General features: G+C 34.7%; 1 protein-coding gene across 4 annotated transcripts; it reads left to right on the top strand.

The window, feature by feature from the left end:
• The first annotated feature begins 21,040 nt into the window (after window positions 1-21,040).
• On the top strand, window positions 21,041-139,931 carry LOC149782423 (cell adhesion molecule CEACAM5-like). 4 transcript variants are annotated; one of them, XM_089933820.1, is made up of 16 exons: window positions 21,041-21,064; window positions 27,068-28,245; window positions 42,374-42,670; window positions 45,583-45,957; window positions 51,023-51,295; window positions 54,031-54,309; window positions 70,938-71,216; window positions 75,807-76,082; window positions 87,203-87,502; window positions 102,323-102,613; window positions 108,356-108,496; window positions 112,853-112,889; window positions 128,546-128,655; window positions 132,217-132,253; window positions 134,433-134,527; window positions 137,112-139,931. In XM_089933820.1, exons 2-16 carry the CDS (start codon window positions 28,188-28,190, stop codon window positions 137,147-137,149), a joined length of 2,886 nt encoding a protein of 961 aa, XP_089789946.1. In that variant the 5' UTR covers window positions 21,041-21,064; window positions 27,068-28,187; the 3' UTR covers window positions 137,150-139,931. The 4 variants fall into 4 exon arrangements, with proteins under 4 accessions (XP_089789946.1, XP_089789949.1, XP_089789947.1 ...); XM_089933821.1 differs by lacking the exon at window positions 21,041-21,064 and having other exon boundaries at window positions 25,784-27,352; window positions 28,164-28,245; XM_089933822.1 differs by lacking the exon at window positions 21,041-21,064 and having other exon boundaries at window positions 25,785-28,245; window positions 128,549-128,655.
• The last annotated feature ends 689 nt before the right edge of the window (window positions 139,932-140,620 follow it).

Raw genomic sequence — 140,620 nt, 5'->3', positions numbered from 1 at the left:
AAAGAGAAGAAAGGAATCAATGAGAAAGTGAGGAAATGGTGGACGAAGCGGAGAGTTAGAAGAAGAACCCAAAGATCCTTTTCAGGGCCACTCATACGCCTCGAAAAGATTTGATTTCTTGCCTAAATTTGTTTATAGTCAGTTGTATAGTTGTTTATGTGTGTATTATGTATGTGTTATATATGTATATGTCCCGCCAGTCCCGTTACCGCCAAGCGTTCCAGGTTTTTTCCCGCTTTTTGGTCCCGAGTGAGGTTAGCTCCTTGCTACAGTGTTATAAATCTTCAGTACTGTGACGTCACCTTTCCTGCTCTATTCCTATTGTCCGTATATAACCCCAACCTTACGTCCGTATACAGTCCCAAAGTGTTTTTGACTGAGATTTCCCTTGTCCGTATATCGTCCCAGGGGGTTCTGTAATGTATTTTCCCATTGTCGGTATATCTTCCCCCTTCACTACTGATATATTAATATTAACAAAACCCCTTAATCCGGGGGTAAATATTGAGCAATATGACGATGTATGTTGTAACCAGTTTACTGCATATATTTTCTTCGTCCTTGCTACCCACGTTTTGAGGGTTAGATCAGAGGTCATCTTAAATGATAGAGAAATAGAGATAAAATGTGTTCGGATGTTTGTTTTGAGGAATAAATAAGTAAAAGTTAGAAATGTATCAGCGAGGTAGGGTGGTGGAGGGGTGGACGATGAAAAGGCAAAAACGGTAAACCTAAAAAAAATCACAATCATATGTGAATTTATTAGACCAGTGTGTTGTATCTGCCTCTCCTGTTTTAGTATATTAAATTTATTTGTGTGTCATTTTTAAAACTACATTTGCAACCAAAGTTAAATAATACACGACAATGCGTTCTATTCACAACACGTAAGAGGAGGAAAATTTTAATTACACCAGTTCTTTTTTATATGTGACATCAAAATAGAAAGGTTGTACGGTTATTTAAAATATATTTCGCTTCTTTATTAGTATATTTAGATTTTCATTCAAGTAAAGCCCCAAAGGAATTATAAAGGTCGGACTGGGTATTGGATGGAAATGATTCACAAGGCCAAGACCAGGCATATGATTAACCATTGCCATTATATATCAATCAATCAATCAATAAGTCAAAAGATAGAAAGATAGATAGATAGATAGATGCTTGTAATTCTTTGCCACCTTGTAGTGCTTTCTGATAGGTTAAAATTACAATAATGTAGATCAAGAGGGTATTCTGTTTATTTGGAGAATATGGTTCCGCCTAGTGATAAGAAGTTAAACAAATCTAAGATACGTTATTTAATGAACAAGTTCTAATTGTTCTAAGTTTACACCATCATAATCAATCCTGAAAGATATGTATGTTTTAAATAGACACAACGACACCATTTGAATGAACTGCACCCTATTATCTAACCACTGTGCTGTCAAAACTGCGTTGTACGCTCGGAGATTAAGTACTTCAGTGATTTCATCTCATAAAGGAGCTTGAATGATTTATAGTTTCAGATACGGACACTGAAAATATATATTGATCCTAAATTCTAGTTACCTTTTGTTCGCATGCATTAATTCATAACATTTGTGAAATATATTTACATCTCTTTTTTTCCTATTGCTTTGATCTTCCCAGGTATATTGCGCATTGTATGCATGTTCCTAAGTATTCTCTTTATATATAAATGATAAACTAGGAAGTTTTATTTGGTGACCAGACTTAAGTGTCAGGTTGGTAGTGGTTTACATAGATCGGTGAGGTAGGGGTTGGCTACCAATGAAAGTTAACCTATACAATTATGGACTCTAATTAAATTTGAAGTTTCTAAAAAAGGCAAATTTTTCAAATATTTTATATTAAACGATAAAATCAATTAAAATATGAAATACTAAATTAGAGTGCCATTTGTTATTGTATAGGATGTATTAGTATTGAGAACGCCCCTTAATCCCCCGGGTAATGTTGAACCACAAGATGATGCATGTTGTACCCAGTTCGTTGCAGATAACTTCCTCGTTCTAGTTTCCCACGCTACTGAGAGCAAGGTCAGGTCAGCTTTAAATACGTTATAAAATACGTCCGGAATTTCGTTCTGAATACTAAATAACGAAAAACTAGAAATATATAAAATTGGGGAGGGCGATGGACGATTAAAGGGCAAAACTACAACAACATACATTTAGAAAATGAACTGTCATCTCATATGAATTTATTACACATGTGTATTCAGCAGACGTGCTTTTACATTAATTCGTGTATTAAATTGCTAATTTTTTTTCAATTTCACCACATTTGCAAACTGTTATAATGCTTTACAATATATTACGATGGAAGTACATATCAGTGCAAACATATTTGAATACCACGGATATTTTCATATACGACATTAAAACTCGAACTGACTGGTTTGTTCAGTTCTACTTTTTGTTTTTCAGTCAAGTAAAAGTCCACAGCGTATACTTGGTGTTGGAACTGAGACATGTGGGTATGAGATGGAAATAGTTATGCAAGACCAATGCCAGATATATGAATAACTATTACATGTATGTATGTATGTATGTATGTATGTATGTATGTATGTATGTATGTACCATTTGGTTTATTTTGCTTTGGTGCTTTGCAGCAGAACAATTCAAATAGGTTATTTAGTGTCAAGAGGATTGTAGTAAAGTGCCTTGCCCTGAGGACACACCACATAAGCCGATTCAGTCTGGTCCAATCGTACGATTCGAACCCAAACCGTTTCTTTCGTGAGTCCATTATGCTAACCACTGAACCGCCTCCGCTCCCTTATGTATGTATGTATGTATGTATGTATTTATGTATTTATGTATGCATGTAATGTATGATTTAGTTTAGTTTGGTCAGAACAACATAGATAGGTTATTAGTGTCAAGAGGATTGTAGTAAAGTGCCTTGCCCCGAGGACACAACACATTAGCCGATTCAGTCTGATCCAATCGTACGATTCGAACCCAAACCGTTTCTGTCGTGATTCCATTATGCTAACCACTGAACCGCCTCGGCTATGTATGTATGTATGTATGCATGCATGCATGCATGTATGTATGTATGTATGTAGGTATGTATGTATGTAGGTATGTATGTATGTATGTATGTATGTATGTATGTATGCATGCATGTAATCATACCACGTGTAGCAACATAACTTATAATTCTGTACCACTATGTGGTACACTGCTGTCGGGCAATCCTGCGCACCTAAGGTGTTCGTTTCCAATACTGAAGCAAAATGCATACTGAAGTCGAGCGATTGACAAAATTAAATACAGCAATGCTTACCATTTGAAAAGATAAAATTGTCACCAGAATATTCTGTTCAAAATAATATTAATTTTGGACACAGGGTACACTCCTCCCCCCACCCCCACCCCGTTTTCCTGACTCGTGAAATGTCGGCTTATTCTGCGCAGAGCTTTGAAAAGAGGTAATGTTTATTATCCAACTTGCTATAGAAATGAAATATGTTATTTGGACTATTTCTGTCAACAGTTCAGTCGAGTAATTGGATCAAGTTTATAGCTAGTTTTAAAAAATCAACGTAAAAATGCCAATAAATGGCAAGATATATTAAACAAACTAAACCGATCTTGTGAAAATGTTAGTTCAGTTCAACATTTTATGAAAAATAAGCTATTACATGGAAGAGCAATAACATTGAATGGGATGTGATGTGTTTACAATCTTGTTGATGGGGAAAAATTACTACAGAATTTAGAAATTGACTATACGCCGCGTAATTTGTTGAGAATTTATGTTGTAACGGCATATATAAACGTTGGGTAGCAGACGATTTTGTACGTTTGGGACAACTTCTTGCAAAATTGGAAACTTTGATTAAAATAGCTTTGTTTTAAGGTACACATTTACATCTTTTATACAATGTATTTATTTGTATGATTCTAAAAGATGCATAGTAAATCGAATTTTCCGGGTTACCGGTTTAAGAAGGTCATGGAGTGGGTCTTCACGCTGCCATATAGAAATCATATTTTCATGTGTATTTCGAGTCTAAATTTGGGATATTTTTGTTCACTTTATGAATATCACTTTTCTTAATGTATGATTTTTCTTTCTGGATACAGAATAGAATTTTGACCCAAAATAGCACGTGATCAAATGTTTACAGAAATGACGTATCGTTGCGCAGAATTAACCGACGCGCATAATAGGCCGACATGGCAGTATTTTAAGAATGGTTAAAGCTACAATATGTTGGAATTTACAGCAAGAAGGTAAAATACATTATATAGCTGGTTTCCGATTTTCATGATAAAGTATTCTGAAAATAAATATGGGTTGTCTTATTTTCGAAAACTAAGTCAAAAACATCCTTGTAAAATACTGGATTGAATACAAAATTATATGCGTTAGTTAAATATGGACTTTATGACAAGGAAGAAAAAATGCAAGAAGGTTGAATTAAAAGTAGCGATATGGTGTATCTGAATCCTGGGCTTTCTAAAAAATTAATGCTTCTATATATGCTATCATCTTTGATCGATACAGTTTTAAATTAAACCCAAGTGTAACCTTTCTATAACATACATTGACTAGTCTGGTATATGAAAGATATGGTAAACCTTAGGAATACTAGTTTTAAGACTGAAAAAATGTTGATTTTGACAACGATCACATAATCTCATTAACACACATTATGATGTCAACAAGTCTTTGTTGTTCTGACTTCACACTATCCCGCCTCGTATGTGAGAGGTCGTGGTGGATTCGATCCACGGCCATGTCATACCAAAGACTTACAAAAATGGTACTAACAGCTTGAACATGGGGCATATTGGGTCTGTTTACGGACAAGGGAAAGTGGAGTTTGTATAGCGTCTGACGTCACGGTAGGAGAGATTGGTAGCAATGTTGCAACCAGGGGAGGTGATGTCACAGTACCGAGGAAAGAGCGGGTGTACAGATATAACACAGACAATAGACAACCATTTATACAACTTTTTTTTTTCTTTAAAAACATTTGAGGCAATGAGTGGCCCTGAAAACGGCCTTTGGCTTCTTCAGATTCTTCTTCTATTTTCTCCACTCCTTACACCATCTTCTAACTTTTACAAAATATTCCTTTCTTTTTCTTCTTGTTCTTCTTCTTCTTCTTCTTCATTCTCTGGCATCCAGACAGGATGACCAATGACTCTGAATTTCTCCTGGACTTTTATCCAGTTGTTGTTTACTCTCTCAAACTCTTCTGTTTTCTTTATTTTGTCACTTTCCTTTGACCATCTTTCTTTTACCTTATTTACTTCTTCTCTCAACACATTTCTCATCAGTTCTTCTGCTGTCATTATCTGGTCCAGTCCCCATTTTACGAAGACCACTCTGTCCATTGCAGTATATCTTCCAAGAAACACAAGAAATAACTAAACACAAATATACTATCCACACATGCGAGGAAGCTAAACAAATCCAAATTGTACTATCCACACGCGCGAAGGAGCGAAAACCTAACCAAAATATACTATCCACACACGCGAAGAAGCCATAACTGACCACAAATAAACTATCCACACTCGCGAAGGAGCAAAAACATAACCAAAATATATTATCCACACACGGGAAGGTGTAAAAATCAAACCAAAATTATAATGTCCACACACGCGAAGAAGCAAAACCTAACCACAAATATACTATCCACACATGCGAAGAAGCAAAAAGCATAACCAAAATCTACTATCCACACAGGAGAGAAGGTAAAAGCCACACACTCTACTATTCATACGAACGTACGTGAGCGCTTACATACCCCAATAATATACTATCCACACAAACGTACGTGCGCTCATACAAACACATGCACACGCACACACACATAATTACATTAGTAAACGAGTGAGTGTTTATATTCACACTACTCCACACTTATATAATTTGGCAACGTGAGTAGTCTCTTTTCTGGAGATTTGGTTAGCTCTGATAATGGCTGTTTTTTTGTAAACTCCAGAGTCACCTGGCTAATGGTGACATCTCACAGGTCTGGGACCACAGACATAACGGCGAATCCAATCATTCTTCCAATTTATGGTTGTTCTTGGGATTGCTGAGAGAGGTTGATTCGCTTCACTATCCCTGTATTCACTTTCAGGGATAGCGAAGACTTTCCTCCTTCTCCTATTCTGCATACGTTGATGTTGTCTGGCTTCTATTTGTGTGACGACAGGTTTCTGTGCTGGTTGTCTCGGTGGTGCTGCAAGTGGTTGTGGAGGATTCCAGGTCATAAGTGTAACTTTACAGTTCTGTCTCATCAAAGGGTGAGACAGGATCGTCTGTTTCCTTTCCTTTCCAACTTCCTTCTTCCTTTAATTCTCTTCTTCGTTAATCCTAGCTTCCTCTACAATGGCCTCCGCTGCCAGCTCATATAGGAGCTGCCTGGCGTATTCCAGATGCATCTGGAGTTCAAGAAGTTTGGTAATTCTGCTACTCATTTTTCACTGTTGACAGGTCAACGATGGGTAGCCAGACTGACGAGCGTTCCTATATAGTGGCCAAGCACGGACGTGAAGAAAACATCCCCTGACAATAAAGCTTGCATTGCCCATATTGTCACTAAATACGCACGGACTTAAATAGAAGCATTCTTACTTTTTTACTGACAATTATTAATTTTTAATTTTCATAAGCTACGGAAACGAAGGGCTTATAAATGCACTTCTAACAAAGATAAAAAAAAATAATGTGCTTATAAGTCACTTCTGTTGGTTTTTTCTAACTAACATACCGTTGGCAATTGAATTAGTATTTCGTTTTCGAGAGTACTGGGTAGCCTTGAAAAGGGCTGTTTTGTTTGTGTTGTATGTGAATAAGGATATATAGCAATCTTTTATGATCTAGGATTGCGGCCTCGTCTGGCGACAGGGTTTTCCACAGGATAGGGTCTGCTTCTTCGGAAAGAGAAGGATAACTCTTTGGTGTGGACACAGCAGTCGATAAAACCTCTGTCAATTTCCTGCTGCTGCTGCTGCTGCTGTCTCTGTTGCTTCTGAAGTCTATACTTCTGTGTCCATTCTTCTTTATCCTTGTTTATTTCCCCTCTGTAGAGCTCTTCTATCATTTCTTCAATTACTTTCAACATTCTGATATTCTCTATCTCTTCAGGATTCGGTATCAGGCTTTGCCTGACACGACGCAAATTCACGTATGCTTTGTTCGGCTTGGCTAGTCTTGAGGACATCTTCATGGCAGGACGAGTCAACGATGGATGGTCAGATTGGAGACTTGCCCGCTTTTATTGTTCAAGCGCGGACGCGATCGAAAACATCCCTACGCGGTTTAGTGTCGGAACGCTAAAATAGTTTGATTTGAGGAATAAAGAGAATTCAAAGTGTCTGGTTCATGATACAAATGGCAAACAAAAGACAGACTCATTTTTTTTCACAACAATCAATCAGCAATGAACATTTTAAAAAAAAAAAAATTAACAATTTCAATTCAACAATAAACATTTTATTCAATTAACCATCTATTTTGGACAAGGTTAACAACGTTGTGAACTGAAGTTAGACGTCCACTGTAGGAAGTTATTGGGCCATTGATGTACACTACGTTTCCTAGCTAAAGACAAAATATAACCATAATGGATACAAAAACCATTTATCTACTTTCTCATCATTTCTAGAAGAATGACGATCAAAAAAAGTCACTAAATGTTCTAAAAAAATATCCGAGTTTGCGTTGATGAAGAAAATACACACAATATTGTCCACACACCAATGAATCTGTGCCTTGTAATTTCACATTCTTGAATCATCTCGTCTGATTATTTCCTCTCATAAATTCAATGATATCGTCTTCCAGAGGGGGCAATCCATACGGAACAAAATACTCCACATCCGTTTTTAGGAAACGAGACGTCATTAGCTAGTTTGAGAAGGACAGTAGGTCATTAGCTAGTTAGAGAAGGGCAGTAGGTCAAAGCTATGTTCAGATGGGAAGTAGGTCATGAACAAGTTTCAGAAGGATAGGAGGTCCAAGCTAGTTTCAGAAGGGCAGTAGGACAAAGCTTGTTTCAAAAGGGCAGTAGGTCAAAGCTAGTTTCAGAAGTACAGTAGGTCATTAGCTAGTTTGAGAAGGACAGTAGGTCATTAGTTATTTTGAGAAGGACAGTAGGTCATTAGCTAGTTTGAGAAGGACAGTGGGTCATTAGCTAGTCTGAGAAGGACAGTAGGTCATTAGCTTGTTTTAGAACGACAGTAGGTCAAAGCTAGTTTCAAAAGGGTAGTACGTCTTTAGCTAGTTTGAGAAGGACAGTAGGTCATTAGCAAGTTTCAGAATGACAATAGGTTAAAGCTAGTTTCAGTAGGGCAGTAGTTCTAAGCTTGTTTCAGAAGGGCAGTAGGTCATTAGCTAGTTTGAGAAGGACAGCTGGTCTAAGCTAGTTTCAGAAGGGAAGTTGTTCATTAGCTAGTTTGAGAAGGACAGTAGGTCGTTAGCTAGTTTGTGAAAGACAGTAAGTCATTTGCTAGTTTGAGAAGGACAGTAGCTTATTAGCTAGTTTTAGAAGGGCAGTAGATCAAAGCTATTTTCAGAAGGGCAGTAAGTCAAAGTTAGTTTCAGTAGGGAGGTAGGTCAAAGCTAGTCTCAGAATGTGCAGTAGGTCAAAGCTATTTTCAGAAGGGAAGTTGGTCATTATTTAGTTTGAGAAAGACTGTAGGTCATTTGCTAGTTTGAGAAAGACTGTAGGTCATTTGCTAGTTTGAGAAGGACTGTAGGTCAAAGCTAGTTTTAGATGAGTAGAAGGTCAAAGTTAGTTTTAGAAAGACAGTAATTCAAAGCTACTTTCAGCAGGACAGTAGGTTAAAGATAGTTTCAAAAGGGCAGTAGGTCAAAGCTCGTTTTAGAAGGGCAATAGGTCATTAGTTACTTACATAAGAGCATTAGGTCAAAGCTAGTTTCCGAAGGGTAGTAGGACAAAGTTCATTTCAGAAGGGCAGTAGGTGATGAGTATGTTTCAGAAGGACAGTAGGTCAAAGCTAGTTTCAGAAGGGCAGTAGGTCAAAGCTAGTTTCAGAAGAGCATAGGTCAAAGCTTGTTTCAGAAGGGTAGGAAGTCAAAACTTGTTTCAGAAGGGCAGTAGGTCAAAGCTTGATTCAGAAGGGCAGTAGGTCAAATCTAGTTTGAGAAGGACAGTAGTTCAAAGCTTGTTTCAGAAGGGTAGTAATTCATAGCTAGTTTCAGAAGGACAATAGGTCAAAGCTAGTTTCAGAAGGGCAGTGGTTCAAAGCTAGTTTCAGAAGAGCAGTAGGTCAAAGCTAGCTTTAGAAGGGAAATAGGTCAAAGCTTGTTTGAGAAGGACAGTAGGTCAAAGCTAGTTTTAGATGTGTAGTTGGTCAAAGCTAGTTTCAAAAGGGCAGTAGATCAAAGCTAGTTTCAGAAGAGCAAAAGGTCAAAGCTTGTTTCAGAAGGGCAGTAGGTCAAAGCTAGTTTCAGAAGGGTTTTAGGTCAAAACTTGTTTCAGAAGGGCAGTAGGTCTAAGCTTGTTTCAGAAGGGCAGTAGGTCTAAGCTTGTTTCAGAAGGGAAGTAGGTCAAAGCTAGTTTCAGAAGAGCAGTAGATCAAAGCTTGTTTCAGACGTGCAGTAGGTCAAAGCTAGCTTTAGAAGGGAAATAGGTCAAAGCTTGTTTGAGAAGGACGGTAGGTCAAAGCTAGTTTTAGATGTGTAGTTGGTCAAAGCTAGTTTCAAAAGGGCAGTAGATCAAAGCTAGTTTCAGAAGAGCAAAAGGTCAAAGCTTGTTTCAGAAGGGCAGTAGGTCAAAGCTAGTTTCAGAAGGGTTTTAGGTCAAAACTTGTTTCAGAAGGGCAGTAGGTCTAAGCTTGTTTCAGAAGGGCAGTAGGTCTAAGCTTGTTTCAGAAGGGAAGTAGGTCAAAGCTAGTTTCAGAAGAGCAGTAGGTCAAAGCTTGTTTCAGAAGAGCAAAAGGTCAAAGCTAGTTTAAGAAGGGCAGTAGGACGTTAGTTACTTACATAAGGGCAGTAGGTCAAAGCTAGTTTCAGAAGAGCAAAAGGTCAAAGCTTGTTTGAGAAGGACAGTAGGTCATGTTTGTTTCAGAAGGGTGGTTGGTCATGAGCAAAGAAGGACAGTAGGTCAGAACTAGTTTTAGATGGGAAATAGGTCAAAGCTTGTTTCAGACGTGCAGTAGGTCAAAGCTAGTTTTGTAAGAGAAATAGGTCAAAGCTAGTTTCAGAAGGACAGTAGGTCGAAGCTAGTTTCAGAAGGGCAGTAGGTCAAAGCTAGTTTCAGAAGGGTAGTAGGTCAAAGCTTGTTTTAGAAGGGAAGTAGGTCAAAGCTTGTTTCAGAAGGACAGTAGGTCATAAGCTAGTTTCAGAAGGGCAGTAGGTCAAAGCTTTTTTCAGAAGGGTAGAAGGTCAAGGCTAGTTTCAAAAGAGCAGTAGGTCAAGGCTAGTTTCAAAAGAGCAGTAGGTCAAAGCTAGTTTCAAAAGGGTAGTAGGTCAAAGCTTGTTTGAGAAGGACAGTAGGTAATTAGCTGGTTTCAGAAGGACAGTAGGTCAAAGCTAGTTTCTGAAGGGCAGTAGGTCAAGGCTAGTTTCAAAAGGGTAGTAGGTCAGTTCTTGTTTCAGAAGAGCAGTAAGTCAAAGCTAGTCTGAGACAGGAAGTCAGTCATTAGCTAGTTTGAGAAGGAGAGTAGGTCATTATCTAGTTTAAGAAAGACAGTGGGTCGTTTGTTAGTTTGAGAAGGATAGAAGGTCAAAGATAATTTCAGATGGGTAGTAGGTCATGAGCAAGGTTCAGAAGGACAGGAGGTCAAAGCTTGTTTCAGAAGGGCAGTAGGTCAAACCTTGTTTCATAAGGGCTGTAGGTCAATGCTAGTTTCAGAAGGCCAGTAGGTCAGTGCTAATTTGAGAAGGCCAGTAGGTCATAGCTAGTCAGAGAAGGGAAGTTGGTCATTAGCTAGTTTGAGAAGGACAGTAGATCATTATCTAGTTTGAGAAGGACAGTAGGTAAGGACAGTAGGTCAAAGCTAGTTGCAGATGGGTTGTAGCTCAAAGCTTGTTTCTGAAGGTCAGTAGGTCAATGCTTGTTTCAGATGGCAGTAGGTCAAAGCTTGATTCAGAAGGGCCAGAGCTCAAATCTAGTTTCAGAAGGGCAGTAGGTCAAAACTTGTTCCAGAAGGGCAGTAGGTGAAAGCTAGTTTCAGAAGGGCAGTAGGTCAAAGCTTGTTTCAGAAGGGCACTAAGTCAAAGCTAGTTTCAGAAGGGCAGTGGGTCAAAGCTTGTTTCAGAATGGCAGTAGGTCATTAGTTATTTACGTAAAAGCAGTAGGTCAAATCTAGTTTCTGAAGGGTAGTAGGTCAATTAAGCTAATTTCAGAAAGGTAGTAAATCAAAGCTTGTTTCAGAAGGGCAGTAGGTCTAAGCGAGTATCAGAAGGGCAGTAGGTCAAAGCTTATTTCAGAATCGCAGTAGGTCAAAGCTTGTTTGAGAAGGATAAAGGATAAAGCGCATTAATACTAGACAAATAAACTTGCTACCTCCCACATCCAGCCTCCCAAAAAATTAAAAATTGACCTTTTCCTATATATATAAATAGAGTGGTCATGATTGATATGTTTCATTTGTACAATTAGAATTGTCATGACTGATATGTTTCATTTGTACAATTAGAAAGGTCATGATTGATTTTCTTCATTTGTACGATTAGAGTGGTCATGATTGATGTTTCATTTGTACGATTAGAGTTGTCACGATTGATTTTCTTCATTTGTACAATTAGAGCTGTCATGATTGATATGCTTCATTTGTACAAATAGAAAGGTCATGATTGATTTTCTTCATTTAAACAATTAGAGTTGTCATGATTGATATGCTTCATTTGTACAATTAGAGTGGTCACGATTGATTGTCTTCATTTGTACAATTAGAGCTGTCATGATTGATATGCTTCATTTGTACAAATAGAAAGGTCATGATTGATTTTCTTCATTTGTACAATCAGAGTTGTCATGATTGATATGCTTCATTTGTACAATTAGAGTGGTCACGATTGATTTTCTTCATTTGTACAATTAGAGTTGTCACGATTGATATGTTTTATTTGTACAAAGAGTAATCTTTTTTACTAGTGCTAACCCACTATGCTGAAAGCTGACAATATTATTAGTGATAGCTCACCATGCCGAAAGTTGACTATATTACTAGTGATATCCCACCATGCTGAAAGCTGACTATATTACTAGTGCTAACTCACCATGCTGAAGGCTGACTATATTATTAATGCTAGCTAACCATGCTTAAAGTTGACTCAATTACTAGTGATAGCCTACCATGCTGAAAGCTGACTATATTACTAGAGCTAACTCACCATGCCGAAAGCTGACTATATTACTAGTGATAGCCTACCATGCTGAAATCTGACCATATTACTAGTGCTAACTCACCATGCTGAAAGCTGACTATATTACTAGTGCTAGCTCACCATGCTGAAGGCTTACTGTATTATTAATGCTAGCTAACCATGCTGAAAGCTGATTATATTACTATTGCTAACTCACGATGCTGAAAGCTGACTATATTACTAGTGATAGCCTACCATGCTGAAAGCTGACTTTATTACTAGTGCTAACTCACCATGCTGAAAACTGACTATATTACTATTGCTAACTCACCATGTTTAAAGCTGACTATATTACTTGTGCTAGCTAACCATTCTTAAAGCTGACTATATTACTAGTGCTAGCTCACCATGCTGAAAGCTGACTAGTGCTAACTCACCATGTTCAAGGCTGACTATATTAACAGTGATAGCTAGCGTACCATGCTGAAAGCTGACTATATTACTAGTGCTAACTCACCATGCTGAAAGCTGATTATATTAATAGTGATAGCCTACGATGCTGAAGGCTGACTATATTACTAGTGATAGCCCACCATGCTGAAGGATGAATATATTGCTAGTGTTAGCCCACCATGTTGAAAGCTGACTATAATACAAGTGCTATCTCATCATGTTGAAAGCTAACTATATTACTATTGATAGCTCACCATGTTGAAGGCTGACTATATTAACAGTAATAGCCTACCATGCTGAAAGCTGACTATATTACTAGTGCTAACTCACCATGCTGAAAGCTGACTATATTATTAATGCTAGCTAACCATGCTTAAAGTTGACTCAATTACTAGTGATAGCCTACCATGCTGAAAGCTGACTATATTACTAGAGCTAACTCACCATGCCGAAAGCTGACTATATTACTAGTGATAGCCTGCCATGCTGAAATCTGACCATATTACTAGTGCTAACTCACCATGCTGAAAGCTGACTATATTACTAGTGCTAGCTCACCATGCTGAAGGCTTACTGTATTATTAATGCTAGCTAACCATGCTGAAAGCTGACTATATTACTATTGCTAACTCACGATACTGAAAGCTGACTATATTACTAGTGATAGCCTACCATGCTGAAAGCTGACTTTATTACTAGTGCTAACTCACCATGCTGAAAACTGACTATATTACTATTGCTAACTCACCATGTATAAAGCTGACTATATTACTTGTGCTAGCTAACCATTCTTAAAGCTGACTATATTACTAGTGCTAGCTCACCATGCTGAAAGCTGACTAGTGCTAACTCACCATGTTCAAGGCTGACTATATTAACAGTGATAGCTAGCGTACCATGCTGAAAGCTGACTATATTACTAGTGCTAACTCACCATGCTGAAAGCTGATTATATTAATAGTGATAGCCTACGATGCTGAAGGCTGACTATATTACTAGTGATAGACCACCATGCTGAAGGATGAATATATTGCTAGTGTTAGCCCACCATGTTGAAAGCTGACTATAATACAAGTGCTATCTCATCATGTTGAAAGCTAACTATATTACTATTGATAGCTCACCATGTTGAAGGCTGACTATATTAACAGTAATAGCCTACCATGCTGAAAGCTGACTATATTACTAGTGCTAACTCACCATGCTGAAAGCTGACTATATTATTAATGCTAGCTAACCATGCTTAAAGTTGACTCAATTACTAGTGATAGCCTACCATGCTGAAAGCTGACTATATTACTAGAGCTAACTCACCATGCCGAAAGCTGACTATATTACTAGTGATAGCCTGCCATGCTGAAATCTGACCATATTACTAGTGCTAACTCACCATGCTGAAAGCTGACTATATTACTAGTGCTAGCTCACCATGCTGAAGGCTTACTGTATTATTAATGCTAGCTAACCATGCTGAAAGCTGACTATATTACTATTGCTAACTCACGATACTGAAAGCTGACTATATTACTAGTGATAGCCTACCATGCTGAAAGCTGACTTTATTACTAGTGCTAACTCACCATGCTGAAAACTGACTATATTACTATTGCTAACTCACCATGTATAAAGCTGACTATATTACTTGTGCTAGCTAACCATTCTTAAAGCTGACTATATTACTAGTGCTAGCTCACCATGCTGAAAGCTGACTAGTGCTAACTCACCATGTTCAAGGCTGACTATATTAACAGTGATAGCTAGCGTACCATGCTGAAAGCTGACTATATTACTAGTGCTAACTCACCATGCTGAAAGCTGATTATATTAATAGTGATAGCCTACGATGCTGAAGGCTGACTATATTACTAGTGATAGCCCACCATGCTGAAGGATGAATATATTGCTAGTGTTAGCCCACCATGTTGAAAGCTGACTATAATACAAGTGCTATCTCATCATGTTGAAAGCTAACTATATTACTATTGATAGCTCACCATGTTGAAGGCTGACTATATTAACAGTAATAGCCTACCATGCTGAAAGCTGACTATATTACTAGTGCTAACTCACCATGCTGAAAGCTGACTATATTATTAATGCTAGCTAACCATGCTTAAAGTTGACTCAATTACTAGTGATAGCCTACCATGCTGAAAGCTGACTATATTACTAGAGCTAACTCACCATGCCGAAAGCTGACTATATTACTAGTGATAGCCTACCATGCTGAAATCTGACCATATTACTAGTGCTAACTCACCATGCTGAAAGCTGACTATATTACTAGTGCTAACTCACCATGCTAAAAGCTATATTACTAGTGATAGCCTACGATGCTGAAAGTTGACTTTATTGCTAGTGCTAACTCACCATGCTGAAAGCTGACTATATTACTAGAGCTAACTCACCATGGATAAAGCTGACTATATAACTAGTGCTAGCTCACCATGCTGAAAGCTGACTATATTACTAGAGCTAACTCACCATGTATAAAGCTGACTATATTACTAGTGCTAGCTAAACATGCTTAAAACTGACTACATTACTAGTGCTAACTCACCATCCTGAAGGCTGACTAGTGCTAACTCACCATGCTGAAGGCTGACTATATTAACAGTGATAGCTAGCCTACCATCCTGAAAGCTGACTATATTACTAGTGCTAACTCACCATTCTTAAAGCTGACTATATCACTAGTGCTAGCGAACCATGTTGTTGTGTTGTGTTTTGGATTTTTAACGTAGCTTTAACAATTTTTCAGTCATATCACTACGATGTCTGCAATGTGGCAGTTTATAGTGATGTCTAGCACTGGGGCATCATGCCGCAGACATATAGCATGATGTCCCACCCAGTCACATTATCCTGACACCGGGCCGACCAGTCCTAACACTAACCTCTTAATGCTGAGCGCCAAGCGAGGCAGCTGTTAGTACCGTTTTTGTAAGTCTTTGGTATGACTCAGCTAGGGATTGAACCCACGACCTCCCGCATCCGAGGCGGACGCTCTAACCACTAGCCCACCGGAGCGGTCTGCTAGCGAACCATGCTGAAGGCTAACTATTTTACTAGTGATAGCCTACCACGCTGAAAACTGACTATATTACTAGTGCTAAGTCCCCATGCTGAAAGCCGACTATATTACTAGTGATAACCTACCATTCTGAAAGCTGACTTTATTACTAGTGCTAACTCACCATGCTGAAAGCTGATTATATTACCCAAGCTAACTCACCCTGTTTAAAGCTGACTATATCACTTGTGCTAGCTAAACATGCTTAAAGCTGACTATATTACTAGTGCTAGCTCACCATGCTGAAGGCTGACTATATTACTAGTGCTAACTCACCATGTTGAAGGCTGATTATATTACTAGTGCTAGTTAACCATATTTAAAGCTAACTATATTACTTGTCCTAGCTAACCATGTTTAAAGCTGACTATATTACTTGTGCTAACTCATCATGCTGAAGGCTGACTATATTACTAGTGAAAGCCTACCATGCTGAAAGCTGACTATATTACTAGTGCTAACTCACCATGTTGAAGGCTGACTATATTACTAGTGATAGCTCACCATGTTGAAGGCTGACTATATTACTAGTGATAGCTCACCATGCTGAAGGTTGACTATATTACTAGTGATAGCCTACCATGCTGAAGGCTGACTGTATTACTAGTGATAGCCTACCATGCTGAAAGCTGACTTTATTACTAGTGCTAACTCACCATGCTGAAAGCTGACTATATTACTAGTGATAGCCTACCATGCTGAAAGCTGACTATATTACTAGTGCTAACTCACCATGCTGAAGGCTGACTATATTACTAGTGCTAGCTAACCATGCTGAAAGCTGACTATATTACTAGTGCTAATTCACCGTGCTGAAGGCTGAATATATTAGTACTGCTAGCTTACAATGCCAAGTGCTGCTAATGCTTTTGGCATTCAGGTTTTTCATGTGTTGTTGTTTTTCCATTAACTCTTTTTAAAGTTATTATGTGCTCAGGATACCTGTGAGTATAAAATACAGTCATAACGTATGACCTTGAACTTGTCAACATGAATAAAAAATATCACTGAACTTAATTTGTTTCATGCAATGTCAGAATATGCCAACATGCTAAGTTTGGTTAAATCTACAATTATTTTTTTTTGTGAAAACAGCAGTGTACTGAACTGACACAATTCAAAGCAATCTTCAGATATATCCAAATAATGGGTTACAACATTTATATATTGACATACTGGGGTACAGCATTCTTCAAATATATACACACACTGGGGTACATCATTATTTAGATATACCCACACACTGGAGTATAGCATTATTCAGATATATCCACACACTGGGGTACAGCATTATTTAGATATATCCACACACTGGGGTACAGCATTCTTCAGATATATCTACGCACTGGGGTACAGCATTCTACAGATATATTCACACATTGGGGTACAGCATTCTTCAGATACATCCACACACTGGGGTACATCATTATTTAGATATACCCACACACTGGAGTATAGCATTATTCAGATATATCCACACACTGGGGTACAGCATTATTTAGATATATTCACACACTGGGGTACAGCATTCTTCAGATACATCCACACACTGGGGTACAGCATTCTACAGATATATCCACACACTGGGGTACAGCATTCTACAGATATATCCACACACTGGGGTACAGCATTCTACAGATATATCCACACACTGGGGTACAGCATTCTACAGATATATCCACACACTGGGGTACAGCATTCTTCAGATACATCCACACACTGGGGTACATCATTATTTAGATATACCCACACACTGGAGTATAGCATTCTTCAGATATATCTACGCACTGGGGTACAGCATTCTACAGATATATTCACACACTGGGGTACAGCATTCTTCAGATACATCCACACACTGGGGTACAGCATTCTTCAGATACATCCACACACTGGGGTACATCATTATTTAGATATACCCACACACTGGAGTATAGCATTCTTCAGATATATCTACGCACTGGGGTACAGCATTCTACAGATATATTCACACACTGGGGTACAGCATTCTTCAGATACATCCACACACTGGGGTACATCATTATTTAGATATACCCACACACTGGAGTATAGCATTATTCAGATATATCCAGACACTGGGGTACAGCATTATTTAGATATATTCACACACTGGGGTACAGCATTCTTCAGATACATCCACACACTGGGGTACAGCATTCTACAGATATATCCACACACTGGGATACAGCATTCTTCAGTTATATATACAGACTCTGTTTGAATAAAAAAGTCCATTTATACTTGTTTGTGCTATCATCCTGAGTTAAGCAAGAACAGCTACAATTTAAGACAAGTTTGAAAATACTGCCTTTGGGTTTGCAACAAGGTCTGCTAATCAGTCATTTGATCATCAATCTGATATTTACAGATGTTACTTATATTTGAGTCAGTTTGAGGTCTTGATAAAAAGATGTAAATAATTCCTGAAATGTTGAAAATCAAATTATTTTATGTCCTATCAATGAAAAGCTGCATTCCAAATTTGGCTGGTAAATTTAAGTTGCAGAAATAAAGCTAGCAAAACAGGCAATCAGCCCTCAAAAAAAGGCTGAGAAGTGAAATGATGTATGGTATCATCCATATAATGATGCACACCTGGTTTGATTAAAATCGAACAACTCCAGCAAATTTATTTTGTGAAAATCCAATTGTTGATGAACAAAAAGACAGATGGACAGACATGTTTGCTATAATCCTGCATTAATATGTTGAGTGAGTCTATAATAAATAGACCTGAAATATGTCAGTTTAATAGACCAAAGCTAGACACAGCAATGGTTGACAAACATTGACAAAATCCTGTGGTATATAAAAGTCCAAAATACAATGAGATAACTAACAAACTTATTTTTTTCTACATTTTATCTTTACATTGATAGGACATAAAATTGTTTGAATTTCAGCATTTCATGAATTATTTACTTGTCTTGTGCATATTGAATGCCCCTCCTGTAACTTTTTTGCCTAAATGTATAAAAGTTTGTTACATTTCAACCAAATTATGCCCATGGTTTGATATTAATGTAACCTTCAGGAGTTACATTTCTAGTGTTCTAATTTTAACATCATTGAGAAAATGTATGCCCCACAACCACAATTAATTTTATCGCTTTGCTGACTTTGGATTATTCCATTTACTTAGATTTGCTGGATTTCAACCACATTTGCTTTGCTTCTCTATACTGAAAGCATTTGAATTTCATCCATTAGTGGGCTCAATTACAAGAGTTATGGCCCCTGATTGCAACCCCTTGCGCAACATAATTTTACTAAGATTTGATTTAAACCAAATTGTTGATATGCTACTCAATATTTATGAGCTTACACATGAATTTGGCTTTCGCTATTGATTGACATTAGCTACAATATTTATGTGTCATTTCATCCATTCTTCTGAGTTAACCTTCTGCATCATTACTTTTTGTAATTACATTTCTGATTGCTGGATTTTAGAAACATTTGAAGATGACAATATTTTGATGAGTCTTTGAAAAAAATTGATTTTTAGCATCATAACATCATGACAGGTATGGGGACCTAGGTGGCCAATTGGTCTAAAGCAGTCACTGTAATGAATCACTGGCACCTCACCTCTGTCTACATGAGTTTGAGTCTGAGGCTTGGTAAATTTGGGTAACTTCCCATGTTTTCCCAGGTTCGTTGTCCACCAGTTAAACAGACTACCATGTATGGCCTATCATATTCTGAAAAAATAGCATTAATCCCAATAATAACAGCATATCTTTACTAATTACTTTTGAACATAAATAAAATTTATTATTTAAGATGTCATCAACAAAAACCTTAAAAGATTTTGATTGTATGTATTTCATGTCACATTGATTATTTCATGTATTTTCGACTGCAAGAACAACCTTAAAGACCTATTAATGTTTCCTACCTTAAATATTCTCAGCATGTTTTTTAAAATTATTTTCTAATTTCATGGTGTTTGTTTTTGTAATCATATCATTATATGTTTTTTATCTTATAGGTGTTGTCTAATGTTGTAAAGCACTTAGATCTTCTAAAGATTAGGTGCTATACAAAGTCCTAATTATCATTATTATTATTATGTCACACTGAGTATTTGTTCATGTCTCATTGAGTATTTCGTGTCACATTGAGACAGAACTCAGTTAAGGAATGTTATGATGAAGTACGACTAGAGAAAATCTTTTTGAGACGGTATGATTAATATACAAAACTTTTACTATTTCTTTCATGGATTTTATATTTTATTTTATTTACAATTTAGATAATTTAATATACTTACCATCTTTGTTTAATCATATATTGCTTTGGTTTAAATATTTTATTAAATAAATGTTATTGTGCTTATATGCTGTTTGACCTTGTTATGCATATTTAATCTGTATTGTGTACTTACTTTTGTCCATAATGGAGTTGTTGTGTACATGAGTTGTGTTAGGTCTGAAAGTTACAAAGCAGGTTCTTTACTGGAAAATCTAGCCTTTTTTACAAGCTTAGAAGGTTCTAGAAGCCAACTTTTTACAATTACATAGGAAATTTTGTTTCTCAGAAATTCTACTGCTTCGCAAGTCAAGTGAAAACATGTATATACATTGTATATAGTCAGTTGGTAAACATAATTATTCATCTGTTTTATTTTCAGTCTCTGAGAATCTATATTTAGATTGCAGGTGTGTTCAGATGTAATTTCAGAGGAATTATTTATTTAAATTCATTGGATTTTCAAAAGGCTCATTGACTTTTGGACTCAAGCACTACTTTTGGATAATTGTGAAGACATTTAAAAACATTTTGGATTACATCGTCTGACATATCAGGATATTCAAGACTACATGTACATTAGAATATGCAAGACTACTGATATTCAGCATCCTTGGAATTCATTCGGAACATTCTATATTCTTGGATACTATGATAGGACATTTACGATTATTTGGGATTTAAATCATAATACATTAAGAGTCTTTTGAATTTTCATTTTGCATTTTATGGAATAAATTGCCTGTTGATTTATTATTTGACTTAGAGTTGTAACAACCTTAGTCCATACTACTACTACTACACACCATATCGTTATACCCCGTCATTATTGTACCATTTTAAGATCTAGATCTCACCTTTTGGATTATCAATATGTGTATACATTCCGAATTGTTTCGCTTTTGACAAATCTTGTATATAGTTAGATTCGACTGACATAGATCGGTAAGTATGCATTTAAGTTTTTCTTTTTCTCACTCTTATTTGAGATTGGTCCCAATAACATAACACGTATCTGAAACCTAATAAATAAATAAATAAATGTATTCAGGATGCACTCCCTATAGTGACGGACGGTAACTCTAAGATAAACGTGAATATGTTGACAACTATTCGTTCCTTCCAATCTCTGCTATGCTTCCAATGTACAATGTACTATCTAAACATAAGGCGAATTTGAAAATGAAACGATGTGAAGAAGAAAGTGTGATTTTTAAATTTAAAAAAATGTTGTGCCCTACGATCCACGTTAATTTTTTAAAAAAAATTGAATAATTAGTTCTCCGGCATTTTTTCTCCCGACTTTATTTTTAGTTACAGTTACATAGTTGCCGAAAACTTACGGCAATCACAGGGACTCGTATCGTAACTCTTATATAGTACATGTATGACGGGTCAAGTTTAAGCAACGATACGAGCCCCTATGGTGACAATCAGGTTAGAAATTATAACTCGATTAATAAAATGACAAAGTTTTGTGTATTCTTTAAAATCCCTTTTGTTTCAAAAGGGGCGGTGGGGTGGAGTACAAACAAACAGGGTGTATACATAGCCTGGAACGCTGTATTAACGCGGTACTTAATGTTCTTATCGGTACTTATTAAAACTGTTTTCCTATTGCTCTTACTTATTATTTATAAATTTTCAATGACTTTCCCTTTTTCTATTCCTATAAAAAATATTTGTCAATCGAAGCTGGTAAACGTAAATACAACAGCATATGGTGGCTGACCCAGATTAACGTACCATGGGGGAACAACTCTATATTATCGCGGTATTTGCCTAATTTACGTATGGTAGCACGCAGGTATTATAATAAAAATAAAATATCACTTACCTGTGAAAAGAAATGTCCCCGCTTGTACTGGCATAATATTTCCAACATAAACGGAAGGATCCAATAATAAAATCAAACACACATATGTAATTCAACTGTTATTCCATGACTAACAAAATTACAAATTAAAAGCAATTATTAAATGCAATGTGGGCAATGAATTGTGAATATATAACAACTATTAGTAATATTATTATTGAAATATTACTGATTTCAATAATGTTTAACTGTTATTATAATCTTATATATATATATATATATATATATATATACGAGAAGTATGATCATAAGTAACATTTTGCAAATTTTGGTCCATATTGGCTACCATCCAATGAAATTGCAACCTTAACCTTGTTAGGACATGTATGACACAATCATTATATGACCTATACTCATCAAACATCAGACAATACACTGAATATATTTCATAATCAAAGCCGATTCTGGTATATCAAGTTCGACTGGAGTTTTCTATATGATGATACACGTAAATTAATGCACTTTACAAAAAGTGATGTTCATTCTTTTTCATTGTAATTTTAACTTATAAAAAAATGTAGACATTTTAGAGGATATTGTGCTGTACGATATTTGCGTCCTTACTGGCTACAGCTTTACATATGTAAACAACTGCTAGATGGCGCGAGTCCAAAATTAATCGGGAAATCCCATTTGCCGCGATAATATAGAGCCCGCAATAATACAGCGTTAGACTATACTGTAACTATGATGTTTTAGCATGGACATGGTCCACGAAATAGGGTCACTTATATTAGTACGAAGTTAGTGTGTGTGTGTGTGTTTTGGATTTTTAACGTAGCTTTAACAGTTTGAATCATATCACAATGATGTCTGCAGTGTGGCAGTTTATATGATGTCTTACAGTGTGGCATCATGTCCCATCTAGTTACATTATCCTGATACCAGGCAGACAAGTCCTAAGAATACACTAACCTCTTAATGCTGAGCGCCAAGCAAGGCAGCAGCCAATACCATTTTTGTGTCTTTGGTATGACTAAGCGGGGTTTGAACCCGAGAACCCATGCATCCAAGGCGGACGCTGTAACCACTTAGGTCACCGGAGCAGTCAGAACTAAGTTACATAAAACCATAAGGAAACATCTGAAAAATAAATGTTGCTAGAAGTTACTTAATGCTTGAATATAACAGGTCTAGAAGAGTATAATGAATCTGCAAAATTGTATAAAATGATCAGAATATGTTGCATAAAAATGTTAGGTCAGCATCCCAACAAGAAATATGACAGCCTCCATAATGCTCCTGTTATTTACTGTAGCAAGCGAAATAATTCGTATGGAAAATCATAAGAAACAGCCTGTGATTGCCAAAACAAAGGAATTAAGTTTATTGAAAATATATTTGTTATTTTACCCATGTTTACTATTTGTGTATTTTGTTCCTCAGATATATAATTATGATAATTTCCCATGTGGTATCTTGTGCATACTTTTCAATAATAATAATAAAAATAATAATAATAATATTAATGAATATAATAATAATAATAATAATAATAATAATATTAATAATAATAATTGCTTTATAATATCCCAGATATAAAAAAATCTTTGAAAGAGTGCATATACTTATTATATTCATTATTGATTATATCTGTTTTGAAAACAGAGATAAAAAAATTTGTACAGATATTTTATTGATGTTTTGTTTATTATTATTATTATTATTATTATTATTTATACACAAACCAGACCGGTCAGTGATGGCATGATCATCTTCGAACTCTAAGGAAAAAACAACAATGTTATTGTTATTATTATTATAGTAATTGATTTCTTTCTTGTTTCCTCAAATATTTTAATTTATTTTCCCCCCATGCATATTTGTTTGCATTGGAATAATATTTTGGCAATAAAGACTATTTCATTTTTGGAGAGTGTTTTTACCCTTAACAGGTCTGTCTGATGATAAATTAGACTTGTCAATTTGGTCATTCTATACAGCTGCAGAGCAGGCTCTTCAGCTTGCAGAAATATTCTGGTGAAAGCCCCGGGTCAGGATAGTAGTGCCTGAAAAAAAACAATTATCATGGTAGTATCCACAAAATGTTATTAATTTTTAAAAAATCTTAGACTAGCATGCTCATACCTGCAACCAAATGTTTGTGTGTGTGTGTGTGTTTTAAATCCTGGGTCAGTAAAGTACTACATTTTTTCTTCTTACAAAATAAACATACACCAGATGATAATTAAAATATATCTTGGCAATGTATTTTTCTTGGACAATATATTTTTATTATTATACACTTTTTTATGTCAGTAATGTACAAAACTTATTGATAACATGCATATTAGTTATTTCCGTCAGCCACTGGTAACCTATTTGTAGTTATTTCTGTCACTGTGGCCTTGATGGGAATCTCAATGTTGAAATCGCAAAAGGTTAATAGCCTAAAATGGGAAATTAATATGGGAACATCACTATAGCTTTAATGGGAAATAAAAATGGGTGACCTCATGGTACATGGGTCCAATGGGAACTGTTACAAGTGGCTGACCTCTTTTGGGTGGGAACTTGGTAACAGTGTTCGAGCTGACCTCAGAAGGTTGATATGGAAAATTATATGTTAAATGTTTATAGCCTTAAAAGGGTCAAAAGTGTTTATGAGGTCAAAAGAGCTTTTAGGGTGAAAGGGGAAGGGTAATAGTAAAGGGTTTTAAGTTTGACTTGTCAACATACACAAACATTTATACAACAGACTAACTTTTTTTGGCAAAAAGCGAAAGAGTATATTTTTTCTAGGCAAATGAGTGGCTCTGAAAAGAGCCATTTGGGTTCTTCTCTTATGTGAATATCCTATGGAAAAACCCTAGTATATATCTATAGCCTCAACTTATGGGAAAAACCACACACAGACAGGCACAGACATGTACACACACACACACAGACACACACACACACAAACAGATATATATATATATATATATATATATATATATATATATATATATATATATATATATAGCCTCCAGGTATCAAAGCCATGTAGTTTTCATTTTCTTTCCAACCTTCTTGACCTCATCTGTCTTGTGTGGTTGAAACATGACCCAGACTAGCATGGAAGGCTTTTTAAGAAGTGTACCTGGTCTTTTGTTCCAGATGTTCTCCAATCATTCAATCTTTCCATTTTGTGCACCTATCCATTTTGATGTGCACGGACGATGATACCAGCAGGAAATTTCATGTTTTTAGGCATTCTACATTTTTTAAACAATTCCAGGAGGCAGCTTTGATCTGTCAGCTAAACATGCCAAAAAAACATGAAATATGTTGTGTGTTTTTTCTCACTAACAGCATTTACTCTTTTGTTGCTCTGAAAGTAAAAGATTCATCGGCATCTTATCCATATTTCTGATTTGTGATAGTTCAAATGAGCACTCCACTTTCTTAATGTTGAATGGTAAGTCTTTTGGCAGCTTTTGTGCTATCTATGTCTTTTGGCAGCATCTGTGCTATCTCCATTTGCTGCCTGAGGTAGATATTATGCCGATTCATAAAACATGATCAGCTGGCTGATGAATAAATTTTGATGAATCTACTGACTTGTATTTGTCATTTTTTGCCATTTTTATAACACCAGGTGGAATTGCAGTTCTTTTGAGTGTATCCATTTTGTTGGCACATTCACCAACAAAAATTCTTATTTGATTCATGGAATAAAGTGACCCCAGTCTGACATGCCTTCTTCATTCTCTGTATCTCTTCTAATGCTGCCTGGCTTTTCTGCCATTCCTGTACTTGCTTCATGTTTAGGGAAGATTCGCCTGCTGCAACACAGTTGTTTGATTCAACATATTCATTAACTTTACAGTTTAAACGCCACATCATAAGCAGAATGCTTTCTTTTATTTCCATCACTTTTTATCTTGCCTTAAGTTTCTAGAAATAGTAAACTTAAATAACTTTTGACAGTGATGGTATCCTGTTTCAGTTTGTATTGGATAACTTTGCATCATTGTTTCTTTATTTCTTATTACCAGTAGATTGATTCACGTAACAAAAATATGATTGGTTGTCAGTATGGACATCGTTGAAGCAGGTGTGACAGTTGTAGCTTGAGCAGAAATCATCACCCCAGCCTTTTCTCGTTAAACAATACATCAAAGAGTCGTTATGTATTAGTAAATTTCATTGGCAATGTGCACCAAAACAAACCCATTATCCCTGATACATTATGAACCACAGATTAATCACATCAGTAATTATTGTTGTACACCGTATGGCTATAAACCTCTTTGCTTTGTAAGCAACAATAGTAGAGAATAAACAGTGATTGTGGTTAGTTTTGGTACATCAATTGCACTTTTAACAAAATCTAGGTGGCTGCCTCCTACTTCCAAACCACACGTGTTAAGAAATCCCACAAATTATATTATTAACAGTTAACCAGGCTGACTTGTATATTGTGACTAGGTAAAAAATGTTTCACCATAAGTTCTGGGACAAGACAATAAATACTTATTGTATCACATCCCAATATATACGGTAAATATGGTAGAGTACACGTATGGTATATACAGTACACACTTCTTAATTCTCATGTCCAGCCGAATTAATGGAGGAATTTCGAATACTGGAATCTCTGTGGTATAAGCCTTGGAATGTGGAGGTTGAGATGAAAATTAATAACCATAGCTTTTGTTTGCATTTGAGTTTTAATTAGATCCGATTTTGCCATGTGTGGCTGGGCCTGATGGGTTTGGGTTAGTAACCGCCTCATTATATGATAGTTGATGGGCCAGGTTAAGTAACAGCAGTCAATCTGAGCCATAATTTATAGTTAGGGGTCCTGATGGTATTGGGCTTTACCACTTTATATTGTATTAGTTTCAAGGCCTACTGTACTTGTTAACTAAATTAGGTTGCCACATTTTGCAGCTGGACCTGATGGTCTTGGGTTTTGGACTACCTTAAATGTATACTATTTAAAGACCTATATAATTATACTAAGGGTTATTAAGTCGATATTGTATTATCAAAAGCAATGTATTATAATAAAGTCAACATATTTTATTCACAACAAGTGTCTGTGTGTGATTTGGATTTTTAAAATAGTTTTAACTATTTTTCAGTCATATCTCTACAATGTCTGCTGTGTGGCAGTTTATAGTGATGTCTAGCACTGGGGCATCATGATGCAGACATGAAGCATGATGTCCCACCGAGTCACATTATCCTGAGACCGGGCCAACCAGTCCTAACACTAACGATGCTCTAATCATTAGGCCAACATAGCAGTCCTATTCACAAGAAGAAACTTCTCAAATGCAAATGAACAAGTCAACAATTTTTAAAACAGAAACATATGTACAAGTTTGACAATGTTGTGGAGTTAAACTCGACTTCCACTGATATAAGTAATTTGGCCATCGATGCACACGTTTCCTAGCTAAAGACAAAATATAACTATAATATTTACAAAAATTTTCTCATATAGTTCTAGCATATTTAATTATGTACTGTGCTCTGTATTAGCACTTTGATTCATCACTGTCAGGTTATAAACATTTCAGTTATGCGTTCGGTCTTTTAGGTTTGCTGATCAAGCGTCAAATGTGCTAGTGTTTGTCAATACCGGTAATTAAAATTAAGATGGAAAGACTGTTTAAACTCGGGGAATGTTGCTTTTGTGAAATAATAAAGTTTCTGTTGGTAATGTCTGTCTCGAGAAATTGAATTGTTTGGTTATTCATCAAAAATATGTGGAAGAGGTTTTGTTGTGTCTCACATTATATGGTGAAACATTTTTCTATGTACTATTATTACAATCTCTAAAACGTTGATAATTAGGGAGTCCAGATTAATGAATTGATCCTGTAAAGATTTATAGAGTAGAACTCTGTCCCAAAATATTCTTATGAATAAGCTGTCTGGAGTGATGCGTTTTTACTAATATATTACTTCCTTATTCATTTATGTTTTTAAAATATAATTTTAAGTATTGACTGTTTATCATATTTAAAGTGGAGCAATGTATGAACCACATAACTGCTGTACATACTAAATGAATTCATACAGTTGGCATGTGTGTTTATAATTTTGTGCATGCTATGATGGGTTTCACTATCAGTTTACAAGGAATGATAAAAAGTAAACTTTTGCCTTAAATGTATTTTATTGTTTTGGTTGCAAAAATGTTTAATAAAGAACTGTGATATCTGTTTTCAGAGTTTGTGAATTATTCAGTCCTGAATGATGCAACTTTTGATCAGATTGCCTATTTGTTGTGTTCTCCTCTGGAAAACAGTTGGTGAGTGATTTATATTGACATAACACCTGATAACTGATTGTAGGAATACATATGTTTGTACTATTAATTCAGACAGTATGTATTTCATATGATCGCTTGAATGTTGGAAAATATATTTTACACTGAGGATAACTTTGACAAATATATTTCACAGTGAGCAGGGACAAAATGTTTTGTTTGAAAGGTTTATTGAACAATGAAATCAATAACAAAATCAATAGAAAAACATTTTGAGAACTCCACAACTTATGTTTTTATGTGGCAAATTACCTTGTTTTCGGAAGTTGAATTGGTGGATTAGGAAAGTATTCCTGTTGCTAACATGTTTTTTGAAGCATCTGCGAAATCCACAAAAAATGTTACCCCATGAAAAGTAATGATTTCATAGGGTAATAAATTCTAATTGCCATCTCAGCAACAGTGAATATAAACTTCAGAGGTGTGTTGATCGTGGTGACAGCTTCAACAATTTTATTTGGCTTTCACATGCAAGCCTAATTACATCTTAATTTGTATGGCTGTCAAGATTATTCTCTTTAAGTACCAAGCTGATCCACAATAATACAATTTTTTTTATTTAAACCACCGAGTGAGGAGCAAATCATCTTTTTAACCATCCCCAAATTGTTCAGACAACATAGAACCTATAACAACCTCTTTCCATGCCATAAAGAATAAACAGATTTCAAAAATCACAAAAGAAATGAAGAATCCTTCCGATGGCAGATATGCTTAAATGTGTAGTTACATTACCTGATGCTGTAAAATAATTTTGGTAACTATGGTTTCCTTTCATAGAAATTACTCTCAACCTAGTTTTATTTCTTTTCCACTTAATACTGTCTCGTCACAGTTGAAATTCAGATCCAGCTTGTTTTGTATCCCAGTCTCTTTTTTGTGTCTTGAAGGAGAGTGAAGTATTGGTTCATCAGATTGATACTTGCCATTCTATTCCTGCCTTGGCCCTGGCACTCGGCTTGCTTCTCAGATGGTTCATAATGTCTGTCAAAAACTTTCAAAACATTGGGACCATTGTTAATGTTGAAAGGACAATGATGTCCATTCTTCAAGAATGTAATGACATATTTTCGTGCAAATTGTCTAGTCATGTGGAAGCTTTATTATGCAGGACACTTCATGTAATTGATAATCGATGACTTTTTCATTTGCTGTTGTCACAGAAGATCATTCAGGGGCCATTTTGGGCACATTCCGTTTCACTAAATCAAGAAGAAAATCTCCGCACAGATCTTGTTGGTATATCCACTTCATATGATCATCCAGTTTTCCGAGAAACTTAGAACTCCACAGAAACCGCAGATTGAAGAGCTTCTCATCTTTACTTGTTTGATAACGCTAAAACAATACATCAGATTCCACAATTTATTTTATATTTTAGTTTTGCCTTCATTGATTTTGATAACATTTATCAGACGAAATGCTTGTTTTAAAATTTCACGTGTTGGCATTTCCTTTGCTGCGTCTATTGCCATAATCATATTTTCAACAAAAATCTTTCTTTATCTCTCTCTCTCTCTCTGTCTGTCTCTCTCTCTCTCTCTCTCTCTCTCTCTCTCTCTCTCCAGTAAATTGTCTAAATTGTTACAGAAAATATAATAAATCACACAAATTTAGGTGCTATGGTGATGGTTTGTAGTTATTGTTATCTAGAGGATGATAGACTATGGTGTTATTGCTCTGACTGAGTAAATAATGAAATAAAATATGAAATTAATGGATGGAATAACAGAGGTCAGGGCAGAGATATAGAATAGAACAACACGAGCCCCTGTATGCAGAACATAACAGTTTATTCAATTATAAAGAAAATTGGTGACAGGTTATAGTTGACATATTCATTTTTCTCGTGATATTCCTGCTTCATTTTAGGCCATGAACCATAATTTTTCTCCTCTCTCTCTCTCTCCAGCCTCCTTTTGGGTCATTAACAAAAAATTTCTCTTTGCCATATATGGAGCTATTTCCACATTAAAAAACAGTAATGGACAACCTAAATATTTATCAGGTTTTTCTTCTGGGTCAAACATTACCCACCCTCTGGTTACGTCAGATATCATCATATTGTAATTCAACAGAAACTAAATCTAATATGGGTCAGTTCGCAACCTGACAGCTGATACTTGCACTAAAAGATTAATGTCTCACTTTAGCAGCTATTCTGCAGTCCTAACTGGACTTTGACATAATATAGACCTCATAATAAAGCATTCATAAGCCCTACTGTGGACTATAAATCACTAACTGGACTAAATATCAGCTGGCAGCTCATTTATTGCTAATACCATTGACTCTTGGTTAACAAAATTCACAATTTAATCATGCAGAAGAATTAATGAAATTCACTTTATGTCTTAACTACAATATTTGCTAACTAACAAATCATTGACATAACATTTCCAAACATAGTAATAATATCAATTCTTAGCCTACATGATTCATATCACTTAAGATGTAAATTGACAGTTCTCTCACATTCCTATCGAAAGTAATGCATGAAATTCCAGAATAAAAGAGTCACTGAATATTCAAGACAAATTAATGCAAACAGTTAACTTCCAATCTCATCAAAAGAAATTGATGCATGAATTTCAAACAAATTCAATAAATGATCATGAACTCATATCAATAAAATTGTATGAGATTGAGACATTTACCTTGTGCTTTCCGAGACTAGCTCACTTCTGGGTGAATCTCTCTCTATCTTTACGTTCTGTGTCCCTCAAACTTCCAGACACCCATTCCTAGGAAAACTTTAATGAGAAAGTACTTTCTACTGATCTCAGACTTCAAACTTCATGCCTTCCCTCAGAAAATTAGACTGAATAATTTTGCAAAGGAAATTACTTAAAACATTGAATTTTTTCAGGGAAAACAGCCTCCTTGTTTAGCTTTGCCAGTCAAAATCAACTTGGGGCCCCAAGTGGCCAAGTGATCTAAAGCGCGCTCTGTTACGGATCACTGCCATCTCACCTCTGTCTGCGTAGGTTCGAGTCTCAGATGTTGGCCAATGTGGGTATGTGAGAAAGCTTGCCAGTAGCTAGTATAGCCTATCATGTGCTGAAAAATGGCATTAAACCCTACAACAACAACAACAACAACAAAATCAACTTTATATAACTGCCAAGTATTGATAATTTTTTATTCTGCTCCTATTAAATAAACTGCTTTCTGGAAAATTTCACTTCATGACACTTTTCAAACAAGTTGTTTCTGGATTGTCTCAAATTTGTCCTTTTTCTGATTATTAAACCTTTCCTTTCAATGTGTCTGATCGTTATCCCAAGTAACCCTTTACCTCATAGAGCATAGTTACAAAGTGCAGCACGCTATAAATAGAACACATGCTACCTATTCAACCCAATATGCATTGGCCTGCCTGTGAACTGTAAAGCAATGTAGTGTATGTTACGTTTAACAGCAATTTTAACCTTTTTACATTTTTGGTACACATCTATTATATGTGGAAAAATTTAAGAGTAAAGTCCGATTGTTATTGCTGTGTAATTATTTTTCACAGAATAATTTTGTATGTGCTTTAAAATCTTAGAGAGAACTCATTCACCGTCATGTCAATGAGGCCACGTGACCAACCATAGCTGCCATTTCTCATGCTCGAAATTTACAAGTTTTTTGTCTGCGTCTACAACACTAAGTCATCTGAATTTGATAATTTATAAAAACTAATTGCTGCCTATATCAATATTAGAGCCTTTACCCAAGTTATTGGATCTTTCATAGTTGTGATGCTAATCATGAAAACTTTGTAAGTACTGAATGAAATCCGCGACGCCATTTTGGACAGTGGAGATTACGACCCAGTTACTTTAAATAGCAGATATCGACCAGTGCATTAACAGTGGCCATGTGATCTGATGTAATTGTCATTCGCAGAAATGAATGTAGTATCTAGTTTTCCCTGAAGGTGGCACTATGAAAACCGGCTTAAAATGGCTGATGTTTGCAGCCGACATGAAAAGGCGCTTCCATGCGACTGGAGTAGAGGCGTCAAAAAGGCGCTTCCATGCGAATGGTGTAAAGGTGCCCAAAGATGCTTGCATGAAGTAAAGGGTTAAATGCAATCATGGCCCAAACCAGGGGTGTTAAACCATTGCAACTTAGTAACTTATTTTAGTATTGAGCTCTTAGTTAACTTAATTTATTTCATATCATACTGACCATGGCAAGATTGACCCAGTTATGCATTGCAATAATATCTTACAAATTTCACAGTTTTATTAGGGGATTCATGATGTATGTTGCTATGGAGTACAACCTCATACAATAATCTGCTGAGAAAACTGCTCCAAGAAGCATGGTTACTGTGTAGAATAAGTATTAATTTGTCAGCTACAATTTCATTTGAGTTCTATACATCTTTTCTTTACCATTCCCTCCCACACACACATGCAATTTTGATCATCAGCATAGATGTATGCGAAATTAATATATATTTTGATGACAGTTTTTAGGCAATTTGTTAATCAAACCCTTTTTAAATATGTAATAAATATTATTTGTCCTGAAGGAAATCTTCATTGCTTTCCTGTGAATAGCAACGTTCTACACTTTTCCATATTGGAAGAGTAATTCCTCATGCATGGGGTAAAAATAATCCAAGCTCCCTTTCTTCTGACACTTGACCTTTCTTGGCGATAACATGTGTAGTCTGGAGATGCTTTTGATGATAGCGGGGTCCTGAAGGAAGCATTTGATTCTGTATTAGATATACCGTGATGATGGGCTTGACTATTGTGTGTGTGTGTGTGTGTGTGTGTGATTTTTAACATAGCTTTAAAAAAATTTCAGCCATATAGCTATGATGTCTGCCGTGTGGCAGCTTATAGTGATGTCTAGCACTGGGGCATCATGCTGCAGACATGAAACATGATGTCCCACCCAGTCACATTATCCTGACACCAGGCTGACCAGTCCTAACATTAACCTCTTAATGCTGAGCGCCTAGCGAGGCAGCTGTTAGTACCATTTTTATAAGTCTTTGGTATGACTTGGCCGTGGTTTGAACCCATGACCTCCCACATCTGAAGTGGGCACTCTAACCTCTACAAACCGGAGTTGTCTCCTTGACTACTGTATTAAGAGTGATCTTCAAGAAACTGCTTTATTCAGAGTGCTTTTTGTCCTTGTTTGAATTTGAACTTTGTCTCCCAATATTTGGTCATTTGATATTTGCCATAATTATGTTGAAAACTACTCGTTCGGTTTGTTAATTTATTCATCAATATCATTTACAATATGAATCACTTTTCTATTATGAATTTGCATGACTGTCAGATTTTGTGTGGCTTTGTCAGGCTTTGTGTAGATTTGTCGGGCATTGTCAGGCTTAGCCAGACTTTGGTCATCATTAATTTTATTATATATTGTTACAATTCAAATTCATTGTGACAAACTAAGTAACAGAAAGAAGCAAAATCAACAAGTTTTGTAAAACGTAACAAGGTAATTATTAAAGTCATGGAGAGTAACTTACAGAATATGAAGTGAATTGAAACTAATTCTTATAAAGGTCTATGAAAGATCTGAATGAATGACAAGTTCCTTATACATTTAAAATCTGGAAATGTACTAGTCCTCAATGAGTCATGACATTGTGAAGATGGCCCTTTCCAGAATTTCTTTGAATAATTTATCACAGTTGTAGAATAATATTATAGTCCAAAATGAGCACTTTATATTTCAACTGTACAATCCAAACAAATATTTTTCCTCTCAAATAATATATAAGTACAACACGAAACACATCTGCAGACTTACAACATGATCACAATAAGTGAGGATGGCTCCAAAATTGAAATAAATCTGATTTTTATATACACCATCTATTGTGACTGTATTTTGTAATAGACCCCACATGACAACAATACTAACCATTTTGAGTTAATCTTGCCTATTCATGTGACCCAGCTAAACCAATGAGAAGCTACTGAATTTTACCAGAATCTTCAGAACCCCATCAGCCAGTGAGGCATTAAGCCAATGGCACCATTAAGTCTTATTATTAAGAGTATTATTAAAAATTGTCAACACATATGTTTATAGGGGCCCCGAGTGGCCGAGTGGTGTAAAGTGCTCTCTGTTACAGATCACTGCCATCTCACCTCTGTCTGTGCCGGTTCGAGTCTCAGATTCAGTCAGTATGGGTATGTGAGAAAGCTTGACGGTAGCTTCTCATGGGTCAGTGGTTCTTTCCAGGATTTTTCTGGTTCTTCCTCCACCATTAATACTGGCCACCATGTATAGCCTATCGTGTGCTATAAAATGGCGTTAAATCCCACAACAACAACAACAACAACATATGTTTATAGATCCTATGTAATTTGCGATCTAAACAGAGTCAGGTCACATATACAAAATTTATAGCAAAAGATAATCTTTACAATTTACAACCACAAATAAATATTGCTAAATTTAAATAAAATCATGTATCCAGAGTTATAGAAAAATATAGTTTTACATAACAATCTTCTCTACATTTGTTTCCTCATTTCAGAATTTTCCTATTGTGTCCTAATCATAATAACTCATTATGTTATTCTAAAGCATTGTTTATTTGGCAGGGATAGTTTCATATGTTGACCGCTGTAAAATTTCTTAAGTTAAGCCTATGGTATGACTTTCAGTTATTATTGTTTATTAATTAAAGATAAGGATATACTTGTGAATTAGGTGTTTTGGGGTTGGGTTGTTCTTGAAATTGATGTGAGGCATTTTTACGACTCCCATAGTTATTCTGTAGTGTAGATCATTAAATATCAATGGCCGGCTAGGAAGAAGAGCTAGCCACCCATATCAGTGGACATATTGGTTAGTAGTATATAAAGCTGCCAGTTCTGACTCGATCGCTAATGGAGGTGTCATAATATAAAAACAACCCTAAAAGAAAACAAACACTTTTTCCAATTTAGGCATCAAATCCTAAATTCAGTTTTAAGAAACATATTTTAAGAAGCTACCAGATTTGTAAAACAGTACCAACAAAGCCAAACCCGAAAGATGTTCTATAATATAGATGTCAAAACATGGGAAAAAGTATTAGCCGGTTATTCCATAATTAGAAGATAGAGGCACCAAAACCTGGAAAACCCACACAGTCCAAAAAATATATTTTTAATAAAGCATCAGATTTGCAATAGCAGCAACAAAACCAAACCCCAGCAGAAACGTTATGCTTACTGTAGCATATTTTTATGCCCAAGCGCAAATGTGTTTATGCTATTGCTGCAGTACCTCTTGTCAAATGTGCATAAACAGTACTTATTTTATGACGGACATATCTAAAAGCTCACTTACAATATTTTATATACCCGTTAAGAGCAGGCATCATCATATGTCACAACTTTATTTGTCACAACTTTTTTGACACCCTTACCTTTTTGGGTAACATTACCATCGTCAAGCTGGAAACAATACATTTTACTTCTCAATCCAATAAACCTTTTAATTGCTTTTCCATGTCTCATCTTTCAACTTAATAATGACGTTTTTATTATCTACACAATACCATTGAATGTCTCGAAGATAATCAAAGAGATCAAACCATGACATATCCTGATAAACATCATTAGTTTTAATTTTATAGACAAGACTGTCAGTATCTGTCATTAACTACCTGGCACGCTCGCAATATAATATTTTAATAAAATCAAAATGAAACTCAAGCATCAACATCTTTGACAAATCCGATATTGCAGCACCGGCAAAAACAGGTTTATTTAATTTTAACCGTGTTTTTCTACTCTCATTGGTGACAAGATCATCATCATCATCATTGGATATTTTCATATGATTAAACACATCATTGTTAACAAATTTATTCTTGATTTAACATCAGTAATTATTTCTATACCACGTCGCTTTCTAATAGTTTCCAGGGCTTTACAAAAAATTGAGTTATTCATGAGTTAAAGAAGTCCTTGTCAAAATCGGTAACAGCTGCGGCCATCTGTATTGTATAACCGTTGATGTAGTCTTTCATCCAACATATATGTAAATCTTAATGCGCGGTGAACTTAATCCTGAATTAATCTATGTCACAATGGCTGCTGTAATATATGAGGTAATTTTTTATGTTATTTTATTTATTAGATGTGGAACCAACTTGCTTACTTTACTCTGGCCAATATCAAACTGACACTGCTTGCTGTTTATGTTGTTCTGGCAAAAACATCTTTTTGCTGACCAACAACTTCTTGGCACAGAATGTACATCATGTAGATGTTGCGACCATAACAGGTCAACCTTGATGAAATAACCAGTCGAGTCATCAACATACCCAGCATCACGTTCCCATAAAAAATGCTCACCACTAATCCAATGACTACTACCTATTGGCAACATTTGTGACATAGCACATTAGTAAATGTTGTTTTCATGATATAAACTGGTGGTTTAGTTGGGTCATAATGATTGTTATTGGCCACAGACTCCTCTCTTGTAACAACACTTATACCACTGTACATCATTTTCTTAGTAAACATAAACATATCAGGATCTGTAAACAACTTCAGCGCCGCTCCAGATCACTTTAGCAAAGCATTCCAACTAAGCCCAGGTGCCAAGTAATACCATAATCCGTAATGGGTATAGTTGATACTTACCCATGTCTCTCTGAATTTTTGAAATACATCAACAAGTAGCTGCACATCTGTGTGCAAGTACATATCATGGTAATCCCTCATAGTTTTACAATCAAACAACTGCCATACCAACTGTGCCCGGGAATAGTCATCATTCGAAATATGTGATAAATTTAATGATGAATAAAACTTGTAATGAGTTGGTTGCGCTGACACATTGACTTGTTGCTAATGGTCAATGTATTCATATGGGTAAATCCCCTTTTGTCTTAGCAGCACCAGGATCTGTTTAATCAAGATGGATAAACCATGGACAGATTTTTGCCAGCTCATCAAATGGAGCCACCATTAACTGGTATGAGTCAATGAAATGAAATGGGCCAACTGAGAAATATCGCTCAGAGTTGTTTGGGATACATTTGACTTTTAGCTCCAACAGATTCCAGTGCAGTTTTAACTTAAGGATTTGAGAGTTCTGCAACAATAAAATGACCATCATACCCATGTAGGTTGTGCATGATAACTGCTAATAAAAATCCGTGTTTTTAAACATTAGATTAATCTGCTATGGCCAGCACCATGATACATACCTATTACATGACAATGATCCTGAACACATTTGTGGATTAATTATCCAATAACTCATTACAAATATATCAGTGATTCACTGGTGTATATTAGCTATGTTGTTCATGTGTCAGCATGATCATTTTTGCTTCCATTCTTGCACAAGTTTAAAGAACCAAACAGTACAATCTTGTCCACAATGATGCATATACCCCAATGCACTATGTGGCTGTCTTGTAACTGTAAATGACCTACTTGGGTTTGGCGCTGGGCCTTCAACTCGCTTAAGAATAGCCTCACTGACAAACAGCAAAAACCTCTTGGGCAAAGTTTCTGTTGTGGATTTTAAACTTAACAATATTGTTGCATACCTCTGGTATGTCTGTAGCTTGATCATCTTGGCAAATCCCCATGGAAGCAAGCTAGGTTCACTTTGGCTGTGACCGCTCTGATGGCCTAATGGTTAGAGCATCCATCATGGATATGGGCGGTCACATGTTCAAATCCCAGCTAATTCATACCAAAGACTTAAAAAATGGTACTAACACCTGCCTTGCTTGGTGCTCAGCATTAAGAGGTTAGTGTTAGGACTGGTCAGCCTGGTGTCAGGATAATGTGACTGGGTGGGATATCATGCTACATGTCTGCGGCATGATGTCCCAGTGCTAGATATCACTATAAACTGTCACACTGCAGACATCATTATAGTGATATGACTGAAAAATTCTTAAAGCTATGTTACAAATCTAAACCACACACAAACACACAGAAACTGTTGCTTTGTGAAAAACCATGAGGACATCTATAATAAAAATAACTTTTATGTTCATCTTTTGAATACTGTGCCAAACATAATCTACTGAAGTCCTTGATGTATATGAAATATTTTTTATAGTAAAGAAGATTAATACTGTTTTGGTTTGCAATGAGTGAAATCAACACTGGATAAACCAGGAGTCTCAAACATGCGGCCTGCAGGTTGCATGTGGCCCTTCAAAACATGGCGTGCAAAATCATCCAGACCTCTTCCTCCTTCCTCATTCTTCTACAATTGGGGAAATTGCTGAGAGGTTTTTGACAGACTAAAAGAATAATTTACAACAACATCGAGGGTGGGTTGTTCCCTTCTCAACATTGCAACTTGTGGTCTCTTCTGCCGGCTAAAGTGTATATTCCCCAAAGTGGCCCATGAAACCTCCCCAACTTGATGCCAGTGCGGCCAAGGTGGGTATTTAAAGACATTGAAACTTTTGAAGAGGAAGCCCGACTGCTTGTCAGTATAGCTTCTCATGCTGATCTCTTCTCTTCTGCTTGTTTTACTGTGCTTAGGGAAGGATTCTTGAACCTAGCCCCACTTCAACACATGCTGAAATCTGTGGACAAGATATCTTGGCATGCACATTCTGTTTCTATGGCTTTGTTAGTGGAACTTCACATTCACCATGATGTTGCTTTGGAGTCTTTAAAGGTACTTCTTGATCACAGTAAAGACATCCTTAAGGCTGCTCCGCTTGTTGCCATATGTCTATTTGGATGACTCATTCTAACCTGGAAAGGAAGGAGGCAGTTTGCACAGCCCCTTCTTGTCCCAAAGGAGGGGGTGGATGACAACACTAAGGACTTGAACCCTCTCCTGCCACACATCCCTCTCCAAGGTATTTCTGCTGGTGCTCTATGAGGTCTTTTTTCGATGTGTCATGGACGATGGTTGGGTCCTTTCTATAGTGAAAGAGGGGTACTGATTCCAGTTTCAGGAACTGCCTCCTATATCCATGACCCACATTCTATCTTCACCAATCCAATGTGGTTACACTGAGGGAGGAAGTGCACATCCTTTTACAGGAAGGGGAAGTCGAGAGGGTCATGACTGATCAGTCATCAGCCTTCTATTCCCATATCTTCCTGGTCACCAAGAAAAGTGAAAAGTTTTGTTTTATAATTGACCTCTCCCCTTTAGACCAGTTTCCTCTGGAAGAACCTTTCAACATAGAGACCACCTCCTCAATGCGGACTGCACTTCTACTATCCAATTGGGCAGTCACCATCGACCTTTAGGATGCCTATCTACATGTCCCTATATTTCCTCCTAACCACACAATTATATATATGGGTTTGCTTAGAGCAGGAAGTTTTTCAATTCTGGGTCCCACCGTTTGGAATTTCTTCCGCATACAGAGTTTTCACCCAAGTTATGGGAATAGTGGAGGGATTCCTCTGGCTAATGGGATTACCAATTCCCCAGTATTTCAATGACTGGCTCGTCCACAATGTTCACATCCAGTCCCTTCATCAGGATATGTACCGCTGTTGGCCCATGGTAACTAAGTTGGGCCTTTAGCCCAACCTCAGGAAATCGGAACTCACTCCATTGCAAGACTTTGTTTACATGGGGATAAAGTTCCTCACAAACCAGAACTTAGAGTTGCAACGGGTTGGATAGATTAAATCCAGGCCCTGTTAGGCAAGCTACAAGCAGTAACTTCTGTCTCTGCTCGGCTGTACCCATCCCTTCTGGAAACATAGAAGGCGGTTTCCGACTTGGTTCTATTAGGACATCTCCATATGCGACCTCTACAGTTCTTCCTTCATGCAAGGTGGAAACCTCAAAAAGATTCTTTATCAATGGTGATCTTTCTAGGACCAGCATTGTATCACCATTGGGGTGCTCATTTAGAACCAGAGGGTATAATTTTACAGGGACCTTCAACTCCGTCCGAATCATTACACCACATAAACAACCTAGAAATGAAGGCTGTATACCTAGCATTGCATGGGTACATCAAGAGAGTAAGGGGTTAATGGTGTGTCATGGTCTCCTCCGACAACACATCAGTCATATCTTATCTCCAGCGTCAAACAGGCACACATGTCCATTCTCTTTGTGTGGAAGTCTATAACCTCCTGCGATGGGCCACCTCAGAGAACATACTCAGTTCGACATATTCCAGCAGTGCCAATCTCACAGAATGGACTCTCCAATGCAATGTTACAGAGTCCCTGTTCTTGTTGTGGGGAAGGCCCCTAGTGGATCTGTTTGCAACCAGGCTCAGCAACAGATTCCGTATTGCGTTTCCCCTCTCCCGGATCAAGGAGCATGGGCATGGGATGTGTTCAGTCTCCAGTGTGATTGGCTGTTCGCTTACACCTCCAACCCTTTTGTCTGATTCCTTAAGTCAGATGTTCCACTGATCAGATCGTTGTCATAGCCCCTCTGTTACCTCAGCGCTCGTGGTTCAATGATCTTCTAGACATGTTGATCACTTGATCCAAGTCTTTTAATCTTGGGAGGGATTTTTTGTCACAACACTGGAGAACCCTCCTCCAAAACGAACCTCAAATTCTCTACCCTCATACTTGGCACATCTTAAGCGATCTCTCCGCCAGAAAAACCTTTTGGGCCAAGTTGCCAGCTGCATCATTCAGGCCAGGAGAGCTTCTAGATCCAAGGACTATGATACCAGGTGGAGAATCTTCTGTGATTGGTGCAGTAGGAAATGTGTTGACCTTAGATGCCACTCTGTAAACTCTCTGGCAGATTTTCTTTTGTTTCTCTTTGGGAACAAAAATTGCTCTGTATCCAGTATTAATGGCTATTGAGCTGCCATTTCTAACACTCTTAAATTCTCTTAAGGCATGGTAATTGTTTCTGATTCCAGCCTTGTCGATCTTATTAAGTATGTTGAGCTGCAGAAACTTGTCTTGCACTCTTTATGCAAAGATTTAATCTTTATTGTGTTTTATGGTCGTTAACCCATCCCCCATATGAACCACTGAATGAGACTTTTTTCAGGACCTCTCTCTCAAGAATGTTTCTACTTGCCATCGCCTCAGTGCAATGACGAAGTGAGATACATGCCTTATCTATTGACACTGGCTGTTACCAGTTTAATGGGAATTGTGATTCAGTTTCCCTCCTTTGTCAACCAGGATTTTTAGCCAAACATCAGTTGCCTTTCATAGCTCCACTACCAATATAAATCCCCAGTCTCAGTAGAATCTGTGTTGTGGATGATATAGATAGGCTTTTTGTGTCATGTGAGGGCACTCCATTGTTATCTTAATGCATCTGGAGGAAAAAGAAAGGGTAGGAAGGGTCTTTATGTCCATCTTAAGGGCTCTATAGACATTTCTGCTGCCACTATTTCATGACAAATTGTCACCACAATCAAAACAGTGTACCAGTCTCTTACTGGTCGATATCTTTCCTTTATGAAACTTAAAGCCCATGAGGTGTGAGTCATTGCTTCCTTATAGGCATACCTTAATCACTTCTCCATGGATGATATCATGAAGACAACACTTTGGCATCCCCATGCTACCTCCTCCTTCTTTTACTTCCCCTTGTTATCACAACAAGTTCAGGCATCTTTTCTCTGCATCCCATCATTATGACACAACACGTGTCCCAACAAAATGCCAACCTTTCCTAACATGGACCTCTCGACCAATGGTGAGTATTTTCCATTTTCTGTTTTTTATCAGTTTAACGGAGCATCAGCCAACCCTCCTTACTGACATATTCAGCTAAAGAATAGCCATGGGTAAGCTATTGCTGCTACTAAAATGTAGTTTTTATGGGGGCTAAAACTAATTTTAATTATGCAATACTTACAATGGCCATTTTCAAATGCCCTCTTCCCCTCCCGATCTGATGTCCTGATGTTCCATCCGTCTATGCAAAAGATGAGCTAGCTGTGCTGTAAGAGGAATTGCGTTATACTGACAATTCTTCGCTCTAAGAGAGGATGTATGCACATCAAATGGCATGAAAAAGAAAGCTAAACAATAGCCATGTGTAAGTATAGCATATTATAAAATTAATTTTACCCCCCCCCCCAAAAAAACCCCCACTATATTTTGAGTGAATGCCTCTGTCAAGCAGAAATATTTCCAGTGCATTAAAACCAAACAAATTATAAATTTACAAATCCTTTTGCTTCCAGGTGCACAAGTGAAGATACTGGATGTGACACCCCCAAGAAATGGTGACAGAGTCAATTTAAATTGCACTATTTCAAAATTTACATCCCCAGCAACCTGGGATTTTGCTGGAGTGACAGTGAGTACTTGTTTCAACAGTGGTACATGTTCACCACCAAGTGATGGAGTTCGATACAGCTTTAGTGCGACTTCTTCATTCATCGTTGTTACAATTTTAAGTTTCAACTCTACCATAGACACATCTGCCTGGAAATGTGGCCATGTAGGAATTTTTGCTGAATATCTTATTAAAGTAGCAAGTAAGTATATCAACATTGGAGATATTCTTTCCCGTTAATTACTTGCATATTTCATTGTGCATTTCCTTCATGGCCAGATACTGTCCTTGTTAGTTGGCTACTTACACCATCTGTCTGAAGAAGCATAGGAAGTAACTAGCACGAGTAAGTGCATTTTGTCATGTTTTCTTAAAGAATATTATTTATGTTTGTTAGATTTTGGAAGTGTCAGAACAATTTATGCATAAAAAATGATAGAGATATTACACATCAATTTGCTGTCATACTGCTCATTGGACTCTTTGCTCACATACATAATTCATTTTCTCACAAACTTTCAATGAAAAGATATAAACGATAGTAACTTTTAATTTTCATGTTAGTTATAAGATCTATCTGAATTATGAGACACAAAATTAAAATGCATATTCTTGTGATAGACTTACAGTATAAGTCCCCTGATAGTGCTCTCACTTATTTATGCAGTAACACATGATGCTGCCAAGATCATTGATAATTAAAGATTCAGCATGGGGTTGCCAATCACTGCAATATATTGCTGATGCGATCATCTTTGTATAAACAAATATACACTTTAATTAACGACCCAACAAACTATAGAGCTGGCTCAATATAATGTTAGCAGCTAAAATTACAGGCAACACTTCAAGGGGCACTACCTTATCCACTTTCATAAATTTTACCTTGACTTTGTTTTGTCTGTCTGAATTAAAGTGCTGACAAATTGTGAAATCAAGATTTCATTCAGTTTGAATAGGTAAAAATTGTGTAAACCTCAGACACAATAAGAGAACCAGCATCTGGGTCATTTACCCATCAAATTTTTAAACAAATTTGCTTCTAGAACATTCTTTATTTCTTAAAAAGACCAAGCCTTGAACCAAATGTCAGTAAACAACTTATTTATAACTTATAAACAAGACTGAAAGCAGAACACCTTCTAGAACCTTCCAAAGTCAAAAGGTCTTGTCAGCTTGTTTACATTATGTTATTGTATAAACTATAGTACAGTCATAGAAAAAAGTTAGCTGTGGAATATTGTTACAACTTTATAGTCATAAACTAAATAACAGAAGTAGCAAAACCTACAGAATAGACCTTAATAAACAAGTTAATTCTCAAAGTTAAAAATGAAAATGTTTGTGGAACCTACATTACTGTGAATTTTTTCCAAAGTTGACCTTAAAAATGGTTCTGTTAAAGTCCAGTAAAGCAAGTTAGCTCTATATATTTATATATAAAATTGTATATATATCTATATATATATATATATATATATATATATATATATATATATATATATATATATAATGTTTTTTACATATAAAGTTTTTGTTCTTGTACACTAGTTATGATGGGTTGTATTGTTTTTTATCTTCTTTTTTTAAAGAGAAATGTTACAGTTCTACTTTTTGTTCTTTATAATGGCTATTCATTCAGATTAATATCTACAAGAAAGGACATGAATTGGTTTACTTTTTCTCTAAATAGTTTAAAATTGTAACTTTCATCATGTACAATAAAAATGTTAACATTAAATACCATTGTCTCTAGAAATGAATTGTACCGGGAACACGTGATCCGATTGTTATAATATTTAGGTGATTTCAATCACTTACATATCCTTATAACTATTAGTAGTATCAATTACTTCCTCAGTATTGCCCATCAAGTCCATGTCTAGCCTTGAACATACATTACACACAAAAAGCTGTACCACAATTTTGTTAATGCATTTAGTTTAATAAATGACAACATGCTCCATGTAATATGATTCCTTAGTATAAATATCTGGTTTTTTTCTTCATAAAATGAAGTTTAGTGTGTTTTTGAGTTCACTTTATTTATGTTGTACAGTTACCTTTGATTACATTTTGTTTATGTATGTGCGTACTGGGAAGATTTCCTGTTCTTGCTGGCATGGGTGACCTGTATAAAAGGTGTAATTCAGGCTGTTTTATGCATATATTCTCTCACATTGTAGCATTATCTCAATATAATCTCCAAAGTGTTTAAAACATTGTTGTAGTTCAGCGTGCATATTCATTTATTTACTAATCTGCATGTTGAAAAATGATCATTTATGCCAGATATGTTATACTAAAGGCCTAGTGTCGTAAACACTAAATATAGACAGTTGACCTTTCAAACATAAATACATTCATTTGTAATAATGTCTGCTCTTTACATATAAAAGTAGAAAAGGTCCATGGGTAATGAGGTTGCCATTTTGAGAAAATCTTAATATTTATACCAGTTTTCTTTACCAATGCCCCCTGTTGCTAGTGAAGGAGGAGAAAAATATTTCATTTGTTTTTAATTTGCACTATTTTATTTGGTACTTTTCATAAATACCAATTAATGTTCATATTGTAATTTTGGTTCTGTTTATTCTTTGTCTTCCTGTTCACGGCTAGAATTTTAAAAAAATTGTGCTTGATCTCATGGTGATTTCTGAATTTTCTGAAATATTGATGAATATATAAGAAATTCATCAAAAGAAAGAAAGGTTTAATAACTTGCTGAAATATTGGTACCTTCCTGAACAGCTGATAAGTTATTCAGAATGTTTTTTAAGTATTTAGTATCAATTCAATAAAGAACAAAATAACAGAATTTCACCGGTTAAATATGACTCAAACTGAAGTACAGCACCATTTCAACAAGTTTAACAAAAGACCTTCAGAAAAGGTTAAGCCAATATGGCTTTTAAGGGGCATGTTTAGATAAAACATGAAATTTGAGTAATCATCATATCTGTCAACTATATGGGTCACAGAGGTCATGAGTAAACATGACCATTGCATCTCATCGAGAATTTAAAATAAAAAAGCATTGTATTTGCTTGACATATATGTCTCAAACACGATGTAATTTCTGTCTATTAATTGGTTATTGATTTTATCTTCCAGTTCCTGTCACAAGTGTCAAGTTGGAAAATAGCTCAGGTTATTTATTAAACTCTCCAATAAATATTGTCAAGGGAAAAAGTATGGATTTTCGTTGTAGTACATCACCCAGTGGCAGCAGACCTCGTGCAACATTCCAATGGTACAAGAAAGAAGGGAACAAGTTACCTAGTATGATTACTGATCAGTCTATATCCATTGCACCAGAACCACAACCAGTACCAGGACAACCAGATGTAGATCTGCTGATATCTTATAGTACACTGACCTTGCAAGGAGATACAGTCTATCAGAATCTGTACATATTCTGTGAAGGACGAGATGAGACCAACAGATCGAACTACGTTCAATCAGGGGAAATTCAGCTGAATATAGTGTGTATGTAGATTGACTTCAGTAAAGCTGCTACATGTACGTTGCTAGTTAAGACATGAAGGTATATATCCGATAAATGTATTCATTAGGTCAAGGGTGTCAGTGGGCAAAGACTTGAATATAATGTCAGAGAAATACATTTGTGCATAACAGATGATATGTCTAGAGCAGCAAATGACCTCTTTCGATTACTTCTGCTGACAGGACTGTTGTGGTAGAAATGCCAGTAGTACAGTCCCATCAGGAGTGTTCATCTTTGTGTAATATGCATCATTTTTTCACTACATCTTTATATGCCAACTCAAGCCAGTGTGCAAAGTAGTAAATACCCTGTAAAGCTGTTTGGATGTTTTTCAGTTTAGATACAACTCCAGCATATTTGGCCATCATTAAATTTACCAGATGCAACAATTGTATTCTACCAATTAGTAATTCCAGCATTATCCAGTGCAGTTGTGATCATCACTAGGATCCCTTCATTAACATCAGTACACTCTCAATTGCCAGGAACGATGATTTAACCTGTCCTCCTCTGCCAGTTATTACATATACAATTTCCCTCTCCTGAAATGAGCTGTTTGTACATTGTCGCACATTACTGAATGAAACCTTGCTTCATTCACACTTTCAACACATTTAGTGAGGAAAAGTTGCAGCATGTTGATCATTCCATTAAGTCTCTCCAGCCTCAACCCCGTTCCTCTCATATAGCTGACACATTGATACAAAATCAGGAAAGAGTGTTCTGTTTTTAGGGTTGCAAGTTCATTTCTAAACAAATTAATGAGCTGGTCAAACACATTCTGTTTTAAGCTTTCCAAGATCTTTCCAGCAGTTGATTTTTCTGGCAATATCTGCATAGCTGACCTTCTGCTTGAATATTTTTTGTGTTGCCCCCAGTTTCTCTGTGCAATTTCTGATTCAATTTTAAAGTTCGAATAACCCTCAGCGAAACTGGATTTTTTCAGTGTCTGTTTTTGCAAACTCCACAGACCAATTACACAACATGACATTTTGCTAGTCATAATTATGTCATTCCTTCTCTCTGTCTTCTGAAATGTGTTATTTCATTTTTTCCTATCAGAAGAATTAACCTCTCTTGGATTTGATTTTTATTCAACTTTTGCTGTTTTTCAGGTGGTTGAACATCTTGTCTAAAACGCCACATTTTCGCTGTCTTGAAAGGATAGAATTGAGCCTAGTTTTGATGCACTGAAGATGCTTGCATTTGGTCCTTAAACATTTTCCATGTGCCATCATGAACTGTTTTAAGATCCTGGGATTCAGTTTTGTGGCATTCCTCGCCCAACTTCCATTTGAATTAGAGCCAAGTGGCTTTATTCTGCTAGTATGGCCCAATGGCAGGATGCACTTCTCATGTCAGGTTGCTGTCACTTTTGTTTTTGTTGCTCATCATTGACTTCTTGTAAAGTTTTGATCCATTCCATCCACTTTGTTATCCTCAGTAGGGTGATTTGGCTCCTTCAGCGAGTATTTGGTCAGTCTCTCTTATTCTTGACATGGTACCCTTGGTCCGTGTGCATGTGCCATGGCATTTCTGTATATAAAAATTAAGTGATGTCCTATTAGTGTGCACCACATGTAGGCTGATATGTTTTCCAAACAGGGATTTCTGTAAATACAACTTGCTATCATTCAGTGATGGACAGGCTTAAAAGCCTGCCAAGCTCATCATTTTGATTTTCTCTTTGGAATCCCACGTTTACTCTGTTTCGCTAGCTCATCTTAGAGCACTTGTAATTTTCCTTGAACACAACCACACCTATTTTGGTGTTTTTTCCCGCTAATATTTGATCGTCTTACATGTGAAGTAATGCTAAAATTTGAAAAATGATTTGTTTTTATCACTGTTGTCTTTGGACCACTTTGGAGATTTTGAGATATCAACCACAAGGTTGCTTTTGCAAGCATTTTTTTGTAGGCTTTATGGGGAAAGTTGTTTTTAACCCTTTCATGATGGTGGAATCATTGATTGCTTTCTGGGAACGATTATCCATTTCTTCTGAAGCATTTTTCATATCAGCTCTTGGTATGATCAACCATAATAGGCCATTGTTTTCATTTTGCTTCAGTCGTTAGGTTATAAACATTCTTTTCAGCTTGAGTCTTAGTACGTAGTATGCTCAAGTGTAATGGGGCATTTTGTTTCATTGTGCTTCTGTTTGGATTGTAAATGTTATTTTCATCTCGAACATTAGTATACTTACCATCCCTGCTGCTCATGCGTACATTCATATCCTCTTTCTTGTTTGACATTGGTTTATAAATACTGCACAGATACAGAGACATATATAACTATAACAGACATTACTATTATGCATATACCATCATGTTCTTGTTCATATTATGCTTATGAAACATCTGTAAATATGCCAAAAATTTGAAAACAATCTGGATTTTCATATCAATATAAGGTTTTCATTAAAAGACTTCTTTTGATGGTCTTAAAGTAAAATGGTGTTGATGTGATTCTTAATCTGGTTGCGGCAGTTGCCATCTTGAGAATCTTGTTATTGTTACCCCTCATAATAAAAACTGATGTTACCATTTTATGATGCATACTTGGTCCAAAATGAAAATGGTGTAGGTCTATTGACAATATGGCCACAAGAGCAGCCATCTGGAAAATATTATGACAACTTCTGAATGGATGGTTTGGTTTTATTTCTAATAAGCTTTACATGATGTCTGGTTGGCCCCAATTGTACCATTCAGACATTTAATAAATATACCTGCCACAGTGGCCTTTTTGAAACTCTTATTTTTACTATTTCTCCTGGATGAATGGTCATAGTAGCACAGTTTTTTTCACTTATATACTTCTTACGATGCATTTTTGGTCTTAAAAGTAATGTTAGCTAACACAACTTCTGATATGACTACCACAGTAGCCATCATTAAAATCTTATAATTTCTTTTAGATGGCTGGTCATGTTGACTTTGTGCTTTCACCAAAAAAATTTACCTAGTTATTAGTAAAAAATTGAAATGGTGCCAAGATAATAATGAATATGGCCACCATGGTAGTAATTTTGAAAATCTTGTTTTCGTTACTTCTCCAAAATGGAAGACAAATCAGCTTGGGTTTTCTGCTAGAAGACTTCCTGTGATGAATAGTTGGCCAGAAATGAAAACTGTGCCAACATCCAATATGTCCACCACAGCAACTAATCTGAAAGTCTAGTTCTTGCTGAAGACTATCAAAGATGAATCTACACTGAGCAGTTAAAAAGAAGAGACGGTCTTATATTGAATTACTTGAAATTCTTTTCAGCCAGTAAAGCATTAGCCCCTGTTGGTTACTCTTGGTTACAAATGGGGTTTGTATTATGATGTTAATTGCATCTTTTGTTTCAAATAAAGGAGGTGGAACAAAACAAAAGTTAAAAGGCAAGCAAATCCAACATGCTTCAGATCTTGCAGCCCCAAGTCCTATGCAGGGTGAATTCATTTCAGTTGATAAATTGAACACTGTTATAAATATTATTGTATATGTAATATAATTAAATTGCCTTAAATTAACCTACTGATAAATGTGATCAAGGATAACAATGCAACCAAGTGAAATGAATACTTAGAACAAGCTTTGTTTCACAGATGCGGATCATTACGGAGAAATGAGTTTCATTCAGAAAATTCCTGAATTGCCACTTAGAGATATGCTCAAGGATGATAAGAAGTTTCACTATTCCTTGCAATGAAATCAGAGTATCACTATTTTAATAACTGAACAATACAAAAATTGAGTTTTAAGTAGACATTTGTCTCACGAAATAAACATCACTAATGTTTGAAAAAACTAATCTTGTTTGTTGATTTAACAACAGTTAGTCTGGTTCCCTTCTTGTGTACTCCCTGCTTTGCACTTGATTATCCCAAACCACTCCAAGAACCATATGAATCGACAACAACAAAAAGTAGAAGTGGAATACACAGATGTTTTTGTGTACATGGGATAGTTTATGAATGATAAACAGTACTAATTCAGTTTCTATAGTAAATCTATGCAAATACCAAGATATTATAAATTCAGTAATTAGAATGTTTTGAGTGCTCATGGTCAAACCTATATTTATCAGTATAGATGCATCCAGAATGACAGCTTCTGTATAGAGAAAAGGATATGAGCCATATGGCATTTCCTTCTGGATCTACTTGTTTGAAAAATAGGCTTTCAATTCTGCATCAAAGATTCAGGTGCCAGTTTCAGTAATGAGTGTTCCAAACTCATGACTGTTAAAGGACTGAAATTCAGTCAATAAAACAATGTCTCTACATTTTTAAGTTTCATCTGGGATCAGTTCTCAAAAGATTCTTTTTACTAAAATGTATGTTTCATTATAAAACAATCCTGGCCAGCCAAACCCATATACAATATTTTATCTTCACACCCATTTCCAGACCGGTTCCCATTTTTCTATATAATTAGTACTGATTGTCCTGAAACCAGTTGGACTAATGTTAATGATCTCTCAAATGTTGGGCATCTTGAAAATAAATGAAATTTATGCAGAATAATGAACAACTTTGATTATGAAACAAGGATTCATCATTAAACAGTCCAGTTCCCACAACAAACCCCACCCTTTGGATGGCATTACTTATTGTTTTGTAGGTCCCTCAGTAACTCGCGTCCTCACCTATACTGTGGTCTATGTTCTTGGACCCCCCTCCATGAGTTATAGAGGGATATGTGTCTTTGGAAATTTCACATAATCATTTAGCAATGTGAATTTGTTACTATAAATTATTGCTCTTTTCGCTGTGTTGCACACATACAGTTTTGTTTCTATTAAGCATCATACTGTGATAGTACTTGTTTTCTAAAGGTGTAGGTCATACATCTGTTATCAGATTTGTCTACAAATGATTTTTATGAAATGTACATTTTTTTTGAAAGTTATTGTCAAAGTTTCCATGATGCTAAACATGGCTTTCTTGTTGCTCTTTTGTTAAACAAACACAATTTCTTAATACAGTCAAGATCATTATGTAAGTTCCAAGTATGTTTGATTTATAGTCTGACATATCTTCTAATTTTTCACAGATGGCCCAGGAAACAGTACCAAAATTAACCCTAATTATTATGTGTACGAAGTTGAGGAGGGCAGGACAGCACAGGCTATAGTCTGCAGCGCAGTATGCAATCCCAGCTGTTCCTATAAATGGCTAAGAAATGACATACAGATAAGCAGCCAAGGCAATCTATCTCTTGGGGTTGTACATAGAAACATGAGTGGGAGATATGATTGTGAAGCATTGAATACAGTTCTGGGAATAAACATGAGTTCTACCATTGCATTAGAGGTCAAGGTACAGTGTATGTATGATATGCAGTGGTACAATCTTCTTTTATATACTTGAATTTTTATAACTGCGTACTAAATGTGCAGATATTTACAGATTTCATAAACAAAATAAGTCTGCCGATTATAAAGAAGCCATTTATTAAATATGGTTGTCAAAAGAAAGAATCACATAAGCACCAAAAATTTGGAATAAGTATTTAAATTTAAATACAAATCTCATTAATCATCTGGAGATTTAATATTTAAATGATTTGACATTCAACATTTAACATTTGTGTTCAATCTTTGAGTGTTATGACATTGAATATTATGCATAATAATTGCCTAAACAAAAAATCATTGCAGATTTAACATCACACATTCAGCGTGTATTGCACAAAATACCAGCCAAAAAGTAAAACTATCTCAGATCAAATATCCCATATTGTTTCATTTTTAAATGCTAACATGAAAATCACCATTTCTCAAGAAAATGTTAATGTCTGGTGAACATTAATTAGACTAGTACAGTCGCTCTATACCAAATCTCTCACAATTCCCTTGTTCTCAAACATTAAGCTTGTAGAACTTCCAACATGATAGTGCATTAAAGCTGGCATGGATGTACACTGTAATGAATAAGGTTATGCACTGTGGTAAAAACAAACATAACATATGCTGGGTTTTCTTGTCCATTGGGAAGAGCTTGGTGGAAATAATGTGTTGAGTGGTCAGTTCTAGAAATTGTTGCTTTGCTGCAAAAAAACCCTTTAAAATGAATGGTCAGTGGCAGATCTCTTTTTTTTTGGCTTAAGCATGGAATAAATATAAAGCCAAATTTAACTTGAAGATCAGGGAAATATGTAAGATGAAAAGGATTGTCTCAATTTATATTGTTTATTTAAAATATCTTCACTTTTTTAATTATTTTTATTTAGCTGCTATTGATTATTATTGCAATCAGTCAACTAATTATTTTATTATTATTAGTATTATTATTGCTGTTGTTCACATCATGTTTATTTAATGAACCTGGTAATAATGTATGCACTCAGAATTATTGCTCTTTTTGTTGTTGTGGTGGTTGTGATTGGTACTGCAGTAAATATTAATTTGCTCTAATTGTGAGTTTGTCAGCCTTTTGTGATAAGATTAATATTTGTCCATTTTGAATTAATTAAATAATTGATAATCATGAACTCAAATTTCATCAACAATATCAATGCTCAAATATAAATCCTCTTTGTCTTGGAAAAAGCTACACTTTTTAGGATTACTTGATTCAAAATTAAGTTATGGTCGCTGAGCTATTCAGATACAATCTTTCAGCAAGGCTATCATTTAAACATGGCTGACAATCTATACTAATAACTTGGTAAAATACATATTAACATTGTAATAAGGGAATGTGGGTTGCCTACACACATTTGGTTCTAGGAAAAAGTCCTGAATTTCATGTCTTATTCGTTCATCAAAGGGATGGGTGGCTGTTTGCTAATTTTGAACATTATTTTTCTCCAAAACCAATAATTTTGTTTCTGAAAAGACATTGTATGATCAGTACAAATTATCACTACTTTTAAATATAAGAACATAGCATTCTACTCATACACTTTAGCCATCCTAGGCATCAATGCTGCAGTAGGAGCACATGTTGCCAGAACAGTGGCAGCATTCAAGTTCAATTCATATTTCAGCATGTTTAAACCATGCTGGACATCAGTACCAATCTCATAGTTTTCTAACACAGTGGCCTCATGAGCAATGAGCAGTATAATTGTTCAAATCGTGTTGCAGCCATTCTGGACAATTATACTGCTGCTGTACACATATGAAAACCTTGTTAAAGCAATGCCAAAATGTCAAGGTCACTACAGCAGAAAAGAGAAATATGGCTTTTGCACAGTAACCTTAGCTCTGCATAACAGAACTGGGCTAAACTTTGGGCAAGGATTTCACTTACAGAAAGCAAGAAGTTGTTTGACTTGGGGGTCAAGATCCAAGTATGTCTAATTAAAAAATGAGAAATGGCTCCTGTACAAAAAAGCTACGTCTTAGACCATGTACCAACACCAAGGTGGATGGAATACTCTTAAGATAAAAAAAATGAGTCTCTTGAATTTTGTGTAATGGGGTCAAAGTTCAAGGACAATGTGACTGAAATAAACAACATTGCATAATAACTATTTGTTCACCACTTACTATGACCAAGTTTGTGGAGGACCTGCATTTAAGATACATTTATTTTGAAAGTTGCAAGGTCAAAGATCAAGGACATTGTGATAGGACGAAAATGTTTTTGGACATTAATGAGTGTGTAACTTGAGAATATAAAGACGATTGTAATGAATGCAACACAAGGATCATAATCATATATCTAAATGAAGCTACTATAAAATATGGTCCACAGATGGCGCGTAAAGTGGGCTGACAAGAAGGATGTAGGATATCTTCACTTTGTAAGTAGATCTGTGGAAATATTTAATTTCTTCAATTTGGCTATATTTGTGCATTTTTTAAAAAATGTCTCAAATCCCCAAGGAAATGAAAATATTTACTCACTAGAACTCAGGTGTAACTAAAAGGTCTGATGAATAGTGACATTGAATTAATCACTTAAAGCTTAGTGAGAGTTTGTGAATACTGATGATCCTGCATTCAGGTAAAAGTGGAGAATTATGCTTTACATGCGTGATCTAGATAATTTTGTTTGAACATCAAAATCTTGTTTATTATTATTATTATTATTATATGTGTATATTTATAGATGCACCTATTGTAAAGCTAGAGGCTGAAGTACAAGACACTGACCCATATATAGTGAAAGCAGGCCATAAGAATGTGACACTTATGTGTGAAGTTCAAGCTGCGTATCCACAACCAACATTATTTGTCTGGACACATGCCAGAAGTGTAGTGCAAAATGGATCAGAATGTAACTTTATCATCTCTGAAGCTACAAGAGAGATTGATGGAATATGGGGGTGTAAAGGAGTCAATAACTATGGAACACCTTTAGAGGATCTCCTTGTAATTGATGTGCAGTGTAAGAAATACTGTTTTCTGTTCCATTAATGGCTTGTTTTGAGTTTTGTTTAATGCTGTACAATCATGTCCAATGATTATCACAGTTTAAAGACTGTCCAAAGAAATGTATTTCATATTCATAGACACACATTTGACACCTGGGCGTCTTAAGCCTATCCCACTGAAAGATATGTTATGTTCTAACAAAGTTGCTTTTGCCAAACAAAATTTGTATTTAAGGCCACATGACACAATATATATATTCGCTTGGTAATGTGCAGACATTTTTGATGGAAACATGTTTTTTTTTTAAAAACACTTCACAACTTTCCGATTGACACTGGAAGATAATATATATATGATCTGAAAGTGACAGTAAATGCCATTATGTTTGCATTATGCATTCAGTAAGGCACTTTTCACTAGAGAAGATAATAAAAAAGAGGAATCTGTTAATAGTCTGCTCTGTTGCACATAGGATTCCAAGGGCAGAGGATATTTTGTCCTAGACCCCGGAAATTTAGGGAGAGGCAACATTTTCGAGGGAGAAAGGAAAATAACAGTATATAATGCACACATAGTGCAATGAGATTAGGTAATCTTAATAATACTTTGACAGTTTTGCCACCAGACTTCATGAGCTCGAGGGACCCGAGGAGTCTTAGTGGTTAGCATACCAAACTCATGAACAAAGGGTACAGGTTTGAATCCTACCATTGGACCAGCCTAGGTCATCTACCATGTTGTGTCCTTGGGCAAGGCACTTTACTCAAATTGCTTTATCACTAAATAATCTACTTGTGTTGCTGTGCCATAAAACACTTAACCAACAAACAAACATGATTTGGATAATTTTATCATTTTTTCTTAAACACATGTTATTGCAATAAAAGTGTTATTGTTTGGTAAATGAACTGATGATTAGATGTTGCCATGTCTGGTTAACATGCAGTTTTCTGTTCTGATCTTTTACACATTTAACTTTAGTATACACTTATTATCTACAAGCATATATTATATTAAATAGCTACATTTACCAAATCAATTTTTTTTCTAAAACAAGACTAAAGAGAGTTAATTAATTACTTAATTTCCTGTTTTTTTCCTTCTAACCACTTATATGTCTGGCTTTTGTGACCCTGTCATCAGAATTAGCAGACAACCACAGGCAATACATCAATAATCAGAACATCTCAATGTTCTTCCTTAATGTAGTTGTCATGGTAGAAGGACCAGAATGAACAGTGTATGTGACAAATGCATCTTTTGAATGCTTTAGAATTTAAAAGTTTTAAGTGCTATCAACAACATTAATTCAGGTCTATTAATGCATTTTATAAATGTAATCAAGAAAACAGAAGAATCTACATTATTGGTAATTCATCCGATTGAACTGTTGGGTTCTTTGAAATTTCCTGTAGCCAAGAGGCTCAAGCCCTTTCCAAAAATGTGCCAGAAGGTGGATCTGCTAGATTAATAAATGATGCCCTGAAGTAAAGTGATACCTCCAAAATTACAGGCACAACAGTCAAGGTGAGTATATCTGAGGTCAAGTCACAACTCAACAGTTATGGGCAAGATTATAAAGGTAAAAGGTACTATTAAATTCGTTCGACAATGAACTTTAACTTTAGGTATGTTTACTTTTAAGTCAATGATACTCATTTAGTGCATTTTCTGGATTTGTAACGACTGGTGGGTTGAGGCAGATTGACTTTAGAAAGAGATATATATGCTACTGCATTTTCAAAAATGTTCGAATTCAAGCAAGTACCTGCAGACTGAAAGCTTGAGCAATGGAGTTTGTGTATTGTGGCTGCCTAACACAATTGTAAAGGAAACTTTTTTTGTACAATATGTCTGCAGTTGTCAGAGAAATTTTGCCCTTTAATTTCTGTTTGGATCATCAAATTTGACATAAACGGAGGTGATGTTTCCTCTTTTTCCATCATTATTTGTTACTTGTCCAATAACTCCATTTAGAAGAGAATTACATGTAAGAGTATTGATATTTTGTGTTACCATTACCATAGATCCCACAGACAGTGACAAATAACATACTAGATTACCTCCTTCTCAATCATCCTCTTTAATCAAGTCTTCAGAAACAGTAAGTTCAGGATGAAAATCCTCATTTGATTCAAAAGAAAAATGTTTTGTCTCATTTACAGTGTACTATTAAATGGTACTGAATTTTATCGAGATGCAAACTGTTAAATATTTGAACCTTTGATCGCATGATAATATTGTGATTGTGGATGAAATTTTGTCCCTATTGCACAAGATTATTTTCTTCAGAGTCATAATCTTCTTGTGTAAACATTACAACGCTTGCCCTATTTTGCAACTGGACATATGAAGGATCCGACATCTGACTATGATTTTCTCTAAGAAAAATTCATGCAAACAGATCCCAAGGCATATAATCACAAATAGCATATTGGTCCTTAAAAAGTTTTAGTTGACAAAAGTCGTTAGTAACTAATATGCTGTAGCCATGAAGACATCTATCACACCATCTGTGATTAAAGTATGACAGATGTCGGTCACTGACCTTACTTATTTCACTTAAGAAAATAGAATGCCAACCAAGAAAATGTTGACACATATCTTTCATTTGCTTTGGAGTTAGATTGTTGAGACTCAAGTTATGTGACACACATATTTTAAAAAATGAATGATAGTTTGCCCACCTTTCTATGTGTTTAGAAGCAGTACTAGTGTACATGCTCTAGCAGCTTGTAGGCCCTGGACAGATGGGTAAGCATTTCCAAGCATGTATTCAGAACCTCAGTAAGGAGAATTTTCATGATCCAGCACAACCGGTAAAACAATAAATAAAAATATCTTTCTGATTTACATTTTATTCTGGTACCAAAGAATTTAATTATACCATGGGTCTGATAACTGGTTTACTCGGTCATGATATTCTCTTTCTGATTCTTAAAAACGTGTCTGATATAATCTTGTACAACTTCAAAGTTACTGAAGTCATCACGAAAATAATGGTAGGATAGAATTTACTTGCATCTAAGAATCATATAATATATTGGCATATGTACAAATGGCATGTCCAAAAGCACCTTCCTGAGCAGAAATTCATCCATTGTTAAAAACATATAGCCCAATTCTAAATAGGTTTTGGCATTTGGTAAAATATGGATTCTATGCAGATATATTGTATATCAGTTATCTAAGGGCTGTATTCAGTATCAGTATAGATAATAAGAAACATGATAAGCTCTTAGCATATAAAAAGTCTGTGTTGGATCTCCAGTGTTGTAATTTGCTTTTACCAATGTACTGTCTACATTTTCTTTTGTAAAATAATTTTCCCTGTGTTCTTCCTATTTAAAATGCTACATCTGCCTAATAAATGTGACTCTCATTTTAGTTAAGGAAATCCAAAGTGACAGCCGCTTTCTTGATTTCATGGAGATATAAACAGATGATATATTTGGACCCTGTGAACAAGATGGTTTAATGCTGGATTTTCATAGCTTGTTTATAATTTGTACATATCTTGGTAGTCTCTCGGGCCAAGGAAGACATGTTGGATGCGCATATATATTTGGATGCAAACTTCGGATGCAAACAGGCGGTTGCAGGTGGGACATGGGACACTGGTGGTTGGGGTTAGCTGGGACACATCTTTGTGAAGTCTCTCACGAGCTGTCTTCTGTTTGAAGCAGCAGGCTCAAGCTGGTGGGATTGAAGGTCTGCCCATTTGATCTGCATCTTGAGATTGTCTTTGTACATCTTCCGAGGGTGGCCTTGGTTTCAGTTGCCCAGGGCTAGCTCACCAAAGAGCAGCTGCTGTGGGATTATGTATTGATCCAACGAAGCAGGGTCTAGATTAGTTTGGCTTCAATGCTTGTTGTGTTGGCTCAATCAAGGACTTCGCCTGGTTGGGAATTCGGTCATGCCACTTGATTCACATGATGGATCTCATGGAACGCTGGTGGATTTGTTCCAACCAACTGATATGCCTTTGGTAGACATTTCACAACTATACAAGAGACACGTGAGGACACATGCATTGTACACCTTCATCTTTGTTGACAGTCGTATACCCTTGTGCTGCAATGCCTTGGTTTGGAGTCATCTGACTGCTTGACTGGCTTTTTGGATCCTGGCAGTGATCTCATTGTCCAGGGAGCCATCACTAGATATTGCGCTGCTTAGGCATTTGAAATTGTCCACATTCTTCAGCTGCATGTCACCAATGACGATGCAGAGTTGTGAAGGGACAGTGTTTGGGCAGGCTGGAAGAGGACTTCTGTCTTTCCTAAACTAATTGTGAGTCCAAATAGATTGGACACTTCAGAGAACCTGACCATGATTACCTGTAGTTGTGACTCTTCATGGGCCATGTGGGCACAGTCATCTGCAACGAGTGCTTCAATGATGAGTCTTTCTAGTGTCTTGGTTATTGCAGCTAGGTGACGAAGATCAAGCACTGATCTGTCCAGGCGATATCTACTGTAGACACCATGGTCGAGTTCACAGATGGCAGGGAGCAGTACCAGTGTGAGCAAGAGGTAGAAGAGTACTGGAACGAGTACACAGCCCTGTTTGACACCATTAGATATGTAGAATTTCTCAGAGGGTTCACTGTCTGAGAGAATCTCATGCCATCGTGAAAGAGCCAGATGAGGTTGGTAAACTTCTGATGACAACCAAGCTTCTTGAGTACTACCGACAGTGCATTTCTATTGACTATATCAAAAGCCTTTGTCAGGTCCACAAAGATGGCATACAGATTAAAGGTTCTGCTCAAAGCACTTCTCTTGGACTTGTCTCACTGCGAAGATCATGTCAATGGTGCTGCAGTCTGGGCAAAAGCCACACTGGGACTCGGGTAGGTTATCTTCTCACACTACTGCAACAAGCCTGTTGAGAATGATGCGAGGAAGTATTTTGCCAGCTATGGAGAGCAAGGAGATGCCTCCATAGTTACTGTGGTCTGCATGTGTGCTTTTATTATTATAGAGGGTCACAACTGATGCATCATGGAGTTTGTCTGGTGTCTCCTCTTTCATCCAGATGATGATTAGCACATCTTGGAATGCCTCCAGAATCTGTTCACTGAGATCCTTTTACAACTCCACTGGGCACTGGGATACCATCCTTTCCAGGTGCCCTGCCACGGTTAATTTGTTTAATGACTGTCCTCAACTCCTCTATTGTTGGTGGAACATCCAATTGGTTGTACACTGGTTGTTAGGGTATTTGGTCAAGAACAGATTGGCTGACTGAAGAGTGCAGGTTTAGGAGCTGATTAAAGTGTTCTTTCCATCCGTCCTTAATGCCAGCCTTGTCCTTTATTAGTGTGCAGCTAGCACGGGGAAAGAGCCAGACTTTGAAGGGCTGAAGATTGACTTGATGGCATTGTAGAACTCTTTAGAGTTGTTAGTGTTGGCATAGCATTGCCCTTCACCAGCTTTCCTTTCCCACCACTGGTCATGCATCTTGCGAATTTCTCTCTGAGCCTCAGCTTGATAGGATTTGAAGCAGTTTTTTGTAGGGATGGAGTTTGGGTCATTCTGCCAGTCCATTAAATTAATGCTTTGTTCTTTCTGGGAAGCAGATCTTTAATGGCACCATTCTTCTCATCGAACCAATCTTGATGGGTTCGCTTCTTTGGCCCCAGAGTCACCATAACTGCTTCTCTTATCAATGTGCCGCTTTAGGGTAGTTCGGACGAGTCTGCGGTCAGTCCATCATTCTGTTCCTTAACATGTCCTTGGTGAAGAAGACATCCTGGGCATTGCACTGTTGGGCTATTACATAGTCGATTAAATACCATTGGCAAGATCTGGGGTTTATCCAGGTGTTCTTGTGTTTATTCGCTTTTCTGAACATTGAGTTTATGATGAGGAGGTACAATTTTGTGCATTTGCTGCATGGAAGCAGGCCATTGTTGTTCATCTTTCCGACCACATTCTTGCCAAGCACACCTTTCCATCAACCATAACGGGTGTTGAAATACCCTAGTAGTATGATCTTCTCATCAGCTGGAACTGACCACAGTATAGAGCTGAGGTCCGCATAGAAATGCTCGATGGTTTCCACAGGACTCAAGTGGGTAGGGGTACATATGTTGATGAGTGTTGTGTGGTGCTTGTGGCTGATAGGTAGTCTCAGTTTCATTACGTCTCACTGATACCAACAGGCAGGTCTGGAAGCTGCTTCAGAAGACGTGATTTGATAGCCAGGCCAACTCCATGGATCCTGTCTTCATTTTGGTCTTTTTCTTTCCAGAAGAAGATGTAGCCACTTGCTAGCTCAGTCAGAGAACCCTCCTCTGTGAACCTGGATTCACTCAAGGCTACCATGTCAATATTGTAGCATGAAAGCTCCTTAGCAACTAGAGCTGTTCTCCTGTGTGGTCTTGCTACGTTATCATTGTCCATGAGAGTATGGATGTTCCATGCTCCAATAAGAAGTTTTTTCTTTGATAGTTTCGACTGCAGATTTGGATGATCTTGCTAGCTAGATTTTGAAGGGCAGGCTATTTTAGGCCACCTTTTTCACATCCCTTCCTATGCAAGGTGAGCAGTGCTGTCCTGAAACGGTCTACTCAGTTGCCCTGGATGTTGAAGAACAGTTTTGCTGCCCTGGGTACAGATCAGACTGACCACTTGTCCAAGGGCCGACTACAACTCACAATGGTCATCTCCACCTGTAGCTTTGCCGGTCGCCCATTGCTGTATCACATTGGTAGGTGCAGTTAAGGAACAATGAATGTGATGATGGGGATGAATGATAGGTGCACAATGTCATGTTCGTGAAGGATATTTATGCAGCCTTTGCACAGAGACAGCCTCACTCTCTCAGCCTTGGTAGTTAGAATTCAGTGGTATGATTCGTCATGGCTAGGGACTACTTTGCCTGCATTGGATGACCATGAGGTCTTCATTGCCTTGTAATGCCCTCTTCTCACCACAAAGCATTTGCAGATTCACCTTCATAGCCCTTGGATCACTCAGTTGATCTCTTCTGCCCAGTTTGTCAAAGCTGGCTTTGCCTGTAAGAATAGGCAAGCTCCTTAACTCACCGAGGGTTTGAGGCCTGTCGGCTACCCTCAACCTGATTTACCTGGCCAATCTAAGCCATTGCCTGTGGTGTGGCCACTGTACATGCTACAGAAGCTTGGAGCCACATGTGAGACCTGAGCACCAAGTGGCAACAAAAGGTGGATGAGCTACTCCCAAAGGAGCACAATGTGCCCCCCCACGAGAGGTAATACCCCTACCAGAGCACCCCGAACACCACATTTATACATATTTGTTTCATTTGCAAAATCATATAGTTTAATTTATATATTCCATGATATCTTTGTCTGTCATAATTTTCTGTCAATCCATGAAAATATGTGCAAATGGGGTGAACCTCTAAGTTAAAATTCTACATGAATGAAATGCTCAATGACTTTTATACTTAAAGGTTTCTTTATTTGTCCATTTACAATGTACTTGCATGCAGACTTGTATCTTCAGTAGAGATACATTGCAGATAAAAGGGAGTCATCTTGCATGCTTCTGAAGCTTTCTTTCATTTGGCATGCCTCTTCCATAAGAAATATTTCTTAGGAACATTACAAGTTCAGATCAAGTTAAATCATCTGCTAAAAGAGTTAGAATGTAGGTCAAGTGTTCAACTTAAGGTCAATGTCATACAAACTATTTAATATATGCAGCAGTGCTGCTAATGTTTCCTCGCAGACATGTATGACATTAACCTGACTGAAACTGTGGATATAAAATGTTTGCTACATTACTGGTGTCAGAGGTATTCAGTCTTTTATGCATTTTCATGTGAATCTTTAATTATAACTTAATTCATCTGCATCAGGTCAAATGATACAGAAACATGAAATATGTTATGTCTTTTCACCTACTGTCATCTTTGCTGATAAAAATGACGTCATCCAGTACATAGACTGCATTATTTTAAACGACCTTTTCTTTAAACAAATGAAGAAATTGTGTGATTTAGAGGTTGTTTATTTGAAGAAGTTTCAAAATGGACAAGTGCAGTAGAACTTTCTCAAATATCCAGTGCCCGTTTTTCGTGGATATAAGATGTATTCCTGAGTGTCATCCTCAAAGACTTCATCCTCTTCATTACATTTGTAGTTTTCATGACTGGAAATTATATTTTCAAACAACAAAGACTGATATAGACTTTAACAAAATGATAAATACATTATGTATTTTTGCTTTTATGAATAATTTATCCCAACTTTAAAATTAATTATCTTATAAGACTGATATATTCTATCTAGGTATTGAATTGAATGTATGTGCATACAATACCAAGGATGCAAACCTTTCAAACACATAATGCAAATTTAAGACCATTGCTATTTGCCTACAAGCATATAAAACTGATATCCATGCAGTGTTATGAACTTGCCATTTTTCAAGTTTTGGCATTTTGCCATGAATTAAACAAAAGATTCCTTGTTAAATATCTTGAACAATACAAGAGCAATTAATAAGACAAAAATAAAAAGGGGCCCAGAGTGGCAGAGTGGTCTAAAGTGCTCTCCGTTACGGATCACTGCCATCTCACCTCTGTCTGCGTGGGTTCGAGTCCAGGATTTGGCAAATGTGAATATGTGAGAAAGCATGCCAGTAGCTTCTCGTGGGTTGGTGGTTCTTCACGGGGTTTTGCCGGGTTCTTCCTCCACCATTAATACTGGCCGCCATGCATAGCCTATCGTGTGCTGAAAAATGGCGTTAAACCCCACAACAACAACAACAACAACAAAAATAAAAATATTATGGTCAGTCTCTCTCTTATCTTCCTTCCAGCAATGGTCAGCTGATTTGTATTCCATTATTACTTATAACAACACAAAAGACATCCCACATATGCCCTTAAACTACTCATATTCCAGCAAAAAGATTAACAGCATGGTGTGTACACATGTCAGTTGTTCTTGAACAATGGACTTTCCACTCACCATTGCACTGACAGTTGTCATGATGGAACATTTCCAGTCCCAAGTAGACTGGTTCTGGTTGATTCCTCTAAAAATATTTTGAGGTTTTTAAATTGAATTTTTAAAACATTCTTTACTTTCTCAAAAGCTGTAGATTTCAGGTATAAAATGGTATGTGCAGTAGATGATTTTTAAGATGGTACTTTTGGCCTACCCCTGGTAGATTCACATGTATATTTGCACAACTTGTGGTGACATATTTTAAAGATTTTGATTTCAGTAGAATTCTAGCATGGTGGAGCATGAAGAAAGAGATGGATTTTAAGTGTCAAGTATCTGTAACCATTGCCTCATCTTTTCTTTTTTTCTACTTCCGTCTTTAATTTGGTGATTAGGGGGTAGCTCCCCCCTTTAGATTAAATACTGGCAGCATAAAGCACTTACCTTTACTAATCATTGCCTTATTACATCTGTCTGCATGGGTTCTAGTCTCAGGTTCTGTCAGTTGGAATATGTGAGAAAGTTTGGCACTAGCTTGCCATGAGTCAGTGGTTCTTACCCGGTTTGCCCCAGGTTCCTCCTCCATCAGTTGTACCAGCTGCCTTGCCATATTTCATTTATCACTGACTGGTTAAATTTTGGGTTTGAAGTTCTTGTTTTAGCCACAGTTCATATTGATAGTCTTTACCATCATGCTTATTAGAATGGTATGACCACTGCCTTTTTCTTTGCTTGCAATGTTGCCCTAATTTTTACTACCATACTCTTTGTTATGTACCACCTCTGTCAACATTTAGTTAACTCTATTTTCTCCCTCTCAATAGCTGTTTGAATCCTGTTATTAGTATGCTTTCACCACTCTTACGTTAAACAGAAATTTGTCATTGTGTTTTTTTTTTTTATACCAGGATTAAATCCATTTGAACAGACCCAGTGGATACAGATTTTAATAGGCAAGGAGAACATTGACATTAGTCTAGAATACATCATTGTGAACCAAGTCAGAGAAGTCATCAAAGACATCAAAAATAGCCAACTCCTGGTAAGGACAGCAAGAAAGGCTTAACTCAGAAGTTACAGAAGCCCCAAGCATTGTCAGAAATACTCCAAAAAATGTGGGAAAGTGAAAGAAACCCACGCCAAATGGAATTATCAAGTTATCCAAAAAGGTGACCTTGGGGACTGTGACAGCTGAGAGGCATCACCCCCACCCCACCATCAAGGTCTTCAGCAGAATAATTATCATGATTATCATTATTGTAGCTGATTAAAAAAATGAATAAGATTAGTTTCAGTAATTGCATGGACCAGATTTTTAGACAACAAGAAATAGTAGAGCAGACAACTGTACGATCTACATTAACTTCATTGAATGGCTGTCACCAGCCTTCAGTTTCACTCCCTCTGGAAAATACTCTGGTTCTGTGGTATCCCATTGAAGATATGCTTTAAGCATCATCAAACTTTAGCGCTAAGACTCCAATGTAAAGTCATCTGTAATAATCATCTCAGAGACTGTTTCATCATCTACACAGGTTTAAATCAAGGCATTATTATTGCACCTTTCCTCTTCATCCTCACCATTGACTGGCTGATGAAAGAGAAAAATGTGGATGGCAGAAGAGGAATTAGGTGGTCCCTCACTTCATCTCTGGAAGACCTCATCGGCGCTGTTGACATTTGATTGTTTTTAAGTTTACATATATTTATGCAAGAAAAAAAGATAAACTCAGTGAGGCAGCCATAAAGATAGAACTGAAAGTGAACAGCAAGAAAATCAAATTAAATCAGAAGAACTGTTCAACCAATTATCCTGTCATTATAAATAATGAACCAATAGAGGAGGTAGAAGAATTTACATACCTTGGAAGCAAAGTGTCCATGGATGGTGACCTAGAGGGAGAAACAGTAGCCAGAATTAATAAAAACAAACAAAACATTTGGTATGCTGAAATACACATGGAAATCAAAACAACTTCAACTCTGGACCAAGCTGAGCTTTTACCAATGTATTGTCTTTGGAGTGCTATTGTACAGTTCGGAAAGATGAAAGTTAACATCAAGAATAACATAAAAGCTTGAACTCTATGAAAGCACATGTCTCAGGAAGATCATTTGCCAAAATAATAAAAACGAAGACCCTCGTTTAAGGACAGAATCAATATTTTTGTCGAGATTGTGAAGAAAGAAAATGGACATGACTGGGGTGTGTATGATGAATGTCACTGGATGCACTGCCCAAGATAGCCCTTGTCTGGACTCTGTTAGGGAACAAAAGAGAAGTCATTAGTTATAAAGAAAGATAGGAATGCAACCTGACAAGGAACACCATTGAATGTATGGTTGGAGACCATCATCAGTGGTGCTCTCTCATTGAAAGCCTTGTGAAGCACCTGCAGGATGCGGGAGTGTTGCTGGATGTCAACCTATTTGCGTGTATCTTATATATGAATGAAACAATGAATGAGTTTGTCTCTTGCAATTCAAACTAATATTTAGGAGATTTATGGATCCTAATTTCCAGTCATTTGTAAATTGTTTCTACAGTACTGCTTTATCAGGGAATGCTGGATTTCAATTACGTTTTGCAGATGATTGAGTTACACCTTAGATGCTGCATAACTGACAAGATTTTGGTGCAACTTAGCATGGCAGCTTATATAATCATCAAAATAGTGCATACATTTTAAAATGTACTCGCAGCAGAGAGTACTACTCATACATAATGCTAATGTTTATATTGATCCAATTAATGTTGTTCTTACTACTCTTGAATGCTTTTATGCCTTAACACATGGACAAATATCAAAGGTCAATGTAACGTTTGTTTGAATTTACTTTGGAATCAAAGTTGACAAGAAATGAGCTGAAATAAGGTATATATATATATATATATGTATATATATAGCTATGCCGAGTTCTATAGAGATTTTTGGAAAATTTTCTCACCTAATTTTGCTGTGAAGTTTTCTACATTGGTTTCAGTCTCTTTTATTTTCCACACCAATTTTATTTGAAAGGGTTAATCATTTCGGGCATATCACATAGTTTGAAATACAAGTACAGTGACGCCTGTAAAACTGAACTCACAGTGAACTGGAAAACCCTCAAAACTTACTTGAGTTGGGACTCCCGAATGTTCTCTTCTTTATAATTGTTTTCACAGTAAACCAAAACCTGAATTCTGAAATATATTTTGATCACAAATTTCAATTTCATGCTAAATAAATACCAGCATAAAGCAAAACTAGCTTTAAACTTTGTTGTGTATCTTGGCTGCTAAATTCTTGAGACATGCTGGAATTAGTTAATTACAGTTAGCAATTATTGTAGGTTGCTTAATGGTGGGAAAAGGACCTGGACAATACCTGACTGGCAGATGAGGTTAAAAAATATGTGACATGCATGGCAACATAGATTGGGACCGACCACATTCTTTGTACTACAAAAGAGTCTGCTTTTATAAAAAAATTATTGATATCTTAACATTTTTATTTGCTTTTTAAATTAAATATCAGGGCTTTATTAACCAGGCAAGTGTCATTGCTTTTTATGGAGAAAAAAATGAATAGTTATATTAATTAGCCATAAATGTCATTTGTTTTCAGTTGCATGTCATGATATCAGTACGACCAGCTAACTCAGCTTATCCTAAGCATTCTTGGATTTAACTATCCATACAGGATACAAGTATTGAGTAGAAACATTTCACGATTACATTGGACTACAATTATTTAGAAGTCGTCCACTTCAGAGATAAAATATGCTATTTAGTATGGATTTTGACGTGCTGAATTTAAAATATGACAATTAAAACAACTGATTCGCTACTGTTTTCAAGATATTTAACTTTTTACATTTTACATCTATGTATATAATTATATTGTGTAGATAGTAGAGTTTTAATCATAAATTGAAAACCTAGATCTTTTCATGTGTTCATGGTTGCTTTACAGGATAATATTTCACCTGTCTTGTTTATGTAACACTTTAAAAAACAGCAATAGGGATATATAAATAAACTTTATTATGAAACAAAAGGCAAATCACTATATTATATATATAAGTACATAGTTTAGTCTTATAAAGTGTCCACTTGGCACTTCTTGGCTTGTCTCTCATATACATTAAACAGAGCATACCTTGTCACTCTCCAGCAATAGTCTGCAAGCACGATGGGTTCTATTTGCCCTGATAGCATTTCTCCATTGTTGCAATGTCCTGGTGAAATCGCTCGCAATGCTCGTCACTCACTGCTCTGCAGTTCGGTGGAAAAAAATATAGTTGTGAGTGCACAAAATGTATCTTTAGTGACATGTTGCAACCATGGCTCTTGTATGCCATGAGGACCTTTTCCACTAACTCCCTCTAGTTGTCTGCCTTGTTTCTGAGAAAGTTTGTTACCACGAACTTGAAGGCTTTCCATGCCATCTTTTCTTTGACACGCAGTGCACTGTCAAATGCATCATCTCAAAGAAGTTCACGAATCTGAGGACCAACAAAGACACCTTCCTTTATCTTAGCTTCACTTAGCCTTGGCATATTTCCATGGAGGTATTTGAAAGCTACTTGTGTTTTGTCCATGGCCTTGACAAAGTTCTTCATCAGAGCCAGCTTGATGTGCAATGGTGATTACAAAATCTTCCTTGATTGAACATGTGCTGGATGCTGAGCACTTTTTCTCACAGGCTCCAATGACTGTCGGAGTGACCAATTTCTCTTGATGTAGCGGGAATCTCTCACACGACTATACCATTTGAAGAGAAAAACAGCAGTACTTTGTTGTTTTATTTTTTCATAGGCTTTCCTCATATGAGCTGCAAGAACAACTGGAATTGATGGTAACACAATGCCATTATGCAGCAAAACAGATTTTAGAATTGTTTTCGATGAATTAATGAACAGTCTCCACTCATCTCGATCATGAATGGTGTTGAGGGCTGCCATCACACCATCGATATTGTTGCAGGCTACAAGATCACCTTCCATGAAGAAGAATGGGACAAGACCCTTTTGACAGTCATGGAACATTGAAACCCTAACATCACCTGCCATGAGATTTTGCTGCTGTAGTATGGAGCCCATTACAGCTCTGCCTTACTCTTGGATAGTTTCCAAATCCCTAACAAGTTCATTTATGAGGTGTGGTTCAGATGAGGAGAATGGGAGAAATTAATGCTCATGTGAAATTGATGGTTCAGGACTAGAAATTTCATCTGCTTCCTCTTCCCGATCTGACTCAAGTGAGAATGGTTCTGGTGCACCAGGAACCAGCTTTCCTTTTCCGTGGGGTAATGGGCTTATAGCTGATGGAATGTTTTGATAATGCACAGTAAATTTTTCTTCTTTGACACATCTTTCCCAACTGGAGGCACCATGTAGAAGTAACAGTTGCAGATATGGTATGTTGGCTTTCTCCAAATAATCTGCACTGCACAGGCATGGATTTCCTTTTCCTGTTCAACCACTGGCAAAGATTTATTGCACAAGTGTTGCAGCATATGTGTGGGGCCCACCTATTATCCTGATCTCCAGTTTTGTAACCAAAATAAAGGTGATAATCTTTCTTAACCATAGTGCACTTTTGTGATGCAAGAGTCACTTCACGGTAAAAATGACAGAAGTGATTTGCATTGTTCACATAAATACAAGACAGTTCTGACCCTTTGTAAAACCAAACACTGACCAACAATAGAGCATGATGCTGTATGATTTCTAGAGCAATTTGTTCAGCAGAGTGATGTAAGCTTAGTTATGATTGTATCATCCATGACTTATAGGAATAACACAATGCAATTCATATCATGTATGACGCAATACCAGCTTCAGATTGCATCAATCATTGTTTTGCCTCACAAGCAAGTACTGTCCAAACCCAGCCATAGATTTATTCATAGATCCAGTCAAAGATGTATCTTAGTCATTTCTGGTTTAAATTGAGATCCCTTTCCTTTATAATTCAATTAGCCTCTATCATTCCCAATTCAAGAGTAGTATATTCTGACACAGTATCATATTTTTCAAACTAGAGCCAATCAACAATATTAAGCATCATTGTCATTCTCAGTGACCCAGATTTAGTCAAGTTTGACACATTTATTTTGGAAGCATTTTGGCTGTAGACCAGTGTTATCATTCATAATTATAAATGACTTGCAATGAAGTTTGACATTTATCTCATTCCTCTAATGTTTATTTTTGTGATGGGAGTTGATATGTGTAGGGAATGTATGCGGTTGAGTTGTATTTTCCTTATTAAGTATTAAGAACCTAATAACTGTTTTAATTGTATGTACACTTATACATAGACACTAATATCCCCTTACTCTCTCTGTCTCTGTCTGTCTGTCTGTCTCTCTCTCTCTCTCTCTCTCTCTCATCATATAGACAGTTAAAAAAGACATGTTTTCACATCTGCAAAATCCTCAGTAAACTGAAGATTCTTCAAGATCATTTTTTACAGAATTTGCATTGCAACAAAAACTAAAGCAACGATAACAAGAAATCATTTTAAAGCTACAAAAAAAAGGAAATAAAACACTCCATTGTACGATGTAGGATTACATGCATAGTACATGTTTATTACACTTTTTCCCTTGGTATTAACAAATGTTTGCATGGAGGAAAAGCTAGGAAAATGCTTTCAAAAAAGATCTTGTTTTGTGATTATTTTCATTTATAATTTAAAATTTATAATAACATTTTAAATTATTCACAATTTCTTCTAGATAATATTACAAATGTTGTTAGCAAGAACTGACTTTTAAAAAACGCAATATGATTATGTTTCAAACTGGAGGCACAGATGGTAGCATATCATCTTTTTATACATATGTAATACTTTTATTATCAACTATTTTAATACAGTACAGGGTAATTTAAATGATAAAAACATAGTAAAGCCAGAACATATTCATAAGAGAGCATTTGGGCTAATATCAATCCAGAATGAAAGCAAGGAAACTTTAGCTGGGAAGTTAAAAATATTACCTATTACAGACAGAATCCAGTTGAGAAAAGACAGATTAATGTACAGGATATCAAATAATAGTGCTCTTGAATATTTACAATGACTATTCCATTATAGGCTACCTGGACCCCACCTGTGATCCATGTCTACCAAACAGTATAAAGTTCCAAAACCAAATAAGTAATTAGTCAAAAACCTTTCCAATACTCTGGAACTGTGCTCTGGAATAGTATTCCAATTGAGATTAGAAATGCCCACTTATTTCCTTCTTCTAAACCCAATATATCCAGTGGCTTCAGAGATGCATTTAAAATAAATTAATTCCTTTGTAGGTGGGCCTCAAGGTATATTAGTTCTTCAGCTAGTTGTGTTACCGTCTTTAAATAAATTAATTATTATTATTTGTATTATTATTATTATTATCCATACAAAACAATAAAAAAATATCTTAGCAAAGCACATAAAACAAAGTAAATGTCTATCAAAGGAACAAGAATGGCATTTGAAGTCCTATCACCTTTGTATAGATTTCCAACAGGAAGCATCTTTGCTAATTTTGCTGCAAAACTGACAGATGTGTCGTTCTTTTTAAAATTGAAAATTTATATAGTTAGCCATCTTCTGCATGCAGGTAAAACAAACTTCAGGTTATTTATAGTCCACGAAAATGTAAACAAAATCTATACTACTGTCTTATTATGTCAAGACTTTATTTTCATTTTAGATGGACCACTCATAGACCTGATTGAAGATAAGACAGTCATTGAGAGTCAGTCATATTCAGTGATGTGTAAAGTTGATGCCAACCCACAGCCAATTTCTGTTTCATGGACAAAAGACAATAATGCAACTTTTTTCGAAAGGACAGCTGTGTTATTGCTTAAAAGTGTCAGCAGACATGACAGTGGGACATACAGGTGTACAGCTGTCAACCAGATTCATCCCAGTGGACAGAATGAAGAAACCCTGAATGGAATGGAATGGTTTTACCTCAATGTTCAGTGTAAGATGCAATCATTTTGGACTTTTTTACTTGATTTCTAAAATTTATGAAATGTAAAATCATTACAACCTACTCTGAAATATAAGTTGGGCTGGTTTAAAGTAAAGACAGACCATTGTTTGAGGAGAGTTTACTTAAGGTAAAATATAGACCATATACTAAATTGTGTCGAATTTGAGGGAATTCACTGTGTTCTTCTAGCTGTATTTAGCAAAATGAATGATACCAGTAATACAATTATTATTTGATTGAAACCCAGGTTAAGGCAACTGTTCCTAATGAAATGCTCAAGGAAACAGAGGTGTTTTACTTCAATGTCCAATGTAAGTGCACAATCATTATGAGATTTTGTCTTGAAATATAAAATGCACCTATCTAATATTATAGACCGCTCTGTTGGCCTATTGGTTAGAGTGTCCGCCTTGGAATCGGGAGGTCATGGGTTCAAACCCCGGCCGAATCATGCCAAAGACTTACAACAATGGTACTAACAGCTGGCTCGCTAGGCACTCAGCATTAAGAGGTTAGTGTTAGGACTGGTCAGCCAGGTGTCAGGATAATGTGACTGGGTGGGACATCATGCTACATGTCTGCAGCATGATGCCCCATTGCTAGACATCACTATAATCTGCCACACTGCAGACATTGTAGCGATATGACTGAAAAAGTGTTAAAGCTACGTTAAAAATCCTAATTACACACACACATGCACACACTCGTCTACTAATAAAATGGAAGGTTCTTAATTTAAAAAATGTCTAAAAGAAAGAAAGTTGTTTTATATACCAAAAGAGCTTATGTTATGGTCTGTCCTTAAATTAGCACAAGTTTGTTATCACTACCCCACCTAAACTTTTGAAAATCTTGCTATCACTAATCTTTTGAATTGATGGTCATATCAGCATGGGATTTTCACTGCAATACTTATTATGCTGTATAGTCTGTCCTAATGAAAATAATGTGGCTCTGCTGTCCAATGCGGTTACCATGCCACCATATTGAGAATCTTGTTTTGACTAATCTTTCTGAATAGAAAGTCATTTTGACATGGGGCTTTCACAAGAAGACTTATAACTTGTTGGTTGTAACGAAAATAGTGCCAATCTGATGCCTAACATGGCCTCCACAGTGAACATTTTGCCAGTCTTTTTCTCACTGTTTCTCCTGAATCTATTGTCAAATCAAGACTTAATGCGATGTCTAGTTGGTTGTCAAAACAATGGTGCCGATCTGAGATCCAATATGGTCACTACAGTAGCCATCTTGAGAATCTGACTGATACTCTAATATATGTTTTTAATAAGAATTGAAATAGTACTGCTTACACACCAGTCATGGTTTCCACAGTGGCTATATTGGGAATCTTGTTATTACTTCTCCTGAAGGACGTTTATATGAACATGAAAATTTTTTAATAAAAAAATCTTAATATGACGTCTATTTCGTTTGGAATGAAAATGGTGCGAATCTGATTTCCAATACAGCTGCCACAGTGTCCATCTTGAAAATATTGTTATAGCTACTTCTTTTAGATGGCTGGTTAGAGCAATATAGTGTTTTCATCCGAAGACTTTTTATGATGTCCATTTGGTCATAAATGGAGATGATGAAAATGTTATATCCAGTATTTCCACAGTGTCAGCTATCCTGTAAATTTCATTGTTTCATCTTCAAAATTGGAAAGTCGTATTAATATTGGGTTTTCACCAGAAGACTATTTTTTTATAATGTCTTGTTTGTCCTGCTTTAAAATGGTACTGATTGAATATGTTATACTGCCACCATGGTGGTCATCTTGAAAATTTATTATTGCTACTCCTATTAAATGGAAATTTCACTAAACATGTTCATTGTGAGGTGTCTACTATGAACCATGCCTCCTATTAAATGGAAATTTACTAAACATGTTCATTGTGAGGTGTCTACTATGAACCATGCCTCCTATTAAATTGAATTTTCACTAAACATGTTCATTGTGAGGTGTCTACTATGAACCATGCCTGCTGAAAATAAGTTCACAATAAGGATTTTACACTTGTGATCAAGTGTTCACCCTCCTTAATTGACTTGTAACCATCCTAGTGTAGTAATATAAATGCAGAATATATATCATGTTACTTAAGCCTGTTTTGTTTGAATGGACACAAAGAGAAATTGTGAAATATGACCACTTAAATTACCATATTATTCAGTTTAGTAGACGTATTTGGTACGAAACTGTTGTAATCCCATTGTCATATGTTGTGTGATTTATATGTTTCCCTTCCCCTAAATTGGCAAAGTATTGTTACAAGGTACCGGGTACTTATAAGTTTACATTTTATTTAAATTTAATTTAAATTCAGGATATGCATACCATATAGTCACGATGTAGTGTTGCTATGCATGGGTACAACATTATGAACTCAAAAGTAGGTCACTGCATCCTGGCCATATCTCACTCATCTCACTAACTTTGCTTACATTGTTGTGTGTTGAGATATTTTTAAAGCTATATTCATGCTAGCTGCATAACATTAGATTATTGCATGCATCTCTATTTTTCAAATAGAAGAACATTACTTTGACTTACAATTTTACATTTTACCTGCTGAAGTTTTTCTCTTCACAAAAATAGGTGGCTGCATGCAACCCATAATTCATTCATTAATGACTTGGGTTGAAATTTATGTTTTAACTGTTAATGCTCAAATCTTTACTCATGCTGATTGTAAACATCTCCATTGTTTATACTATTCTGCATATACAAGTAGCTATAATCATGAAACTTGTTGAAGCGATGCACTTTGATAAGTCCACCATCATATAGCAGCAAGAGGTCTTTGTGATTTACATTTTTCATGATACAGTGATTTTGTTCATAAATTTTTCTGCATCATAATTAATGTTTACAAATCATGACTTAAATCTTGGTAAAGAAAAACTAACAAGAAAAGCCAAATGTGTTCACTACTAAAGGTTTTGATAAAAATAAATCTTGAAACCATTTTAAACATTGTTTAATGAGTTTCATGTATATAAATGCAGAAATAAAATTTCATTTTTTTTATTAATAAGGACACAAACATTGACAATACTTCAAATTGGGATTTCAACGTTTTGTTAATGAGGACTTCAAATACTTTTTTGACATTACAGTACAAATTGCTGGAAGACTAGAAATGAAGCAGAATATAACCAGAATTTGTTATCATCATTCTAATGATGACAATTTATCAATCATGGAATTGATATTGTTTAGAAGCAAATTAAAAAGAAACAGGGGATTCTAAAGTTACATGACTTGATATTATTAGACCAAGTCTACTACTTGTAGCTGTTCTTGCTATAGCAGAGAGTATAGATTTGAGTTGCGATAACAGTATTAACTCAAGCCAGTGTCTAAACTACAAATATAATTCCACAGCACAGTTACTCTGTAAAATAATATAAATGTCTGAAAACATATCTGTATTCTTCTATGCTTTTCCATGAACTACTTGAATCAGTACAATTGTATTTATGAACATATATCTGGCTTTCAACATAATAATTATTGTGAAACTGCACTGATATCTGTGATTGATAAATTAATGAAGCATTGATCAGAGGACAGCTTATTGGAATTACCAGGACTATCATTTTTTATTTTTGCAAAGATAATTGAAGTCCATGAAAGTTTGCTTGAAAACCTGAATATTTATCAATGTATTGAGGACAGTCATTTTAATTTATATCTTACTTAAATGATGGAGTACACAGAGCACATTTAACATAAACATTTATGGAACAAAATTAGTAGTCTTGGAGAACCATAAAGTTCCAAAATCTTTGCTCTGTTTTTCATCATGTTTATCAGATGCTTACTCTTAAAGATATGGAAATGTGATACCTTCTTCTGATCTATGCAGATGACACTACAATCTGCAGTATGTAAAACCAAACTTAAAGTTCAGGATACCATTCAGAGTGGCTCTAATAATATTTTGATGTATCGTGCAAAGAAAATAACATGATTCTCAAAGCAGAGAATATCTTCAAACAAGCAAACAAAACTATTACTGATAAAATGCAGTAAAAGTGATCAAAATTGATGTTAGCAAACTCAGAACATGACAAAGTGAACCTTAAGATGACTTTGGATTCTAAAGTTGTTGGTGGATTAATAAATTAAATTCCACTTATAAGTCTATTAACACTGTCCTGATTGCTTAAAAATATAAAGTTTACTCTTACCTTTGGTACCTTAAGAATATGAAGATATTCATTATGTTCCAGTATTGCTTTGAGGTAAAGGTTACATTTACTCAAATAGACCAGATTTATATAATTATGGGTAATACCAGTTTTTAAACATAAGAAAACTTTTCAGGCTGCAAAACTGAGTTGTGATGATTGAAAATGTAATTGATTGATCAATTAGACTAGAAGTAACCAGTGCCTAATTATTGATGAATCAGGCTATAACATTGTGTGGGTTTCTGTTTAGTTAAGTATATTTATATTTAAGGGGATACTATCAGCTCAGGTGTGGCTTTTGATTTGCTTTTTCTTGATAGCATTACTCAGTATACAGGGTCTAATCTTTAGATGTGGCTAATATATTTACAGATGGTGCTGAGATTGAAAACATATCAGTCGTTGAGGGCAGTAACAGGACTGAGAACAGCACTGCCACCCTAAGCTGCCACATCAAAAGTAATCCAGAATCCAACATCACCTGGACCAAGGAGGAAACTGAGGGTACATTGCAGGCAGATATTTCTGTTCGTCGGAGTCAGGTGATCTTTGAGCATGTCCAGTGTCTAGATACAGGCAACTACACCTGTAGAGCAAACAATGGGTTAGGTACCCTTGCAGAAGCAGAGATCCCACTGTATGTCATGTGTAAGTCAGTAATACCTATCACATGTTATTCACGTACTTTAACAGTATTAAGATATCCTTTTTATTATTTTTCCAAGAGAAACAAAAATGTCTTGGATAAAGAGAATGTTTGATAAAATGATTGTTTTTCAACAAAACAATGTGAGTACAAGTTATAATGAAACATCATTCCATGATAGCCTAATGATTACCTATAAATATTACAGTTTCGAATATTATTTAATGCTAATCCATATATGTACTATTGACCTGTTATACATGTATGCAGTCTTGTCAGTGACTGTTTTTTATCTTCATACTAATAAAACCAATGTTTATTATTAAGGTCATCATTATTATTATCATCACTAACACTACTCATATAACTCAGCCACAGTTGAGCTAGTACTCATATTTTTGGATTACAGGTGAAATCAGCAAGACTTGGTGGAGTAATGAAGACCTTTGCTCCAACAAAAAGCAGCTCATTAAAGCAATCATCTACACAATATTATGATCTACATTTGTCCTCAAACAATTGAAGATGCAGGATAGATTGGGAACAAAAACATAAGCAAGTTTTATACTTAGCTAAATAAATGCAAAAATAAGAAAAAAATAAAGAAAAAACAAAAGTTAAAAATAAACCTAAATTCTTAGCTGATACATACATAATAATGCACATGTTGTTAATTCAGTTTTTAATTACTGACTTTAAAATGAATTTGTATGAGTTAGAGAGCTGCCTGTAATCAATAATTTGAAACTTTAAGACATATCAAGATATCAATAATAATAATTTTTAAAAATTGTTTGCTCAAAGTACAAAAAAGATATATGCAAACCTCAACACATTTATCACAATATATGGTATAATTCAGAAAGATTACAGTTCAGCCCTAAATAGTATTGATTGCATCTCATCTCTAAAAGTCCTAGCAAAAAAGAAAGATATCATATGACACAGCTTATCTTTAATATTATTTCTGCAGAACACTATAGATGGGTGTTCACACAAAAATACAATTCACTGCTTAAGGAAATTTGGAAGCAGGTCAAATGAGTCAGCCTCTTCTACTGCTTGGACCGCGACAGCATTAATTACACAAAAATTTATTTTATCACAACACATGAAAAACAGGGGTCCTGAGTGGCCGAGTGGTCTAAAGCGCTCTCCGTTACGGATCAATGCAATCTAACCTTTGTCTGTGTGGGTTTGAATCTTGGATTCAGCCAATGTGGGTATGTGAGAAAGCTTGCCAGTAGTTTCTCATGGGTCGGTGGTTCTTTCTGGGGTTTGCCCAGGTTCTTCCTCCACCATTAATAATGGCCACCATGCATGGCCTATTGTGTGCTGAAAAATGGCATTACACTCTAGAACAGCAAGAACAACAACATGCTGAACAAGCACACTTTCAAAACTGCTGAGTTCAAGCATGCTATACTTTTACCCAAGACTGATTCAAATAAAGTACATCTCACATGATTTTCATTTCTCCACACATCAACATGGGGCAGTCAGTATCCTCCATGCTCACTCTGCACTGAGGCACTTCAGCAGAGGGGAAGTGCTATGACCTGGCTTGTACAGGTTGTGTACCTCCATTATGGCAGGGGGTTGTGACTCATTAATGTTTGTCATATGAATAGCCAATTTTTGACCCATGGTAAACATATCTAATTGAAACAAAGAAATGTCTTGTTTGGTAGCTGATTCTGAATCACAGTAAGCTTCAGATTTCCACATAGTTTAATGACTTTATGAGCACACCATTTGGTTTCTCTTGCATAACATAAATTTATGCCATTGTTACAAAAGAAAAGTATTCCAATGAGATATGCATGATTAAATTCCAAATGACAATCGCTACTATCTAAAATAAAGAAAAGAACAGAAAAGATTCAGAAGTTACACTGAAATGCAAACCACATGCTTATTGCTTAACCTGTATGGGTAGTACATGCTGTCAACAACATCATGTGTTCACGAGTTTGTGTAATACACAACTTTGAGCAACCGTACCTTTTGATACAATACCTTAACGAAATACAGTCTATCATTATCCCCCAAAATATAACCAGACTAAGGTTAACTGATGTGCATGTCATGTAACAAATCCAAGTGATGAGCTACAAGCTTGCCAAGTAAGCCTGATCAGGCTGCATGGCACACTAAACAGCATTGGAGCCAATTAAGATTGTAATCATAATTGATTGTAATCAGTTAGTGTGAGCTGTACTTTAATCATAATCATAATTGTCTTTCATTGGCACTGTAATCATATAATGTAATTATGATTACAAATGATTACGACCAAAATAATCTCAAATTAAATTCGTAATAATTGTAAGCATAATAAAGTTTCCATAAACAAACGACCATGAATGTTGACTGCTACACTTAGAAATGGGTAAATAATTGTAAATTTACATTGGGTTGAAATACTTGTTTTTAATTTGTGTAATGTACAATATCTACCCAGAACAAAAAACGATAACAAGCAAAAGCATAGCAGTTGTGATCACAATCATCTCCCTCTAATCTTATTTACTATGGTTTCCAAATAAGGTGTAATCGTAATCATCAGTGCCAAACAACTTGTTATTGTAATTCTAACTGTAATTGACCTCCTGCATGGTACTAAACTTCCAAGTGATCATTCATCAATCTGGAATTGGTGCTCAGTGATAGGACTGCAATTAAACGTGCGCTTGCTCAGGTAGTAGACATGCTCATGGAATATTTTACATATTTTGGGCAAACTTAACTTGTTTTCCTAAAGGAGTGTTTTCCTATATGCACTTAGATTTATAAATCTATCTTGTAAATTCATTTAGCAACTGTTAACATGCCTCAGTAGTGTTTTGGGGAGAAGATTGGAAAGTATGTGCATGTCAAGGTGCACAAAACACATAACTTATTTAAATCTTCTTCTTGCACACAGTATATAGGTAAATGTTACACATTTTCAAAGTCTTGATAGGTGAACTTTACTGTATTTGCGAATACAACATTCTCTGCGGGTCCCAGTACCATTCAATTTTACCTAGACTCGAGTATTTTTCAACTCACTTTCTAGCTTGCTTATTTATGTGGCAATTCTATCTCTAAATGAGAAAAAAATAATCATATGTACTATCTAAAACCACTAAGCCCAAGACCAACTGTTCTAGTTAACTGTCACAAGGGCTTTCCAATGTTTTAAACTTGTGACCTTTGGAAGGTGGGTTTGAGATGGACTGAGGTTTTTTGAGGAGATGGTATGTTTCACTTCTGTTTTATCCCCCCAGAAGTGTAGGGGCTGAAAGGAATATTAGAGGCACCACCCCATACAATAACAGTATGATTGCACTACTTTATCACCTCAATGTAGGGCTGAAAGGAATATTAGAGGCACCATCCCATACAATAACAGTATGATTGCACCACTTTATCACCTCAATGTAGGGGCTGAAAGGAATATTAGAGGCACCACCCCATACAATAACAGTATGATTGCACTACTTTATCACCTCAATGTAGGGGCTGAAAGGAATATTAGAGGCACCACCCCATACAATAACAGTATGATTGCACCACTTTATCCCCTCAATGTAGGGGCTGAAAGGAATATTAGAGGCACCACCCCATACAATAACTGTATGATTGCACTGTTTTATCACCTCAATGTAGGGGCTGAAAGAAATATTAGAGGCACCACCCCATACAATAACAGTATGATTGCACCACTTTATCTCCTCAATGTAGGGGCTGAAAGGAATATTAGAGGCACCACCCCATACAATAACAGTATGATTGCACCACTTTATCCCCTCAATGTAGGGGCTGAAAGGAATATTAGAGGCACCACCCCATACAATAACAGTATGATTGCACCACTTTATCCCCTCAATGTAGGGGCTGAAAGGAATATTAGAGGCACCACCCCATACAATAACAGTATGATTGCACCACTTTATCACCTCAATGTAGGGGCTGAAAGGAATATTAGAGGCACCACCCCATACAATAACAGTATGATTGCACCACTTTATCACCTCAATGTAGGGGCTGAAAGGAATATTAGAGGCACCACCCCATACAATAACTATATGATTGCACCACTTTATCCCCTCAATGTAGGGGCTGAAAGGAATATTAGAGGCACCACCCCATACAATAACAGTATGATTGCACCACTTTATCCCCTCAATGTAGGGGCTGAAAGGAATATTAGAGGCACCACCCCATACAATAACAGTATGATTGCACCACTTTATCCCCTCAATGTAGGGGCTGAAAGGAATATTAGAGGCACCACCCCATACAATAACAGTATGATTGCACCACTTTATCACCTCAATGTAGGGGCTGAAAGGAATATTAGAGGCACCACCCCATACAATAACAGTATGATTGCACCACTTTATCACCTCAATGTAGGGGCTGAAAGGAATATTAGAGGCACCACCCCATACAATAACAGTATGATTGCACCACTTTATCACCTCAGTGTAGGGGCTGAAAGGAATATTAGAGGCACCACCCCATACAATAACAGTATGATTGCACTACTTTATCACCTCAAGTGCAAATGATCAATAAAAGTTGGGAAATTAATTTTCTCTAGAACAAGAATGTCTGCCAAATCCATTGTTCACTGAAGCACAAATTCCTTGATCTTTGACCTTACAACTGCAAAATCAAACAACCTGTCCAATAAATTAACTGTAGGCACTCTAAATTTGGGTCTACAACTGCCGTTGTTTTTATTTAGTCATTCGCCTTGATGTTTCACCTCCTTTTGATCCAAAATCAATATAGCTTGCTTTCAACCAACATGTACTGCATAAGGTACCTGTTGGTCAATAACTTTTGGGGGGGCATACATGATGTTTCTTTCAGTCATAGTGATTTTGACCAGTGCCCTTAGCTGCAGACTGGTACACATATTGGATGTCAACATTTTGGACCATTTTTTCATTCAGAATGAAGTCTAAATAACTCATAATTATCATCCACTCAAGATTTCTAAGACATTTATTGTGGCAGCTTTATTTTATGTACAACTGACACCACTTTCATTTAGGACCAACTAGGTATCACAAGTTTATTGCTGAAAACGTGATGTTGATTAAACCATTCTTTACGACAGGAGTACAGAAAACAATATTTTCAAGATATGACTTTCCATTTATGGGTAGTAAAAACAAGATTTGTAAGATGGCTCTTTTGGCTGCCATACTGGAGTCTGATAGGTACCATTTTCATTTAATATAGGTACCATTTTCATTTAATACTAGCTGGATATTACAAGAAGTCTCTTTTGTACTATGAGATTTTCAAATGGCTGCCATAGCACCCATATTGGATGTCAGATTGGAATCACAGTTATTTAAGACAAGCTCAACTTCATAAGAAGTCTTTTAATTATAATCCCAGCGATAATGGATATCAGATCAGTACCATTTTTATTCAGTACAACCTAGACATCATAAGAAATCCTTTAGTAAAAACCAGTGTTGATATGATCATCCATTCAAGATGAGTAGTGATAAAAATATTTACAATATGGCAATGATGGTGGCCACATTGGATATCTTAGTAGCACAATTTTCATTTAAGAGGAATGAATGTATGTCTAAAGTTTAATGGCAATCCTCCTAGAATTAGTTTATAACACACTTTTGCCAATGGGTGGATGGACAACAAACAAAAGACAAAACAGCATTCTTGTAAAGTTATTTTTAAATAATTGTTAAAAAGGTATGTAATTCAAATGCTTATCCTTAAATTAACATAGTTGAAAGAACATAACACATCATATTGATTTATGAATGTCGTATAGTTTTGGAATTTAGACATTTTGGATATACCATATTAAGACGGTGAATCCAAAATGTTTTCTTTAACAGACGTTCTATCTCAGAATCAGCTATATCAATAGGTTGAAATGAAAAATCTTGCCAAGTATGGGAACTATCATTAAAATGTGTGGCAACATGATATTAAATGGGTTGACTGAGATAATTTTTTATGTCTGATCTATGTTGGTGAATGCATTTAGATATGTGTGGACTGGTTTATCTGATATATTGGATATCACAGTTTTTGTACGTGATTAAATATATAACATTTGATCTTGCACAATTAGTATCACAATGCATATTAAATATTTCTTGAGTACTACTAAAGAAATATTTTCATTAATGAAAAACAGTGCCAATATCTAGGTCTGTTACATTTAGTTGACAATCCCTTTCTATATTATATTATTTTTTTTTTTAGTTTAGAATAAATTAGGAAATCTTTAAGATTTTCAGTCCTTTTATAAGCAAGTGTTGGTTTGCTTTGGTGTAGTGATTTAACACTTTTATTACATGATAATTTTAATAAATCCTAATATATATTTATAATTTTACCTATATTAGGCAAACTTGGATTGTACTCAATAACAAAAGGAATTATGTCTTCATTTCTTGTTTTGATTGTACATTGTAGTGATTCAGATTTTGGAAGAGACGATATTTTTAGGAAAGCAGTATTAATGACGTCCATAGGATAATTTCTGTTTAAAAAATGTTGCCCTAATTCCGTCAAAGACGATTTAAAAAGAGTGTTATCCGAAATGATTCTTCTGTGTCTTTTCACTTGACTCTAAGGTATCCCATTTTTACATGATTTAGGATGGCATGAGGAATATTGAACATATTGATGAATATTTGTGTTTTTAACATGAACCATGGTAGTGATGTCGTTACTGTATTTTCATTTTTGCACAACCTCTACATCCAAAAATAATACTTTAGTCTTAGACACATTGAATGTAAATTTTATTATTGGATGTAATTTGTTTAAACTGCCTATAAAATGAAAAAGGTCTTCTAATGAATAACTCCAAATCAGAAAGTTATCATCTGAAAATCTTAACCAATCATCTGGTTTTAAGAGGCATTTAGTTAGAAAGTCATTTTCTAATTACCCCTTGAATAATGATGCAAAGAAGGTGCCATAGGATTACCCATTGCTTTTCCTAACTTTTGGATATTGTTTGTATTCCCAAATTGAAAAAGTTCATGTCGAGCAGAACTTGTATCAAATCTTAATATGATGTTTTGATAGTTTACATGTATTTTCTTTTTTTTTTTTCAAGATAATATTTACATGCCTTGGTACCAACATTGTGTGGTATATTTGTGTAGAGTGAAATTACATTAAGTGTAATCTTTTCTTTTTGATAAACATATTGTGCTATTTTCTTTAAACTATGTTATTTTAAGGGTTACCCTTACTATGATGGAGATTTCAATAAATAATCTGTCTCTCCAGCCAGGCCATTGGAGCAGCTGGTACTGGTAATGGTTTAACCATGTTTTGTACTGACAGCTTCAAGGCCGAACATTCGCCAGGCAAAAAGGCCAACACTTCAGGTAGTGCTGGACTTCTGCATGTTCATTGCTTGTCTGCAAGGGAGAACTAGTGACATTTTCATAGGGATGGAATTGAGTCTTCATGCCACTTGATCAGTTGTGTAAATTGTGGGCATTTGCCAGACTCCTGTGGTTGTGATACCAAAAAATGATACAGAATGTATGGGGTCAGAATTGCAAGATGATTCAGATAGCCCATCTGAGATGGGACACATCCTGAGTCACCAATCTACTCAATTTAGCAATAGATCTGCCCAGGATTCTGGCCAGTATGAAGCATATCAAGTAATCACTGTCACATTTATTCCATTCCTGTCTTGACTATCATCTTCCCTGTTCTTAGCTCTTATTGGGACAGCCTTGAGAGACAGACAGTTTAAACTTTAATTGTGGAGAGCATTTCAGAGTCTGTCTACTCTGAAAGCTCAGGTTTTCAGGTACTCGTGCCATACCAGTAAGACCATCCCTTTGAGTGTCTCTATGACAGACAGCTCACACTTTGCTAAATTTGCTATCATATGACACATGTTTCCAGATAACTTGAGCTTCTGCATGCAGGGTAAATGAGTTGCATGCCCTTTCTGTCAACCCAAACTCTCTTCAGTCCCAATCGAAGGGTTCATTGGTTCTCTGGACACAACCAGGCTTTGTAGCCAAAATTGATTACTGTTCATCGGACACCGAATAGTTATCACTCGCTTGCACTATTCCATAGTTCAAGAACAGCAGCCAGTCAAGATCCTGTTTGCACTCTGAAGCACTGCTTGAAACACATTGAGACAATTTGTGCCATGAGCAAATTCCTATTCCTTATTGTGAAAGCTAAGACATACTGCACACACACATACCAACCTGCAAGCCGTTGCTTTGTGGCTGAACTGGTTTTTATGCTCGGTGTACTCGGGCATCTCACCAGATCAGTCACCTCATGCAGATTACAGCTCAGAACCTTCAAGGCATCCCTGAGAGCCTAGTGTTCTGAATTTCAAAATTGATGTTTTGATTTCAAAATATAATAGAAGCTGTTGGCTAACATGCAGAGTTAGCCTTCTTTAGTTTTTACCTCATTGATTTAATTTTGCAGTGGAAAACCTTATATCTGGTTGGTCCAGTGGTGGCAGCACATAATTGGTCACCAGACCAAATTCAAACAATCAACACAGCCTGTTAGCTTCACTGTATTTGCTGTTGTAGGTAAGAAGAGTTCAATATTCATCTTCTCAACAGTATCTTAGGTTCATAGGTCACGTGACCCAGGCTGCATTGCTTATGCTGCTAGGAGAATGAGTTATTGTTCATATGGGGAATCCAGCAATTCTTCCCTAAAATGATACTGGAGGTAGAGGTTGGATGCTCAGAATCTCCTCCTATTACTTATTCTCCTAATGTAATGTTATTATGGAATTTATTCAAATGAGAAAGTAAATTTTTAGGTAAATAAGTTCTCTGAGAATACTTACCCTGTTAAATTACTTAAAACCCTCCCAAGCATCCTGCCATGCAAGTATCCTCATTAGTTTATTGTTCAGCTAAAAACTAATGACACCTGGCAGTGACAAGGTGAGGTAATGTCAAAGAGTTATTGCCCTTTGTCTGTTGGAAAATACTAGAAAAGATGATTGTCATCTTTTAAGAAGGCTGTGATTTTTACCGCTCTCAAGGTCCAGATGGCCAAGTTGTATAATGTGCTCGTCATTATGGATCACTGCCATCTCAACTCTGTCTGCTTGGGTTTAAGTCTTGGGGTTTGGCCAATGTGGGTGTGTGAGAAAGCTTGCCAGTTGTTTCCCATTGACGGGTGGTTCTTCCTGAGCTTTTCCTGGGTACTTTCTCGACCAGTTATACTGGCCACCATGTATAGCATACTGAGTACTAAAAATGGTATTAAACCACACAGCCCCAACAGACATAAACTATTTTGCCTTGAATCAGATGTTGTAATTAACCTGATATATAATCAAGATCTCTGTTGAATATGATTAAGAGTTAGAGTGCATATTAATTATGTGATTGTGCTGCATATGTGTAGTAGAACTCGGCAAGACGATTCCAATTATATCTGGATCAGATGTTTCTAATTTGTTTCTGTATTTTCTTGTTTTTTATTTCAATTTTATTAAATTGTCTTATAAAATGTCATTGATTTAATTGATTATGAGTATGGTTATGCATGTATTTTAAGGTCAAGTTGTGTCTGACAAAAGTTCATATCACTTTGAAAGCTGAATGTTGATCTGATTGTACTTCTTATTGGTAAATGAAGAGATCAACTGATATCTACCTGGACTAGACTGAATTGGCTGTCTCATTTAGTCTTTAGGGTGAGCATATAGCTCTGATTTCCTGGACATGGTATAGTCTGTAAATTAGTAGAAGTGCCATTAAGACCAGCCAACCATCTAACTATCTCAGTTGGTTAATAAGTTTATATCATCATTGTCATATACAGGTTCTCTATAAAAATGGTGACTTAACCTTTCATCTGATGACTGAGCCTGTGACCTCTAAACCTCTAGATACTATATGCCCTATGCAGTTTCAATAAAACTTGTAAAATGCATTGATATCATCAATAGATTGGATGAGTTTGATTGTAGATAACAATCTGTGCATATTAATTATACTTCCATTTTTGGATATAGATATAGTTTTATCAGTCTTTGACAATTTCAGTTTAAATTGATACAATCCAAGTTTTCAGAGGTATTTCTGATTTGGCTGTATCTTACAATATCGCAATACTCAACTTAGTGAAATGAACAACTTTAGGTCAGTTGAGCAAATCAGGTCCGCTTTATCCTCTTGGCTTTTGAAACATATCGTGAAACATCAGGTGAGTAAAGGAATATATTTTTGTAATGAGGGCTTGTAGGAATATCATTTGGTTTCATTAGGTATATGACAAAAACTAATAAACGAGGGGAAGATATAGTTTTAATGACTTCATAAAATTATGTTTAACACATAGACTTAAGCAATAGTCCATTTTATGGATTTTCCATAGATCAGCAAACTTTGCTAATATCATCAGTCTTTATTGTTGTCTAAAGACATGGGTCAAACCATGTCATTATTACTTGAGGGAAAAACTCTATAATGTATTTGATGGAATTTAAGGAAATTATGGTCAGGGATGTGAGTTGCAAAATATTGATGCATGTTTGTGTGATTACAAATTATGCATTGCACTTATTATTAATAATTTTATAATAATTTGCAACAGTAATCGGTAAGTGAAGACCAGTATGGACTTTGTACAGGATAATTAAATGGAAGATATTATAGTGGTATAACAATATGATTTTCATGAAACATTCATGACATTCAGAAAATTTGCTTTAAAATAAGGTAATTCATTCCTTAAGCAACAAAGACAATTTAAGATAAATTATACAATGCATAATTAGGTGTGTAATTATACTTTTAAATCAGAACTTTTAACATAGCTAGGTACAATCTGTTTGGAATGATGAGGCATTGAGACAACATAATAATTTTATGATACTGTGTTATCACACATATTTGGCTTCAGTGGATCATTGGTAGTCATTTCACAGTTTAAGTTGATAATTTAATATTTCTTGTTACTGCACCATTGTGCCCTGTAAAGTGAATTATTGTAATTGCAACAAGCATGAATAGCTTTTATGTGGTGCTCTTTTCTAAACTTTAGCTGTAAAAATATTATGCAGTACATTTGTAAGAGCACTAACACAGTCTTTATTTAACAGGTCACCCACGAATGGATTTTCGATTTCCTCAGGAAACCAAAATTTATCAAAAGCTTCACACGGCTGCAATCCTGAGATATACAGTAATATCATACCCACTTCCTACATTCACATGGACATTCATTGGGAATGGCAGTGAGAGTAGAGATCTGCTTGCTTCTGTAATTCAGTATGATAATGGACACAAGTCTGAATTAAGGTTTACCAGACTGGGCATTGATGATTTTGGATATTATTCTGTAACAGCCAACAACTCACTGTATCCTTCTGCCAAGGAAGTGTTTGAGATTATACCAGCAGGTAAGATGTTGATTCCTCCCAATATTTTAATATCATTATAATAGCATGGAAGATTTTTCAACCTGTACTTTAGTCATGTGATTTGTGTTATCAACATATTCGTGTATCTCCAAAGCAACTTTCCTTTTTAGATTTTAAAAGTTTTATATTACTTAAAAATTAGAAGGAAAAATGATTCAGTATTTCCCTTAGCTTGTTAGGGTATATGATACATTAATAAATAGTTGATTGTGGAATCAATAAAATACACATTTTTTTGTTTGTATTAGATATCACTAAATGTAAGCAAACCCAAATAATATGTAGTTACATTCTATTCATACTGCTGACTATTCATGCCACATGACATCTTTTTCAGAGTAAGATAATTCAATTTGACATCATGCAAAATAATAATTTTATAGCAATTTATAATCCTCATACAGTGTTTTGAGATGATTTTTAACTGATACATACTGTATGTATTTACAACCATGACATCTTTTTCAGAGTAAGATAATTGATGTGTGGTGGCAACATCAAATAATTGTATTGCATGATTGACACCAATTTTTTTTGTAGTTATATACCAGTGTTAAATATTAGTCCAGAATGATCCAATTCACAATATCCCATAATATGTTAATACCCTACATCTTACTAAAAATAACATAAGGGAAGTCCACACTATCCTATAAATGACACTGTCTTACGCCATCTTGTACAGGGTCTAACAATTCATCTTAAACATCATGCAACGATATAAATTCCTTTCTGCAGGTGATTATGTGGAGACTAACCTTAAGGCTCAGTAAGTGACAGACTGAGAATATATTCTGTGCAAACTGTTAAGGGATATGTAGCAACTTAACCAGTGACACTAATTTGTGTAGCATAATCACAAGGTACAAAAGCTCTGTTAACTGAATAATACAGATCACACATCATACTGGTGGACTAGAACCAGTAATGGATGTCCAGTACTTCTGGTGGATTACCGTAAAGTCTGGTTGACATCAGTTCAGTCTAGTAGAACTCTGTCACAGATTTTATTGTAGTCATAAAGGGTTACAGTAGTTCCCCTCTTGAATGGCCCCCACCGCTGACCCATCGACCATCCGCTTCTTATGACCAGAATCCCTTGGCACCAATGAGTTTGTGTTCAAAAGTACCCTTCAAGAACAGCCACCTCTATAATGTGACCATTGGCCAGGATATTAGTACAAACATATAAAAAATGTTCCCTCATTTGCAGCTTATTTTTATTTTAAATGTATCCAGAACCAATAATTAATTCATATCATGATGTAAGGTAAATAATCAGATAAATTCTATTGTCGATACATGTCTCCCATTCCATTACTGAAACAAGTGTTGACTAAAGTACATGTAACACTAAGATTAATATTATATTATTGTTTATAAAAGCTGACATTTACAGGAAATGGGCTCAACAATGTTATGATTCAGTTTAGGGCCTCACACATCTGTCTAGTTCTTCTCTTTGATGGTTACAAAGGGATGTAATTGTCAAATTTATAGCAGGGTCAGCATAGGCTAAAAATAGCTTTTGTGCATTAGCACACACAGAGAAATTACCTTGAACAAAACAGGGTACCAGACAAAGACCACCTTACAAAAGTTTTGTCTGCATAATTAAATCACTTACAGTTAGCAACATTCAACTAAATCATTACAAAACATTAAACTATCATCACGTAAACAGAGACATATTATTTTGAAGAAAGTTGGATATTCTACTTGACATCGAGTGAGGTGGGGTGGAGGGACTTGCCGAACAATTTTATGTAGAAAAGGCAGGAATAAAACAATTTTATGTAGATAAGGCAGGAATAAAACAATTTTATGTCGAAAAAACTCGAATAAACAAAGTCATTACCGATAAGATGGTTATTCAGCAGCAATGGGAAACTGGAATGAATGGAAACAGAATTATGAATGTACCAAGATTTAAACACGTTTTTGAATGGTTTTAAAATGTGCATAACAATGATACCCACTTGCATATCATGCTTACGCCAAGAAAAAGAACTATTAACGTATATTCAGTTAAAATAAGTCTATTATTATAACAAGAAGAACCTTTTTATAATTAATGTTACTTTTAAACAAAGATACTGAATGAAGATATTAAATGCTTTGAACTATGTACCTTTCTTACTATGTACATTATATATACTTCTCACAAAAGATATAGTCCCCATCTGGAAAGGCCACCCGTCTTATAAGGCCACTTTTCCAGTGCAGAAGGGCTGGCCATATAAGAGGGGGATCACTGTGTATATGCCATCCCTTGATTATTATATTACATTTTCTCTGACAATGGCAGGTTTTAATTTAATAGTTGAAATTACAAAATAGTTGATATATTTCTGGTGGCATTTATCAGTGTTATAGCTTAGGGATAGATACAGATGAACATGTGTAACACAGAGAAAATATGAGGTTTTACATTTATTGCATACACCCCTGTGCCTAACTGCATCAAATTGTCATAATTTCAAGTACTGTTTCCAAGAGCCTCTTTAAGCAAATTATTTAAAATAGTGTACAGATAGACATGAAAGCACTTTCTTCATGTAAAATAGCTTTGATTTATTGTATTTGCCTTTTAGATAAGATTTGAAATAAGTTTGTATCAGATAAACAGATTCATTAAATGCATCTGATTTAGTTAATTTAAAAGACATAATTGTGACAATAACAGGTTTTAAAAATGAAGATAAACTCCATGACTAAAAATATGAACGTAAGTGATTAGGACTGCTGTTACTATTTATAGCATACTGGCAGTACAGTGAAGTACAAGGGACATAACAGCATGTGAGTCCTAATTATTTTGGTAAGAATAATGTGGGATTACCTAAATTACCAAATGACATAATGGTAAGAATGATGTGGGATTACCTAATGACATAATTGTAAAAATAATATGGGATTACCTAATGACATATTGGTAAGAATAGTGTGGGATTACCTAACAACATACTGGTAAGAATAATGTGGGATTACCTAATGACATAATGATAAGAATAATGTGGGATTACTTAATGACATAATGGTAAGAATAATGTGGGATTACCTAATGACATAATGGTAAGAATAATGTGGGATTACCTACTGACATGATGGTAAGAATAATTTGAGATTACCTAATGACATACTGGTAAGAATAGTGTGGGATTACCTAATGACATACTGGTAAGAATAATGTGGGATTACCTAATGACATAATGGTAAGAATAATGTGGGATTACCTAATGACATGATGGTAAGAATAGTGTGGGATTACCTAATGACATACTGGTAAGAATAATGTGGGATTACCTAATGACATAATGGTAAGAATAATGTGGGATTACCTAATGACATGATGGTAAGAATAGTGTGGGATTACCTAATGACATCATGGTAAGAATAATGTGAGACTACCTAATGACATGATGGTAAGAATAGTGTGGGATTACCTAATGACATAATGGTAAGAATAATTTGGGATTACCTAATGACATACTGGTAAGAATAGTGTGGGATTACCTAATGACATACTGGTAAGAATAGTGTGGGATTACCTAATGACATACTGGAAAGAATAATGTGGGATTACATAATGACATAATGGTAAGAATAATGTGGGATTAACTAATGACATAATGGTAAGAATAATGTGGGATTACCTAATGACATGATGGTAAGAATAGTGTGGGATTACCTAATGACATAATGGTAAGAATAATTTGGGATTACCTAATGACATACTGGTAAGAATAGTGTGGGATTACCTAATGACATACTGGTAAGAATAATGTGGGATTACCTAATGACATAATGGTAAGAATAATTTGGGATTACCTAATGACATCATGGTAAGAATAATGTGAGACTACCTAATGACATGATGGTAAGAATAGTGTGGGATTACCTAATGACATAATGGTAAGAATAATCTGGGATTACCTAATGACATAATGGTAAGAATAATGTGGGATTACCTAATGACATAATGATAAGAATAATGTGGGGTTACCTAATGACATAATGATAAGTACAATGTGGGATTACCTAATGACATAATGGTAAGAATAATATGAGATTACCTAATGGCATAATGGTAAGAATAATATGGGATCACCTAATGACATAATGGTACAAATAATGTGGGATTACCTAATGGCATAATGGTAAGAATAGTGTGAGATTACCTAATGACATAATGGTAAGAATAATATGGGGTTATCTAATGAGATAATGGTAAAAATAATGTGGGATTACCTAATGACATAATGGTAAAAATAATGTGCGATTACCTAATGACATACTGGTAAGAATAATGTGGGATTGCGTAATGACATAATGGTAAAAATAATATGGGATTACCTAATGGCATAATGGTAAGAATAATATGGGATTACCTAATGACATAATGGTAAGAATAATGTGGGATTATCTAATTACATAATGGTAAGAATAATGTGGGATTACCTAATGACATGATAGTAAGAATAATGTGGGATTACCTAATGACAATAGTAAGAATAATGTGGGATTACCTAATGTCATAATATTAAGAATAATTTGGGATGACCTAATGGCATACGTGGGAAAAGCCTGCCATTAGCTTCTTGTGGGTTGGTGGTTGTTCCATGGGTTTTCCAGGGTTTTTCCTCCACCAATTATACTAGCCGTCATGAATAGCCTATCTTGTACTGAAAATGGTGTTAAACCCTAGAACAACAACGAACTAATGACATAATGGTAAGAATAATGTGGGATTTCCTAATGACATAATCATAAGAATAATGTGAGATTATCTAATGACATAATGGTAAGAATGATGTGGGATTCCCTAATGACATAATGGTAAGAATAATGTGGGATTTCCTAATGACATAATGATAAGAATAATGTGGGATTACCTAATGTCATAATAATATGGGATTACCTAATGACATAATGTTAAGAATAATTTGAGATTACCTAATGACATAATGGTAAGAGTAGTGTGGGATTACCTAATGACATATTAATAAGAATAATGTGGGATTACCTAAATTACCCAATGACATAATGGTAAAAATAATTTGGGATTACCTAATGACATGATGGTAAGAATAATGTGGGATTACCTAATGAAGAAATGGTAAGAACAATGTGGGATTACCTAATGACATAATGGTAAGAATAATGTGGGATTACCTAATGACATAATGGTAAGAATAATTTGGGATTACCTAAATTACCCAATGACATAATGATAAGAATAATATTCGATTACCTAATGACATAATGTAAAAAAATATGTGACGTGTTCTAGACAATATTTTCTGTTAATTTATTTGATGATGTACAAATGAATGTTTGAGTATGACAGTATGTCTTGCAATTATAACCATTTTTGTAATTTGTCTACTGACAAAAATTAAAATTAAAATTTTGAATCATATAACTCTTTATTCAGATTAAGTAAATAAATAAATTCATCCTTAGTAAGTCTTTCTGTTTTTAATCTGCTATTAGTATGCGTTTTTCTTCGTATTTCTTGTTTGTTTCCATTCATCAGTTTGGCCATAAACATGTATAAACTAAAATCTTCAAAAATTTAAGTCAAATCAGCCACTGCATTACTGCATTGACCAAAGTGAATATAGAGATCATATTTGCCACATTATAAAAAATTAATATGAAAGGTTCACAGTTGATAGAAAATACTGAGGATTTACAACTTTTGAAGCCCAAACTGTTTATACCTCCAGTTTGGAGTAGATACAAGCATTCTACAAGTGATACCTGTTTAAAGCCATTAAAGATATGAGGGCCATGTATTAATAAACTCAGTACAATTATTGGTAGAGTTTATGACTTTGGTAAACATGTACCTTAGTTCTTTCTGGAGATATACAAGATAATGTGGACAAAAATGATCAGTAAAGCAAAATTCTACAGTAAATGCAGTTCTATCTGCTGAAGATACTCATTTCACAACTTACATTACCTAATGGCAGACCACTCCGGTGGCCTAGTGGTTAGAGCATCTGCCTCGGAAGTGGGAGGTCGTGGGTTCAAACCCCGGCCATGTCATACCAAAGACTTGCAAAAATGGTACTAACAGCTGCCTCACTTGGTGCTCAGCATTAAAAGGTTAGTGTTAGGACTGGTTGGCCTGGTGTCAGAATAATGTGACTGGGTGGGATATCATGATGCGTGTCTGAGGCATTATGCCCCAGTGCTAGACATCACTATAAACTGCCACAATGCAGACATCATAATGATATGACTGAAAAGTGTTAAAAGCTACATTATAAATACTAATCACACACACACACACACCTAATGGTATGCACTCTTTTTCTTGGTTATTAGTTATTGAAATCACTGTACCATAAAACTTTTTAAATTGCATACAGCAAATCCGATCATAGAATTTTCTGCTCTGAAATGTATTTTTCCTCTCATATACTGCATGTACATGGTATGTCAGTTTGTTTTATTGGAAAGCTGTTGATTATTACATGACATTGTGTATGACTTAAAAAAACTGCATTCTGCATTATCTGCTGTCAATAAGCTGACAAGTGATGTAGTTGATATCCAGTTATTTTGTAAGTGAAATAAGGTAGCAAATGTAAGCTGTCTACTATGAATCATGACCAAGGACATCATGCCTGGACAGATTAATGTCCACTATGAGGTATGACCACAAACAGCATGCCTGGACAGATTAAAGTCCACTGTTGAAATGTGGACTACTGGTATATGTATTCTGCGATATAGCCAATATTTGTAACATTCTTAATTCTAGACTGAACTAATTCCAAGTTACCAATAGGCTTCTTATGTTAATCTCACAACAAAATGATTATGAACATGCAGTCAGATTATATGGAATCTGAGACTGCAGTTTGTACTACTTGAGAAGCAGTGTTTTAATAAATGTATCAGTCAGACTTTGTACTAGACATGTATCAGTCAGAATTTGTAGTAGACATGTATCAATCAGACTTTGTAGTAGACATGTATCAATCAGACTTTGTAGTAGACATGTATCAGTCAGACTTTGTAATAGACATGTATCAGTCAGACTTTGTAGTAGACATGTATCAGTCAGACTTTGTAATAGACATGTATCAGTCAGACTTTGTAGTAGACATGTATCAATCAGACTTTGTAGAAGACATTTATCAATCAGACTTTGTAGTAGACATGTATCAATCAGACTTTGTAGTAGACATGTATCAATCAGACTTTGTAATAGACATGTATCAATCAGACTTTGTAGTAGACATGTATCAATCAGACTTTGTAGTAGACATGTATCAGTCAGAGTTTGTAGTAGACATGTATCAGTCAGACTTTGCAATAGACATGTATCAGTCAGACTTTGTAGTAGACATGTATCAATCAGACTTTGTAGTAGACATGTATCAATCAGACTTTGTAATAGACATTTATCAATCAGACTTTGTAGTAGACATGTATCAGTCAGACTTTGTAGTAGACATGTATCAATCAGACTTTGTAATAGACATTTATCAGTCAGACTTTGTAGTAGACATGTATCAGTCAGACTTGTAATAGACATGTATCAGTCAGACTTTGTAATAGACATGTATCAGTCAGACTTTGTAATAGACATGTATCAATCAGACTTTGTAGTAGACATGTATCAGTCAGACATTGTAATACACATGTATCAGTCAGACTTTGTAGTAGACATGTATCAGTCAGACTTTGTAGTAGACATGTATCAGTCAGACTTTGTAGTAGACATATATCAGTCAGACTTTGTAGTAGACATGTATCAATCAGACTTTGTAGTAGACATGTATCAGTCAGACTTTTTGTAGTAGACATGTATCAATCAGACTTTGTAGTAGACATGTATCAGTCAGACTTTGTAGTAGACATGTATCAGTCAGACTTTGTAATAAACATGTATCAATCAGACTTTGTAGTAGACATGTATCAATCAGACTTTGTAGTAGACATGTATCAATCAGACTTTGTAATAGACATGTATCAATCAGACTTTGTAATAGACATGTATCAATCAGACTTTGTAGTAGACATGTATCAGTTATACTTTGTAGTAGACATGTATCAGTCAGACTTTGTAATAGACATGTATCAATCAGACTTTGTAGTAGACATGTATCAATCAGACTTTGTAATAGACATGTATCAATCAGACTTTGTAGTAGACATACATCAATCAGACTTTGTAGTAGACATGTATCAGTCAGACTTTGTAGTAGACATGTATCAATCAGTCTTTGTAATAGACATTTATCAATCAGACTTTGTAGTAGACATTTATCAATCAGACTTTGTAGTAGACATGTATCAATCAGACTTTGTAATAGACATGTATCAGTCAGACTTTGTAGTAGACATGTATCATTATAGACCTCATATTAGTTCATTACTTGAAACAATTTAGTTTGTATTAATAACATAATCTGGCATCTTTGGCCAAGCTGGTAACAATTCTTGATGCAACATTTTTATGTTACTCATAGTTTACAGATGGTATAACGGTACCAATTGCGCAAGTCCAGGTGGGCGGAGCTTAAGGTGTATGGAACATTGTATTCAGAATTAAAGAACAAAACTAGCTGTGATTGGTGCATTATGTAAGACTTGTACTTTCTGTTTGGCTTTAAAAAAAGTTGAGCCTCTTGGCAACATGTGAGTTTGTGTTAATTTCTATTTAGATCATATTTTGTATTTTTTATGATTTTTTTAAAATATGGTACACATGACTGAAAATGTGCTTGTTGTGACTAGATAACTCTTACCCCTGTCTAGTTCCAGTAGAGTTATCTCTCTTAAATGCAATGGAGTACCTGGTTATGTCATTGTCAAATTGACAATCTAGCATTGTTCTATATGACAGCGTGTGACATGCATGCCCAAGTAGGACAGAAAGTATATTTATTTCACAAAACATTAGCATTGAGGTATATGGAAAAATAATTGGTACCGTGATACCAGATACAATTTAAACAATTATCAAACTCTCTGATGAATTCAATGATGAGTAAAAGTGATGAATATTAATGAGGAATTATTGGCTCTGATTTGCTGAAATTGCTACCACTCTGGTGGCTGTATTGTTTCCAAATAGTATTTGATACAATTTATTATACTGGTACACATGAATATCACCAGCATCTTAAATGCACAGCACTTATACATATTAATGATAAAATTGATTGGTTAAGCTTGTTTCATCTTTATACAGGTATTTTTGGTCTGATTTTGAAAGAAATTTTGTATTAAAGCTCATATTATTAACATATTTATTATTAATAATATATATATAGACATACATATATGTCTGTCTGTGTGTGTCTGTGCGTGTGTGTGAATTAGTTAATGTAACAAAAGATCAGAAAAATATCCATGATTTATTCATTCGAGCACTTTCGCATCATCTTTATAGATGCTCTTTAGGTGAATACATTATTTCTTTACAATAATTTTTGTCAATAAACAATTTGACATCATTGTAATATTAACACATCATTGTTTTTACAGTGAGATTTTAACAATGTTTCTACATGTATAAATCTTGTACACAAAATTAAATTTCTAGTATTTGAAATGTCATTAAGGTTCTTTCACATGCATCAATGCATTGATACTATGTAAATTTTGATTCATCCAATTAAAATCATTGAAAAGTTATTAAGTCATTTTGATATGAAAATGTATTAATGTATTGATACAATGTATTAGTGTATTGATACAATGTATTAGTGTATTGATACAATGTATTGGTGTATTGATACAGTGTGATAGTATATTGGTACAATGTACCAAGAGTCATGTTTTAATTTTTATAAAAAATAGCTTTTGTTGTTATGGTCTGAGTGTAGAGTATGTATGAAATAAAGATGATGTGAAAGCGCTTGACGGATTGACGGAATAAAGCAAGGATAATTTTTTGATCTACTGTTACATTAACTAATTCTTCTATGTATTATCTGACACATTACCAGATTCAAATATATATATATATATATATATATATATATATATATATATATATATATATATATATATATATATATATATATATATATATGTATGTATGTATGTATGTATATACATATAATGTATAATGAAATATTTTGAAACATTTTGGCATCTAATTACTTTCATTATTCTTGATGGTGTATTTCTTATCAGACTTTGATTACACTTGAATTACAAGCTTATATAATCAATATCATGGATAATTTAATTTATGAGATATATCAGGCTGTTAATTAGTAGATTAAGAAGAGGTCATTCTGATGTCTACTTAGTTGAATTTGTTAACACACTAGTGACAATGTTTCCAATCAGATTATGATCAAACTTGGTATGTAGGCAGACAGTCAAGATCTTGCTTGAGTTTTGTTATGGGCAACACCATTATAAATTAATAACTTCTTTTGCATGTAATGTGAGTAATATGAAGCCTACATGTGCTTACACTTGTTTGAAGCCTACAAGTGCCTACACTTGTTTGAAGCCTACAAGTGCCTACACTTTTTTGAAGCCTACAAGTGCCTACTCCTTTTTGAAGCCTACAAGTGTCTACATTTGTTTGAAGCCTACAAGTGCCTACACTTTCTTGAAGCCTACAAGTGCCTACACTTGTTTGAAGCCTACAAGTGCTTACACTTTTTGGAAGCCTACATGTGCTTACACTTGTGTAAAGAAAGCATACTTCTAACATACTTCAGGGAAGGAATTCCAGCTTATCTCTGCAAGACTATTTATTTGTGTTGTTCATCCCCTTTTATTTAAAGGGTCAAATTCATTTGAGAACTTGGTATTTGATACATTTATTATTACCTACTCATATAATTGCAATATACCACATCCAAAATTAGGACATGTATCCATCTAACTTTTGAGCCTGATATTGGCCTGTTGATACAAATGTCTGCATACAATTGTTGCAATTTCTGAGTGTTAAATAAAGGTGAAGATTAATCTTCATGTACTTTTGTGAGTTTGTAGTACATTATTCAAGGCTAGATTTAAAGCAACAACTTTGAATTTGTATGACTTGAGTGTCAGTCTCAATTTCATAGAGAAAGTGTACCAAAGTTACTCATTTTATATTTGACATTGCTGTCATTTATCCTTATAGTGTACCAAAGTTATTCATTTTATATTTGACATTGCTGTCATTTATTCTTATAGTGTACCAAAGTTATTCATTTTATATTTGACATTGCTGTCATTTATCCTTATAGTGTACTAAAGTTATTCATTTTATATTTGACATTGCTGTCATTTATCCTTATAGTGTACTAAAGTTATTCATTTTATATTTGACATTGCTATGTCATTTATCCTTATAGTGTACCAAAGTTATTAATTTTATATTTGACATTGCTATGTCATTTATCCTTATAGTGTACCAAAGTTATTCATTTTATATTTGACATTGCTGTCATTTATCCTTATAGTGTACCAAAGTTATTCATTTTATATTTGACATTGCTATGTCATTTATCCTTATAGTGTACCAAAGTTATTCATTTTATATTTGACATTGCTATGTCATTTATCCTTATAGTGTACTAAAGTTATTCATTTTATATTTGACATTGCTGTCATTTATCCTTATAGTGTACCCAAGTTATTCATTTTATATTTGACATTGCTATGTCATTTATCCTTATAGTGTACTAAAGTTATTCATTTTATATTTGACATTGCTATGTCATTTATCCTTATAGTGTACTAAAGTTATTCATTTTATATTTGACATTGCTGTCATTTATCCTTATAGTGTACCAAAGTTATTCATTTTATATTTGACATTGCTGTCATTTATCCTTATAGTGTACCAAAGTTATTCATTTTATATTTGACATTGCTGTCATTTATCCTTATAGTGTACCAAAGTTATTCATTTTATATTTGACATTGCTGTGTCATTTATCATTATAGTGTACCAAAGTTATTCATTTTATATTTGACATTGCTGTCATTTATCCTTATGATAACATTTCTCACAGCTTAATTTACTCTTCATTCCTCCTTTTGTAAAGAATTAAAAGAACCCAGTGGTATTACAACTTGTATCATGGGACAAGTAGAGTCAGTGGTGGAACCTGAGTGTGTGTTCTAGAGTGCACTCATAACAATGGATCAGTTGATTTCTCACTCTGATGCTTGCTCAGACTTGATACTGTATGATCCTAATTTTACACCAGTGAGGCTATGAACAAATTTACACATTATGTTGCCTGATGTCGAATCTGATTGGCTGAGCTTGCTACCACTCTGGAGGCTATGTTTTGGTTTTGTTATTTTGAAAAATAGAATTTGATAAATTATGTAAAGTATAAATTTCCATGAATGAATTCTTATGCATAACAATGAGGTGATATAGTATCTGATTGTTGAGGCTTGCAGCAACTGCATATATGCCATATTATGGCCAGATTGTTTGATCAAATTCAATCACAATCAGCACCTGTATATATTTGTAAGTTATTATGAACAATATCAGGCCAATATGGGCCCTCTTGCTTTTAGAAGGTATAATTCTGACATATATGCCCATTTTGGGTTTAATGTTGAGAATGAAACAACCGATGGCTAAGTGTCTACTACAGTATGAATATTCAGTTGATGTAAATGTCTACTACAGTATGAATATGCAGTGGATGTAAATGGCTACTACAGTATTAATATACAGTGGATGTAAATGTCTACTACAGTATGAATATGCAGTGGATGTAAATGTCTACTGCAGTATGAATATGCAATGGATGTAAATGTCTACTGCAGTATGAATATGCAGTGGATGTAAATGTCTACTACAGTATGAATATGCAATGGATGTAAATGTCTACTACAGTATGAATATGCAGAGGATGTAAATGTCTAGTACAGTATGAATATGCAATGGATGTAAATGTCTACTACAGTATGAATATGCAGTGGCTGTAAATGTCTACTACAGTATGAATATGCAATGGATGTAAATGGTAACTACAGAATGAATATGCAGTGGATGTAAATGTCTACTACTGTATGAATATGCAGTGGATGTAAGCGTCTACTACTGTATGAATATGCAGTGGATGTAAGCATCTACCACTGTATGAATATGCAGTGGATGTAAATGTCTACTACAGTATGAATATGCAGTGGATGTAAATGTCTACTACAGTATGAATATGCAGTGGATGTAAATGTCTACTACAGTATGAATATGCAGTGGATGTAAATGTCTACTACAGTATGAATATGCAGTTGATGTAAATGGCTACTACAGTATGAATACGCAGTGGATGTAAATGTCTACTACAGTATGAATATGCAATTGATGTAAATGTCTACTACTGTATGAATATGCATTTGATGTAAATGGCTACTACAGTATGAATACGCAGTGGATGTAAATGTCTACTACAGTATGAATATGCAATTGATGTAAATGTCTACTACAGTATGAATATGCAGTGGATGTAAATGCCTACTAAAGTATGAATATGCAGTGGATGTAAATGCCTACTACAGTATGAATATGCAATTGATGTAAATGTCTACTAAAGTATGAATATGCAGTGGATGCAATTGCCTACTAAAGTATGAATATGCAATTGATGTAAATGCCTACTAAAGTATGAATATGCAGTGGATGTACATGTCTACTACAGTATGAATATGCAGTGGATGTAAATGTCTACTACAGTATGAATATGCAGTGGATGTAAATGTCTACTACTGTATGAATATGCAGTTGATGTAAATGGCTACTACAGTATGAATACGCAGTGGATGTAAATGTCTACTACAGTATGAATATGCAGTTGATGTAAATGGCTACTACAGTATGAATATGCAGTGGATGTAAGCATCTACTACTGTATGAATATGCAGTTGATGTAAATGGCTACTACAGTATGAATATGCAGTGGATGTAAATGTCTACTACTGTATGAATATGCAGTTGATGTAAATGGCTACTACAGTATGAATATGCAGTGGATGTAAGCGTCTACTACTGTATGAATATGCAGTGGATGTAAATGGCTACTACAGTATGAATATGCAGTTGATGTAAATATCTACTACAGTATGAATATGCAATGGATTGTAAATGTCTACTACTGTATGAATATGCAGTGGATGTAAATGTCTACTACAGTATGAATATGCAGTGGATGTAAATGTCTACTACAGTATGAATATGCAGTGGATGTAAATGTCTACTACTGTATGAATATGCAATGGATGTAAATGTCTACTACAGTATGAATATGCAGTGGATGTAAATGTCTACTACAGTATGAATATGCAGTGGATGTAAATGTCTACTACAGTATGAATATGCAGTGGATGTAAATGTCTACTACAGTATGAATATGCAGTGGATGTAAATGTCTACTACTGTATGAATATGCAGTGGATGTAAATGTCTGCTACAGTATGAATTTGCAGTGGATGTAAAACACAGTAATGAGAATTTTAAATGTCTTTATAACTTGATTAAATTCAGTGGGATTTCATACAATTCTACAGATTAATAATATTATCGTAATGAGGCAAAGTAATTAGTTTATTTAAAGCATGAAGAGCATATTATATATTAGAAGGCAGTCTTCTAGATGGTTTATTCTCTTTCTTGATACTGTATACTTGAAATAAGTTAAATTACTTATAAGTGGTGTCATTATGATGCTTGTAGCTAATTAACATTATTATCATGCACATTTTGAAAGAGTTGAATTTGTCCATCTTGCATATTTACATTTATGTACAGATATACAATCTTTACATGTAAGGCTTAATTTTCCATAGATGTACCTGAAGTTCCATCCAAGGTAACTGTCATAGACCTGACACTGAACAGTGTGACCATCCAGTGGGTAGCAGGATATAATGGTGGGATACAGCAGACTTTCCACATTATTGCATCAATAGGTGAATTCACAAGGAGTGTCACTGTGCCTGATCCTGGATATGGGAAAAAAGGAACTGCTGTACTAGAGAGTCTTCTACCAGGGACAAGATACAGTATTTACATGACAGCCATTAATGCAGTTGGTTCAAGTAACAAGACAGAGACCATTATCATTGTCACTCTAGAAGGTACATCAATTTTGGAATGATAATACCATTAGTTAGTCAATTTGTCAACCAGGTTAGTCAGGCTTTACACAGAGTATGGACTTAACATCAGATGTCAAACAGGTTTGTCTGGCTTTAAATAGAGTATGGACTTAACTTCAGATGTCAACCAGGTTAGTCAGGCTTTACATAGAGTATGGACTTAACATCAGATGTCAACCAGGTTTGTCTGGCTTTACATAGAGTATGGACTTAACATCACATGTCAACCAAGTTAGTCAGGCTTTACATAGAGTATGGACTTAACATCAGATGTCAACCAGGTTTTTCAGGCTTTACACAGAGTATGAACTTAACATCAGATGTCAACCAGGTTTGTCCGGCATTACACAGAGTATGGACTTAACATCACATGTCAGCCAGGTTTGTCAGGCTTTACATAGAGTATGGACTTAACATCACATGTCAACCAAGTTAGTCAGGCTTTACATAGAGTATGGACTTAACATCAGATGTCAACCAGGTTTTTCAGGCTTTACACAGAGTATGAACTTAACATCAGATGTCAACCAGGTTTGTCCGGCATTACACAGAGTATGGACTTAACATCACATGTCAGCCAGGTTTGTCAGGCTTTACATAGAGTATGAACTTAACATATGTCAACCAGGTTTGTCTGGCATTACATAGAGTATGGACTTAGCATCAGATGTCAATCAGGTTTGTCGTGCATTACATAGAGTATGGACTTAGCATCAGATGTCAATCAGGTTTGTCGTGCATTACATAGAGTATGGACTTAGCATCAGATGTCAGTCAGGTTTGTCTGGCTTTACACAGAGTATAGACTTAACATCATATGTCAACCAGGTTAGTCAGGCTTTACACAGAGTATGGACTTAAGATCAGATGTCAATCAGGTTTGTCGTGCATTACATAGAGTATGGACTTAGCATCAGATGTCAATCAGGTTTGTCGTGCATTACATAGAGTATGGACTTAGCATCAGATGTCAATCAGGTTTGTCTGGCTTTACACAGAGTATAGACTTAACATCATATGTCAACCAGGTTAGTCAGGCTTTACACAGAGTATGGACTTAAGATCAGATGTCAATCAGGTTTGTCGTGCATTACATAGAGTATGGACTTAGCGTCAGATGTCAGTCAGGTTTGTCTGGCTTTACATAGAGTATAGACTTAACATCATATGTCAACCAAGTTTGTCAGGCTTTGCAGAGAGTATGGACTTAGCATCAGATATCAGCCAGGTTTGTCAGGCTGTACATATAGTATGGACTTAACATCAGATGTCAACCAGCTTTGTCAGGTTCCACATATAGTATGGACTTAACATCAGATGTCAACCAACTTTGTCAGGCTTTACATAGAGTATGGACTTAACATCATATACATGAGGAGTAATTAAATTATGTTAATTTGTACCACAAGAAGTTGATACTTTAATTGATGGAAATCTGACATGAGAATAATATCTTGATCAATGTGTTTATTTTCTTCATGTGATTAATTATTAATGTGATTATGTCATACATTTTTCATAATTATGTTCTTCCCAATTATCACAGACTGTCAAAAATCTACAGGTTAAAGTCATGGAATTTTGAATGAATTTTTATTTCATGTACAAATGCTTGATGTGATGTAGATGTCCCTTTTCTGTGTCCTAGGATTTTTATATCTCCATTACAGATTTTGCAAGTCAGATACAGCCTGTGTAACCCTTGTTATTTTATTATGTTATAATTCTTCATTGTATTGGCCTCGCACAAAGATGCAGGGGCACATACAAACACATCTTCTTTCCATGCCAGCAAACCTGTTTAGGATCCAATTAGTATTTCAGATCTGACACTGCGGTGTGCTTCTTCACATATACGTCTACTGCTATAATGTTGGATGCTCATGGCCCAGAAATTGATGTTTGAGTCTGAATCTGATGAGCACTCAACAGAACTCAGTGAATTCAATCCAGGCACGCTGATGAGCACTCAACAGAACTCGGTGAGTTCAATTCAGGCATGCGGATGAGCACTCAACAGAACTCAGTGAGTTCAATCCAGGCATGCTGATGAGCACTCAACAGAACTGAGTGAGTTCAATCCAGGCATGCTGATGTTTGATAACAAATTGCATGCAAGAGACAGATCATGCTACAAGACTGAAACTTGTTTTTATGATCAGTAGGTTTTGATGAATCTGTACAATCTGTTTTGTCCACTGTGGTGAAAAGCAAGGCCAATCTGTCCAAATACTGTTTAAGGTAATAAAATCCTAGTCACTGCAAATTGTAAATTGTAACTCATGAAGTTTGGTGAATGTTACAGTCTTAAGTGGTGTTGCAATGGGATAAATCTCCTTTAGATATCCAGAATCTTGTTGGGCTTGGTTTTGTACCTTTGTTTACTACAGAAAACACAGAAACTTTGTTAGTGACCCAACTTGAGATGATAGCCTGGAATTTGGACAATTATTGGTGATGCTTTCATGAGGTTGTCATTTAAGAGGTCATCTCATCAGTCTTTGTATAAAGCTGACATACCTATATCAGAGTGGTTTGTTTAGGAATACACATTCAAAATAGGTAAAAGCTTTAGAGGACACAGTCAGAACTTTAATAATATTTTGCTCAAGGACAGCTTGGGTCGAGACGGATTAGGGTCCATTTAAAATTTAATGAAAAGAAATTTTGACAAGATTAAAGATGGTAGTTAATTATGGATGGATTACTCAAGAGTACAGGTGGCATAATGCTGGGTTAATTTGACTTTGGTCTTTACAGTTTGTCAAGATGTTGAAGCATGCCAGTATCAAAACACCAAAGTCTATGCAACTGAAATATTACTAAATCCACTGAAGGTTGAAAATGGGTGTTTCAGTGTTTGAGGTCATGTTCAGTGTTAAATGAAAATTCATTCAGCTCTTTCTGAAAACTTTTAAGTTTGCTTAACACATCATGCAAAATTCTGTTCCAATGAAAGCAAGAACGTCTTAACACATCATGCGGAATTCTGATCAAATGAAAGCGTATTATGGCTGCAAGAACGTCTTAACACATCATGCAGAATTTTGATCAAATGAAAGCATATTATGGCTACAAGAACATCTTAACACATCATGCAGAATTCTGATCTAATGAAAGCGTGTTATGGAATTAACAACAAATATGCCATCGCTAAATTTCAAGTTTGTGGAATCTGCATCAGAAGTGGATAAAAATAAATGTGCAGACTATTTGCCAACTGAAAGCTGAAAATTATCTGCATTGAGTGACCATCTGGGAAACACAACAATCAATCATGAATTTTATAATCTTTTTCTGGATTTGATGGTCATTATTAAACAGTGATGTCTGTGGTGATAGTGATAATAACAGAGTCTGTAAATGAGGCTTAAAGTCACAAGAATGTGCTGGTATAATCTTATGTATTTATGTTTCATGTCAAGAAATCTTACAGACATTAAAACAATATTAGACAATACCAATTTGGAGCATTTCTGGGATGCAGCCAACAATCTGAATATACCCACATGCTGGAAACAATGTACAATCTTGCTAGAATCAAGAGAGTTGTATTTACTTTGCCAGCTTCCAATGCAGGCACTAAAAAGAACAATTTTTATTCTGAGAAAACTTCAAGCTGACATTAGAGAAACCATGATCCATTAAAAGGACATCACTTCCTTTAGCGTTATGATCAACAATGATGAATACTAACATAAGAAAAATTGTGCATTGTAAGAAGTGATTTTTTTTTTTAAATTAGCAAGTCAGTATAAAAAAAGACCATTGCTATTTAATAATTAAAAGGCGTGATCATTGTTCATTTTTTGCATGTGTTGTTTATGTTGTTTCTTTTTTTGTCTCAGTTTGGTAGTATGTGTTTGCTAACATTCATGTTTAACAACCCATATCATTACTATTGCTTAATATTTTGGTTAGTTTTGTGCCAAATATAGCATCCTCATGATGCAATTTTTGCCGAATATATTTCAGTAACTTTGATGTAAGATTTAGTATTATAGGAAAGTGTGACTGGTAACCAAATAGTCTGCAGTAACTTTGATTTAAGATTTAGTATTAAAGGAAAGTGTGACTGGTAACCAAATGGTCTGCAGTAACTTTGATGCAAGATTTATTATTAAAGGAAAGTATGACTGGTAACCAATGATCTGAAGCATGTATGTAAGAGTTAGTATTAAAGGAAAGTGTGACTGGTAACCAAATGGTCTGTAGTACATATGTAAGATTTAGTATTAAAGGAAAGTGTGACTGGTAACCAAATGGTCTGAAGTAACTTTGATGTATGATTTAGTATTAAAGGAAAGTGTGACTGGTAGCCAAATGGTCTGAAGTAACTTTGATGTAAGATTTAGTATTAAAGGAATGTGTGACTGGTAACCAAATGGTCTGAAGTAACTTTGATGTAAGATTTATTATGAAAGGAAAGTGTGACTGGTAACCAAATGGTCTGAAGTACATATGTAAGATTTAGTATTAAAGGAAAGTGTGACTGGTAACCAAATGGTTTGAAGTATGTATGTAAGATTTAGTATTAAAGGAAAGTGTGACTGGTAACCAAATGGTCTACTGTACAACAGTTTTCTGTTCATCTTTGCTTTAATGTTTTGTTTGACACTTTATTATTCAGTTACATAGTTGATAAATTTGTATGTGATTAAATGGATCTGCACTGGGGCTAACCAGTAAATTGGTAAAACACTTGTTGATTGTGAAGCATATAAATAGGTTTGTTTTGTACAACATGTCCATTTTTGTTTCCTGAGGTATAAGGGGGCTTAGCAAGTCAGAGGAACATACCAATTTTTTATATGCATGAATTGGAAACTTGAGGTTGAAGCTATTACAAGGGTACATACCACATTATGCCATAACATACCTTGTACTAAATTAGAATATTATTATAAATAAGCTATACTTAATGCTTAGAACATCAGCTTATAAGTCATGGAGGAAGTACATTGCATGAGAATGAAATACAAAAATCTAGTATATGCATAAATGAGACAGCAAAGTTTGACACTTGAATTGAGACATAACTGTCACTTCATTATAAAAGTGAATATGAAAATGATCACAAACAGTACTAACAGGGCAATTAACTAGATAAATTTAAACTTCTCAACTACCTTAGTACCATAAAGACCCATAATAAAAATAGCTTTGATTACTTTCATATTTGGAGCATTGTTAATAATTGCAATATGTTGCTTACAGTACCATCTCCAAATAAAGTTCACATATGCTACAAATAATTACCTGAATGTGTCATAAGTCAATGACAGCACCTGCTAACACAAATGCAGTTCATACTAGTTTTGCAGTGTGTTTACTTACAGCTCCATCTCCAAACAAAGTAAATAATTACAAAGAGAGTATGTACCTGAATGTGTCAGAGGTCCATGGCAGCACCTGCTAACACCAATACAATCACATTCTAGTTTTGCTTTGTAAAATCCTGCCTCCTGCAAGTCCACAACATGGAGTAATACCACTGTTTTGAACCAGCCTTGACAGGGAGGCTCTGAAGAGAGACAAACAAAGACTCCAACAGGGCTGACTGTTGGTTCTCCACAAATATGACATGGCTAACTCCCAGCTTCATATACTTACATGTGAATGTTTGTATACTTTCAGTTACAAAAAAAAAAAAATATCTGTTTGATGGAGTTTACACCATAAATAAATATTATTAAAAGGATTATTGTTCATATTTTGCAGAAGTAAGTACACGTGAAAGTCTTGGAATACCAGTTGCTGGAATAGCTGGAGGCATTGTTGCTGGATTTGTTGTCATATTGTGTGTGGTTATAGGCATATTCCTTTGGAGAAAATATCAGCGTGCAAAACAAAATAAACACGGTAAGAAGGATTGTTATCATCAGCAGCATAAAAATTTAATTTAAACCACACTGTAAATTCACATGTAAAGTATTGGAAGAAAATAAGCATGGACAAGTGATGTCATTTTTTTATCATCGTTTCTGTTAACATTTAGCAGTTTATTTTAACTGAACTCAGCATTTTTTTAATATTGACCTTTATTAGTGACAACCTATTTATATCATTATATTTCATCAGTTCATAACATTATCTATATTACGAGTCTATGATCATAACTAAGTAATAGAAAGAAAGTGAAAACAACAAGTTTTGTAAATTTCAGCAAATAATTTATTTCCATTGATTGTAAAGTGAACATTTAAAAGTGGCTTACACTATTATGAATTAAATCCCAAAATTCCTAGAAGTTCTGTCATAGGGCAAAACATATAAAATATTCTAAATGAATTTCAAGTATTGAAGGTGCTTATTTATTGTGAATTAAATCCCCAAAATTCCTAGAAGTTCTATCACAAGACCAAACATATAAAATATTCTGAATGAATTCCAAGTCTTGAAGGTGCTTATATACCAGTAGTCTTGAATGAGTTGAGGTAACAACAGTCTTGATCTATCTGTTATTAGTCCAAAATATCAGTGACCATTTAATTCCAATGAATAATGTAGAGGTAACAACAGTCTTGATGCATCCTAATTATATAATACAGAATATCTTTGAATGAATACATAATAATACCAAAGTAGTGTCTTAGTCCAAAATATCAGTGACCATTTAATTCTAATGAATAATTGAAATGATTCCTTTCAAATTATAATTGAACACAAAAGTAGATAATTCCAGAATGATATTAAAATAGGAATGAATACTTTGTTGACAAAAGCCTGTTTTACATACATCTCAACTTGACTTATGTTCCACTTGCATTATCTGAAAAAACTAAATTGTCTTAATGTAACATTACACTAAACTGCAACCAAGTTTACTTCCAGAACAACTTCCAGAACATGTAAGATCATAATCAAAGATTCCCATGTTCTTCCTCCACCATTAATACTGTCTGCCATGTATAGCCTATCGTGTGCTGAAAAAAAGCGTTAAACCCTACAACAACAAAAACAACAACACTAAAGTGCAACCAAAACATGTAAGATCATAATCAAAGCTTGACCAAGAACTCAGTCAACAACCTACTGATAACCTGCAACAAGACAAATATCATGTACACACTAGAGCTCTATCCTCAGTCATGGACAAATATGTACACACTAGAGCTCTATCCTCAGTCGTGGATAAATAGCATGTACACACTAGAGTTCTATCCTCAGTCATGGATAAATATCATGTACACACTAGAGTTACATCCTCAGTCATGGACAAATATGTACACACTAGAGCTCTATCCTCAGTCATGGATAAATAGCATGTACACACTAGAGCTCTATCCTCAGTCATGGATAAATATCATGTACACACTAGAGCTCTATCCTCAGTCATGGACAAATATCATGTACACACTAGAGCTCTATCCTCAGTCATGGATAAATATCATGTACACACTAGAGCTCTATCCTCAGTCATGGACAAATATCATGTACACAAAAGAGCTCTATCCTCAGTCATGGACAAATATCATGTACACACTAGAGCTCTATCCTCAGTCATGGATAAATATGTACACACTAGAGTTCTATCCTCAGTCATGGATAAATATCATGTACACACTAGAGCTCTATCCTCAGCCATGGACAAATATCATGTACACACTAGAGCTCTATCCTCAGTCATGGATAAATATGTACACACTAGAGTTCTATCCTCAGTCATGGATAAATATCATGTACACACTAGAGCTCTATCCTCAGTCATGGATAAATATCATGTACACACTAGAGCTCTATCCTCAGTCATGGACAAATATCATGTACACACTAGAGCTCTATCCTCAGTCATGGATAAATATCATGTACACACTAGAGCTCTATCCTCAGTCATGGATAAATATGTACACACTAGAGTTCTATCCTCAGTCATGGATAAATATCATGTACACACTAGAGCTCTATCCTCAGTCATGGACAAATATCATGTACACACTAGAGCTCTATCCTCAGTCATGGATAAATATGTACACACTAGAGTTCTATCCTCAGTCATGGATAAATATCATGTACACACTAGAGCTCTATCCTCAGCCATGGACAAATATCATGTACACACAAGAGCTCTATCCTCAGTCATGGAAAAAGTTGATGAACACACTAGAGCTCTATCCTCAGCCATGGACAGATATGTACACACTAGTGCTCTATCCTCAGTCATGGACAAATGCCATGTAGAGCTCTATCCTTAGTCATGGACAGATATCATGTACACACTAGAGCTCTATCCTCAGTCATGGACAAATATCATGTACACACTAGAACTCTATCCTTAGTCATGGATAAATATCATGTACACACTAGAGCTCTATCCTCAGTCATGGACAAAGTTCATGTACACACTTGAGCTCTATCCTCAGTCATGGACAAATATCATGTACACACTAATGCTCTATCCTCAGCCATGGACAAATATGTACACACTAATGCTCTATCTTCAGTCATGGACAAATACCATGTACACACTAGTGCTCTATCCTCAGTCATGGACAAATGCCATGTACACACAAGAGCTCTATCCTCAGTCATGGACAAATGCCACGTACACACTAAAGCTCTATCCTCAGCCATGGACAAATATGTACACACTAGAGCTCTATCCTCAGTCGTGGATAAATATCATGTACACACAAGAGCTTTATCCTCAGTCATGGACAAATATCATGTACACACTAAAGCTCTATCCTCAGTCATGGATAAATATCATGTACACACTAGAGCTCTATCCTCAGTCATGGACAAATACGACGTACACACTAGTGCTCTATCCTCAGTCATGGACAAACACCACGTACACACTAGTGCTCTATCCTCAGTTTTGGACAAAGGTCATGTACACGCTTGAGCTCTATTCTCAGTCATGGACAAAGGTCGTGTACACAATACAAATTAAGTACACATAACAGTCAGATGTACATATCAGTCAAAATATGTGATATTGGGTCTATTACAAAATGACAATCCTTTCATAACATTTAGAAAATATAAAATGTATGGTCCCAAATCCAGACATAAAGAGGCCTAGTGTATTCGTAGAGGTCCAGTTGTACACATTTTCCAAGGTAAATATGTTTATATTAGATTTTGTAATGGTCCAGTGTTACACATGTTCATGTGTATATATGTTTATATTTGATTTTGTAATGGTCCAGTGTTACACATGTTCATGTGTATATATGTTTATATTTGATTTTGTAATGGTCCAGTGGTACACATGTTCCTATGTAAATATGTTTATATTTGATTTTGTAATGGTCCAGTTGTACACATGTTCCAAGGTAAATATGTTTATATTAGATTTTGTAATGGTCCAGTGTTACACATGTTCATGTGTATATATGTTTATATTTGATTTTGTAATGGTCCAGTGGTACATATGTTCCTATGTAAATATGTTTATATTTGATTTTATAATGGTCCAGTGGTACACATGTTCCTATGTGAATATGTTTATATTTGATTTTGTAATGGTCCAGTGGTACACATGTTCCTATGTAAATATGTTTATATTTGATTTTATAATGGTCCAGTGGTACACATGTTCCTATGTAAATATGTTTATATTTGATTTTATAATGGTCCAGTGGTACACATGTTCATGTGTATATATGTTTATATTTGATTTTGTAATGGTCCAGTGGTACACATGTTCCTATGTAAATATGTTTATATTTGATTTTGTAATGGTCCAGTTGTACACATGTTCCTATGTAAATATGTTTATATTAGATTTTGTAATGGTCCAGTGGTACACATGTTCCTATGTAAATATGTTTATATTTGATTTTGTAATGGTCCAGTGGTACACATGTTCCTATGTAAATATGTTTGTATTTCACTGTGTCGATCTCCTCTTTGTTTTGTCTTTCAGTAACAACTTGCATGTAATAGTGTTTGGAGCTATGAAATTAACATTTATTTACCTAAAATAGTTCTCCATTGTCAAATTTAAGTGAGTTTGATTTTAATACAGTAAAGACAATAACAATATAACTTCTCAGTGGTGAAGATATAAACTAAGGTACATTGATGCTAATACACACATAAGATACACAACAGAATTTGAATAAAGAGTTTGTCATTATGTCCTTGGTTCTCTTAATCTAAGGATATTCACTCATTACATATGATCACTCTGCAACTTTACCATAGATAAGAAAAAAGATGTAATAGCTATTTTAGTTTGATTATAACCGAATGTTTTATCCATTTCAGTTACAGACAATGATATAAAGAGGGAACATGAAGAAAGGTTAGACTGGTGTTAATTTCACTAATATGTTATTCCTCAAATACAAATGCAGTGGAGTGTGAAATTGCCAATGGTCTTTACAGTGGAGTATGAATGGGCTGATGGTCTTTACAGTGGAGTGTGAATGGGCCAATGGTCTTTACAATGGAGTATTGATGGGCTGATGGTCTTTACAGTGGAGTATGAATGGGCTGATGGTCTTTACAGTGGAGTATGATTGGGCTGATGGTCTTTACAGTGGAGTGTGAATGGACAGATGGTCTTTACAGTGGAGCATGAATCGGCCAATGGTCTTTACAGTTGAGTGTGAATGGGCTGATGGTCTTTACAGTGGAGTGTGAATGGGCTGATGGTCTTTACAGTAGAGCATGAATCGGCCAATGGTCTTTACAGTGGAGTATGAATGGGCTGATGGTCTTTGTGATGGAGTGTGAATGGACTGATGGTCTTTACAGTGGAGTATGAATGGGTTGATGGTCTTTACAGTGGAGTATAAATCGGCCAATGGTCTTTACAGTGGAGTATTAATGGGCTGATGGTCTTTGCAGTGGAGTGTGAATGGGCTGATGGTCTTTATAGTGGAGTGTGAATGGACTGATGGTCTTTACAGTGGAGTATGAATCGGCCAATGGTCTTTACAGTGGAGTATGAATGGGCTGATGGTCTTTGCAGTGGAGTGTGAATGGGCTGATGGTCTTTGAAATGAAGAGTGAATGGGCCAATGGTCTTTATAGTGGAGTATGAATGGGCGAATGGTCTTTACATGGAAGTGTGAATGGGCTCATGGCCTTTACACTGGAGGATAAATGGGTCAATGGTCTTTACAGTTGATTGTAAATGGGCCAATGGTCTTTCTTTAGACATTCTGCAACTATGAGTACTTTTTTTTCTACCTTTACATTATGATTATATGCAATAAGCTATGTAAATTACTTTTGGTAGTGTTGTGGACACATTTTGAAAATGTCATTTCTGGTTAAATATAATTTTCTGTAATTGAACCAAAATCAAAAGCTCTAAAATTGGCTCTGTAAAGTTGAATACCTTAAGTACACATATAAGTATTTATGTCTTATATATACACAGGGACTCTCCTACTAAGTGAATGAAACATTTAATATTGTATACTGATTGTGCACTTTCTACTAGACAATTCATCTATAGCAAAACCATAAGGTGCTCAGACCTCAACAGCCATATTAAACGGTACAGATTCTATTTTCACAGACAGACCATTCTAGACATCACTGCATCTTCACATCTGCATCACTGCATTGACAGAAAATCATTCACTAGTATCCAAATACTCACAACTTAAAATGTTACAATTCACTCTTACATAATTTCAAACAGCAGAATCTTAAGCCAAATGCTGTATTTGTGAATTATTCTAATTGGCTATTTAAACATCCGTTTAAAAATATTGATTGCATTATTTATAACTGTTTCTCTATAGCAACATAAACAATTTCTAACCAATGCTTCTGAGATAATTCACATGATTAATCCCAAACAATTAACCACAAACATAAAGGGTCATGTGCCTTCACATGTGGTTTTAGAATCAAAATAACCTAATTAAAAATATTACATTGCCACTGAGCACACATCTGAGTTATCAATGTGGCTTTGTCTACTCAACTCATTTTTGACAACCATTCAACAGTCAAGGGAACACAACAATTGTTCACCCTTATGCTTAGTGAGATCTGTTGAGGGGAAGTTTGCATGTGTGTGTGTGTGGAGGTGTCTGTCATAAGGTTCTTTTTTGTAAATCAAATGTAGTAAAGTATAAATTACAAAAACATCTTATTGCTCAATTTAACTCCCCCATGACAGATTACAAGATTTCTATCATGTCTGCCCTAACTGAAAATGTGCATCAGCTGGTCTTGTGTCTGATCTAGACAAAAAGAAGTTTCTCACTGACCTACATTTGTTATAATGAGGACTGAACCCACATTTAGCAAGCACAATGTGCTGTATTAAAAACATACTCTATGCCACTGCTAAATTATATTCTACTGGTAACAGGATTGTCTTTTAAAGAACAATATCTGCCTACATTTTAATGCAAATGAACCTTCTTTCATGTAATAAATGTTGTGAACCATGAAGTGAGCTTCAGGGAAGTATCTTCTTTCCTTGGGAATGCTTAATTCCTTGCAGTTGCCATGTTGAATAGCCTGAATTACACAATCAAAAAATAAAGAACTATATTAAAAAAAATATTAAGCTATCCAAATTAACACCACTACCTCAAGAAAATTAGTCTTGTTACATGCAAGGTGTATCATCCCAAACAAATCAAGCACCTTGATTGTCCATTTACCCTATTTCCAAGGACAACAGCTATTGGCATCTTAAGGGATCTTCAGTGCATGACTTTTACTAAATAATATTTTAAAAATCACCTAATGTCTACACATCAGCAATATCTTCATTCCACTCTTGCATGGGCTTATTGTTTCATATTTGTATTGCTTGTTATTGAGACATCTTTGGTCAAATATTAGCACTTCATGACATGTAATGCAAAGTTTGACCTAAATACCTAATACGAAGAGTTATTAATAGACCCAAATACCTAATACGAGTTATTAATAGACCCAAATGCCTAATACAAAGTTAGTAATAGATCCAAACTCCTAATACAAAGTTATTAATAGACCCAAATACCTAATACAAAGTTATTAATATACCCAAATACCTAATACAAAATTATTAATAGACCCAAATATATAATACAGTGAGTTATTCATAGACCCAAATACCTACTACAAAGAGTTATTCATAGACCCAAATACCTACTACAAAGAGTTATTCAGAGGCCCAAATACCTAATACAAAGGGTTATTCACAGACTGAACTATCTAATACAAAAATACCTCATACAAAATTTATTCATTGACCCAAATACCTTATACATGGGTTATTCATAGACCGGATACCTAATACAGAGAGTTATTCATAGACCCTAATACCTAATACAAAGAGTTATTCATGGACCCAAATACCTTATACATGGGTTATTCATAGACCCAAATACCTAATACAAAGAACCATATATATAGGTTATTCATAGACCCAAATACCTAATACAAAGAGTTATTCATAGACCCAAATACCTCATACAAAGATTTATTCATAGACCCATATACCTTACACATGGGTTATTCATAGACCAAATACCTAATACAAAGAGTTATTCATAGACCCAAGTATACATGGGTTATTCATAGACCCAAATACCTAATACAGAGAGTTATTCATAGACCTAACTCCTAATAGTAAGAATTATTACTCACTCAAATGAAACAATATATATATATACTTAAAAATATCCTGAGAATTCCTGATGTTATGAAACTAAGGAGTGTCCACTTTGCAAAACTAATCCATGCTATTATACCAGGGGTGGGCAAACTACGGCCCGTGGGCCGTATGCGTCCTGCCAAGGGTTTTCATGCAGCCTAGGAACAAGTCATCATTCGCACTGACTCTGTTTATGTTACTCTTTTTATCAAATAAATATGCTTCTTTTGAAGTTTAAGTTTAAGTTTTCAAATACTAACAACATATTAACAACTGAAAATTAATTATGATGTTATTTAGAAAAACTTTTGTTTTTGCTATTTCAAATATTAATTATTTTACTTAATGAACTATGCGGCCTGCGACAACGTGTAAATTTGTGTATGTGGCACTTGCACTGGAAAGTTTGCCCACCTCTGTATTACATGGTCTCATGATTACTGTGCATTCTTAAAACTTGGCTAATTACTCAAGCTGAGAATTATCCTAAGATATACTCCCCATCATCTACAAAAAAATCACTCAGATGTAACAAATTGATAAAGAGAGATAAAATAAAAATACCTAATACAAAGTTATTAATAGACCCAAATATATGAGAATACAAAAGAAAATGGCGAATAACAGTCCTTTGATCTAGATAATTATGTACTTTATCAAGCAAGAGATCGCATATGATATTTGTATATAATTGATATTGATTAGTTATTTCAGATTTGGAAATTTAGCTTCTAACTACTAGAACTATGGTGACAAAATGGAAGCCTAGTTGGTAATGACCAAGAAAAGCAGGAACAAGATTACAAGATTAGGATTCTTGATATAAAGCAATGTAATCATACATTCCATCCTGTACAATTAATTTCCTACTTTATTAACAGCAGACAAAATGTTAATAATAATATGAACTACAGAATTGTAGAAATATAAAATATTAAATCAGGATAGATTTTATTCATATTTGAATTAGTTAAAGAAGTTACAATTTGCTTTATAAACACACAGTACTAGTTTGCCAAAATACTTTAGAGTCTTATTGAGGATGGAATAATAAATTGTAACTTGGCAGTTTTTAATTTTATTTCCAGTTAATAAAAGGGCAATATCGTGGTGAATATTAGAATATGTGGCAAATCTGGGTCATGAAGAAGTAACTTTGGAATTTGCTTCTTAATGTGTTCATCCATAACATGTAAAGAAACAGTTCCTCGAAACCAATAAACTTATAATTTCTCTGTTCAGTCACTATTAGGACAGGACAGTAAATGAATGGTGTTTTATAATTCATATGATTTTGGTTTGGCTCAAAATCCTATGTCCAACCATATCATCCATTAGTGACTATATATGCATTGACCTTACCTACAAGAAAGAAACAAGAAGCAGAATTATATTCAAGTAAATTTGCCTGTCTTCTCCTTACATGACCATGGAGAAAGGCCATTGCAAACTAGGATAGCATTTCACAACGTCTCATACGTATAAGGAAATAATAACTGTGTACATACAAGAAATTATTGTCTGAAATATCATTATACAAAAGTCATGAGTAAATACCAACTGGATTTTATTGCTATGAGTGCCTCCACTCACACTGTACTCACATGCCATGCATAACTCTGGAACCAAGTTAAAGTGCTATCAGTATGCCCTGAACACAGTTCAACTCAAATAGATCCACCAAGTTAAAGTGTCATCAGTATGACCTGAACACAATTCGACTCAAATAGATCCACCAAGTTAAAGTGCCATCAGTATGCCCTGAACACAATTCGACTCAAATAGATCCACCAAGTTAAAGTGCCATCAGTATGACCTGAACACAATTCGACTCAAATAGATCCACCAAGTTAAAGTGCCATCAGTATGACCTGAACACAATTCGACTCAAATAGATCCACCAGGTTAAAGTGCCATCAGTATGCCCTGAACACAATTCAACTCAAATAGATCCACCAAGTTAAAGTGCCATCAGTATGACCTGAACACAATTTGACTCAAATAGATTCACAATGTTTGAACATTAATTGTGATGAGGAAAACACATTTCAGTATTAAACGACTCGAAGACAGAATGATATTGACATAAATTATGAAGACAACACATTTCAGTATTAAAAGACTCGAAGACAGAATAATATTGACATAAATTATGAAGACAACACATTTTAGTATTAAAAGACTCGAAGACAGAATAATATTGACATAAATTATGAAGACAACACATTTCAGTATTAAACGACTCGAAGACAGAATGATATTGGCATAAATTATGAAGGACAACACATTTCAGTATTAAAAGACTCGAAGACAGAATAATATTGACATAAATTATGAAGACAACACATTTCAGTATTAAAAGACTCGAATACATAATAATATTGACATAAATTATGAAGACAACACATTTCAGTATTAAAAGGCTCAAAGACAGAATGATATTGGCATAAATTATGAAGACAACACATTTCAGTATTAAAAGGCTCAAAGACAGAATAATATTGACATAAATTATGAAGACAACACATTTTAGTATTAAAAGACTCGAAGACAGAATGATATTGGCATAAATTATGAAAACAACACATTTCAGTATTAAACGACTCGAAGACAGAATAATATTGACATAAATTATGAAGACAACACATTTCAGTATTAAAAGGCTCAAAGACAGAATGATATTGGCATAAATTATGAAGGGAAACACATTTCAGTATTAAAAGGCTCAAAGACAGAATGATATTGGCATAAATTATGAAGGGAAACACATTTCAGTATTAAAAGGCTCAAAGACAGAATGATATTGACATGAATTATGAAGGGAAACACATTTCAGTATTAAAAGGCTCAAAGACAGAATAATATTGACATAAATTATGAAGACAACACATTTCAGTATTAAAAGACTTGAAGACAGAATAATATTGACATAAATTATGAAGACAACACATTTCAGTATTAAAAGGCTCAAAGACAGAATGATATTGGCATAAATTATGAAGACAACACATTTCAGTATTAAAAGGCTCAAAGACAGAATGATATTGGCATAAATTATGAAGACAACACATTTCAGTATTAAAAGGCTCAAAGACAGAATGATATTGGCATAAATTATGAAGGACAACACATTTCAGTATTAAACGACTTGAAGACAGAATAATATTGACATAAATTATGAAGACAACACATTTCAGTATTAAACGACTCGAAGACAGAATAATATTGGCATAAATTATGAAGACAACACATTTTAGTATTAAAAGGCTCAAAGACAGAATGATATTGGCATAAATTATGAAGGACAACACATTTCAGTATTAAACGACTTGAAGACAGAATAATATTGACATAAATTATGAAGACAACACATTTCAGTATTAAACGACTTGAAGACAGAATAATATTGACATAAATTATGAAGACAACACATTTCAGTATTAAACGACTTGAAGACAGAATAATATTGACATAAATTATGAAGGACACAGTGGCAGTGCATAATAATCCCCAGCCAGTCACATTATTTGAATCAGACTCATAAGTATTATCATAATAATCCCCAGCCAATCACATTGTTTGAATGAAACTCATTGGTATTTTATCTTTTGTGTATTGTAGGTTATTTTGTATTAGATACAGACATGTATTTTGTATTTCAGTGTTATAAAGGAATCATATTCAGAAGGCCTAGGAAACTGATGAAATATTGATAAGAACATTTTACAAAATATTGTATGGGTATATAATACAAAATTAAAAATATTGTATAGGTATATAATAATAATAAATTAAAAATACTCTGTGGGTATATAATAATAAATTAAAAATATTGTGTGGGTGTAAAATAATAAATTATTTTAAAAAATTGTATAGGCATATAATAATAAGTTCAAAATATTATATGAATATATAATAATAAATTCAAACCTTTATTACATGTCTCTAAAGTGATCATTTTTAACAGTCAGCCTTTGCATGTATGACACTATATTATTTTGATTTCTTGTAACAAGAAATCAGACTAGCTCTTAGCTCAGCTAACTGGGGGTAATCCTCTGGTCTTAAAATGTAACTATAGAAGATAAAATAAATAAATCTGTCTTCATGTATGAAAATACAAATTAAAATAAATAAATCTGTCTTCAGGTATGGAAATACAAACTTAAAATAAATAAATCTTTCTTCAAGTATGAAAATACAAACTTAAAATAAATAAATCTTTCTTCAAGTATGAAAATACAAATTAAATAAATCTGTCTTCAGGTATGAAAATGCAAATTAAAATAAATCTGTCTCAGGTATGAAAATACAAATTAAAATAAACAAATCTGTCTTCAGGTATCAAAATAGAAATTAAATCTGTCTTCAAAGTATGAAAATACAAACTTAAATCTTTCTTCAAGTATGAAACTACAAACTTAAAATAAATAGATCTGTCTTCAGGTATGAAAATACAAATTAAAATAAATCTGTCTTCAGGTATGAAAATACAAACTTAAAATAAATAAATCTGTCTTTGAGTATGAAAATACAAATTAAAATAAATAAATCTGTCTTAAGTATGAAAATACAAACTTAAAATAAATAAATCTGTCTCCAAGTATGAAAATACAAATTAAAATAAATCTGTCTTCAAGTATGGAAATACAAATTAAAATAAACAAATCTGTCTTCAAGTATGAAAATACAACTTAAATAAATCTGTCTTCAAGTATGGATACAAATTAAAAGAAATAAATGTCTTCAGGCATGAAAATACAAATTAAATAAATCTGTCTTCAGGTATGAAAATACAAATTAAAATAAATCTGTCTTCAAGTATGAAAATACAAATTAAACAAATCTGTCTTCAGGTATGAAAATACAAATTAAATAAATCTGTCTTCAAGTGTGAAAATACAAACTTAAAATAAATAAATCTGTCTTCAGGTATGAAACTACAAACTTATAATAAATAAATCTGTCTTCAGGTATGAAAATACAAATTAAAATAAACAAATCTGTCCTCAGGTATGAAAATACAAATTAAAATAAATCTGTCTTCAAGTATGAAAATACAAACTTAAAATAAATAAATCTTTCTTCAAGTATGAAAATACAAATTAAAATAAACAAATCTTTCTTCAAGTATGAAAATACAAACTTAAAATAAATAAATCTTTCTTCAAGTATGAAAATACAAACTTAAAAAATCTGTCTTCAGGTATGAAAATACAAATTAAAATAAACAAATCTGTCTTCAGGTATGAAAATGCAAATTAAATAAATCTGTCTTCAAGTGTGAAAATACAAATTAAAATAAATAAATCTGTCTTCAGGTATGAAAATACAAATTAAAATAAATAAATGTCTTCAAGTATGAAAATACAAACTTAAAATAAATAAATCTGTCTTCAAATATGAAACTACAAACTTAAAATAAATAAATCTGTCTTCAGGTATCAAAGTATAAATTAAAATAAACAAATCTGTCCTCAGGTATGAAAATACAAAATTAAAATAAATAAATCTGTCTTCAAGTATGAAACTACAAACTTAAAATAAATAAATCTGTCTTCAGGTATGAAAATATAAATTGAAATAAACAAATCTGTCTTCAGGTTTGAAAATACAAATTAAAATAAATAAATCTATCTTAAGTATGAAACTACAAACTTAAAATAAATAAATCTGTCTCCAAGTATGAAAATACAAATTAAAATAAACAAATCTGTCTTCAAGTATGAAAATACAACTTAAATAAATCTGTCTTCAAGTATGGATACAAATTAAAAGAAATAAATGTCTTCAGGCATGAAAATACAAATTAAATAAATCTGTCTTCAGGTATGAAAATACAAATTAAAATAAATCTGTCTTCAAGTATGAAAATACAAATTAAACAAATCTGTCTTCAGGTATGAAAATACAAATTAAATAAATCTGTCTTCAAGTGTGAAAATACAAACTTAAAATAAATAAATCTGTCTTCAGGTATGAAACTACAAACTTATAATAAATAAATCTGTCTTCAGGTATGAAAATACAAATTAAAATAAACAAATCTGTCCTCAGGTATGAAAATACAAATTAAAATAAATCTGTCTTCAAGTATGAAAATACAAACTTAAAATAAATAAATCTTTCTTCAAGTATGAAAATACAAATTAAAATAAACAAATCTTTCTTCAAGTATGAAAATACAAACTTAAAATAAATAAATCTTTCTTCAAGTATGAAAATACAAACTTAAAAAAATCTGTCTTCAGGTATGAAAATACAAATTAAAATAAACAAATCTGTCTTCAGGTATGAAAATGCAAATTAAATAAATCTTTCTTCAAGTGTGAAAATACAAATTAAAATAAATCTGTCTTCAGGTAAGAAAATACAAATTAAAATAAATAAATGTCTTCAAGTATGAAAATACAAACTTAAAATAAATAAATCTGTCTTCAAATATGAAACTACAAACTTAAAATAAATAAATCTGTCTTCAGGTATCAAAGTATAAATTAAAATAAACAAATCTGTCCTCAGGTATGAAAATACAAAATTAAAATAAATAAATCTGTCTTCAAGTATGAAACTACAAACTTAAATAAATCTGTCTTCAGGTATGAAAATATAAATTGAAATAAACAAATCTGTCCTCAGGTTTGAAAATACAAATTAAAATAAATAAATCTGTCTTCAAGTATGAAACTACAAACTTAAAATAAATAAATCTGTCTTCAGGTATGAAAATATAAATTGAAATAAACAAATTTGTCCTCAGGTTTGAAAATACAAATTAAAATAAATAAATCTATCTTAAGTATGAAACTACAAACTTAAAATAAATAAATCTGTCTCCAAGTATGAAAATACAAATTAAAATAAACAAATCTGTCTTCAAGTATGAAAATACAACTTAAATAAATCTGTCTTCAAGTATGGATACAAATTAAAAGAAATAAATGTCTTCAGGCATGAAAATACAAATTAAATAAATCTGTCTTCAGGTATGAAAATACAAATTAAAATAAATCTGTCTTCAAGTATGAAAATACAAATTAAACAAATCTGTCTTCAGGTATGAAAATACAAATTAAATAAATCTGTCTTCAAGTGTGAAAATACAAACTTAAAATAAATAAATCTGTCTTCAGGTATGAAACTACAAACTTATAATAAATAAATCTGTCTTCAGGTATGAAAATACAAATTAAAATAAACAAATCTGTCCTCAGGTATGAAAATACAAATTAAAATAAATCTGTCTTCAAGTATGAAAATACAAACTTAAAATAAATAAATCTTTCTTCAAGTATGAAAATACAAATTAAAATAAACAAATCTTTCTTCAAGTATGAAAATACAAACTTAAAATAAATAAATCTTTCTTCAAGTATGAAAATACAAACTTAAAAAAATCTGTCTTCAGGTATGAAAATACAAATTAAAATAAACAAATCTGTCTTCAGGTATGAAAATACAAATTAAATAAATCTTTCTTCAAGTGTGAAAATACAAATTAAAATAAATCTGTCTTCAGGTATGAAAATACAAATTAAAATAAATAAATGTCTTCAAGTATGAAAATACAAACTTAAAATAAATAAATCTGTCTTCAAATATGAAACTACAAACTTAAAATAAATAAATCTGTCTTAAGGTATCAAAGTATAAATTAAAATAAACAAATCTGTCCTCAGGTATGAAAATACAAAATTAAAATAAATCTGTCTTCAAGTATGAAACTACAAACTTAAATAAATCTGTCTTCAGGTATGAAAATATAAATTGAAATAAACAAATCTGTCCTCAGGTTTGAAAATACAAATTAAAATAAATAAATCTGTCTTCAAGTATGAAACTACAAACTTAAAATAAATAAATCTGTCTTCAAGTATGAAAACTGGCCTCAGATTACAATGATTAACTGAATCAGTCTGTTTTTTAAAAGTTATATTATGCTATAGCCCTAGCCATTTTGCCTTGTGTTTAATATAATGACCAATAATGACCAACACTTGAAAACAGGTATAAATATATAGTTAGATGTAACTATCTCAGACTAATCAGTAAATATATTTTATCCATCATCCCATAACAAATAATAACAACACTCAAGAACTGTAAAATCTACTTAAGCACAAAATGTAAGAAGAAATGTTTGAACCAAGCATAAATTATGTTACAAAGGCCAGTATTTACAATAACAACTTTTAAAATGTTAATTTAGTCTTCAAATAAAATGGCAGGCTGTATAAAGGCATCATCATGTTGGCTACTATTGTACTTTGTCAGATGATAAAAATAAGTATCTTTAACATTTTGTCCCATTAAATATTGTTTATTCTCAGCAAATGTGTTTTTATCCATACAACAAGCAGATCCCAAATTTACAGCTATACTACCTTGATAGTTTGCCCTCATCACAATAACACTTAATCATAAAAGGAAACACTTATTTTCATTTGTTAAAAATAAATTATTGAATAATATTTATAAATTGTAATCTTAAATTTCAGATATATACATGGTTGTCATTTTGTTTCAGATTAACTTTTGATTAGCTATAAGTAAATAGCTATAATGATTAATGGTTCAGTCCTCTTTATAATACATGATATTGGAATACTGTAATACTTAAACACTAACTAATAAAATGAATGTATTAGTCATTACTCAAATGCATGTCCAGGTGTACCAGCCAAACTAACTCTCTCTTTCTCTCTCATTTTGCACCGCTTCAGTGGCCTAGTGGTTAGAGCATCCACCTCGGATGTGGGAGGTCGTGGGTTCGATCCCAGGCCGAGTCATACCAAAGACTTACAAAAATGGTACTAACAGCTACCTTGCTTGGTGCTCAGCATAAAGAGGTTAGTGTTAGGACTGGTTGGCCTGGTATCAGGATAATGTGACTGGGTGGGACATCGTGCTACATGTCTGTGGCATGATGCCCCAGTGCTGGACATCACTATAAACTGCCACGCTGCAGACATCGTAGCAATATGACTTAAAATTTTTAAAGCTATGTTAAAAATCCAAATCACACACACACACACTCTCTCATTTTTTGCTGGATATCAGACTTATGAAGTGACATTGCTTACTTTTGTTTTTTTACATGCATTTCAGATTAGGAAACAGTAAACTGCATGAATATTTTGTGCTGAAATCAGCCCAACAAAAATGCATAATATAAACAAAAATTGATTAATATACCTGTCAGACAGTGCATATATATATATCTTTTGACCATTCTAAACTTATGGGCAAAAGAGCTACTTTGTTTTGAAACCTGAGATTCAGAAACTCAGGATGAGAAGAAGGTATGAATATGTATATGTTTGGACAGTCTGATGGATTATAGGTGATGGTACCCTAATATCCCCATACTTCAGTGATATAGGTGGTGGTACCCTAATATCCTCATACTTCAGTGATATAGGTGGTGGTACCCTAATATCCCCATACTTCAGTGTTGTAGGTGTTGGTACCCTAATATCCCCATACATCAGTGTTGTAGGTGTTGGCACCCTAATATCTCCTAACTTCAGTGTTATAGGTGGTGGTACCCTAATATCCCCATACTTCAGTGTTGTAGGTGGTGGTACCCTAATATCCCCATACATCAGTGTTGTAGGTGTTGGCACCCTAATATCTCCTAACTTCAGTGTTATAGGTGGTGGTACCCTAATGTCCCCATACTTCGGTGTTGTAGGTGGTTGTATCCTAATATCCCCATACATCAGTGTTGTAGGTGGTGGTACCCTAATGTCCCCATACTTCAGTGTTGTAGGTGGTTGTATCCTAATATCCCCATAATTCAGTGTTGTAGGTGGTGGTACTCTAATATCCCCATACTTCAGTGTTGTGGGTGGTGGTACTCTAATATCCCCATACTTCAGTGTTGTAGGTGGTGGTACCCTAATATCCCCATACATCAGTGTTGTAGGTGGTGGTACCCTAATATCCCCATACTTAAGTGTTGTAGGTGGTGGTACCCTAATATCCCCATAATTCAGTGTTGTATGTGGTGGTACTCCAATATCCCCATACTTCAGTGTTGTAGGTGGTGGTACCCTAATATCCCCATACATCAGTGTTGTAGGTGGTGGTACTCTAATATCCCCATACATCAGTGTTGTAGGTGGTGATATCCTAATATCCCTATACTAATGTGTTGTAGGTAGTGGTAGGTGTTGATCCCCATGCATCAGTGTTGTAGGTAGTGCTATCCTAATATCCCCATATTTCAGTGTTGTAGGTGATGGTACCCTAATGTCCCCATACTTCAGTGTTGTAGGTGGTTGTATCCTAATATCCCCATAATTCAGTGTTGTAGGTGGTGGTACCCTAATGTCCCCATACTTCAGTGTTGTAGGTGGTTGTATCCTAATATCCCCATAATTCAGTGTTGTAGGTGGTGGTACCCTAATATCCCCATACTTCAGTGTTGTAGGTGGTGGTACCCTAATATCCCCATGCATCAATGTTGTAGGTGGTGGTATCCTAATATCCCCATATTTCAGTGTTGTAGGTGGTGGTACCCTAATATCCCCATACTTCAGTGTTGTAGGTGGTGGTACCCTAATGTCCCCATACTTCAGTGTTGTTGGTGGCTGTATCCTAATATCCCCATAATTCAGTGTTGTAGTTGGTGGTACCCTAATATCCCCATACTTCAGTGTTGTAAGTGGTGGTACCCTAATATCCCCATACTTCAGTGTTGTAGGTGGTGGTACCCTAATATCCCCATACTTCAGTGTTGTAGGTGGTGGTACCCTAATATCCCCATACTTCAGTGTTGTAGGTGGTGGTATCCTAATATCCCCATACTTCAATGTTGGAATAAGAAGATTTTGCCCTCTACCAATAAAATTATATCCCGTTAACATGTGCAGTTTGACATCCAAATTTATGTTATGTATACTCCATTAAGATAGAAAAGGTCTCACTCTCACAGCTGTGATGTAAATATATGTGCAATAATTAGTTTGCTTGTCAGTTGGTCATAGGCAGCCAGTTCTAGGGAGCATATGTATTTTGCTACTTTTTAGTGGTATACTTAAATGAAAACTGGAGCCATTGCCAACAGAATGGAATGGAAGAATAAAGATACATACATGTTAGTCTTGTTAGCTTGAATAGTCATTGGACTTCAAAATAAATAGAAATGCAAAGAAAAGCATGAATAGTATACAAAAATGATTTAAAAGTTAAGGGAGAAAATTCACAAAGTTTCCCTGTGCACTGATCTAAAGAGATCTTCATTGGGGTACTCTAAATCACAGTCATAAGGACACACAAACAAGGACTGACCCATGTACAAAACAAATATTTACATGTTGCAATGAAACAAAACTATTCAAATAAATTAAAGATACTATCTGATATAAATGGTTAAATTTAGGCTACACAGGGGATAGGACACAAATCTCACGTAAATGGTTAAATTTAGACCACACAGGGGACAGGACACAAATCTGATGTAAATGGTTAAATTTAGGCCACACAGGGGATTGGACACAAATCTGATGTAAATGGTTAAATTTAGGCCACACAAGGGACAGGACACAAATTTGGTGTAAATGGTTAAATTTAGGCCACACAGGGAACAGGACATAAGTCTGATGTAAATGGTTAAATTTAGTCCACACAGGGGATAGGACACTGATTTGATGTAAATGGTTGATGGTTGGTTATATTTAGGCCACAGGGGACAGGACACAAATCTGATGTAAATTGCTAAATTTAGGCCACACAAGGGATAGGAAAACAAATCTGATATAAATGGTTAAATTTAGGCCACACAGGGGATAGGACACAAATCTGATATAAATGGTTAAATTTAGACCACACAGGGGATGGGACACAAATCTGATATAAATGGTTAAATTTAGACCACACAGGGGATGGGACACAAATCTGATGTAAATGGTTAAATTTAGACCACACAGGGGATGGGACACAAATCTGATGTAAATGATTAAATTTAGACCACACAGGGGACAGGACACAAATCTAATGTAAATGGTTGATGGTTGGTTAAATTTAGGCCACACCTGGGACAGGACACAAATCAGTTGTAGACATGACAAAATTGCAATACAGTAAGAAAGTGCTAATATCACAGTCTGTAAAGGGATATATTTATTTATTTATTTGAAATCCATCATGAAGCATTTCCATACAATTCTGATACAAATATATAACTAGTGGATTGATTGTGTATTAAAGAGCTTGCACCTAAAACTGTTTAGTATCATAACATGTTATTAATCAAAGCTAGAAACATGTGTTTTATTTTACACATCAAAATACATTTTATTTCTTGAGACAATCTTTTATTCTATATCAATGACAAGAAGAAGTCAAATAAAAGCCAATTCTGTCCAACAAGATGCAGCAAGTGGAAAGGTGTACGAAGGACTCCATTTCAAAGAACCTGAAGCAAGCCAATACCTAGAACTTAATGGTAAATTAACTTTTGTTTATTTCTTGCAATATATTTTATAAATCTGCAGTGTCATTTCAACTCATATGTTTTAAATGATATCTTAATAAGATGGCTGTATAAAGTTAATAATTATGTTATGTCCATATATTCAGTATACACGAAATTTATGTCACTGTGTATGCTTTCATTCTCATAGATACTAGAAATTAACCTGCGCCAAAGAATTATAGTTCTTCTCCCCTTACTTCACATGACCAATGCCTAGGCTGTGACAGTTAGAATTTAGAATATTAGGAAAGATTCAGGGACCAAATTAATCTTTCATTGCTGGTAATGCTTGGGATCATTAACGATTTATTAGTGGGTATAAAATGGAATATATTATCTAACATTTACAAGATGAATTTGACAAGAAAATGTTGATTACTTGAAGTGATGATGTAGGGTGTTGTGCTTTATTAATTTAGTTAAATTAACAGTTAGAAGAAACCTAGGAAATGGAGAAAAGAAGTTGGATTATTTATATGTCAGAAAAATAATCCCATATGTGGTATTACGTTATTATTGTGCATTTGCTGTTAAAACTCCCAAGTGGTTATTACTTCAGCTTGTCTTTTTGAACAATTGACTTATAAATTAAAAGTTTAAATTGTATCTTTAAATATTCTTGAAAATTAAACAGGATGATCTCTAAGATCAACTTAGAATTTAAGTCTGTACTTGTTAAAGCTAATTGGATATTATTGTAGTTCAAAGAAAATAAAAATATAGAACAATATTTCATGCTAGGTCTTCATGATCGTAAAAGAGCTCTATTAGTAATATATGACCACATGTCTCTCTCTGGTATATTTTTTTTATAAAGACATGCAGTATGGAAAGATGAAGTAGGTCTTTTTATCTGCTCAGATTCAGATGGTTATAGGTATAGTGACAAGCAAATGCAGTTATATTCATTTTTTTGTTCTCTGTTATATACTTGTTGTTTTCAGATTTAATGCAGATATGTTAGAAGTTGTGAACTAATAGCAAATCAAAATACTTCTTTTAAAAAGGCAGCTTTTGAAACAGTAAAAACACAAATAGCATTATTTGAAAAGTAAAGCTTTCATCATTTACCTAAAATTTACAGGGATGCTTTGCAGTTCACTTTACTACATACAAAGCTATTTTTTCTTAATTAAAAGATTGTGCTTATCATATTAGACTAAAGCATATATATATATATATATATATATATATATATATATATATATATATATATATATATATGTGCAAAATTTAAATTATTCTCTTGGAATTGGAATGATGTGTCAATGACAGCACATTTTCTTTTCTTTAAAATGTTCTTTTGGGTCAGGAATATTTGTCAACTTGCAGCTTTTCAATTATTTAAGATGCTGTATCTTGCACATTTAATTTTCCCTCAGATATTGCATTAGAAGGGAATAGAAACCCCATATATCATGTTTGAAGGGAATAGAAACCCAGATATCATGTTTGAAGGAATAGAAACCCAGATATCAGATTAGAAGGGAATAGAAACCCCATGCATCATGTCTGAAGGAAATTGAAACCCAGATATCATGTTTGAAGGAATAGAAACCCAGATATCACATTAGAAAGGAATAGAAACCCCAGATATCAGGTTGGAAGGGAATAGAAACCCAGATATCACATTGGAAGGGAATAGAAACCCCAGATATCATGTTTGAGGGAATATAAATGACAGATATCACGTTTGAAAGGAATAGAAACCTCAGATAAAATGTTGGAAGGGAATAGAAACCCCAGATATCATGTTGGAAGGGAATAGGAACTGCATTTATCATTTTGGTATTGAATAGAAACCCCAGATAGCATGTTGGAAGGGAATAGACAACCCAATATAAGGTACAGAAACATGATGTGAATATGGAATAAATCATCATAAATTGATATTTACATGTATATATTAATTTTATATAATAAGTGTATTGTTTACAAATGAAATAAATTTCTGATCAAGAAATCAATATTTTGATTTGTATAGTATTTTAATTATTTTATGATGCTGTATCTTGCACTTTTCATTTTTCCCATTTAATTTATCACATTAGAAAGGAATAGAAACCCCAGATATCATGTTGGATGGGAATAGAATCTCCAGATATCACATTAGAATGAAATAGAAACCCCAGATATCATGTTGGATGGTAATAGAATCTCCATATATCATATTAGAATGAAATAGAAACCCCAGATATCATGTTGGAATGGAATATAAAGCCCAGATATCACATTAGAAGGGAATAGAAACCCCAGATATCATGTTTGAGGGGAATAGAAACACCAGATCTCATATTGAAAGGGAAAAACTCAAGATATCATTTTGGAAGGGAATATAAACCCTAGATATCACATTGGAAGGGAATACAAACCCCATATATCATGTTTTAAGGGACTATAAACCCCAGATATAATGTTGGAAGGGAATAGAAACCTCAGGTATCACATTATAAGGGAATAGAAACCCCAGATATGTTTGAAAGGAATAGAAACCCCAGATATCACATTAGAAGTTCATAGAAACCTAAGATTTCACATTAGAAGTTTATAGAAACGCACATATCCCATTAGAATGGAATAGAAACCCCAGTTATGATGTTGGAAGGGAATAGAAACCCCAGATATCAAGTTTGAAAGGAATAGAAACCCCAGATATCAAGGTTGAAGGGAAAAGAAACCACATATATCATTTTGGAAGAGAATAGAAACCCCATGTATCATGTTGGGAGAGAATAGAAACCCCATACATCATGTTGGAAGGGAATAGAAACCCCATATATCATGTTGGAAGGGAATAGAATCTCCAGATATCACATTAGAATGAAATAGAAACCCCAGATATCATGTTGGAATGGAATATAAAGTCCATATATCACATTAGAAGGGAATAGAAACCCCAGATATCATATTTGAGGGGAATAGAAACACCAGATATCATATTTGAAGGGAAGAGAAACTCCAGATATCATTTTGGAATGAAATAGAAACCTAGATATCACATTGGAATGGAATACAAACCCCATATATCATGTTTTAATTGACTAGAAACCCCAGAAGGGAATAGAAACCTCAGGTATTACATTATAAGGGAATAGAAACCTCAGATATGTTGGAAGGGAATAGAAACCCCACATGTTTTTGAAAGGAATAGAAACCCCAGATATCACATTAGAAGTTCATAGAAACCCCAGATTTCACATTAGAAGTTTATGTAAATGCAGATATCACATTAGAATGGAATAGAAACCCCAGTTTTGATGTTGGAATGGAATAGAAACCCCAGATATCAAGTTTGAAGGGAATAGAAACCCCATATATCATGTTGAAAGGGAATAGAAACCCCAATATAATATACAGAAACATGCAAATATTTAATAAATCATCATTGATTGATATTTACATGTATATGTTTATTTTCTTCTGCCTGTATTATTTACAAATGAAATAAATCAAATTTCTGATCAAGAAATCAATATTCTGATTTTGATAGTATTTTAATTATTTTATCTTGCACTTTTCATTTTTTACCAGATATCGCATTGGAAGAGAAAAGAAATGCCAATTTAAGGTACAGGTGCTTGATAAGAATATTGAATAAAATGTAATACACTGATATTTACAATTATTTAATTTTAATCCAATAAGTGTATTACTGACAGTAAAAATCAAATATTCAAATAAGAAATCAACAAAGCAAATTTGTTTCATTTCATTTAATGTCCTAAAACCTATACATGTACATATGCCACTGGAGTATAAAACCTACACATGCACATACACCACTGGAGTATAAAACCTATACATGTACATACATCACTGGAGTATAAAACCTATACATGTACATAGGCCACTGGAGTATAAAACCTGTACATGTACATAGGCCACTGGAGTATAAAACCTATACATGCACATACACCACTGGAGTATAAAACCTATACATGTACATATGCCACTGGAGTATAAAACCTATACATGTACATATGCCACTGGGGTATAAAACTTATACATGCACATACACCACTGGAGTATAAAACCTATACATGTACATATGCCACTGGAGTATAAAACCTATACATGTACATAGGCCACTGGAGTATAAAACCTATACATGCACATAGGCCACTGGAGTATAAAACCTATACATGTACATACACCACTGGAGTATAAAATCTATACATGTACATAGGCCACTGGAGTAGAAAACCTATACATGTACATATGCCACTGGCGTTTAAAATCTATACATGTACATACACCACTGGAGTATAAAACCTTTACATGTACATAGGCCACTGGAGTATAAAACCTATACATGCACATACACCACTGGAGTAGAAAACCTATACATGTACATATGCCACTGGAGTTTAAAACCTATACATGTACATAGGCCACTGGAATATAAAACCTATATATGTACATGTGCCACTGGAGTATAAAACCTATACATGCACATACACCACTGGAGTATAAAACCTATAAATGTACATAGGCCACTGGAGTATAAAACCTATACATGTACATATGCCACTGGGGTATAAAACTTATACATGCACATACACCACTGGAGTATAAAACCTATACATGTACATATGCCACTGGAGTATAAAACCTATACATGTACATAGGCCACTGGAGTATAAAACCTATACATGCACATAGGCCACTGGAGTATAAAACCTATACATGTACATACACCACTGGAGTATAAAACCTATACATGTACATAGGCCACTGGAGTAGAAAACCTATACATGTACATATGCCACTGGGGTTTAAAATCTATACATGTACATACACCACTGGAGTATAAAACCTATACATGTACATAGGCCACTGGAGTATAAAACCTATACATGCACATACACCACTGGAGTAGAAAACCTATACATGTACATATGCCACTGGAGTTTAAAACCTATACATGTACATAGGCCACTGGAATATAAAACCTATATATGTACATGTGCCACTGGAGTATAAAACCTATACATGCACATACACCACTGGAGTATAAAACCTATAAATGTACATAGGCCACTGGAGTATAAAACCTATACATGTACATATGCCACTGGAGTATAAAACCTATACATGTACATATGCCTCTGGAGTAAAAAACCTTTACATTTACATACATCACTGAATTATAAAATCTATATATGTACATATGCCACTGGAGTATAACACCTATACATGTATATAGGCCACTGGAGTATAAAACCTATACATGCACATATGCCACTGGAGTATAAAACCTATACATGTACATACGCCACTGGAGTATAAAGCCTATACATGTACATATGCCACTGGAGTATAAAACCTATACATGTACATACATCACTGGAGTATAAAACCTTTACATGTACATAGGCCACTGGAGTATAAAACCTATACATGTACGTAGGCCACTGGAGTATAAAACCTATACATGTACATATGCCACTGGAGTATAAAACCTATACATGTACATAGACCACTGGAGTATAAAACCTATACATGTACATGTGCCACTGGAGTATAAAACCTATACATGTACATATGTTACTTGAGTATAAAACCTATACATGTACATATGCCACTGGAGTATAATCACTCTCAAGAAAGAAGTAATCAGTTGATGAAACATTTTTTATAAAAATGTAGTGAACTTTACATACAAATAGACATTCGAGTACTCTTTTTAACTGTTCATTTTCATCAGTGTTGATATATCTAGTGATTATTCCAATTTCTAATTTAAGGCCTCCAGAAAATGATTCCTATGAAAAATTGCACCCGTATACAAACAATGACATCCAGATGTATAGTTCACTGAAGATTCCCAAAACATCCAAAGGTATTTTCATCAGAAATTTATTTTCATTTTCTTGAACTGTACATACTCAGAAATAAAACTGAGTAGATCCAAATCATGTGATTAAGATAACTAATATTATTTGTTGACGTTATAATAATTGTAGGCCTTTTGACCAAGACAAGGAAATGCCTGTCAGAGGGTTATGTTATCTGTAAGCCTTTTGACCAAGACAAGGAAATGACTGTCAAGGGGTTATGTTATCTGTAGGCCTTTTAACCAAGACAAGGAAATAGATTATTTTTCATAACTGTTTTTTTCTATTTAAGTTAAAGCAGCCATGCACTTTTGCAATATAGTTCAAATCACAGTATTCTTCAGGAACTATTATTGCCACTCACTCTGCATAATCATCATCAGGTTTTGCACTCTTATGAAAATCTGAATAATTATCTTAGTAGAATTTAGCTATATATACTGCTCTTACAAAAGTGCAAATAATGAAGAAGAAAAAAACTTCTACTGGTTACATGTTACAAGTACAGCATCATGAGTGTCTCAAGCCATGTGTGTTTATTTTGTAAACATGCACTAAATTTTTATGATTATGTTAATAAGGGCAGAGGGGTGCCCAGTCGACTCTAAGTACACAAGTTTTACACATGAGGAAAAAATAGAAACATAAAATCATTTGATAATACTTTATTTTCACATTTAATTGATGGTTGTCATGTGAAAATAACAATAAGAAATTGATATCTTGTATACAGATAGCTTTTAAATTTCTTCAGTTCAAATTCTGAAAAACACACCTCAGCCTAACGAAGTTGTAACAACTGTGAGGGGACTTAAATGCATGATATTCTAGGATATATTTTGTCCTGGAAATATGACATGTTGTTCTTACTGGTACTATGATTCCCAACATGGAAATCTTGTGGAATAGCATGTGGACTAACAAATGAATCACTCTGATTGTTAAGTGTAGGAATTTTTATTTGTTTACAATGTTTGATTCAACTGGGACTGATTGGGAGTGTTCAATTCAGCTGGAGTTGGTTGGAAGTGTTTGATTCAGCTGGGACTGGTTGGAAGTGTTTGATTCAACTGGGACTGGTTGGGATTGTTTGATTCAACTGGGGATGGTTGGGAGTGTTCAATTCAGCTGGGGTTGGTTGGAAGTGTTAGATTCAACTGGGACTGGTTGGGAGTGTTTGATTCAACTAAGACTGGTTGGAAATGTTTGATTCAACTGGGACTGGTTGGGAGTATTTGATTCAGCTGGGACTGGTTGAGAGTGTTTGATTCAGCTGGGGCTGGTTGGAAGTGTTTGATTCAACTAGGACTGGTTGGAAGTGTTTGATTCAACTGGGACTGGTTGGGAGTGTTTGATTCAACTGGGACTGGTTGGGAGTGTTTGATTCCACTGGGGATGGTTGGAAGTGATCGATTCCACTGGGACTGGTTGGGAGTGTTTGACAAAGTTTGAAGAATTAGATACATTTAGCTACATTTAATGATGCTAACCTGAAAATTTACTAAGTTGCAGCTATGATTAAAGTCAACATGCTGTGTGTGGTTTCCAGCAGAATACTAATTAAGCTTTATGTGCATGTGTCTGTCTGTCTTTCTCCAAATATTTTGTATGGTGTGTTATCAGAGTTGGAGAGACCTTAAGATGCTTTATGATTCAATTTCTTTTTGTTATATTTCTGTTTTTGTTAATTTTATAACAACTCTGTCAGAGGCAGCAGATAACAAAAGTGTTCTTTCTTTTCAAAAGTAGTTCCTAGTTTGTGGAGACTATGACTGAGATGACCTGTCTGAGACATCCAGACAGAAATAAGAATCTTCTGAGTTGTCAGTACTCTATGCTTTCTGTTTCCCTTTAAAGTTAAACATTTACTGAAGTTGATCTCAGTGCATTAGATTTTGGGTTGATGTATCAGCTTCCATGGCAGTGTCTAAATTTAAACTCGTCATTTTCACTAAGTGTGTGTGTGACAACTGTTTAAAGTAGACATGATTTTAATTGGAATATCAGTAAACAGTGGATATCATTCAAACACAGTCCACATTGGTCCGATGAATATATACTTCCAATGCCTATTATTAATGTTTATTCAGTCATGTAAGTGTAGAGTTATAAATGGTTATTGAGTTGAAAGAGATATTTGCTTATATGCCGCATCAGCATAAATGGCTGAAGTTTGCAGTTCAGTCCTTTTGTATTCATTGAAAACTAAATTTTTGAAGCTTATATTGTATTCATGAACTTCAAATTCATATTAAGTTCATTAATGGAATACATATTTAGATTTGGTCAAGTACTAAACAGTACTAATTATTACATTAATTTACTTAGATACAAGTTTGATATTAGCCTCATTTATCTTTTAAACTATAAAATGATGAAATGTATATAAACAGCTCTTGATTACATTTTTGTCGCTAGTTGCTTTTGCTTAATGATATATATTATCAAAGCATATTTCATTCATGTGTAACACCTTGTATTTATTCATTTTTGTTTCATAAAAATTTTATCTTTTTATAAATTATTTATTCAGATGCATACAAAGATATTTATAGTCATTTATTAATATACTTTTTCTATTACTTGCAGATTCTGATGAAAAATATGAAAATACATGGATAAAATGAAATGACACAACTAATGAGTACCATTAAAATGCATTGGAGAGCTTCAGAAGTTATTATCTCAAGTTTATAGCCTCATTAACGTCATTGGAATATATATTGGTATAAAAAAATATGTAGTTTTTATTGCATGTATACAGATAATGTTGAAACAGGAACATAATGGATTTTCATTGACAATGCTATTGCAATATTTGAGATCTTTTACATTTTTTTAAAGTTGCTCATATATTGTTAAACCTTTTCTCACATGGATTATTGCAGAAAGCAAATATTTTAAAATTCATTATTTTTTAAAATCTCTTTTGCAAATAGTAACATTAAGCCTACTTGCATTTATTGACTTATAATTTGGACACGACAATACATTCCTAAAACACAAGATCACTGGTATAATAAACAGATCACTGTTATAATAACCAGGTCGTTGACATAATAACTAGAACCAGAAATGAAGTAAAACCAACAATATAATTAAAAGTCAGCGTGTTATTTATTTCCATAAAATACAAATAGAAAATTAATGATACACAGTTTTATGAACTAAATTTCCAAAATAATCCTAAATGTCCTGGCTCAAGTCCAAATTATAGAATGCTCTGAATGAATTCCAATAGTTTCCAAATTATAGAATGCTCTGAATGAATTCCAAAAGTTTCCAGTCCAAAATGTCTTTGAGCTATAAAAGTCCAAATTATAGAATGCTCTGAATGAATTCCAATAGTTTCCAAATTATAGAATACTCTGAATGAATTCCAATAGTTTCCAGTCCAAAATGTCTTTGAACTAAAAAATTCCAAAGTAATGCTTTAATCCAAAAGTCAATGAGCAATTTAGTAATTCAGTGAATAAATTAAATAAATAAATAATTTCACTCCAATTATTTTGATTTCAACAGCACAACTATAAACTCTAGTCACACACAGATTCCAAGAGTCTGATCTAAAACAGGAATTTAATTATGTTTCTATCAGCCTCCTATTTATACACACTTGACCTAGGACACAAAATAAAGTGAAACATTCCAGAGAAAATTCCAGTTTAATTGTAAACAAGATTGAACCTGGAATGTTCCAGATTCAAATACAATGTAAACATTTTATTTACAACTTACACTCATGGACAAATGTGAGCTATGCAAACATACTGTTCATATTATTTAAAATACAACTTAAAAAATAATGGACAAAAGTTAGGCATATAAGATATACATAGCAATAGTGGTATGCTGTTTAAGGATTCATTTTACAAATATAGTATTTATTAGTTTTATTCATACCAATTTAGTATTTATGTACAGAAAATGTCTCCAAATTTTTTATTAAGCATCAAATGTTTGTACACATGGTAACTATGAATGATAATGCAAAATAGCTTCTGTGTTTTTATTCTATAAAAATCCAAGATCTTTTTTCCTTCCTCTTTGAGGAAGACATTTATTTTTAGCAGCAGTTATTTGCCTCAATATAGTTTTTGTGGAATGGCTCTGTGGATATATCAGTAGTTGTATGCATTTTCAAGGAAAGACATGCATGGTCTAATATCAAGGAAGGACTTCAAGGAAAGACATGCATGGTCTAATATCCAGGAAGGACATCAAGGAAGGACACGCATGGTCTGATATCAAGGAAGGACATCAAGGAAGGACATGCATGGTCCAATATCAATGAAGGACATCAAGGAAGGACATCAACAAAAGACAAGCATGGTCTAATATCAAGGAAGGACATCAAGGAAGGACACGCATGGTCTAATATCCAGGAAGGACATGCATTGTCTAATATCAAGGAAGGACATGCATGGTCCAATATCAAGGAAGGACATCAAGGAAAGACATGCATGGTCCAATATCAAGGAAGGACATCAAGGAAAGACATGCATGGTCCAATATCAAGGAAGGACATGCATGGTCCAATATCAAGGAAGGACATCAAGAAAAGACATGCAAGGTCTAATATCAAGGAAGGACATCAAGGAAAGACATGCATGGTCCAATATCAAGGAAGGACATCAAGGAAAGACATGCATGGTCCAATATCAAGGAAGGACTTCAAGGAAAGACATGCATGGTCCAATATCAAGGAAAGACATCAAGGAAAGACATGCATGGTCCAATATCAAGGAAGGACATCAAGGAAAGACATGCATGGTCCAATATCAAGGAAGGACATCAAGGAAAGACATGCGTGGTCTAATATCAAGGAAGGACATCAAGGAAGGACATGCATGGTCCAATATCAAGGAAGGACATCAAGAAAAGACATGCAAGGTCTAATATCAAGGAAGGTCATGCATTGTCTGATATCAAGGAAGGACATCAAGGAAAGACATGCATGGTCCAATATCAAGGAAGGACATGCATGGTCCAATATCAAGGAAGGACATCAAGGAAAGACATGCATGGTCCAATATCCAGGAAGGACATGCACTAAGTTGAACTTTAAAGCCTAATAAATGACATAATATTTCAGATAAAAATACTCCTGTCATGCTCTTTCCATCTTAGTTCCAGATAAAATCATAATACAAAGAACTATAAAACAATTAAACAGTTTTTAATCATTTATCAAAACTAGATGTTTACTGAATGATACAAAATCCAGTATAATTAATTCATTAAATAGTCGATCTTCAATAATATTATCATACCCAAGCATAGCTGTGTTACCTAGATAGAAATTGAAATATTTTGCAGGATAAAAACTGCTATTGTATTACATCTGAAATATTTAAGTTTTTATATTTTATTTTTGTATTATTTTCTTTCAAATAAAACTGAAAGAGATATTTTGTAATGTTATAATAATACAATGCTTATGAAGCACACACACACACACACACACACACACACACACATATATATATATATATATATATATATATATATATATATATATATATATATATATATCCCCTTTCTGGTATTATGATTTAATCTAGGATTAAATAGATTTTAAATGATTGGTACCATGGTAAAAGACCCTTGTACATGCTTAGCTGTTCATGTTTTATGGATGTGCAACTTAAAGTTCTGTTTATTTTGTTTCAAACATATCCCATTTTCCATGGTCAGTCTTTGTTAAGTATGCTTTCTATGCATCAAGTGTATTTGCCTTCCTACAATTATAAGCAAATCAGTTGCAAAGTGCTTTGAGGTAGTGATATATTTAAATAACTACTTTCTAGTGGCATAAAGTTTATAGCTGAACAGAGATTATGTTCCCTCCACTCACCCCATTGCTTACATATACAGTTAGAATGCCTTTTGATCTACTAAAGTCGTGAAGATAAACAGAGAAAGGTGTACAAATCATCTAGAATGAAGGATATCTACATAAGGAGTAAGTTAAAATCCGGATTTTTTTTAATACCTTAGACCTAAAGATAAATCTCAGAGCTGACTATCTACCTGCTACTGGAATTCAGCAAAATGCATTGTCTGGATAAAATGCATCAGACTCTGTATAGGTTACT

The sequence above is a fragment of the Sinohyriopsis cumingii genome, chromosome 15, assembly GCF_028554795.1.
Source record: "Sinohyriopsis cumingii isolate HCF-2022 chromosome 15, ASM2855479v2, whole genome shotgun sequence".
Lineage (NCBI taxonomy): Eukaryota > Metazoa > Mollusca > Bivalvia > Unionida > Unionidae > Sinohyriopsis > Sinohyriopsis cumingii.
Note: the sequence above shows the minus strand (reverse complement) of the source record. Positions and strands in the feature narration are given on the sequence as shown.

Coding starts and splice junctions, on each gene's coding strand:
- LOC149782423 (XM_089933820.1), top strand. CDS start 28,188: ATGATGCAACTTTTGATCAGATTGCCTATTTGTTGTGTTCTCCTCTGG. Junction 54,310..70,937: donor CCTTGTAATTGATGTGCAGT/GTAAGAAATACT, acceptor TTTTCATTTTAG/ATGGACCACTCATAGACCTG. Junction 132,254..134,432: donor AAAAGAAATGCCAATTTAAG/GTACAGGTGCTT, acceptor TTCTAATTTAAG/GCCTCCAGAAAATGATTCCT.